Source organism: Aptenodytes patagonicus, chromosome 16, assembly GCF_965638725.1.
Source record: "Aptenodytes patagonicus chromosome 16, bAptPat1.pri.cur, whole genome shotgun sequence".
Taxonomy (NCBI): Eukaryota; Metazoa; Chordata; class Aves; order Sphenisciformes; family Spheniscidae; genus Aptenodytes; species Aptenodytes patagonicus.
In genome coordinates, this window is record NC_134964.1 from 5,228,175 (window position 1) to 5,371,647 (window position 143,473).

Consider the following 143,473-nt stretch of genomic DNA (forward strand, 5'->3'; position numbering starts at 1 on the left):
TTCAAACGACTATATACAGACAGTAAGCACTCGAGAAAAATTTATGGCCAGACCCAGATGTAGAAATCGGATCTCTTCGTTCAGCCCTATGGATTCCCCCCTAGCAGAAACCCCCTTCCCTCCGAGCTGCTCCCGCCCCAGGCACTTTGCCGGACCGCTCCATTTCACGGCCACTCACAACGTGGTAATTTATTTCCTAAAAAGTCATTGCACAGGGACGCACACGGCACGGCACTACTTATTGACACAAGACGATTAAAGTGATGTTCCTAGAGAATTTACTTGTATGCATTGGGAGACACAGGCTCACATAAGGCACCTCGCTGGTTCCTGTGCATCGCCCCGCAGGCTTTAGGTACGTCACCATTCCAGAAGAGATTTTTCTGTTCTGCTTCAGCATCTGCTCTCATGAACTAATTGCTGCACGGCAAATCAAAGTGTTTTACTGTAAACAAAACCAGCAACTCAAGTTGTGTTTAAAAAATTACTTAGTAAGTCCTCAGAAGACAAATGGCCTTTTCTGCAGCTTGGAAGCGCTGCTGACCGGAGGAGGAGATGGTGTGAACAGCAGAGACGGGGACTTGAGCCTGCTACTGGACAGGAGGAGGGTGAATCCGACCTAGGGCAAAGGAGATTCAGTCATGTTGTCTGCAGAATTTAGACTTTAAAAACAAAAAGATCTGTCAAGGGGAAACTAAACGCCAGGCTTAAAGGCCGGGCACTGTGCTGGAGCAATTGTGAACAGTAAGGATGATGAAGTCTTTTGGTACCACTGGACTCAAAGCTGATGGTAACCTGTTCACGGCACCGTGATGCACTGTCCACGGAAGCCCATTCGTACTTACCAGCATCCCCACTCCGCTCCGGGTCAGGGCATCCCGCAGGCGCCGGGGAAGGCTGCAGCCCTCGCACCCCCCCGGGGCAGCCCCCCAGCCTGGGGGCAGCGCTGCCGCACGCCCCCAGCCCCCCGGCCGCACCGCCTGGTCCCGCCACAGCCTGCCGAGGCTCGCCTGCCCGCTGAACTTCACACACGCTCCAACCCTCCGCACACGAACCGCTGTGCAGCACATGACAGACGGACAAGCCTTTGCAGGTCCCAGGCTCAGCTTAAACTCATTAAAGCCAGGATAAAATTTCCCTCGGCATTAGCAGGGCGCTGTAAAAGGGTGCCCTAATTCTGAGGAAGGCAGCGTTGCAGCGGGATCCCAGATCCCTGCACGCCTTTGGGAAGGGGGAATAGGGAAAGCATCAGAATACAATTAAAATTTACATCGTGCTGTTTGCTGGGTGCCAGCAGCGCGACAGAGTTTTTTGCTGTGCTGTCCCAGTTTGTGCGTGTGAAGTCCCGGAGCACCCAATGGCACCTGGCAGCCAGCAAGGGAAACGGTCAGCGCTCCGGGAAACTGCGAAGAACAAGGACTCCATCCTCTATAGGAAAAAATGCCTTAAAACAACTGAGCTCTTGTTCTCGCCCGATGGATGTTCTTCCAACGGTCATCCAAAAACTTCATGAAAGACCAAAGGGGCATCCCCCATTTTGCATGCAAGTTAGACCAACAAAAGTTCATTAGAAAGATTAAAAGCAAATTAAAAGCCATTGCCTCGCTGCACATCTTCATCGAGACAAGGCCGGCTCACTACAGCGATCCTCGAAGGCTGCCCGTGCCGCTGCTAATTTAGCTTATAGCTACTGAATTGTAACACTGCCATTTGTAACGTGTTAGTTAAGGGTTTGTCAGCATTTCCATCGTAAACCTTTCATTTTGGGGATTTATTGCTTGGCTATAAGGATCTGCTCTAGCTGCAAGTTTGGCAGGAAGGACCACATACAGCAGCGCATTTCCCTCACCCCAAACAATCACTCCGAACATTAGGAAGTTACACAAACAGATCCCTAATTGAGGGTTACAGCCTCCTTCAGACTTTGGCCCTTGCAGCTAAAAATGGCAAAATCCTGAGCAACGCCAGCCTAGTGTGAGCTCAGCTGCACGGGGCCGGCTGGGAAACGGAGCGGCGCAAGGGCGCGGTATAAAAATCAGCTTTTTCAGGAAAAAGGACACTAGAAGTGGCAGCGCTGCTTACAATCCCGGACACGCTCTCCATGCAACCTTTTCACTGGATTTTATACATTTCGCCGGGGTGTAAACAAACATCCTTCCCACTAATTTAGCTGTAAATGTTTTTAGAGTGCATGTTTCTTAGCACTTAGTTCTTTTTTTCTTTTTCTTCCAGTGTTCCCATAATGAAGCATATGTTTAAAGTAAAGCACTGCTTTAGGAAGGCCTCTCTTTTCTTTTCCGTAGGGGCTTTTCCCAAAGTGGGGTTCCTAACCACAGAAGGGGGTACCCGTCTACCACGCCCCAGCGTACAGCTGCGTTTCTGATCCGGACAGCATCCTCATCGCAGGGGGACGTTACCGCAACGTGTCCCCCCAGCTCGTCATATGGGAAACCTCCGTGAGCCCGCAGGGGCCCAGCTGACTGCCTCGGAAAACACTCCATTTCAGGCTTGGGATAAATTCGCTTCATCTGCTCTGCCTGCGAGGGGAAAAGAAAAAAAGATTAAGAAATTGTTAATGTTATATAGGGTGGCTACGAGCCGTGGTTAAGCCAGGGCACCACCGTGCTATGCAGAATGCGTAACGCCCCCGGCATCGCATGAGCACAAAAGCAAGAGGTTCCTCTCCAATGGATCCTTAAAATCGAAATCCAACGGAGACAACACGGAGTGCGTCTTTTTCTTCTTTCTGCTCTATTTTTCCACCCCGATCTCTGTCGTTTTCCCTGTGATGCACCAAGACACCACAATGGGCTTCCCCACGCCCGGTGCAGGGTGAGCGGTGGTAGAGGCTCTGCGTGCATCCGCCCGTCGGCACCACCAGCCGGACCCGAGTGCGTGGAAGGGGCGATGGGGCTGACTGCACGAAGACCCCCGTGGGCAACACCTCCACGCTCCCGCATTGCCCTGCACACCGCCATCCCGCCACGTTCACCTCCAGCCGCAGCCCCAGACCCGGAGCCTCTCCCTGGTCCCCAAGGAGCCTCAGGATCCCGCCGGGGAAGTGTCCGCGTCGGGCGGGTGACAGAAGGGGGACACCCAGCAGCCACCGCCATCCGCCTCCCGCACCGCGCCGGCAGCACCGACTAGCTGCGCAGCACGCAGGCAGGGGGGCAGGCAGGGAGGGGGGCAGGCAGGGAGGGGGGCAGGCAGGGGGGCAGGCAAGGAGGGGGGCAGGCAGGGGCGCAGGCAGGGAGGGGGGCAGGCAGGCAGGCAGGGAGGGGCGCAGGCAGGGGCGCAGGCAGGGAGGGGGGCAGGCAGGGGCGCAGGCAGGCAGGGGCGCAGGCAGGGGCGCGGGCAGGGGGGCGGGCAGGGAGGGGGGCAGGCAGGGGCGCAGGCAGGGAGGGGGGCAGGCAGGCAGGGGCGCAGGCAGGGGCGCGGGCAGGGGGACGGGCAGGGAGAGGCGCAGGCAGGGGCGCGGGCAGGGAGGGGCGCAGGCAGGGGCGCGGGCAGGGACCTGCTCCCTCGCAGCCACGGCAGTTTGGGGGGGAAAAGAAAAAAGGCGAGCCGCCGCGCTGGCGGCGCGGATCCACCGCCGGCCCAAGGCACCTCCGCGCGTCACGCCGAAACCGCAGGCGCGCACCGCCGGGAAAAAGCCGCATCCGCGGCGCCCCCGCTGTTTGCGCGCTATTTGCGCGCCCTCGCCCGCGACTCGCGCACCCCCCCGCCGCGCGCGCGCGCGCTGCCTCCCCGGGCGCTCCCCCCCCCCTCCCCTCCCCGCGCAGGCTCCGCGGGCGCGCAGCGCCGCGCCGCCCCCTGCAGGAAGCGGCGGGCGGCGGGACTACAGCACCCAGGCGGCCGCGCGGCGGCCGTCGGCAGCGCGCCTGCGCACTGCGCCCCCCAGCTCCAAGTTTGGAGCTTTTAGCTGCCAGCCCTGGCCCATCATGTAGGTGCAGCAGAGCCTTCCCTACCATTGCAAGCAGGGGGGGAGGAAACCCCCCGCTCTGCAAGCTGCCCTGCAAAGTGTGCAATTGCACGCCCCCCCCCGCTGCAAGGAGAGCTGCTGCAGCAAGTCAGGAAAACTCCAGTTGCACGAAGATTGAGCGCTTGCAGTTTGCATCTTTGTTGCAAAACTAGCTCCAGAAGAGAGGCAAGGCAAAGTCTTTTGTGCTCCCCTCCCCCATCAAAGCAAAGGGGAAAATGTCTCAGTCGAGAGGTAAGGCTCCTACTTCTGTTCCTTGCAAATATGCAAAAAGTCGTGCATGCATTTTTAAGTGCATGCATGCATTTTTCGGGATGCAATTGCATTTTGAAGTTTGAGGCTTTCAATGGCTCTCAGTTGCATTTCCTGTTTAGTATGTGCCTTTTTGCAGACACACACACACTCACACACACAGTTCCTGTAAGGCAGGGCTTGCAGTTCAGCTGTGCATTGACGTTATTTGAATTCTTCTGCGGGGATTACTGAGCCCTTTTTGCCTTTTGCACAGTCAGGACAGATAAAGGGTGTTGAAGAGCAGATGCATTCGCTACTGTATATATGCATGCAAAATGGGCACAATGCATACGAATTGCAGCTAATTTCAAGTGCAAAATTACATGAAACTTTTGAAGAAGTCCGTGGAGGAGATAAAAGGTGAAACTTGAGTGGAGTTACCAGGAATTAAATATATACCTATGTTTCCATGGGAAAGTATTGTTCTTGTGCCAGGACTGAGATCATTTTCCACTGATTTCTCCCCCCCCCCCCCCCCCCCCTTAATATTTGGTAACTTTTGGTCAGAGGCAGCAGTGTGGTTTGTAACACCAGATCGCTAAGAGCATGCAGAAGAGGTGCTTTATTTAGCATTTAGGAGCAGGGGCTCGGCACTTCGGATGGAGCGGGAGGGGCGTGTTTGGGTAGGGGACAACAGTGATTGTTTTTTGGTTTGGTTTTTTTTTTTTGGCCAGCGCGGTGGGGAAGGCTTGATCTTTGCTTTTTAACTTGATGATTATTCCGGAGTGGCACTGCCTTGTGTCCTGCAAGGGGGGTGGTGGGAGGAGGTGGAGAATTTAATATTGCAAAAATGCTGTGGGAATGCAATAGTCCCTGCAAGACCAGGCTGAGATGTTTAAGGAGGAGTTGCTCTGGCCATTCATTGTGAAAATAGATGCACATATGTCAGCGACTGGCCACACAGATGCAGCTTTTGGAGCTTCTTTTAAATGTTTGGATTTGATATTGCAGCTGCCTCTCCTTGCATTTTGCAGCCCTCGCACGTATTGGGGGGGGGGGGTGCGTGTGTGAGAGACAGTGCACGGCCCAGTGGGAGAGCAGTTCCCAAACTGGGACTGGGGCTTTTTGTTGTGGTGGTGGGTTTTTTTGGTTTTTTGGGGTTTTTTTTTGTTTTTTGTTTTTTAAAGATCTGTGAAGTCAGTGGCCTTCTACTATAAGCCTTGCTGGGAGGACATAGGAGGGAGGTGCTTTCACAGCTCTTGCCACACAGTTTTCCTTTGTAAGAAAAATGTAAAGTTGTTGTATAATTTATTCCTAATTTGGGTTTGCTGCAGTCATCTTTTCCAGCCAAGCAGAGAATTGTAAAAGTTTCCAATAGAAAGAGCCAAGGAAGTTTGATAATGCAAAATTGAATCAAATGATACCCACAGCACACTGCCACTCGCAGGAGGGTCCCTGTGAGACCCACGGAAGGGCAGGGGCTGGGCAGGGGAGTAGCCGCTTCCCCGGGGTCCCTGGAAAGCCTGACCATGTGGAGCTGGTGATGGGCAGGGACCTGGGCTGGTGGCCCCGCAGCCCACCCTCCTGGGGTGCCGCTTAGCCCCCATGCTCGCCAGCACTGGCCCTTGTCTGTCCTTCTCAGTACCAGGAAAATGGGGAAATACAAGTAGCCAACCCACAAAACATGATCTCAATGAATGGCATCATTCTTGAATCCGTTTTCCATCCATCTTACACTCTGCAATACGAGTGTCTAAGTTTGAATTCCTTACACAGATAAGTTTTCCAAGTTCAGCTGTTCAGGCGGAGGTTTTGCTTGGGAAGGGGTTTCAGCTCCGGGGGTTTGCACCAGAGGTATCGTTCTTCAGGATGAATTAAGGGAGGCATAATCTGCATTTCAGGATCAGCTTTCATGTGTTGCACAGGAGGTCCCTCGTCAGCTTTCGAAAATACTGCACAGAGCTTCAGCCAGCTGCTGAGCTCTGGAGCCCTCTCCCTACTTTGAATCATTTCCAAAGTTGTGCTGAGAATTTGCCAGAGATTAATTTTTTTAATGCTGCTTGTCAGGGGGACAGTAATCGGGAGGGTTATTCTCTGGTAAAACTTATTCCCTGCAAGTAATCTCACCTAGTTAAGAGGGCAGAACTGCTCCTCGGACCCTACCTGCGCCACGTGAAGAAGCAGACGTGATCTGCTTTCTGCACAACCATAGCACGGGCTGTAGAAGATAAAACTCTCCCTGGAGTTTGGAAGCAACAGTTTCATTCTGACCCTTTCCACAGCAGAAACCAGCAGCTGCCTCCAGCATCGCTCTTGCAGTATTCACCCACGTTACCTGTGTCCTGTTGGACTCCTTAAGACTTTGCGGTCAACAAAGTACAGATCAAGTCAGAAAGACACCACCGGGTGCAAACTCCTGCATTTCACCCCGTGCTCATTTCTACCTTCATTCCCTCTTTTAAATTGCAAAATGGTATTTTTAGTTGATGGAGCAATCCAAGGAAATAAGATTTCCCCAAGCACATCAGGTCCCTGCAGTCTGTTTCTCACCTTCAGAGAGGAGTCCGCTCCGGACAAGTGGGACTTGATGTTGATGGTAGTTCAGAAGAAGTTGCATCGTTGCCAAAATGTGGCACATTTGGCTGTCATGACTAATAGGATATTATTCTGGAAGAGAAAAAATGCGGAAGTCCATATTAATTACAAGCTAAACACAGTTTGAGGCTATAAATCTGAACTCTCGTGACAGCAGATACATTCAAGAGTCTTCTAAATTCATTGTAATGGGGGAATTATTCACTCATGAAGCCCACATCAGAGAAGCAACCTGCAAATATGCAAATTTCTCCATTGAAATAAGAAAAGGGAAGGAGGAGCAGTTCCCATTAGAGCTGGGACTCTAATTCATAAATAGTACATGGAAATGAGCTACTTTTAACTAAATATTGCTGTCCATTGAGCTCATTCCTAATTCTTGGACTTTGTTGTTTCAAATACAATTTTTTGTGCTGTAGCTGAAAAGGTATACTGAGATTATGAGAATCATGTCCCACGTGATGCTGGCTGAACGGGCACCCTATGGACTTTGACCAAAGGCCCTGCACCTATTCGAAAATACTACATTTTATGCAAAATGCTCTTTTGTTTTTTCCCATTGAGAAGTCTCAGTGGAACAGATGTAAAGCCTAAATGGTAGCTTTTAAAAAAAAATAATCCTAGGTAGGTGGCAGGTTTTTGCTAGTATAAAATTAACCCGTAAGCAGCATGAGGCTCCCGTTGGTTGTGCAACATGCAGTTTGCCTCGTCAGCACCACCTCAGCTTCTTGCCATTAACACACTCCCATGACATAGGCATTTGGCAAGGGCAGGCTTTGCATGAGCATGGTGAGCAAAGCTGTGGCACGGTCAGCGAGGTGCAAGCCTAGCAAAGCCTAGTCTAGCAGCAATCACAGCCAATTTCAGTTCAAGTTGTTGATTTTTCTTTTATTTTTTTGGAAGACCATGTTGAATTACTATTTCACCCTGTTGCGTGTGCTGCCTGCTCTGCTATACCACTTCTGTGATGGAGGTGCCTGTGTACTTGTTTTGGGTTAAGAGGAGTCAAATGTTTATAAAGAGCTTTAAAAGTCTCATGCAATGCCACGCTGGAGGAATTAACCAGCATGGGAAGAAAGAAAACCAACTAATTGGGGTAGAAACTATTAGGCTAGAAATTATGCCTGACATCAGCCAAATCACTGCTCTACACAGCTGAGCAAGAGGGAACCAAGACACCCAGTCAAGACTCCAGTTGCTGCGCTTTGCTGCCTGCTCCCTCTGCGTTGCACTAAGGAGGCATTTGCTTGCAACGCTGCTGAGCTGTGCAGGGAAGGAGCTCTCGCCCCCTCCGCCCCAGGCAGCAACACTGGGGGTGCAAAAAACAGGGTGCATTTGAGGGGTGCCTTGTCCCCATGTCCTGACACAGCATGGCACCCAGCAACGTGCTGGTCAGGGCATCAGCTCCCTGGTGCTAAGCAGGCTGCTTGGCAGGGACAGGAAGACACAAGCATTTAAAAGCTCAAACTACAGAAGTAATTATAGCAATGAAAGTGATAAGTTGCAGGGGAAAAAGGAGCAAAGATGTGTTTTCTCCTCCCAGCTGAAAAAAGTTCAGGTTTCTCACTGCCACAAGAAGTATTGCTCATTGTTACTTTAGTCACCAAAAAAATGGAGCTTCCTTTGGGGTGAATTACCTCTCATGACACATCCATAAGCTGCTAAGGTGAGGCAAATGATACTCAATTAAAACCACAGGAGTAATTTAGAGAGATGAGACACTTCATTCCTCCAAAAGTATTGGCATTAATGGAACACAATTACCTTCAAAGTCACGTGGCAGATTTGCAAATTCTGTGCACTGTGGTTGCGAGTACACAAGATTACTAAAAAGTTGCTTTTTTGTTTTTCCAAACAATACATGCATTTGATGTCACTTGTCCATTTTCTCTTGCTGAAAAGAGCCATAACACCACCACAGAAGCCTCTCAGAAAAGGATTTGAAAACAACACATCTGAAACAAGGTCCAATCCCTTTTTTAAGCTGGGAGAAGAAGGAAAAGAAAAATAGCATGAGAGCTTTGATAGCCCAGGAGTGGGAACACGCTTGCAGCCCTCCTCTGTGAATGTGCTTGGAGGACCAAGCACATGTTACCCTCATCATTGGGCACAGTCATGATTCCCAACCCTTTCCCATGGGGTTCCCTGCCTTCACCCCATGAACTTGCATTTCTAATGCCAGGCCTGCCCACAGGTCTCCCCCTGTTCCACCTCCGAAAGCAAAGCTCTGCACCTCTGCTCCCGTCTCGCAGGGAGCTAAAGCACCCGTGGGCAGCGCTCGCTGGGCAGGTCACAGCTTCCCGATGGCAGTGGGTGGGACGAGTAATTGTGAGTGAGGGAAAGGGGTAGAAACCAGAGCACACAGGTGTCCCTTACTGTGGTCACCCATGTTTTGGGGGACGATCAGGGCATTGTACGAGTTTGGTAGCGTGGCCACCAGCAGCATCATTATATAAAGTGTTGAGTCAGTCTCTGGTGGCCAGATAAATTGCAGGACTGTTCCTGTAATTTTAGACATGGCCAGAGCTATAATTAATTAAAAAAAAGTTTCATTACCTGTAGAGTTACTTAGCTCCCTTCCTTAGGGCCTGTCTGGGAATAGCTTGAGATTAGCATTATCAGCTAGCGCAATGTTAGCAGGAAAGCAGATCTAGGACCCTGGAGCTGTGCCACGTTAGATATTATGCTCTGTGGTGGCAAAGTGGTGAAGGCCGTTCGGTGCAATTTCCATATCTACTCATTGTGCAGAAAGTTTTTTTTTTTTTGCTTTTGTCTTCCAAATCTACAATATTCTGCATGTTGACAAGCATGAATGGAAAAGTGTCTTCTGCTCAGTAATCCTGGCTCAGTAAAAAGCAATTCGGAGAGGGGAAGCCTGAGGCTCTCGCTTGTAGGGCTTTCTTTTGTCTCAAAGCCAAAATTAAAGCTGTCCTTCCTTTTAAGCTAGAAATTCCAAACACCCAGTTGGTGTTTCAGAGGGTTCATCCCACCATGAAAGTGTCCAGGGTGCTAAAGCACTTCTGAGTCATCTTTACTTTGGAGATGTTGCAGACAGATGCTGAACATCCTTAATGGAAGCTCCAAGAAGCCACTTGTGCATCTTGGTCTGCTGGTGCTAGCAAAGCTGTAGCTGAGCATCACTCTGGATTTGCATCCCATAGTCAAGTAAGGGCCTGAATTTGTATGAGCATGGTAAGAGCAGCATCCGACCGCATCAGGAGAGCAGTTTGGGGTAGGAGCTACTCAGGCTACTTTCCCCCCCACAGTTGCTGTAGAAGCAATGGCTGTGGCTTAATAGGCGGCTGCAATAAGCTGAGTGCAGTGAAGCCCAAGGAGCATTGTGCAAACAGCCGGAGGGAGCAGCTTCTGCAGCTGAGATAGAGTTTCATATTTGTAAGAAAGATTGCAGAGAGAAAGCATTCCCCCCCCACCCCATTTGAGCAGGAAAACTTCACTGAGCAGAGCTGATCCAGTTTCTTGCTGTTGCTGTTTTGTTAGCCTACTTAGCTTGCAATTTTATAATCTAGGCTAGATTTTCCTAGCCTGCACCCAAGCAGATCAAAAATCATTAGAAGGATTGAAGCCCAAGCAGCATCCACTTTTACTGCACTCAGATGAAACCAGTGGAAAAAAACCCAACAAACCAGCAGAAGTTGCAGATGAGATGCCAAAGATAAGGCAGCAATACAAAGTAAGTACAGGAGTCAACACTTCACTGTGTCTGCCATAAGAGGCCTTTAATGAAGGCTGAATCAGCATAGACTTGGTAGCTGCTTTTGAAGGAGAATCTTTTTCTAAACAAAAATATGTAATTGCACTCAATGAAACAATGCTTATCAGTGCCAAATGGCCTCAGAGCATCATCTGGCCGTTCTGTGGAAGTCCCAGGCATTCGTGTGTTTTCAGCAGGGCTTATTTGACACTCGAGCAACAAGTTATATTATAAAAGTTACAGCTTCACTCCATGTTATCATTCCTCTTAAGAATGTTTGTTGCTTCTCCAGTATTCAAGGTCAGATATAGAAAATGACTCAAAGAAGTCTTTTGTTGTTCTGACGGCTCTAAAGTAATGGAAGTCCCCATCTGGCAAAGACAAACCTTGCCAGAGTACCAGCATCGAAAAGAAAGGGAGATAGAAAATTTTAAAGGGAAACCCAGCATTGATTACTGGGTTTCTTTCCCTGGACTTGCTCCATTATATCTGCGCTCATCAACTCTCAGCATCTCCCATCTCTCACACACAGGAGCCCCAGTAAGAGCCCGCTAGACTTGCATGCTCACGCAAGTACCTGCACGTAGAAGGTGAAGCGTTCACTTAAACAGGGCACATGAGATGAGAAGGTCCTTTTGGCACCAGCTCTGCACGGAGGGTTTGTGCTGCGCCTAGCACTGCCCTTGGCACCAGCTCCTTGTTCCCGGGGCACTTCTCCAGTGCTGGCAACTGGCACCCATTTAGAGGCACACTTTCCAGCTTTGATTTCAACACAGCCCTTTCTTCCTAGGGCTGCTTTCATTGCCTACAATTAGGGTCTCCAATGCTGCAAAAATATGAAGAAATAAAACCCAAATTTGGCTTTGAAAGGACTGGAATTGATTTCTTCTTTCAGACAGCTGATGCTGTGGCCTTTTAAAAAGGAACTGTCAGCCTGTGATCATAGCATTTATGCCTGCTACTGCCCAGGATTAAAGCACAGATATGTGACATTTATTGTAGTTTTATTCAAGGAGTGAAACACCTGTAGGAGCTGAGAACAGCTGTCCCCCTTCTTCCAGTTAGATGCATCATGGAGGAAAAGACGGGGACTTTACATGCTCTCATCAAAATGCCAAAACCCCGTTGGGCAAAGCTACATCTTAAGTAGATTTGTTTAAACACTGAGCCTCAGCACTTAGGAAAAATGCCTCAGCAGAAGCACAAGCCACAGCGCAGGGCTTTTGGCAGCCCTGATGGGTCCCTGAAGGTGCAGTGGGTCACTCCAGCCCCTGCACAAGGAGGCCAGGATCTGGCCAGCAGGGACTCTATGCTGTTAGTGATGTGCAGAGATCTGAGCTTGATTTCCAAACCCCACGCAGGTTTTGGAGCTAGCAACAGGACAGGGAAGCTGCAACAGTTCTCATCCTAAGCTTGACCACCACTGAAGTTTTGGACATGGAGATGTAGACATAACCTGCAGTCCCCTCTTGCAGGTTTGCGTCTCTGAATTGAAAGATGCTGATGGTTAATGCAGAAGCTCACTCCCAAGCAGACCTCAGTACTTAACCGTACTAATTAAATGTTTTCAAAAACCACAAGATTGACCTTCACTGCATGCCCACAGATTTTTCTCTCATTTAACAAGCACAGGGCTGACAGTAGCCTATTAAAGGAGAAGAAAGGCAGTGCTCTAGATATTGTTGTTTTCCAACCTGTTCCAAAGTGTTTTCTGTTTTTTAACTGTAAGAGATGGAAACCATAATCCCCTAATAACCTACCAGGAGAAACCAGGCTGGAGGCAAAGAGTGCTTGGCTCAAATAAAGTACAAAGTCTGATAAAATAGTGAACATACTTAAAACTGAAGTTTACACAGATATCTACGCAATGAGCCATGACAGCCATTATATATACAGGCACTTATGTAACCAGAGAGCCATTCTAAGTGGCATAGAGTTGTCCTTTGGGAGATACCCTCCAGAAAAAAATAAAGGAAATTAACATAGACTCTGACTTCCTTACCTTTCCCAAGGACACCAGTAATTTGTTCATTGCTAATAAAACTTGGAACATCTCTACGGAGAACTTGAATTCCTGCCAAGGAATCAGTTTTACAAATTAACTAAAAGACCAGATCGGTGCAGCACACTGTGTGAAAGGACATCGCAACACAGCCCCCTGACAGAGCAGCATCTGAACTGGAGGGAGAGCCCAAAATAGTCCCTGGCAGCTGGGGAGGGCAACACAGATGCTGCATTCAAAGATGATTAGTAGTAAGTTGCTTTCTGGAGACAAGAAAGACTGAATTCACAGCAGGCACCTTTTTGGCAGAGAGAAGGACCTCCGGGCTTGCACCTCTCCAGGTCTTTGCAGAGTGACAGCATGGGAACGTGCCCTTGCTTGTAGCCACCTGAGCTAGGCAGCACAGCAAGCTTGCTTCCACATAGCATGACTTCAGTTTCATTCATGTCATTAGGCAGCTTCCTTTATAGCTAAGCATGTGATTTTTTTTTTTCTTTTTTTCTTCCCCTCAAAAACATTTGGTACTTCCCCCGCAAGAAATCAGAAGCTTTATGTCTGATAAGAGGCTGGAACAGCTTCCTGCAATAGGAGAGCATTCCTCCTCTCGCTCTTCCTGCGCAGACCTCAGAACAATGCCAGCGCTTCCAGCATCAACAAGCATTTACTTTACCTTTTAGCACACTCATTTAGGGCCCATCCTGTGCAAGCATCTGCCCGGCCAACACCTCCTGCAAAGGGGGGGGCTCTTCTTCCAGGAGCTTGTTTTAAAAAGGCATTGCCGCAGCTGAAATGCAAGGAGCAATCTGGGAGATTGAATCAGAGCCGATTCAGAGCAGCTGTAGCCAAGCAGGGCCCTCATTTGGATGAGTGGGGTCTGAAGAATTTTTTCTTTCCCCTTAAAAGAGAAGCTAAATAGGATTTTTCTCATGCTCTGATCTTGAAACTACTTGTGCCTGTGCTAAACTTGGAGCACATGAGTCTTTTTGCAGGAGTCAGTGGGACTGAATGTGCTTGGGGTTGAGCACACACATAAGAATTTACAAGGTTGGCGATGTATTTTGTCCTGGTTGCTAAGTAGGATGGACATTATGGATCTGTGTAGATGATTTATACTACCCTGCTTTCTCTTGGTTTCTTTTCTCCCATTTCTGCTTATCTGTTCTTGCAACTTAGAAAGCAGTATCGTATTTGCCAGAGTGTACGTACATAACTGAAACTACAGCCTTGAACCTCGGACAGGGAGTTCTATAGAGGCTTTGATAGAAAGGCTTATAAAGGGAGTTTTGTATTTACAGCTCCTGATTTAGAAGGCTGGGTGGAGAGATGTAACCTGACGGGGTTTGATCCACGTGGACATATGTGGATAGCAAAAATTTGCCCAGTTGTGTCAGGGATGCTTTACTGGGAAAAAAAAGGAGAAGACTTGCTGTCTTCTGCCAGGGTACTATGCCATAATGCATTTCTTCAACATGTTTTCCAAATTGAAATAAAATTGCATGATAAAACCTGGGGAAAGGCTTTGTTCTTTATGTACTGCTTGCTTTGCTTTATTATATGACATACAAGCAAGTGTATGCTCTTAGCAGGTGTCTGGAAGGAGAGCTCGAAGTTCATGCTCTCTGACCTCTGGCTAAAATCTGTTTGCACTTGAAAGAGCTTCCCTGGAAGCCCCGAGAGCCGCACTGCATCCTGCAGACTTTCACGTGCACAGCTTTGAGCTTCTGAGACTTCTTGCATGTGCAAAGATGCATTGCTGAAGTGGTTGCGGGACCGAGACTTTATGTTCGTGGTTGGACAGACTTACTGCTGCTGTAGTGGTGGTGGAGCAGCTCCGGTTCTCGCCTGTCTCTGCTGCTGGTGGTTTCTTGGAGCAGCTGCTGTTATAGCTGACAGTGCAAACCGTGTGCAGTTATTCTCCTAGTGCCTCCTGTCTGGCTCCGGTGTTGTGGTAGTGCCCAAAGTTGCAGTGCTGGAGACCTGGGGGAGTGCTGGGGCTCTGAGGGGACGTGGGTTTGGCTTTCCTGCGGTTGCCCTTGGCTTCTCCCTGTGAATAGGGTTCCTGTGTGTTTTTAAAGTAGGACCTACATGTTTGCTGGGAGGCATTGCCAGCAGAGGGAGCATGAGTTAGTTCGTCCCATCTGCGCTGTCCAGAATTGTCAGATACCATCTTTAATAATTTTGGTACAAAACTAAGCAAATAAGCTCATAAATGAAAAAAAAGAATAGCAAAAGAGATCTGTCTAACAGGGTAGCGCAAAGGCAGATGGTCAAAGTCTTGACCATGTTGAAAACTTAATCGAAATATTTGGCTGAGCCTTTACAAAAATTCCCTGTGACAAAATAGTAAGCAAGGAAGCAGATCCTCTCCTTCCATGCCAGTGCTGCGGGTGCCGCGGCGTTGTGCTAATGCAGGAAAACCTCCGGGCGAGATTGCCACCAGATTTTTAATCAACTTATCTGTTTAGCCTGAGCCGTGAGTGAAAGACGCATGAACGCGAGCAGCATATTCCTGGGAAGAAAATTAGGCGTTGATTTGAAATTCTTCTGAGTGTTATTTGCACCACAGAAGAGGAAAGTGGTCCTAAAATTATCTTCAATTCAACATTTTTAGCTGAAACAAACAGTTGCCAGCTGCCAAACAGAACAGCATAACTTGGGAACTGAAGAGAAATAATTCAGTCTAGAAGTGTCTTGTACACTTTTGGCACTATTTATTAAATCCTTTCAACCCAGAGGTGCTATTTTCCCCTGAGGAGCGCAGTGGATGCTAGACCACGTGGATTATTGTAGCCCTCCTGTTCATCAGGGACCTTCTGCAGAGGGTGAGGATACTCGGCTAAAGAAATGGCTTGTGGCACATTCCTCTATTTCCATGGATATTCCCATTTGGCTGTAAAAGTTACTGATACTCTCTAACTCGCAGAATGATGAAATCAGTGGACAGCTTTCTCTCTATGGAACATAAATTGCCCATCTTGTCCTGAGGTGGCTTTACTCATGAGCAGAAAATTATTAACCCGAGTTTTATATGCAGTGCATCAACTGTAGAAGATGGCTGATAGCGACGTAGTTTAAATGTCCAACATTTACAATATGCTGAACAAATTAAATCTGTGCTTGGTAAAACGAGACTGCTGTGGCTGCCTGGAGCATCCACTAACAGAAATAAAACCATAGCTCAGATTGCCCTGTGGTATTGATTAGGTTTTATTCTGTCCTGCTGCGAGGGTGATGACACCAAGACCGGTATCCCACAGATAAGGTGTGATCCTGCTCAGCGAGCAAAGGAATCTGCAGAGAAATGGGGCTGCATTAACACGTGGGGAGCAGCGGTTCAGAGCTGAAGGACAAATAACTGTGCATGCTTTCCTGGGGACAGCGACACCCCAAAAGGGCCAGTTTGCTGAGCTCCCCAGGGGAGTCCTTCCTGGCCCATCACACCCTCCTGACTTAGAAAGTCCTGCTTTTCCCGCGTTTAAGCCTCCTGGCTCATTTTTGGCTGAACAAGCCTCAGCGCTTGCCCACATATCTTTGCCAGTGGATGCTACAGGGCAGCATCTCGGGCACAGGGAAGCAATGACAAGGAACCTGCAACCTGGCTGGCACCACCGCTTGCAGAGGGACTTCTGCCAGTGCCAGTGTGCGGGTTGTCCCTTTTGGTGGGTATGGCTGAGGAATGGGCTGAAGCCTGCAGCTGGGTACCCAGAGGACAGACACTTGCTGCAGCTATTGCGAAGGCTACGACAGCAGTCTGGCACAGCCTTTACGTACATATTCCTGCTCAGCCTGACACTTAATGCAGCCTTAATAGGAATGCGTGCTCACAGTAAGCACGTGCTTAAATGGAAGCACCATCAAGACACGAGAACCTTCATAGCTAGAGCCACAAGACTGAATCGGGCTTTTGAGTCTGCAGCACAGCAGAAATCAGCAAGCGGGTGGAAATGTCACCTTCGTTTTCCAAAGCAATTTGCATTTCCCCGGGCTGGCAGCACATCTGACAGCTCCAAGAGGCCCTGGCTTGGAAAGCACGGTGCCGGTGCTGCTGGGGCAGCTGCCCCTTGCCCACTCTGCCGGGTGCATGGACTCGTCACCCCTCGGTGTCTGGGCAGTTGGGGCAGATGCAGAAGCTGATCTGTTTTTTCAGGGGAAATGAAGCTCTGCTGCGGGGCCCTCGCTCTGCCAGCAATGCTTCTTTAAAAACACCTTGCAGGACCCACTGGGAGAAAATCCCAGCTGCACCAAGCACATTTAAAAAACCTGAAAACCAAAATTGAAACTGGAGGGAGACCTCGAGCAAAAAGTCTGTCTGATGGGGAGGGCATCCTTATCGCCTCCCTGCAGCCAGACCTAAGAAAGTTGTTTTTTGAGGCTCTGCAGGGCAATGGGGAAAGGAGGTGGATGCTTTACTGTGTGGAGTTTTCCAGGGAGAGGTGGGTTTTGGAAGTGTAGAAGTGTTTGTAGCTGGGCTGGGGCTGGGGCTGGTGGATTTAAGGCAAATCCTGCTCCCACTGTGGCTGAGGCAGACAGGGCACCTGCTTTTATGCTGTGTATAGAGGACTTGCTGCTGCCTGGTAAATATTCGTATGGGAAGTTGGTCAGAGCCCCGTAGCTGCATGTGGTCACTCACTGTGGCATTTTGAGGTGAAATCTCAGTGGATAAGGGGAAGTAAAAAAAAACAAGTGGAGTGCCGGCAGTGATGCTTAGCTCGTGGGCGAACCCACAGCATTCCCGCTCGCACGTTGGCTGTGGGAGCTTCAGCCCCTAATCCACGGGGCTGCATCGCGTGGGAGCACCCACCGGCATGGCAGAGCCTACCCGTCCCTTGGGAGACTTTTTAGGGTGCTGCTGCTGCACTGAGGAGCAGAGCCCACCCTGCCTTCCGTGCGAGGGGCTGAGCCAGGGCAGGGAGCACGAAGCTTGGCTGAAAGTCTGGGGTAAGCCTTGCACACCGCGATGCATGAAAGTTTGGAAAGCACTTCGCCCTTCTGCCTGCAGCGCTCTGCTTCCGCTGCCTGTGGGCAGGGGAGGCATCCATCCTCCTGCCTGCACGTCCCCCCCGCCACGCACGGGCAGCAGCCCACCTCCTCCGGCGCCGCTGGCAGGTGCTCTTTGGCAGGGAGAGAATAGAAATGAAGGTAGCGGCAATGAAAGCAGCCGCGTCCTCCAAATCCTCCTGCACAAAAGGCCTTTTGTTCCCCGGGTGAATTCCAAGAGCTTTTCTCCAGTTTTGATTCCAGCAAACTCCCACTGCAAGCAGACAGCCGAGGGTTTGAAAACAAAGCAGCAACTAAACCAAAAGTCCCTCATAAAATATCCCCACGAGGGTTGGAGGCTCTTGACAAACAGCTTCCCCGGCCTGCAATTCCTGTGGATTTCCTAATTTGAGATAAGCAGCAAAGAAAACAGGCTCTGGGATGGGTAGGCAGCGAAGCCAGCGGACCTTGGCAGAGGGAAAATAAGGGCTTGATTTATGGTGTACTGGTGACTGGAGGGAGTGATTGCCCCTGCCGCTCGCCTCCCCGGAGCTCCAGTGCTGTGATTTCTCATGATAATGGGGGCGAGGGGAGAGGCCACGAGGCTCCTGGTGGCCTCTGTTGCTCCGTGGTGTCTCCACCACCATCACATCTTTCCCAGAGCAATGGGAGGATGCAGCTGCCCGAATGCCGGAGGCGCAGGAGCCCTGCAAAGCATGCGACCCGCTCCAGTGACCACGAGGAGCAGAAAACAAAGTCTTTTTTGGCATTGCTTTGACCCCAGTAAGATCTCCCCAAGCTTTTGGCTCTTGCAGCCTCATGTCAGGCAGCCGCAAGTGATTTGCAGGATTTGGGGGCATTTGAGATGGCGTGATGGGAGGAGTGGAAGTGGCTTTTCTCTGTGTGTGATGAGGAAGGCTTGGATACACCCACGAAATTAAGTTGATGGGTGGAAAAATAGTTAGGCAAAGCAAGGTGAGAAGAAGGAAGAGGCTTTGGTCCCTATAGGATTTCCATCAGACTATTGGAGATGGGTTGTGCGTAGGCAAACCGTCAAATTTTGCATTTTGTGTTTTTATGCATGTGCCTCCACAACCACCTCTGGAGGACCCAGCGTGTCTGGAGCATCAAGACACAGACGGCTCCAGCCTTGGCATGGACAGGTGTCTCCTTGCAGCTAAAGGGTGTCACAGAAGTCTCACAAGCCTGGTGGGGATTGGTGCTGCTCTCCCATCCTTGGCTTGAACCACCTCTCAGGTGCCAAGGGGAACGGGACGGTGGTGTGAGGCTGTGCTGCTTTGTGCCCCCCGTGCAATGCGAGCAGCATCCTTTGACAGCTGCCAACGTCCTCATCCATGGAAGTCCTTTGCTTTGGTGGATGTGAGTCAGAGCCCAAAGCAACAGAGGTGTGTTTGTCTTAATCCATTATTGCAGCACACCTGCGCGCTAGGCGGACAGGGGACACGCACACAAACAAGGCTTGTGCAACTTTGGGAGTTGGACTTGATGATCTTTATGGGTCCCTTCCGAGTCGAGATACTCTGTGATTAACTTTCCTGTGGCCACAGACAGGGTCGTTAGAGCTGAAACTGGAGCGTGCGTATCCTGGTGCCCAGTCCCTTCCATCCACCACCTCCTCCCCTCTTTATCCGATGGGTCACGAGGCAGCGCCTGTCCCCGACAGAGCATCTCGCAGCTGGGGTGAATCAGCAGAGAACTGAACATTTCCACTTTGCATCCCAGCACTGAGGAGGAAGATGCTGATCCCTGGAGAGCTGTGCAGGGGCAGGGCCGGTGCTGGGGGTCAGCTTGGGGCAGCTGAGCCCCAACCTGGGTGGAATTTCCTGACATCAGGTGCTCCCAGCTCTGCTGCATCGAGTGCCTTTCCTGCTAGGTGATGTTGCCACCGTTTGCACAGAGGTGCTGCTGTTTGGGAGGAGCTGTGCCCTTTCCCCCAGGCCGTTGAAGTTCAAGCAGCTGGATGCACACGCCAGATGAGTTCAGCCAAAGTGTTGTAACAGGGTTTTTAATATTAAAGTCTCTTGTGCCCTATGCTGACAGCCGTAGGCAGGCAAAACTCTCCTATCTACCATCTCCCACTTACATTAGCACCTAAAGGACGATGGATTTAGGGCTGTTTTGCATTGCATCTGTTTTCTAAAGAAAAACTGGCTAATCTAAAGGCTGCCTTGGCAGTGCAGGATGTCAGGGGAGGACTCTGTCTTGCCTTGTCATGTCTGCAGATACCAATGTAGTCCTGGCACCAGCTCAACAGGAACATGATGGGTGGCCCCACGCTGTGCTTGCAGTTCCCTCTCTGAGACTGGGAGTGATGCTGCGTCTGGGCTGGGAAGGGACATTGTCTGGAAAAGCTGTTTGTTGTCACCTCCCCGTTTCCTCTGAACTGTTAGCATCAGAAGGAAGCATGTGGCTGCTCTTTGTTGGTCTGTGAGCGTGAAAATGGGCACTGAAGGCCCTGTTTCCTCTCTCATGTTGGTATTCCTGCAAGCAAACACTGGAGCAGGGGAACACGTCAGGGCAGAGTCCAGTTGGGAAGTGAAGTCTAAGGTCCTGGCAATGGAAGGTCCAAGCTGGTTTTGGAGCCCGTGAAACAGCTCAGTGAGGTGGTAGCAACTTCTGTGGGACACAAAAGATCATCCTGAACCATCATACCCTCTCCCCTGCAGCCGTGTTGTATTACCTCCCCCCATCAGATGGCCAGTCTTTATCTCCAAACTGGCATTGGGTGGTGTTGTCCCACAAAACCTGCTGGAAGGTTGCTCCAGCACGTGATTACCCCAGTGCTCCCTGCAAGCTCCTATGGACTAGAGCTGCAGGGGGGCTCAGTTGTGTTTGGTGGGGGATTACAGGAGGGTACAGAATTGCCCAAAAGCTGTATCAGCTCCCTGCCCCCTTCCCAGAGTCCCTGTGGCCCTGCGTTCAGTGCATGTCTTAGCACAGGATCTCATGTCTAATCTCTATCAAAGTGTCTCTTCTGCTTCACACTCAGAAGGTCTTAACTTGTCTAAAATTTAGAGATGCACTCTTATCAGAGTTACAAACAGACTCTCATAACCAAAATGTGCAGATAGATAAGAAGAAATTGCATCCCTCTGGTTTCTATATTGACACGAATAAACACAGCAGCCTGCAGCCCTTTTGCAGGATGTGTTAAGAGTAAGGCAGAGTAAGAGAGATTAGCCTGAATCAGGAAATTACCTTCAAAATTGAATTACTGAAATACAGAGCTTATTGAAAGGCAGGCAAATAGGTTCTGATATTTGCACAGTTTGGTGACATTTCTGTATGTTTCTGCACTGCGGGATCCAGAGATTAGTCTGCTGGAGTCCTTATTGCAAAGCTTTCTGCTTTGCCTTCTTCCAGCGTTTTGTTCTTGTGCTGTTCAGAGCTTCGCCACCAGACTGACTCCTGCTGGAGGCCAATCTTGAGGCAGGCATGAAGGACTGACCTTGTGAATTTACCTTGCAGTAAAGCTGAAGATCTTTGTCTCCGCTGTGTTTGTGCCTCAGCAGAGCTGACCTACGTCAGCCGCCGCGAGTTGAAAATGCAGCTCGCTCTTGCAGCAGAGACAGGCCCTGAGACGCAAATAACCCTGGCGTGATCCGAGCAGACGTTGCACAACCTCTGCCACGCAGTTCATTCGGTGCACCTCCGTCGCTTCTTGCAAAAGCCCTGCTATTTTGGTTTGGGGCCTCTCCTGCGCTGGGTTTATTACAGGTTGCAGGATTGAGTCAGAGGAGCGAGCTGAGCCCTGCGACAAAGAAACCCCGGGGCAGCCGCCGGCACAGCTGGGTGCTGGGGCACGGCCGCCAATGGGGCAGGACAGCGAATTTTCGGCATTGTAATGTGGGTGCTAACGGTATTGGCAAGTAGTTTGAGATGGGCTGGTACGTGGTTACTGGGTGAGCTGTGCCCAGGCCGTGGCATGCCATGCTCTTATCTTCAGGAGCCTGGGGAGTTAAAATGGAAGATGAATGCAGCATCATCTGCTCAGGCTTTGTGCCAGTGGTTCAGGGTTTCCTGCTGTACAGGTTTCTAGATGTTGGTTTTCCAGATGGAGATGCAGGGTTTTTTTCTCTCTCCGTATTTTCATTGCTCAGACCTTTGAGAAGAGAAAGTATCCACCTCTAGGCTGTGGCTCTGAGGTCATCTCCTCTTTGCCAAAGCAAATTTGGTTGCACTTGGGGTGATGTGTTGGCTGTGTTTAAGTCTCGGGGAGGTGTCTTTAGGAGCAGGTTCCCCACACCCAATGCAATGTGTCTCAGCCATCAGTCAGAGCCAGAAAGGAGAGGCAGAGGGAAAGAGCAAGGAGAAGTGACTCAAGCACTCCATTTAGCCTGCTGGCGTTTCCAGGTTTGGTATGAAATGAGATTTACTTATTTATTTATTTTTGGAGAAAAGCACCAAGAGGAGGAGTGGAGGACTAGGGCTTCAGAGGAAATTAAGGTTGTCCCGTGGTATCTCTGTGCTTGGCGCAGTGTTTCAGGCGTATCCTGATTTTGCTACGCGTTGGCAAAATCCATCACAGTCACAAAAGTGCTTTTGCCTTTCCCGCTTCCTGTCCCAAAATGCGGTTCCTGGGGGGGAAGGCTTCAATTCTTGAGACATAAAGGTTGTAGCCTGGACACAGGGTGCAGTGATGGGGCTGGCAGCAGTGATGGTGTGCTCAGACCTGGATGTGCCAACGGCCACCAAATGAACAGGCATCTCTGCGGCACCAAAATGAGAGGAAGAAAGCCCGGAGCTGGGAGATGTCTCAGCCCCACGACCACGGCAGGCTCGGCTCCTTTCTCCTGAGCAGCCCTGAAATGAGTTGTTAAGGAAACAGATTTCAAGTTTGCCGTTTCCAAGGAGTTATTGCAAACAGCCGCGAGGGAAGACACAGATAAAGGACGTGCAGGAAATGTCCCTGTCCTGTGCAGAGGACGTACCATGTTCCTCGTTGGAGTGTCTCCATTTGCCTCCAACTGACCCGGTTGCTCATGGCAGTGATGGAGGAGCAGCCACTGGTGCTTGGCCACTCTTATTGACAGGACTAAGGAGAGAGCAGCTGAATTATATTTCAAGGAGGCAAATAAAGCACAATACCCACTTCATCTCTTCCCTTGGCCTTTGGTTGAAACTTCAACAGGTTTTAAGAATCTCTTGCACATTAAATACTTTTTCTGTGGCTTAATGAGGGGTTGGAAAACAGATTTTCAGGCCCACTTCCACATCATTGGTGCTTACATGAACATCTAGCTTTTGGTTTTCTCCAGAAACTAGGGCTTGGCTAAAGCTCTGCATTTACAAACTGGGCGGTGGGCACAGCTCAGGCACTTGCCTGCCCTGTCCCTGGCACCCTGCTTTGAGCATTGCACAATGTGGTTTTATGCACCTTTACCAAAGGGTTACCAAGACACGCAACCCAACTGTGAAGGCAGAAGCGGTGAGAGAGCTTCCCTTGCGCCTCCCTACCCCAGCCATCAAACCACTGTCACCAACACCAGCCTCCCTGTCACCTGCAGATCTGTCCCAAAGACATTTAAATCGCAAAGGCGTGGTCTGATCCCGTACTTTGACTGCCTGTATGGCAAAATTCAAAGGCTTTCACGCAGCCAAAGCCTGCAGAGGAAGGCAGTGGTGATGGAGGATGCACTGTGGTCACGGTTGTGGAGATGCCACAACAACCTATGGGAAGGCAAGTGGGGCTGCCTCTGGGAAGTGGCCGCCCAGGAAGATACATTTGTATGACTAAAACCACCAGAAGTGGCTAGTTCATGAATTTACACCCATTTCTGTTTGTTCTTTCTGACTGAGGACTTGATTTCCATTTCAACTGGAAAGGAGCCAGCTTGTAAAAACGAGTCCAGGTACAGCCCTGGCAGCGTGGCTTCTCCCTCAGACCCACTCATTTAAAAAATACTTTGTTATCTACATGTATTTTAATTTTTAAGTGCAACGATTTGGCAGTGAATATCAAGCGTCTTTGCTTGATGACTGTTGTTTAGTCTAGAGGTGGTGAGTGACTGCAGGGACACCAGGAACGCACCCGGCCTTCCCGCTCCTCTTACGCTTGGCTGGGGTGTCCCCACTTGTGGGATTCCTTGGTGGAGAGACCTGGGCAGAATTAAAGGCTTTTCACCTTGAGAACTGATGAGCGGTGACGAGCTGTTGCTGGGGCAGATGACTGAGGACCAAAGGAGATGGGCAAGTCCATCACCAGCTCTTGAGCTCTCATGTGTGCCAAGATGGGTTTGTATCAGCTCTTACCATTACGTGTGCCTTAACCTTTAATAATTTGCAAGCATAAATAATAAACCTGTGAGATGATCTTTAATGATTGTTTAAAAAATAGTTTTTTTTTTCCCCCTCATTGGTCATCCTGTGTGAGACTGATGTTAAACATGAGGTTGCTACATCTTCTGCAGCAGCAGTTGCTCCGGGTGACCCTGCTCTGCCCTGGGTGCCAGGAGCAGCTTTAAGCTATCTTAGTGTTTATGTGCCTGGGTCCAGGCATGTTAATGAGTGAAGTTCTCAGAGGTTTGAGTGTTTCCACCTGGCCTGCAAGGCTTGAATTTCTCTTTGAAAGCATCAGATCTACCACTGCTTGCTGAAATATGGGCTGGAACTGGGCTATGGGTAAGTGATGCCCTTTGCAGCTGAAGACCAAGTCTTTGCATGAAGAGCTGTCTCCTGCTGGGCATTTCCAGAGCATCTGGGACCAAAGAAAGTTAATCTTAATTTCTTGGTTTTGCAAGAACCATCTTAGTTTGGGGTTTTGCACCTAAGCCATGGCCACGGGTCCTTTCTCACTGCAAAGTGGGCGCAGTGACACTTTGGTATCAGGGCTCAGTTTTGCAGAGCCCATGAGATGCCAGTTCACTCTTGTTCCATGGAAACACACCAAGCATTGCCATTTTGCCCTCATTTTAGGGGTGGGGGTTTTGCTAGCACAGTTGAGTACAGCTGATAGGGGAAAAGCAGATTATTTGGCTTTCAAAACCTTTCAAGAAATCAGACAAAAAATCCTTAGGAAAGAGAGGAATAGTAAATGAGCCACTTTTATCTTTTAAAAAAGTGGGAGAAAGAGGCATTTCCCGCCTGTGAAATTTTACCAGCAAATTATATGCTAAAGAGTGTTATTTCAAAGAAAGTGTTGCTACATGGCTATTGAACGCAGCTTTAATAATAAATTGTGGTGAAGACAGAACTGGTTAATATCCTTTGAAGGAAACAGGAGCTTTTTGTGGCAAGGAACCATTTACTTTGGATTATATCATAAAAAGTTTTTGACTGCAATGAAGTCTGGAGACTGGGGAATGGGATTTTCCTTCAGAAGTAAAAGTTTATTTTCTGTTACAGCGTATGTGGGTAGTGAATTCCTCTGTCTTCCCTTTCTTTATTATTCTCTGTTATGCTTCCTACCCTTTCGCTGTGAAACTTTGAAGTTTCCTTTTTCAATATTGATATTTAACACTGCCCTAATTCGAAGGGGCTAGCAACATTAATCTCTCTGTACGCTCTGTCAGTGCCGGTGGGAAGAGGTTAACAAGCCCATTGGAAGTTGTATTTTTCTCTCCTCCCTCGGGAATTGGGTTTAAGACCTTCACAGGGAAGTATTTAATGTGTTTTCATTAAGTCAGGTTTTCTTTTTCCTATTACAATTTTGCTTTCAGACCTCACTTCATTCTCAGCATTGACTTTCTTGGGCTGGTCCAGCCAATGCCCATGCAGAAGGCACGCAGGGTGGGTGGCTGGGCGCAGGAGGTTGCAGTGGTGTTGCAGCTAACTGCTTGCATTACTGCTGTCCTGATCGGGTGCACTTGCCGAGAAAGCAGAGAGGTTTTTTGAAGATGACAACTTCTCTAGCACCAGTCAGTTCAATATTTACTGTGGGTAATTGCTTTGCTAAAAGAAAGTAGATTTAAGCTTGTGCTTAACGTTACAGATAACCCTGGATGTTTTGCTGAATCAAAACTCGGTTCTGGAGATGTCTCTCAGCATCGCTCCAAACCAGTCTGTTTTTTTCCCTCAATTATTCTTAAAACTTGGCTTTTGAGTCAAGTGCTTGTGGAAGTCTCCATGTGGAAAATTGCAGGGAGAGCTCTCAAATGAGCTTTAGCTTGAAGGCTCAGAGACCAGAAAGCCACCAGTGGTTGTTTACACAGAAAACTCATGACTTTTTGGATGCTGGGGAGCAGATGTATGATCCCATCTGTTGATCAACAAGGACTGCGAACCCTTCTGCAGAAGGAGCCACGTTTAGACTTCATGCTTTGTATGATGGCTAATTGGGGCTTTCCTTATCGCAAATCCCAAGGAGTTGCAGTGAACCCCCCGCACTGATGCTCGGGCCCCAGCTGGTTTGTGCCTCAGGATTGAGCCTCGTGCTGTTATTTTGGTGTCTGAGACACCCGGGGCTTCTGCACAGCTTGAACGTGGATGTCTGGTGTCTGCCATGGGTTGCTTTTCTGCTTCAGCCTGCCTCTGAGTTGGGGACTTCTTTATTTAGTCACCTGTTTTTATCAGATTTGCAGTCTCCAAAAGCTCAATTTCTCTGTCAGATAGGGCTGAAATTGGCCAGTGGATTTAAACTTGCCACAAGGGACACAGACTGTCAAATACACACATGCGGTGATTTTCTTCAGGAAACAGCTAAAAATAATAATGATTCATAAAAACACTATGGAAAATACTGGTTTTCTGGTGGGTGGAACAGGTAACATCCAATTTTGTCCAATGTTATTAAGCTGCCTCCACATTTTGAGCTCTTGTACAGATGACTTTCTCTGCAAACTGCAATTTAATACAGCATCGTCTTTCAAAGCCGATGTCTGCTATGGTAAACTGAGGGATTTTATTTTGACAGCGAGATACTTGCTTGGCAGTTGTTATTGAAAAGAACTGATCTTGGGACTTCCAATTATTTTTTTTCTTAAAAAAAAGCCCTCTAAGTGTCACTGTTTGCCTTTGAGGAGAAACTCCTTCAAGCATGTGTGACCTGGACCCTTGTTTTTCGGAGCAGCTGCAGAGCCTCAGCTGAGCTCCCCCCCCATGCAGCTGGGAGCCGGGGAGCTGGGGCGCGGGGCAAGGGGGGGACCCCAGTTCCCGCTCCCTGCTGCAGCCTGCTGTGATGGCAGCCACGGCTCTGCAGAGCGGTGCTGACCGCTGCTCCGTACTTTTGGTTTTAAGGCAGTGTCATGTTCAGGATTGCTAACGCTTCCTGCAAGACACTTGCAGACGCTGGCCCCAGAAGGCTTGGAGAGACAAGCATTTTCATGTTGTAACAAAAGGAGCTCAGAAGCTTTGCCTGCTCCAGTTGAGAGGCATGAAATTGTCTGATCGCAGCCTGAGACTTTCATTAAACAACCTTGCGGTGAGCCGCCGTGTGGGGGATGACCACTTTCCCCCTCCGCACCGTAAGCTAATCCCACAGGAACTGTTGGTGCTGCAGGTGTGAGTCCCGGCCGTGGCAATTCCCATTTGCAATCCCTTCTCCTGGTGCCATCATGAAATCTGTGTTTTATTCTTGCTACTGTTGTTGCTTTCTTCTTTCTTGAAAAGAAAACCCCAAAGAACGTTAAACTGTGTCTGTGTCTTGGCAACTCGAATACGTGAACAGATTGTGCTTCAAAAAAATGGCAAAGTTTCAAAATATTGTATTCTGTGAAGAAGAGACAAGGAAAATAAACTCCCCAAAGTGCAGATTTTATTTCACCAGAAGGCGGAAGGCTTTTAATATTTATTTGGGTTTGGCATTTTGCTACCTAGTTCTTCTGCTGACACCACTTGTGAACCATGATAAGATTAAATGCTGTACAACCTGTTCTGGTTCATGTTCAAATGAGGTTAATTTCCAGTAGGTTCGTTTTCACCCTCCCAGAGCTGCCTGAGAGCAGGTTCCTGAGGTTCAGGTACAGCACATGGGATTGTGCAAGCAAATCCACAAAGGAAAGAAAGAAAAAAGGAAAGAACAGAGCAAATTTGTGCTTGTTTCTCTTTTGATTTTGGTGGTTGCGTGAATGTCATTGCAGCAGTGTGGATGGATGGTCGATGTGTAGAAGTATGCCAAGAGACGGCTGGTGAGTGTTAATAGGAAGAGTTCAGCTCTAAAGCTAAAGAGGCAGTTCCTGCCTCTGCGGGCAAGTCGGCGAATTTCTGTGTCTGGATTCCCACATGCAAAATAAGGATGAAGATGCTGCTTTTCTTGTGCCTGTGGTTGTCTTGTTTGCTTGAACTGCGAGAGGATGCAGGCAGGTTTTTGGAGGCAGAGAGGTCACTGGGATGGCAGACTTAGAAATTGCCAGAGAAACAGGGTTTTTGTTTGCCCGCACTGCAAGACCTGTATTTTTGAGATTCCTTTTTTAGCTAAAACATGACAACATCAAGAACACTGTTACCCATTTAGCATCCTCTTGGATCCGATGTGCACTTGGCGCAGCTTGGGCAAGAAATGGTATCTAGAGCATCTTGCACAGCAGGGCTTGCTTCTCAGTTGTGCCTTCTAGAGACCTTTGTAGTACAACTAAGAAAACTAGAAGGAAAAGGGTCAAAGACCAGCTCTGCTAACTAGAAATTCCGCCACATGTTTTTTCAATGATTTTTACTTCCTTACAGACCACCTTTTACCTGTTGGGAAAACTGAGAGCTATACTTCATGCTTCTGAGTGACCTTGCTGCTTTTATTTTGCCTTTTCTGTGCTAGACTGGAAGGTCCTTGGAGCAGAGAATTGGCTTCCTCCCCCCTCCCCCTTTGTAAATTCGCAGCTCTGTAGATTTCTAATAACAATAGCGAGTGTGCACAGTGGTTTCCAATAAATGCTTTTCCCACGAGGTGTCAGCTGGACTGTCGCAGCCTCTACCAACCTGGAATGACTCTTTGCCAAAAGGAGCAAGTGCGATCCTGTCTTTTGGAGCAGACAAGGAAAAAAAAAAAGATAAAAAAAAAGATTAAAAAAAAAAGATTGGCAATCTGAATTGACTAATTGCTTCCAAAAGGTCATTTTCAGTTCTGGGTGCCTGCACTTTGATCTAGCACCCCTCCGGCACTGGGATGCACAGACATCTATTGACATGACTTTGTGTCAAGAGGAAAAACAAACTCAAACATGTATAGGTAAATTCTGAAAGAGCGTGTTAGGAATAGAGAGTAGAACTCATGCTTAAAGAAAGACAGTAACTGATATAAATTGTTAGGTTAAAAATGTTTAACGCCTAAATTAGATGCTTGTGCCGTTTTTGGGGACCAGGGATTTTATTACACAGCCAAACAGCCAGATGTTTACCTTGGGGTTTTGGTGACATGACTTATGTTTTCAGGTTATTTTATCCATGAATTCAAAACCCCGTGCTGAAATGTGGCTGTATATGTTTAGTCATAAAAAGGTTCTTGTATTTCTCTAGTCTGCCTGGCTCTTGTGTCTGCCGACTTGGACCCCCTTTACAGGAGAGCCTGCATTTGAACTACTTCAGAGTTTGAGCTTTATCCAGCTCAGAAAAGCTTGGCTGGTCAGTGTGAACAGAAACAAATGGCTTTGAAGCCTGCAAACTTAATTCTGCTTTATTTTTGCTGGGTTTGCACAACTTTAATGGCCAAGAGGTGAAACATCCATTTAAACAGAATCAGAATCTGGTTCTGGACTTTCGGATTCAATTTTAAAAAGATTTTTAATCCTGCCAGGGTTCGCAGTTATGTATCTGGAATGGTTTAAAATCTAAGAAACATTTTAAGGGATCCTACGTGGGTAGGGCTGACGAAAGAGAAATACCTTTCACTTCGCATTTTCACATGGCCTGCCTTTGCCAGAGCTCTTGCCTGTTTTCTGTACCAAGTTGGCAGCCAGACCTTGCAGGTCTAAATGAAGCGTTACTGAACAAAGGCACTTTATGTTTTGAACTCTGTGCCCTGAGTCTACACCACCAGCCTGGCTGGGCATTTATGTTAAATAAGGTCAACAAATATAGACAAGCTGTGTTTTGCAAATTAAAACAAAACAACAACAAAAAAGCGCCTTTCTTTAATTCTGCCTCTTTCTTGTTTCACAGGCAAGAAGAGAAACCCTGGGCTGAAAATTCCTAAAGAAGCATTTGAGCAACCACAGACAAGCTCCACGTAAGTCTGCAAACACTAAGGCAGAATAAAAAGAAAACCACGAACCCCAGCTGCCTTCCAGCCTTTACTAGTGCCTGCGCTGCCACGGCCAGGGGCCGGCAGCCGGTCACGGCCAGCACCCGGGGCTCGTGCTTGCAGGTCTGGGATAACGGGGACCCTTCACGAGGAACAGGGGCAGAACGACTAGGTTAATTTTGGCACCATTAGGGAGGATAATAACGTAACAGCCCTTGTACTTCTCTTGTAGCCCCAGGTACAACCAGGGGGTCTCAGCCCATCACCCTCTACCCATCACTGCCCATGGTACATGTCTCATGTGCTGCTTAATGATGTGCCCAGGAAAAGTAAAAACAGAATGGGCGTCCGATTTTAACCGACGTGGCACTTCTGCCGCCCAGTTTGAGTAACATGCGTTTGGTCAAGGCATAAAAATGCATCCTCTTCCCTACATACTCAGCCTTGCAAAAGAAAACCCTGTTTTTAAGGCAATTTATGCAACTCCAGCCTGCTTGGCTTTCTTTGCTTCCTTGAGGATTGACTTTTATTAGCCTGTTAACCCGTGCTGTATGACTTAGGTAATAATTTACAGTGGTTTTAGACCTTTATGCCTGTTTAATCCATTTTTCATGCAGGCTGGCAGAGATTTGGTGCTTGCCACCTGGCTTGCGTTTCGCAGTGAATATCTCTGGGTTCCTGCATGGGGAAGTTGGATGTGAGAAATGCCAACTCCAGCAGCTTCCTTCCTGACCCCTTTTTGGGGTGACTTTGTGGATCTTGGCTGTATCTGTTGATCCTGCAAAGCTAGGAGACTGGTCAGGCTGTTCAGGGCTGTGAGGGCTGCTGGCCTGAAGGGGATGGCCTGCGAGACCATGGGGGTTGTATTTACTCATTGAGGGAAAATTGATCTTTGTGAGGAACATTTCACATCTTTTCCCTTTTCTCTCCTGCAGGCCACCCAGAGATCTAGACTCCAAAGCCTGCATCTCTATTGGCGAGGAGGTAAGACTAGGGGTTATGGTCAGAACCTCTGGGGACAGGTGACCATCCTGGGCTGGCTGCTGTGGTGCTGGGTGCTTGTCCAGGCGGGCTGCTCGTGAGATTGCTTAACTTCAGGCCCCCCAAAAAAGGGAAGATAATAAACACCAGCTATTAAAAAAGATGTAGCCCATTTTGCTTGAAATGGAAGGCAGTTGCTGGATGAATAGAAGCTAAGAAGAGCCAGCCTGGGAGCTTGTGTGAGCCCTGACAGCCACCTCCAGCCACAGAGAGACGACTAGCGTCTGGTGTTTGTGCTTCTCCAACAAGGGCTGTCTGCGTGGGACCGATGGCCCCATGGCCAGCTGCCGTGTGACCTACTGGTTGTCACCACTCTGATGAACACGCTCCCAAATGCTCACCCTTTGCATCCCATGACATCTGGGTCCCGTTCATATTTTCCACCTTGGAAATTCCTTCCTTGCCTCCATGAAGTGCAGCTAATCCCCTGGAAATAATGATTGTAAAACAAGGGGATTGCTAACAGCAGATTTTACTCTCCTTTGCAGTTCCTTTGCTGATTTAAAGCCTTCATCCAAAGTATTTCCCTTTGCTAATATTGAAGGCTGTCTCATCAGGAGTCTAACTCAGGGTAGATCTTCCTCTCCTGGAAGCAAATCCTTCTGACAGCATGGAAATCAGTCCACCTGATGTTCTAAAAAAATAGCAGGGGAAAAACAAAACCAAGGATGGCTATTTTGGTAGGAGAAAATGGCACAGTAGCATTCATAAAAGCACTTTAAAGCTGGGCAATAAATTTATTAGGTGCAAAATATAGGCCTCGGTGTCAGCAAGTTAATTTATGAAGTGAAATGCTAATCCAATAGTGTTTTATAATGTCTATCTTTGGATCCTTTTCTTTCATTTTGGATTTTGTATTTTCCCTGGCATGGAGCAGGGGCTGAAAGGTGGAAAGAGTGTGAGATGCCTCTGGAGCAAAATGGTGCAGCACCGAGGCAGAGAAAATGCCTGCTGCTAGAGCAAGTGTCCGCTCCAAGAAAATAATTTCTCCCCTGCAGTCCCAGGGACAAGGAAAAGCTCAAGCGCTCCAAAAAGGCTCCATGCACGGAGGCAGAGAGCCCATGTTGGATGGTGCAAAGAGAAATGCACCCAGAGCTCAGTCTTATTTTACAGACACAGATATGTGGCTATCTTGGGGGGACTGACATGCCATGGCTTACATTTCCCATAGATCTGTTACCTGTTTGTCCAGCCAGGTTCCTTTAGGATGTGCTTCCTCTTCCACCAGCCTTTCTACACTCACCCCTGCTCCCTAGGGAAAGCCACTTTCCCTCCTCTCCTTTTAAACTTTGCTGCTAAATTTAAGAGTGGCCTTGAGAGCGTCAAAGTGCTTTTTTGGAGAGGGTCCTGTTGAACAGTAGGAGCAGTGTCTGGCAGTCAGAGATGCATAAATTTCTGCTGTAACACAAAAATGTTAGTCAGGGCTCCTTTTGCAGGCGACGTAGCTGCGAGTGAATGACCGGGAGCCCGAGCGCACAGTAATGCAGTGTATGGGCCCTGCGCGCCGTGGCATCCCCAGCCAGCACATTTCAGGCTGCAGGTTTTTTTCTGCTGTGCCGGCAAAAAGCGGTGTGGGATTATGCACTGTGAATCAGTTCATTATAATCTGCTTCTTTCTGTAGGATGATTGACTGATGTGGTTGTGCGTTCAGCAAACAGAATGGCTGGTTTTAGTAGCAAAGGCATATTTTAAACATCCAAAAATAATAATAAGCAAAAAATAGAGCTGCTGCACAATATCGCGGCAGAAAGGAGAAGGGCAGGTTAGAATGCAGGGCTCCAAACAAAGTCATCCTTTGTGCAAGGCCAGGAGAAAGAGATCTCACATGCTAGACAAAATAAATCCTTCGTGGTTTAAAAATGGGGCACACTCAGCTGGTATTTGGCCCATCTGCAGGTCTGGAGAAATAAGCTTTTACAGGCCTTAAAAAAACCTGGAGATATTTCCATGATTGTTTGTGGGAGGAGGAGGATGGAAGGAAAAAAAAAAGGCTGAAGGTGACTCCTAGGGGAGAAGCTGCCGCAGCATTTTCCATCCCAGCCCTCAGAGGATGGAGAAGCTGAAAGTGCTGGCAGCTCAAGGTGGCTGGGAGGGGCACTCGGGTGCGGGTGGCCAGGGGGAGAGCATCCCACCGAAGGAGCGGTCCTTCCTGCGCCCGCCCTGCTCAGGATGCTCGTCGACACAGGCTCCCTGCTCATGCCGTTACGAGGCACGCCCTCTTCAGAACTCTGCTAATTACTGCACAGTAGTTAATCCTCCCGACAGCCCCTGAGGACCGTGATTTTGTTTTTAGCCTCATGAACACAGATAGGGAGGGGGATGCACAGGGGTGAATTTATGTGCCAAGCAGGGCTAGATTTTAGGGGTATTTTGCTCCTTGCATAGCACGTACTCGCAGCAGCCACCTTCGTGCTGATGTGTTTTTCACCCGCAGAACTTTGAGGTGAAAGCTGATGACCTGGAGCCCATCTCCGAGCTGGGACGAGGTGCGTACGGGGTGGTGGAGAAGATGCGGCACATGCCTAGCGGGCAGATCATGGCAGTGAAGGTAGAGTGAGCCTCCCGAGGTGCTTTCTGTCTGTATCGTTGTGTGTGGACACCCTCTGCGCTCTCGTTTGTGCACATCTCTAGTCTTGCTTGTTCTGACGCATGCCTTTACTGAGTTTTACTTCTTACGAAATCCTCTTTCTACACAGGGGCAAAGAGTGCCGAGATAGATTTGGGCCATTTAACCAAGAAAAGGGGTGTGTTTTAAAAGTATGATGCTCAATGTGTTTCCAGCATTGTAGTGCATACAAACATTGTTCACCTTTGCCTACAATATTGCTGTTTTCGCTAGGATTTTACAAGCTATTTGCCATCATTTTTTAAATATGCGTATTTTTTTCTAATGTAGATACACCCTCAGATTCAGGGCTCTGCACACTAGTTGTAATTGTAATTGTAAAGAAGAGTGTACTGTAAATTTAATTGCATAAGGTAATTTTCTTCAGCTGGGACTTTTTTAGTCTCTTTGGAACATGAAATTTTTGTTGGGATTTTCACATTTTGTCTGCTACAGTGTGATCTTGATTCATGACAGGCTTGTAGATACTATTATGAAAAGTTTTCATAACAAGAGTTTAGACTCATAAGCTTGCAGCTTAGGGAAATAGTCATGGGAAAATTTGTATTTTGGAAAGGACCAATTTTTGCTTGGCTGAATTTTAGCTCAAGTTTCCTTTCAGAATAAGAAAAAAGAAAAAAAAGATGCAGAGCTGGAAACTATGAGCAAACTGAAGGAAAATTCTTAGCTCGTCAGTTGTGGATAGACTTCGCTGTGGACGCTGGGATGTGCCTCAGGGCCTCTGTGCTCTGCATTTGGTCTTCTTGTTTGCTTTGGTGTTCACCAAACTGCAGAAGACCTCTTTGAGTATGACGGAGGATCTGAAGAGGGTACGGCACGAACATTCAGGCTATTACTTACATCTGCGATGCTGAACAGTTTAATTCTATCGCATTACTGACCTCGAGTGGCTTTGGCCAAGGAACCTGGAATATGTGTGTGGCCTGTGTTGGACTGTGTCATGCCCCTTTGTGGTGCTTCCCAGCTGAGGGTGTCCAGGCATTTCACATAAATGACATTTCTTCCCTGGGAGACTGGGAGATGTCCATCTTCCAAAGCCATGGGGAGCGCATGGGCTCTGGCTGCAGGGCTGGAGCCCTCTCTTGTGACCAAAGTCTGCTGATGTAAATAGATGTCCACTGCAGCTCCAAAAATCACGGGTCTCCACCAGCCTAGAATTTGATTTCCTGCTCCTTTCTCCTCTCCCAAGCCGCAGTGACTTTTGGCTGTTGCAAAAAGAGTGGCATTTGCAGGGAAGAGCAAAATCACCTGCAGTTTGGGCTGAGGTGAGAAGACCCCTTCAGCCCCATTGTCCTCTGTTTCACCGGGGTGCTCCTACTATGGGTGCTGTGCTTGTGATGTGCCTATGACAAAGAGATACGATAAATGGGTAACACAAAGAGGTGTGATAAAATGGTAAAGGTGTGATGTCAAGGCACTGTGGCCAGCATGGGTATGGCTGTGGCGAGTCCCCTGCAGCAGCAGCAGTGTGGTACGGAGGTGCTGACAGCCAACGCTAAAATGCTTTGTATTCCAGCGGATCCGAGCCACAGTGAACAGTCAGGAGCAGAAGAGGTTACTGATGGATCTGGATATCTCCATGAGGACGGTAGATTGCCCCTTCACTGTCACCTTTTACGGGGCACTTTTCCGAGAGGTATGGCATCCTGGAGATCAGCCGCGCTGCCCCTGGGAGACTTGATCCTCTCCCAGGCTCTGAATTCCCATGCCTAGACTCCCTTCAAGTGCCAGGGGTTTAAATCTCCATCTAGACATGGAGACTTGGTACAATATGGATTTGCTCAATCCCAGCCTAAGGATCTGTCACGTACAGTTACTTCTTGGCAAGCAAGGAGAGATGCGGTCCCACGCGAGGAAGAGTCAAGGGCAGCCAAGCCCCAGTGCCAGGAATGTGTGAGGCCCCTGTGCCGAGACATTGGGGCTTGGTGGTGGGTTTGAGTGACGGGGACAACCGACTCACAGCCTGATCCGTTAGCGTTAATGTTGTGCTGACTTGCAATGAGAAAGCCACATGGAGGAAAAATGTGGAAAGCTCTGAAGAGCAAGATTTATTGAAGAGTTTTAAGCATAGCTCTGCAGAGCTGAACTTTTCCTGGCTGAGCATTTGCTGTGACCTGAGCATATAGGGAACCTCGGTCCCGATAACTTTCAGGACTCCTAAATCACTGTGACTCTGCTTTGGGAAAAGACAGCAGAAAATACACCGTAAATGGTAGTGGAGAGCACTTCATTCCAGCTGGGGAGGAGGGAAAGAGAAATCCCAGTACAGTTTTGTTGGATGACTTTTAAAAGACAGGGAAGAGGCAAACAGGCCAGCAAAAGGCAAGTGCCAAAGAAGACCTTTGCACGTGAAAGGAAAGGAAAGGATGCTTCATTCCAGTGGGCAGATATTTGCTTTCTTTATCCTCCAGGGAGACGTGTGGATTTGCATGGAGCTGATGGATACCTCACTGGACAAGTTCTACAAACATGTCATTGACAAAGGCCTGACGATTCCTGAGGACATCTTAGGAAAAATAGCTGTCTCTGTGAGTATTAGCAGGGCGAGGAGGGAAGGGAAAAGGTGTTTCTCTTCTCATCCAAGTCCTACATGGCCCAGTCTCCCTGCTGTATTTGCATCGGGAAGAGCATGGTCCACAGGCCAGCCCATGTGAACTTTCCTAGCTGGCTTCCAGTATCTCGTCTGAGGTGATGTTATTTGTAAGGCATAAATACCCCAAATGTGCCTGTACATGTAATTGAGAGGCAGCACAGTGTTAGATGTGGGGAGGGCCCTGCAGCTCCTTTGCCTTCTCATTAGGGTCCTGGTGCCCCTGGGAGATCCCTGGGTACCCACCGTCACCTCGGGCTGCTGTGAGGGTGCAGGACTCGTGGGAGAGGTAGTTCCTTCCCTCCAAGGAGTTCTGCTGAGGATGGGGCAGGTGAAGCCAGATAGTGTTTCCTCCTCATCATGGTGCTGCCAGCTGTGATTCACTCTAGATTTGTTGTTTCAGATCGTAAAAGCACTAGAACATCTACACAGTAAGCTCTCCGTGATCCACAGAGGTAAGTGCCAGGCACACAGCCATGACCATGCTGGTGTCTGTCTGCCCTGCGCCACACGCTCTCGGCCTCTCAAGGGCTGGCCTTGTGGCCAGGCACAGGGCTCCCAAAATACCTGAGGTAAAATGGGCCTTTGACAGCAAAAATATTCCCCAGCATCTCATGAGTAGCAAAACCTAGTCAGAGGAAATGTCTGCTGGTTTGCTCTTTAAAAACTGCATGCTGGTCCCAGCGTTTCCCCGAGGTGGAGGAGAATCGAGCCCCAGCCTGATTGTGCTGGCAGAGAAAGGGCTGTTTCCCCCTGGGTTGCGTTTCCCTAATGCACAATCTAAATCCGTGGTCTGCTTCAACACCTCTGCAAAATTAAAACAGACTTTTCCTTCTGACCTTGGTGAGCTTTGGATCAGGCTTTGCGAAGGCTTCTCTCTTAGCTCGGCGGCTCCATGTTGACGTGCAGTGAGAGGCGTCTCCGTGCCAGCGTGATGCCTCATGCAATGATCTAACCATCCTCGTCCCCTTCTGTGAGCTTCCCTGAGCACTGGTGGGGCAGAATAGTTTGATACTGAAAATAGCCTCAAGTGAAGTCATAAATACCCTCCTTAAACTCTTTTGACATTTTCCCCTCTAGAGCATCTGAAAGATGCCACGAACACACTTAGAAAGAAACAAATTTGCAGTGTTGCTGCTTGACACCTTTATTTTTAAAGGGTCATTTTCAATTTGTCATGAGGAGGAAAAAGCCCTCTTTGGAGTGTGTGACTGCCAGGGAAAGGAGCATCTGAAGCGAGCAGGGTTCAGCTTTAGCAGGCAGTCACATTTTGTACATTCTGCATGTGGCTGGGGGTTGAGTTTCTGCCTTCTGTATCATTTACAGTAGGTGGAAAATGCTGCTCGGCTTCTGGATTTCTGTTTACTTGTTTGATTTCCACTGAAAATTATCCTATTTCAGCATAGTAACAGATGGGTGAGGATCTCAGATACCTGAAGCTTTTGATTGCAAAATGCTGATTAGAGAGCAGATGTTAACGAACTGTAAACCACCCGATTCTAATAAGCAGGACTCAAAAGCAGCTTCTGGCCTCCTTCAGATGGTGTTTCAGTGCTTCTATTTAATAGTTTATCACATGTAGACAGAGGACCTTCTTGCAGAAGAGACCTCTTATTTCTGGGTGGCAGCAGGGAAAGGATTGTTCCCTTTTGAGGATCAGTGCTGGGACAAGAGAAAACAGGGTAGCCTGCGCTACCTGCGCTGTGTTGAGATTTCATCTGGGATTAGCCTCACAGGGAGCGATTGCCTGCTGTGCAGGAAAGCACCTCTTGTGGATATCGCTTACTAGCTTCTTTCTGTGCCTTAATTTCCCTTTCTGATGGTGATTATAACTGCCTTCATGAGCGTGATGCAAGTGTGAACGCACCAAGGGGGATTATAAGGCCATGACTGGAAGCAGATAAATCTGGCAGTAATAAATAGATGAGACACTGGCCTGATTTCCATAAGGTGTGGAGCACCCACACGCCTGCTGCTGTTCACATTGCCTTCAAGCTTGGTATCCTTAAAATTAGAGGCCATTTCTGAAATCTCAATCCTTGTCTTAGTTTACTGCTCCCTCCTTCTCCTGCATCCCCTGCTCCTCTTCACCCTTTCCTGCCCACCCCTCATCCTTTCCCCATGGGTTTTTCCTTTTGCTGGCATGAGACCAGATCCAGCTGGGGACTTGCCAGAGCTCCAGCCGTTTGCAGAGATCCTCTGGAGATGCTTCCAGCCCTGCTGAGCTGTTCCCCTGTGAGCGCTCTGATGTCTGTGGCCATCCCCTGCGCGGTGGGATACGATGGCTACATGCAGGGTTGCCTCCCACCCCCCCAAATCAGAGAGGGGAGTCTGCAAGTGAGGGGACGCTTGCAGGACATATGACAGGCCCATGAGGCAGTCACCTGAACTTTCAGTATCTGCAGCCAGCCGGGTTTCTGGCGTGCACAAAGCACGGGGGTTTGCACGGGCACCTTTGGTGCCCTCTGCTGATAGGAAGCTCTTTGGCTTTTTTTGGCTTGGCACAGCCACCCATGCGTGACAATGACTGTGGTATATGTTCCTTCTTGCAGATGTAAAGCCCTCTAACGTGTTGATCAATACGCAGGGGCAGGTGAAAATGTGCGATTTTGGAATTAGTGGTTACCTCGTTGACTCGGTTGCTAAAACCATGGATGCAGGATGCAAACCCTACATGGCTGTAAGTTGAGCCGCGGAGAAGCTGCATGTGAAAGCTGCTGCGGGACAGCCAGAGGAACATGAGCCTGGGCATCGGGTCATCGTAAAGGGGGAAGGATCAGCCTCCGGCATGTGTCCTGGGGACTCGATTTGGAAGACGTATCCCTGAAGCTACTTGTAAAGGGGCAGAGAGGGGAGACAGATCTCATGGGTCAGATCAGATCTCCTGGGCACAGCTTCCTGCTGCCTTATCACCTCCCTGTGACCTTGAGGAAGGCTCTGTAGTTACTCTGTGTTGCATTTTTGCCGTTTGCCCTGTGGGGACAATAGTACTTTCCATCTGGGAGAAAAAACAGTCCCCAGGGATTGGGTCCCTCAGACTGCTCCCGGGAGCTGCTGTTCAGGATTCACTCTCTGTGGACCGCTTGCACAGGGTGAAAATGGTCCTGGAGAATTGAGGCTTGTCACCCCCTACGTGCCAGATGTGCTGGGTCAGCTCCACCACCCCAATCCCTGGTGCAGGTACCATCTGCTTCTGGTGACCCATTTCACTGCCTGCCCTTACTGGCAAGGATGTGGGACCAGATCTGGCCCCATGACAACCAAGGGAGCAAGCTGGTGGCATGGGCTAAGTGGTCCTGGCCTGCCACCATGAAAGACTCATCTGAGGTTGGTGAGCCCTGGGTGCAGGCATCGCAGTGGGGCCATCCCTGTTCCTCAACCACCTTTGTCTCTGTTCACAGCCTGAAAGAATTAACCCGGAGCTGAACCAGAAGGGGTACAGCGTCAAATCTGATATCTGGAGCCTGGGGATCACAATGGTAGGGTGACCTGGGGGCTCACAGCAATGCCTGGAGGATTGAGTGTTGTTCGTGGATTCATTTTCCTCCCCATAGCCCCCCTGACACTGGTGGCACTGGTTCCCTGGGAAGGTGGTGGGGTGGAAATGGGAATACAGCTCTGGAGGTACCAGGGAGCACGCCGCAGGGTTGAAGGGAAGGAGGGTGGAGCTGCTTTGTCAACTCCTTGCTGTCTTCGGAGGCATTGCTGGGGTGCCACCCTGGTGGGGACGACCCCGCTGCGGTGGCCGCGGGCTGCCGGGAGATGGCAGCATGGGCTAAGGCGAGGGCGTCCGGTGCCGCACGTCTGTCGCCTTGGAGCAGGTTGGATTTCAAGCACAAAAAAATACTCCCAGCATTTAGCAATTAGCAAAGTCCCCCTCAGAAGAGGAGGGATGGGTAGCGTCTCCCACGCAGCGTTTAGGGGGAATCCATCTGCTTGCAGAATAGTTTTATAGCGCATTTACCCTTTGCAACATGGGGTTGTTTTTTAACTTTTAACCTTTCCTGAGTGACGTCTAACATGAGGGTAATGGAGGATTTAATATGGAGACTGCTGGGTCTCCTCAGGCCTTTCCCTTTTGCTGGGAGAGGGTAAGCAAGACGTTGTGGCCAGGTGGGGTGAGGAAATGTCATGTATTTGTGCAGGGCCTAAAAACCCACACCCCTGGGTGGACATACAGGAATCTGAAATCCGTGGGGCGTGAGGGCGAGCCATGGGGCGTCCGCCCCCGATGCCTGAGGCGCGGGCTCTGTCTCCCCAGATTGAGCTGGCCATCCTGCGCTTTCCCTACGACTCCTGGGGGACGCCCTTCCAGCAGCTCAAGCAGGTGGTAGAGGAGCCATCGCCGCAGCTCCCGGCAGAGAAGTTCTCGGCGGAGTTCGTCGATTTTACCTCGCAATGGTAAAATACCCCCTCGGCCCCGCTCGCCCTGGTCCCACTCGCCCCGGCCCGGCTCGCCTCCGCCATGCTGTGGGGAAGCCGAGGAGGGCAGGCGCTGGCAGCCTCCTGCGTCCCTGTCCCCACAGGCGTCTCTCTGGGGTACAACCCAAATTTTTGAACAAAACATCCCCCTGGGGGAAGGGAAGGGCCTTCATGCCCTCACTGAGCCGTGAGGGCCGGGCTGGGGGCCTGGCACTGTGCAGGCACCGTGCACCCTTTGCCGGAGCACTGATGATGGCGGTTGTGGGGGGGTCTTCCCTGCCTGAGGTGGCGAGGAACAGGCTTGGTCGCTTTGGGAGCGCATGCAGGAGGAAGGGATTTAGGAGACTTTCTCAATCCGATGGCCCCCACATCAACAGCACAAGGTGTCTGTGGCCGGGCCGGCAGCACGGGCGGGTGCAGGCAGGCACGTCCGCCAGGCCCCTCACATCCCCGGGGTTGGCACGGGGCAGGGAAGGGGAGCGGGGTGCAGAATGGCTGCGTCCTCCTGCCTCCCGCTCCCAGGGGGACACGGCTCTGAGGGCAGGGGCAGTGCAGAGTTTGCCCCGTGGTGGCCCCTGTCGGCGGCCGTCCCGCTACTGGGGCCCTCCGGCTGCTGCGCTGCTTTCCGTGGGACTCAGAGCTGGAAGCAGCGGGAGAGTTTGGCTGTGGTGTAGGAAAAGGGTTGGAGCAGATGCGCGCTGTCTGGAGGTTGCGAGAGCTGCATAAAAGCACAGGCTCTCCCAGCACCCGAGGAGACTCACAGCTGCCCTCATCGTATGGTTCAAAGAGAGCTGGCAGCGGCCCCGCGGCTCCTGACTGCTTCTCCCTCCAGCTTCCCTGGAAACCGCCTGGGAGGCGTTTTTATTTTCCAGGCGCTGCAGTGCCATCCGCGGCTTGCCAAGTTGGCAGGTGGATGGTGGGTTTGCGTGGTAGCCAAGAAAGGACGGCAGATCGACAAATACAGAAATGTGAGACTGTTCCCGAGCTGCCAGCGTCAGGGCCTGGAGCCCAGCCGGCTCTGCTGTGACCCAGGAAGGGGATTATCAGCCACTCCTGCTCGGGGACTTTAAGTACCGACACTCAGATTCTTCGGAGTCTTGTTCAAACGTGTTTTCGAGGTCCCCGTGATTCAGCTGCACACCTCTCTACCGACCCATGCTGGGGAATACCTGCCCGTGCCCACACTGCTCTGTGTCTATCGGAGGTGGGAGCTGGCTTGGAAAAACCCTCTCACAAAATGCCCACCGTTTTTGCAAGGCCCACGCTGAGATTTTGGACCAGCTGCCTTTCTCCCATGCTGCTGGCTCTCTACTTGTTATTGCAAAGTTGCCTGTTTGTGCCAGGCAGGCTGTTGTTCCCCACTGAATATTTTGCTTTTGCAAGCACGGTGTCTTGCAGCTATAGCTGTGGGCTGATTTAGGAGTAAGATATCCACAGCCGTTCATGATGGTTGCAGTGAGAATGACCCCGCTGAGCAGCACTCATGCTTTGGGGAGCACATGGCGCTTCCTCTCTTTGCAAATCCTATCCTCCAGGATCACTGAAGATGCCTCAGCGCCAGTGGAGTGGCATGGACTTGGAAAAGTGCACTTTGGCTGCAGATTGCACTAGTTTTTTGTTGTTGAAGTCTGAGAATTTCTTCTGACACCAAACCAGGTCACATCAACTCAGTGTATCGAGCTTGGCCTGGCTTAGGCCTATCTCAAATTCAAGAGGTCGCAAAGTGAATCACACCGTCTGCTGCCTGGGGCAGCAAAAGTCTGATTACCTGTAGCCACTGCAGGGAAGTTCCTGGGATGTCTGAGTCAGGATCAGATCCAAATATGGCTCTTCATTCCTGAAGATTTACATTGATTTCAGCAACTTGTCACTGGATTTCTTGGTATTAGTAACCTGTGAACAAGTTTTTTGTTTGTAGAAAGTCTAAATTAGGAGGATTATACCCAAATCCTGCTTCTGGACACACCTAACCTTCAAATTCACCTTAGCATCTCAGCTTGGGCTGCTTTTGAGCTCAGAGGATGTGACACATCCCGTACCTTCAGTTCGGCAATATTGGCACGTATCGTTACTAGGTTCCTCTGTTCATTCACAACATGACACTGAACATGAGCGCGCTACACACAGCAAGCAGGAAATATCTATTCAGTGTGTGTCCTCCGCTTCCTCTGGGCTCCGGCAAATCCCAGCAGAGGAGCGACTTATCATCGCCGAGGTTCTCACTTTTGTTTTGCTCAGTGTGACACCTTTTCCCCGCCACCGACGTGTACGTGTGTGAAGATCTTTTCAAGTTGCTCCAAGTGTCTTTCCCCTAAATACACTGTCAGGAAGTGAGTAGAGATTACGTCCTGTCTTTTAAAAGCTATTTTCTGCTGGAAGGAAACCAAAATAACTTCCAGCTACAACCCTCCAGAGCCATCTGTTGTAGGAGAGGAGAAAAAAAGGATGTCCCATGTAACCGTCCCCGCTGATAACAGCACGGTGATAAACAAACAGTTGTACACGTGCTTCAGAGCCACTCGGTCACCACTCCCAATCAGAGGTTGGAGGCTGTATCCATTCCCTTAGTCACTGGCCTACTGGATAGTACCCAAAAAACCAATTGTACCTGGCCCCCAGCACCAAGCAGTGTCTTGACTGGTATATATGGTGTCTCCGGGTCTCTTGTTTGACCTTGATTGAGCTCACTGCACTTGTGTGTACCCAGCACTGTGTACCATACGGGGCCCATGTGCAGGCTGTGTTGGCTGTAGGTATCCTCAAGGCCTAAGCTGTTCACTTAACATACGGATGAGTAGTTCAACTTATTCTACAGGGACTTGAAACCTTGCTTTTGTCATGGTGTAATTTTATGGCCTTGCTTAAATTGCATACAGAAAGTAACTTTTAAAATTTTTCTTCTTTTTTTTCATTAAAGCTTGAAGAAAAATTCCAAAGAACGGCCAACATACCCAGAGCTTATGGTGAGTGTGCCTGCGTTTAGCAGTATATTGGTTCAGAGCTGAGATGGATTACGATGAGGTGCTGAGGACAGGGTTTCCAATAGTGACTGGTGATTTGGGATACTTAGCATCTCCATTTTCATAACAGATGTGAGAATCATGGCACTTCAGGGTCTTGGGAAGGTGACTGCAAATCAGAGATGCTCTTTGAAATGTCGTTCAGGTGCTATTCCAGTCAGATCAAGTGAGAAAAATATGTAAAAGCAGTTAACAAATTTGTTAAGGGACAAGAATGAGGCTGTGGAGAGTTGGTTAGCGAGGATAAAATCCTCTTCTTGGGTTTGTGTGATGGCTTCAAACACCTAAGTGAAATGGAGGCACCACAGATGCTCCACATGGGCTGTAGGAGCTGAGTGGCCTGCTAGGCTTTACTGTCATGGTGCCTTGGAGAGGAGACTTTTTGGACAGAGTAATTCCTGGATGTTAGGGACAGAGACAAGTCTGTGACTAATAATTCCGGTTATTGAATTTCATCTGCTGCTTAGAGACTGTTTGCTGTGAGCATGTCTAGGACAGAGGAGTAACTAAGGAAGAAAATGCTGATGAAGGCTTACGATGGGGGAAATGCAAGGCAGTGCAGGGCTTTGAGGTCAGATGCACTTAACTGCTGATGAACTCCCAGCAGTGCAGACACTAGTGTACACTCAGCCAGAGCTCTGGGCTGGTACTGGCAAGAAGGGGATCTGTGGTGAGATTTTTCTGCTAGGGCTCCACAGCTTCATGGCTTCTCTCTCTCCTGACTTTCTGGTATTGATCCTGGTGCTCCTAATAGCCGGCAAAAAGCAGGAGAGCTTAGGAAGTCAGTGTTTCACCCCCATAAGCATCTAGTCCCTTTTTTACTCTCACCTGAATCATAGCTTGGTAAAGTCAGGAACGTGCCTAACTTTGTTATTTCTGAAGATCCTGACCCAAATGCTTGCCTGTCCCTACATGCCCACCCCTGTCCTGTGCCACTGGCAAGGTCTTCTGGGTTAAGGGTGGAAACTGCTGCAGAATTTCCTCAGGCATTGGTGTCTCCTGCCCCATAACTTGTAGGAGGTGCGTTATGCCATGCAGGGAGTCTGCCTCATCGCTACCTCACACTGTCTGCTTGGAGGTGTTGGGACCTCTGTGGTGTGAAGGTGCCAGGGTTTAAGGTGCTCTCTAGCTGCAAGACATGCTGGAAATCCATGTACCTTTTGAACGTGAGTTGTAAGCAATGAATAATTCCTGTGGCATTTCTTGCTGGGCCCTGTAATGCAATTAGGCTATATATAGATGTGATTTACACACAGTTTGCCCAAATACTGGTTTCAGACAAAGGGAGGCCCAAGGTTTATGGCTTTTTTTTTTTCCTTTTTTTTTTAATTATTATTGAATAAATACATCTATATTTTAAGCAAATTTCTGAAGTTTGCCAAATGGCCTTTTATCAAAAAGGTTCACCGGAGCAGCTCTGTCTGTTGCAGCATTAATACCCATTGGCAAGCGAGTGCATTTCTATTGAATTAGGTTCTTGGATCACCTCTCCAGAGTATCTCAATGCTGTGGTATTTTATGGCTGACATGAATGTTGTGAGGTCCTGTGGTTGAGGGTTGCTGTTTTGTTGGGTTTTTTTTCTCCCTCCTCTTTCTCTTATGGCATTAAGTTGCGGTACTGGATTGGACTTGTCATTTAGAGCAAGACTTCTCCCTTGCTTTCCTGTGGAATTGAGGTTTCTCATGGAAAATATGACTCTATGCTATCTTGAGCATCAGGAAAACTGATACGGATGCTTAATTTCATTTTAAAACCCACTTCCCCAGGTGAAGTGGAGCATGAAACTACTGCAGGACTCCTCCCCGGTGGTCTGCACGTTGCATGGAGCACATCCCACCTGGCACGGGGTGTTTTGTGCTATAACCAGACTCAGTCGTTGCAAAGGGGTTGGATTCACTGAGAGGGGGGGGCTGGAGGCTGGAGGCCACTGCTGCCACCCATGTCATGCTTGTGGGTGCTTCCAGGCTGCAGTAGCTCTGCTTTGGGTGTGACTTAGCTGGGATGTGAAAGCAGTGGCATCACACTGGGATAATAACACAGCAGGCCATTTGGGTCATGTCTCCGAGAGTTATTCAGGACGTTTTGATTCCTATGACTGTCTGACCCAGGGGGACCTTAAATTATGTGTGGATCCTTGCCTCAACCCATTTCAGCTCTGTTTCCCACATAATTGTGCTTCCTCTTCCTTGCTGGTGGGCCTTCGGGTTGCTTCCCGGCTGCTCAGAGCTGCCTCTTTTTATTCACCGGATAACTTTCTGCTCAAGCCCACCTTGGAAAGTCTCTTTTCTTTGCTCTTCTTCTCCCTCCGCTTGGCCACTGCCATAAATGATCATTGAAATAGCCAATGCTCAGGGACTGAGGTGAGGGGCAGCTTTGAAAAACCCTGGAAACCCCAAATTGTCTTTACAATTCTGACTTTAAATGAGAGGGTCAGGAATCAAACTGAGCTTCCCCAGCCTACGTATGGGAAGCACAACAGCATTTTGCACAGAGTGGAGGTCACCTGTGAGCTCGCAGGGCCCCAGCTGCCTTTTGGTTCTCTCTGACACCCTCCATACAAATAAATACAATTAACTGCCAGGACAGTGGGTGTCAAACAGTGTTCGGTGATTTCAGGTGGAAGTTGGCTGGTCTCAGCTGATGTGTTGCAGCCCCCGGTAGCAAACTGGGTGTCTGATGCTGGCAGAGAGGGGCTTTGCTGTTGCTGTCAGTGGGCATTTGGTTGTGTTTTTTTCTCCTTACACATATTTTTCCGTTTGTGCTGAAATGTAGGCAAGATTTTCTGGCAGGATGTCTTCCCATGTTGGTCACGATTAAGTAGTTAAACATACAGCTGTGGATGGCTTTCCAGACGGGATGGCTTTCCTCTTTGCGGTGGTTAGGGGTAAAGTAGCCATCTCCTGCTGCGAGTACGAGCAATTGCAGGGAAGAAATGAGACTCAAAAGTCACCAGAGGGTAAATACACAGATAAAGCAGGAAGCTGAGGGAAAACCCACTGCAGTCAGCCTTCCTGCAAGGTTTTCCTTGCTCCCGTTGGAGCTGGCGCGCGGTGGGGTGGGTAACCACCGTCTCAGGAGGAGCACGTCGTCTCCCCGGGGCACCGCAGAGCTGCAAGCCAGCGTGTGCTGAAGGGCATGACGTGCTAGAGATGGAGGCAGTGTTTTTTAATACTTTCCCTTGCTTTGAGAGCAGCCCAGCCAGGGCAGGGTTTAGAGGGAATCCGAGAGGGTAGCCCAAACCTGCAGCCTTCATGAAGTGGCCCCTCGGGCTCCCCAACTTGCCTCAGCTGCAAAACATAGAAAGCCCAATATTATGATCCTAGCCACAAAATCTTTTTCACTGTCTAGAAGACTATCTGAAAAGGTTTTAGGTTTGGTCCTCAGCGTTGTGAATAATGGACTTTTCTATTTGTTCTCTCTTTTCTTTCCCAGCAACATCCTTTCTTCACCCTGCACGAATCCAAAGAGACAGACGTCGCCTCTTTTGTCAAACTCATCCTGGGAGACTGAGAACTGGACTTGTAAATGAATTGCCCTTCTGTGGACTGGTGGGTGCAGGGGAGGGGCGCGTGGCAGGACTTGTCATGAAAGCACCAACAGAAAGTCGCTGTGTTTTGTTTTGTTTTGTTTTTATTCTGAGAAACCCCTGCCTCGCCGAAGTTTTTAAAAGGGTTCTTTGGTATCCATAGTGACATAGAACGAGCTGGTTAGTGAAATGAATTTTAATAAGGTTGGTAACCTTAAAACAAAAACAAAACAAAAAAAAATTTTAAAGAGTGATTTACATATTTAATGACAGTCGAAGTCCCTCTTCCTAACTTTCTCCTCATCCCCCTTTCCTTCCCCCTGAACCAGAATTTGCTTTGTCATGGTAATAGGTGCTATGGTAGTCATGAAGTTGTATGTAGATTTATATTTTGTCCCTTCCATTATTTTAATATTTATGTTAAGTGCTTGATGGAATAGATTTCTGTTTTATATGAGGATGAGTGCGTGGTGATGATGGTGATGCTAAATGAGGCCACAGCAAGCAATAGTTGTAGGGCTTTGCTGGGGAAAAGGTGTCAAAGGAAAAGAGAAAGAAGAGAAGTGTCTGTGTTGTGGAAAATATTTAATGTGCATCGTAAAAAGAATTTATAAACAAGGATCTCAGCTCAGCTACTTGAGCTGCTTTCGCAGGCAGGGTGCGAGGCAGCATCACTGTAAGGGAGGGAGGCCCCAGTGTCCCACGAGGTTGCCTCTTCTCCGGACACCGCGCTCCAAGTCTGGCTGGCGCGTCCCGGCCAGCCTGCCACCTGCGGTGCACTGCCAGCCTCTTGCCCAGGGAAAGCCCCTGCCCTACGTCCCACTGACTTACTCTGCTATAGCAGGTGGGTAATGAGGTCTGGAGTGGGAAGACGTTGCTGGGATAGTGTCTGGGACAAAAGCCCCAGAGGGAAATAGATTGTCAGATAAGTTGCACAAAGATCAGGAGGAGGCTGCAGTGGTCAGTCCCCACCTGCCCGCAAGCCCAGAAGCATTGCACCGTCTGGGGCTCCCTTGGGCTGGGGATGAACTGCTTTGGGCCTAAAAGGGAGTTCCTCTCTCCTTCTCCACATGGGAAAGGATAACAGTCTGCATAGCATGACATCTGTGAAAAATGGGATATCTCAGTGTGAGTTTCCAGGGCTGTCGGCACTGCATCGGCAGCAATCCCTCTGTGCTTGCCCACAGACTTTGGGAGTGCTAGTGAGCTCCCCTGGAGCCTGTGCCGGCATGCGGTTTGGGCCATATCCAGCTCTGGTCAGGATGCTGAAGGCAGCCAGGAGCACTGGGCTCCGGCACGGGCTGCAGGTGTCCCCCACAAGAGCTACAGCCTGGGAAACCATGCAGGGAAACCACAGCCCACCCGTACCAGGAGCTCATTGCTGTTGGCCAGGTCCTCAGAGAAAAGCTGCTAGCCAAGGGCAGGAGTGTGGGGACTGTCGGGGTTGGAGGGGAAGACAGCAGATCACGCTGCTTTTAGGTAACACAGTTACTGTCTAGAGAAAGGGGGGGACTGTGCACTGCAAGGTGTTGTTGTGAGTCTGGAGCAAGGCCACTGGCTCCAGATTGACGCTGGTTTGACTGAGCCAAACCTGCATAGCTGCCTCGCTCGGCTATGAGGTCCTTTGCCTTTGCCCGTGGCTCCTTCCCCCGGCCCTGCGAAGGTGAGTGCCTGTGCGTGTGGCTGTGCCGGAGCGTGCACGCGTGCCTTGTGCCCCTCCACATGCTTCCCTTCCCCATCCATCGCTTCAGCGCAGACTCTCAGAGTCAAATCCCATCTAGAAGCATGCCTTGCTCTGCAATATTTAAGTTGTGCAGGATGTAATTCAGCCTGGGATCCAGCCCTTTCTCTCCCAGTTTAGTGGCTCCAGTCTCTGTTGGTGCAGGTTGGGCTTCTGAACTAGCCTGAGCATCTGTTTGGGAAGCGATCCCTTGGAAGGGCTGATGGGGGAGGGCAGTATTTAGAGCAGGGGTTCCCGAACGGTGGTACCTCTTGTGCTAGGGACACGCGGACCACTTTGAAGAGGTGCATGTACACACTGCCAGTGCCTGGGCTGCCACCGTCACCACCACAGCCGTGGCTGGCGGTGCCTGCAGAGGAGGCTGTGAACCCTACAGTAGTGCAGCTCTGCCCTGGGGCCAGCATTGAAGGAGATAGGGGAGCATTGCTCATGGGGATTCATCGATCCTTGTGCCCCTCAGCTGCAGAGCAGGGTGGCTTGAGGAGGGCTCGCAGGAGTCGGGGTGCGGGGGTTTCCTTGCTGCGAAGAGCTCATGGGTCATGCAGACTTTGGGGAAGAGGTTCCCCTTCCTCAGCCATGTTTCATGAGCCTGCCCGGCCCTCGGTAACGATAAGCTCTATATTCCGCTTTCTGTCGAGGGGAACCTTTCAGGTTACATTTTGTTGCGGATAAAACACAAGGATGTTTTACTTCGCAGTGTAATTTTAAGAGGCCTCGCATGGCTCATAATCTGCCCTCTCATATTCCATGGTGTGTGTGTGTTTTCTCTCTCTCACTTTCTCAGAGTCGCAGAGCTGTTTTGATTGATTGTCCTCAGCTGCAGCTAAAAGTCCAGCCAGCGAGTTTATAGAGTTGGTTCCAGCATCAATTCTCGCTTTGAAAAACATGACATTTAAAACCACCCTTTGGTTTTCCTACATATGGATCTGATGCTTTTATTAAAGATTGTTTTTGCCACTTTTCTCCTGGAATATAAGTCTCATTTGGACACCACATCTCCTTGACCTCAGAGCACCTTTATTTCAGTGCCATTGTAATTGACAGGTTGAATTTATGAGATACTGTCAAAGTTCAGTATTAATAGCAGATATTAATGTCACCAGCATTTTCCAATAGAAAATTAATGTCAGTGTTGTCTGCAGCTAGTAACCCTCTAAAATGATTCCTACATGCCTCGACACTACAGGCCGAATGCTTTCTTTTATGCTTTTTGCTCTTACAGCACTTGGGCCGTCTAATCCCTTTGTTTTAATGACATTACAATAGGGCATGCAACAAATCACTTCACTTCTCTCCTGATTCTCCATGACTTTGTTCCTTTAAAAGTCATTTGTGTCAGCACAGAGTAAGTGTGAATTCATACGACCAGTGTGAATGAAAACAGTGATCCGAGTGATCACCACTGCAGAAGGTAGTTATGGCAGGAGAGAAATGCAGAGGCTGTCTGTCTGTCTCTGCATCCCTCGTGGCACGTGTGGACACAAAGCTTGGCCTGACCCAGGATTTTCTTAGAGACAAGCCTGAGCTGGTGGCCTCGGCAGAGGGAGGAGAGCCAAAGACTCTGAAAACATGCTGTGCTACAAGATGAAAATCAGGGTCTTTTTCTCTTTCATTTGGTTGTAACCTCTGTGAAGGCAAAAAGCCTTTGGTCAGTGCTCAGAACTTTGCTTGGCTATAACAGGAGCACAGGGTTGCCTAGGACAGATACGTTTTTCTGGGACGTTAAGCCTTTCCCCAAAACCATGCCCCCTGAACAGCCAAGGTTTTAAGGCTTAAAGCTGTTCTTCAGAAAGCTCTTTTGTTTTCAGACTGCACAGGACTGTGGGCAACATGTTAGATTGTCCTGAAGTGGGATTTTTAAACTGCAGAAGTAGCAGGACTTGTGCCATAGACCTGAAACAAACCAAAAACACACCAGGGAGTGGAGAGGAGAGAAAAGCTGCTTGGAGCTCAGCACTGAGCTGTGACCTGGACCAGCTGTGTGAATTAATTCCAGCACAGTTAGCCATTTGCAAGGCAGGGAGGGCCTCTCCACTCTGCCACAGGCAGTGGTTATCGGGCTGCATGAAAGATGCACGGCCCATCCCTGTGGCAGGCAGCGGAGGGCCACCGGGGCATGATGTTCATCCTTTTTTTTCCTCCACCATACAGCTCCTGATGTTTCTGCAACCTCCTGGACGCTTGAGGCCTTGCCGTTGCTAGAGCTCTTGAAGTGTCACTAGCAGGAAAGCTATCTTCTGGGTCCCCAAGAGCCCACTGGTCCCTTAAACTTGAAAGAGGAGTTGGAGGGCATTTGCTGGTTACTGTTTTTAAATGCCAGGTTTGTGCTGCTGCAGTGGGTGAAATGCCCATCTTTTCTGGAGTTTTTCCAGGTGTACAAAACTTTACACAGATATCTATGTACTGTATTTCTGCATTTTTCCTGGCTTTTGTCGGGTTTACTGGTGAGGAAGGAGGCATTTCTGACTTGTTAAAGAGGTGGGAACACCATTTCTGGAGGCAGCTGGCCTCCCCTGTGTGATGGAGGAGGCAGTTGGTGGGTCACTACTTAGAAAAAGCTCTAAAGAAAGATAAGCGGTTGAGCTCCCAGTTCTTCAGCAGGTGCAGAGGGAGGTGGCTGTGTGCCTGTTGGGTCAGTGCTAGCTGCACCTTGTCTTGGTGGGAAGGGGCTGCCAGGCCCTTCGCCCATGCAGCGGAGCAGTGCCTGGTGCTGAGGGCAGAGACACCGACGTGCACAGCCTTTCCTGGGATTTCTCCATGCTTGCTGCAAGCTTAAGTATGTACCTGCACCTTTCCCGTCTTTCCTAGACATTTTGGAAGAGGAAATCCTGCTCGGTCAACGCAGCATTGCTTTAGTGGCTGGTCTGATGTAGTTCAGACAAGGTTCCCACCAGCTCCCTTGTTTAATAGACCTCTTTTTTATTAAAAACAAAACCCAAACTCCTCTCTCAGAAAAGCCAGCCAAGATGCTCTTTTTTCCCTCTCTTCCATCTTGTTCCTCTTAGAGGAACTCTGGGAGCCCGTCTTGGTGCTTTCACTCTTTCACATGCCAAAGATTGCTACATCCCTCTTAGTTACGCTCCTGCCAAACCAGATCTTATAGTCTCGCCTCAAAAATCATCCACTTCCCTACTCCTTGGGGTTCCTTTTGTTGCTGTTGCCTTTTCATTGAATTTCCTCATGTTTATTGACATGTCTATTGTTGAGCTTCCTGGACACATGCAGCTCTCTTTTTCGGATACAGAGAAAGACAAATAGTTGCCTTCACTGGTCTGCCCCTGCTGTTGGGGAAATACTGTTAGTGATACGATTCCTACAGATGGGGATGGGTCTCATTTAGAATTAGGGTCATGGAGGGTGTAAACTGGCATTGCTCCATTGGCTTGGCTGGAATAAGGCCAGTTTTGTCCAGCGGAGAAGCTGTCCTTAATGTCTAAACAGTTATTACACACTAATAAAGATTAATGATTGTAAATCCCCATGGATTATACATAAAATGGCAAGTTTTACTCATTAATCTTTATTGCCATATTATAGCTGTTTATGTTAGAGGAGTCGTCTCTCTCTGTTCTGAACATGCACTTAGGAGGTGGGGGTTGAGCATGGGGGAGATGAAGGGTGGACAAAACAGACCAGATGTCCACATGTTTTACAGTCTGTGTCCTCCCCCCAAGTTGGTTGTTTCCTTGAAAGCCGTTAACCAGCAGCAAAGGATGTATCACAGAGCTTTGTCTGCTTCGCTGGCCTCTGGCTGAGCTATAAAATCCAGATTGTTTCTGGTGAGAAGGGATCAGATCTCCTAATTAATATTTCAGCTCAGCCTTTACTGGAGCAGATGGATAATATAAAATTTGACGTGCGCTCTGACAGGTCAGAGCTCTGCAGTGCAGTGAGATTCGCTCTCCTGGACCGTGGCTGGAAGAGATGCTTTCTGTGCAGTAGGCAGCTGTGTTGTAGGTTGAAAGGACGCTGCTCCTTCACATAACCCCACACCATAAAAACAGTTGATTTTGTTAATACAGAGGGCCAGAAAAAGCTCAGCTGAATCTCAGCTTTTATGTGTTCGCAGATGGGTATAGACACAACTAGGAGGTGGTGGTGCCAGTGGTCTGGACATGAAGGTTCATGTGCTGTATAAATGAAGAGGGCTCTAAAGAGAGTGTAGTAAACTGCAAGGGTGGTTTTAATGGCATAGGGACAAAATGAGCCCTCTGATAGGCAGCTGGTGTCAATCCGCTCTGCCAAGGAAGGTCTGGAGTTTATGGGGAAGGCTGGAGCAGAAAGCGAGGGCAAAAGAGGCAGCCACAGACTTGACTGAGTACATAGCGTGGTGAGAGCAGCCTGTCTCCCCTTTCTCTTGCCATGTACTCCTTCAGGCCCAGATTTGCAGGTAATGGGTTTGCTCAGAAGTCCCAGATTGCCACTGCATCCCCACTACCAGCAAGGGAAACAAAATCTAAAACCCAAAAGAAACCAACAGGGAAAAACTGCAAGCGAGCTGATGCTTGTTGCGTACTGCGTGGCCTTGTGCATTGCTGCTTCCCCTGCCGAGCTCGTCAGTGAGATTCAGAGGTTCGACTTAAACGATAGGGAAAGCATGGGAAAGGCCTCTGTAGCCGAGAAAGAAAAGGTAAACATTTTATGGTGGTATCTAACTAGCCTAATGGTGGAAATACCTAATTTACAGGCCACAGGGATAAATGAATTCTTCAGGGGCCTATGCAGCCGGCAGCACCATTCCACCGGGAACAATTTTGGCTGCATGACGTTTATTACATGGCCTCCTTTAGTGCGCTCCTGGGTTGCTAGAAAGCTCTTCGCCTCCATCGACACCTTACGTCTCAGTCACCTTTACGTTTTGTGTTTTACTGTCTGGGATTTTACTAGCAGCCTTTTTTCTAGGCGGTTGGTCAGAGTGCAGGCAAGGGAAAGGGGCCTCCAGCCAGCTCTCCGCAGAGCGCTTTGGGAGAGGTAGGGGCTGCCTGTCTGTTATCCAGTGCCCACTTAACGGGAAGCCGCAGCCAGGGGCTAGCTACCCTGCAGGTGTCCAGCCGAAGCGAGAGCTTCTCCTGTCGTGCTTCGCTGCCGTTGCATTAAAAATCCCTTTCTGGAAGTGGAGCAGCTCTGGAGTTGCAGCAGCCTCGCTCCAAGGTGGCTCGCCCTTGCCGGCAGCCGGGCTGCAGGACAGGCCGCGTTCCCTTCCTCAAAAGGCTCTTGGTTTTCTCTAAACAATGCGGCAAAAGTCCAGTGGCTGCGAGGTACCGCGAGGATAAGCTGGGAAAAGCTTGGAAGCGTCTTAAACACTCTGGAAATAGAGATGGAAATCTCAAAAGATCAGACATCTTCTGGCAATTTCCAAAGCTATGTGGTTTTAGCCAGACCTGAAAAACCTTCCTAGAAGTTCATTTCAGGGTATTTTGATAACTTTCGCTTTTGGGCCTAGCTAAATCCAGGAAACTCAGAATAGGGTAATTTTTAAATAAAGAGTAAACACACCCCAAGTATTACTGAACCGATCAGGAAAGTTTCTGTTTGGTTTCTCTTATAGGAATAATTCAGGCCAGCTCAGGGTTTATCCTAATTCGGTCTGGTTTTGCCCCAGATAATTATTCTTTTTGAGAAAATAAGAGATAAGACCATGGTATTCCAAAACGCTGTGACCCGTCATACAAGGCTACGCACCAAATTGTGCCAGAAGGCGGATGGAGATAAGTGCTACACTAAGAGGCAGCAAATGTCTGATGGCTGGAAAGAGCAGTCTGGCAACAAGCATGCCCATGGCCTCCAAAAACATAGGTAGATACAGTTTCCCCAGGGGCTGTGTGATGGAGGTATCGGGGTTTGCCATGTCTTGTTTTTTTCCGTCTAGTAAAGAACATTCAGCCATCTCAGAGTGTCCTGGAACAATATCTGAAAGCCTTCGGTATTTCTCAGCTCAGTTGTATGGTTTTTTTCGGGACGGATGCTGTGAAAAGTCAGGAAGGTCCAGGTGTCCTTGATTTACGCAGCCAGAGTGAAGAGATGTAGATTAAGTGCCTCGTAAGAGCCAAAAAGGTGTGTTTAAAGATAAATTACAGTCTCCGTCATAGCTGTTAAGTCAGGATCAAATTTTCACATATACAGGTGCAGCTGCAGAGCTCTGCATCCACATTTAGCCCAGATTTAGTCATGAGTCTTGCATAAATATCTAATAGCACAGACCGTGCCATTTGGTAGGCTTCTGGCAGGTTGGGGCTCTACAGGCAGAAAAAAGCCTGGTTCAAAATTCAGTATTGCCAAACCCAGGATTTGGCTCCAAACATTTCCTGTATAATCTATGTATGAAATGAATTTCCAGAGCTCTGCCACTGTTTTGTTTCCTCCATAATTGTGAATCGAGTGGCTTGTGCTTGGTGACAGCTGTCACTGTGCTAGTGGGGCTGCTGGAAATAGTCACAACATACAAAATAGTTGGAATTTTGCATTTATTTTTTAATAGCAATACATTGGGGGGAAGCTGCTAAATGTGGTTTCTTGCAAACTGGAAATGTGTTGGAGTAAAACTTGTCATCTCTCATAGAAAAAAATAACTGTCTAAAAATGTCCGAAATCTTCAATTTAAGGAATTACAGTTTTATTGGCAAAGATCTGTGTTTAGCATCAAAATATATGAAATTTCTAGAGTTTCTGTCTTAAGGTGTGAAATCTGCTTTTTCTCGAGTTGGTGGTAAATTTGTAACAAGGATATTTCTACATACTTTCAGCTAGAAAAAATAAAAAAGGTATGAGCACAATGGAAAAGCAAACACTTCCCAGTGGTCTGCTGGTATTGAAGAGGGCACAGGCAAAGCACCTGTGTTTTGAACACGTTAGAAAAGAGAAGGCTTTCCAACCTGCTGTAATGCAAATCCTTATTTTACTTTATTTTTAGGATTTTTTTTTTTAACAGTAACATCATTTGTTTTATAACTGTGAAAGTCTCTGCTTTTCCTTACATGTGGAAGGCTGATTATTCTTTCTCATGTTCTTATTATTTATTATTTATCCATTTCTGGTACTATCCAAGAAGTGCTGAAGGTATCTCCCAGCCTGCCCTCGAGCCGTACGGAATCACTGTAGTATCTCCTAACAGCTGGGATGGCGAATTGCAGTGGATGGCTAATTATTATTTTAAGTTATATTTATAGCAATTTAGATTTTCTTTTAGTGACCTGGTTTGCTCTAGAATTAGGGATGGGGATAAAGAACCTTTTTTAAAAAAAATTGCATTTTTCAATTTGTCTTTAAACATCTTGGAGGCTTCTGAATAAACCTACTCACTCTTCTGTTTTTAATAGGAAAAGCACGAGTTGGGTTGTAATTGTTCCTTCAAGAGGGGATTGACTAGCGTCAGGGTTCAGTTTAACTGGTAAAAATGCTCGTGTGTCACAACATCATTAACCAAAAGCACACTGGAATTCTGAGAAAATGATAATTTTCCACCTGAAAAATAAAATCTGGTTTGTGATGAACTTGGTTTGTCCCAAGTCTCATGCCAGGCTTTTCTATATCAAATTTACATGGAGTTTTCCTTTAGCCCCCGAGCCAATGAGTCTTGGGGTTGCCAGGATTGCTTCGAAGCAGGGCTGGGGGCCACCCAGGCACCCTCTGGCCAAATATCTGCTCTGGGTGTGGAGGACACGAGTCCTACAGAAATGATGGAGCAACTAATGAACGGCTTCTTCTTGCTCTGTAAGAGATGTTGAGGTGAAATCCCGTAAGCGTGACCTGTGTGAGACAAGCAGGATTGGGGGCTCAAAAACATCAGCTTTTTGTTCTTTTTATTCCCTTTCTCCTCTTTTGCAAAGGTGCCTTGCTGCTCTACTGCTTCAAAAGCCTCCCCAGCCTTTCTGATAAAGAATGCTGTGGTGCATCTGTTTTCAAACAGCTTGCATTGGTTTTCTGGTTTGTTTTTTCTTCCCCCTATGTGTAAGAAATGTTGGGTAGCAGAATGTGGAATTCATTAGAAGTTCATAAAGCAGGGACCTCAGAAGGATGTGGGTATAAATGCTTTTCAGGCATCTGAGGTGAACTTTAAATGGAGCTTTGGCCCTCATTTGCTTTCTGCTTTTCAAAAACCATTTATGAGAAAGTGGAGCAGTCAAAGCCATGCATGAACTTTGCCTTCTTGCAAATAACTTGTCTCAAAGTAAATTGTCAAAATGCACAAGAAACTTGTTTCAAAGTAAATCCAGTAGCTCTACAAAGCTGGAAACGTATGTGCATTAGAGAGAGTGTGTGTGTGCGCGCGCACATGTTGTGCATGGGTGGGTGGATTGAGTAAGTCTACCATTTTGGAGACTTAAAAAACACAATGCAAGTGTTTTTAAAAAAGGCAATGTAAAATATTTATTTCTTGGCAAAAGTACATCAGACCACATCTCCCATCCTTCTTTTAATTGCTTCATGTTTGTTTTTGTTGTCTAAGTCTTTGCTGGCCTGTTTCCTCTGCAGTGCTCATTGCTACTTAGCAGCCCGTAACCTCACACAACCCCTCTCGCAGCAAGGGAGTGCACGGCACAGGGGAGCTCACAGGAGCACAGGCTCTGCGACTCGTCAGGAAAAGCACTGGTGTTCATATCGATGGGAGGAATGGAAAAGGTAGTATTAGATGAAAAGGCAGGACAATGCAATATGAGCGATTTTTGATTTTTAGCCTCGTTGAGGAAGCTCTGTCCTCGTGAGAATCAAAACTGCCCACATCCTAACGCAGGACCCCAAGTCATAGCTTTGGGGGAGGGTGGATTGGTCCAGAGATAGCAAGCTCTGAGAAAGACTCTCCCTGCCTTGGCCAGTTCTTGTGAACACGTACTAGTGGTGTATTTAAAAGAAATGAGGTGCTGTCGTCTTTGTGAGATGGCACCCAGGTTCTTGTCAGTGCTGGTTAAGGTCCCCTCAGGCTTTGCCCAGGGTTTGTAGCAGTGCAGAGCCAGCGGCCAGGAGGCAGTGCCTCCCCGTGCCGTGACGAACTATCGCTCTGAGCTCCTATTCCTGTCTGCAACCAGGCAAAATTTCATCAGTCAGATATTGCAAAGTTCACAGGGTCCTCCCTGCGCTCCAGAGTACTTCGGTGGTCGCCCGGCTGCCCACCGTATGGCTTCACGTCTGCTCCGCCTGGAACACTTCTCTTAACCTGTGTTGTCTTTATTCATCTCAAAGCTGTTCCTTGTACTATGAAGATGATAAATAGTAGGAGACTGACAGTAGGACCACGTGCGTAACGTTAGATAGGCTTTTATTTAATGTTGTTGTTTTAATGAGATGCTTTTAGGATCCGTGTTGTGTTGGATTAAGGATATTGGTGGAACAGTTGAACTGGTATTCTTTAACCCTGACTGCCCCAGATCCTTTCCCTCCACCCTCTTCATTTAAAAAAAAAATAGATTGGGAGAATATATTTAACTTGAAAAAAACCCCCAAACCTTGCTGATGGAATAAGTTAATCTTCTTTACTACGCTTCGATTTTATTTCTCAGGATATCCAAAGGTTTATCACTGCTGCTGAGAGAAGGGGACAGTACACCTTTTTGAAACTTCAACCACTGTAACAGTTTTCCAGATGTGTGTGTGTGTGTGTGTGCGCGTGTGTGCGTGTGTGTGTTAAACTCAGCACTGTGTGTGCGTGTGTTCTGCTGAATATTGTGTGCATCTATGAAATGCTTCAGACAACTGCCTGGAAGTCAAAACCAACCACCTCTTTCCAGTCATATGTTTGCCGTGACTTTTCATAACCACAATTGAACTAGTGGTCTTGGATTAAATATTCAAAGAGCAGGGCATCTTTATAGCAATGGTATGTCAGTCAAATTAAGAAAAATGTACACAAAAATAAATAAATGAAATTTAAAAGTAACGTGCTGTCAGTCTATCTGTATTTACCCAGTGGAAGTACTACCAGTTGTTGGGGACACGCTTTGTACTGCTTTTGCTATTCATATGGAAGGTTTTTAAGGATCATCTTACTCCTAACAGCTTATCATACATTACTGAAAACTCAGGAATGCTCAAGCTGCTCTACAGAAATAATTGTCAGTCTTTCTGCCGTTGGTTTTTCTTTCTGCGCTTCGGCTAGCGTGGCTGGCGAGAGCAGACACATCCACATCCCGTCCAGCCCACATCAAAGGCGCGAGCCCTGGCTCTCGCCGCAGCTCTGGCAGGGCGCTGGTGCGACGAGAGGAGCTGGCTTCCTGGCCCCCCCCCAAAAAAAGCATCTTTCCAGTGGGGATGGGGGGGTTCAAGGGGCTGCAAGTGGACACAGCCTCCATGCCCAGCATCGCCTGGGGGTGCAGGTCTTGGGGCTGGGCTGACACCAACACGTGCTGTTGGGGTTGGAAGCCTGGTGGCTCGCTCAGCAACTTGCACCGATGTGGCCGAAGCAAGCGGTGGGTTTTGCGCAGGTCTCGGCCCCTGCGCTCACAGGCTGGAAAATGAACATGACGCTTTGCTCTGTCTTTTACCAGGTCCTGGATCCAACCCTTGATTCCACTGCCAGCCCCATCACTATTATCTGCAATTAAGCCTTGCATTTCTTTAAAGGTTAACTATTAGGCTGTGCATCTGTCATGATGGAAAGCCAATTTTCACCCATAATTTATTAGGCTAAGCCAAATAGCATTTTGCTTGAGTAAAGCATGCTGGTCTGGGTCATACTGAAACACGAATCATTATTTCCCTCTTTCTCATGTAAATAAAATTATGCTTCCATTTATATTAGAATTGCTGAAAACAATATATCCGCTCCCTCTGCTGATCCTGCAGTCCCAGTTAAGGCAAAGGCACTAGTTGCAGAGCTGATGCGCTAAGGGACAAACTAAACAAAAATAGCCCAGTTAATATAATAATCTTTAAGGGCACAGAAAAGGAATCAATGTTTATCGCATAGAAGAAAGCGCAGTGGCCTGGGCTGAACGCTTTTAGATTGCAGGGGGAATGTTACACGGCGTCGGTGATGGGAATGCCGGTGATACGGAGATTGCCATAAAAATATGTGAAGAGAAGAGTTGCAAGAGGCACATAACCATTTCTGGGAATCCTAAGCAAAACAGCTGCTGAAGTTTTATCTGCAGTGTGGTATGTGTGTGTGTGTGTATGTGTGTTCTGTTTAAAAGGAAGAAATTAAGAGCCATACTTTTATCAAATCAAATTACCCTTGTATGTTCAGAATATTTATGCATCAGTACTTTTTTTTTAATTAGAGCTTTATCTCACTGTAATCAATTCCAAATACAAAACTATTTTTATCGCTGAAATGCAGCAGTAATTTATAAGATGTAGACGGAACGCACACGAGATGCCAAAAGCAATTTTATGGAGCCTCTTTTGTTGTCATCTACAATGCATCAGTTCTTGCCTTCAGCCTCCCATCAATTTTAAAAGCCCCAAGATGAAAAAAAAATAAATAAAAAGGAGTAAGTGTACTGAAGCAGCTGCCAACCCCTAAAATAGTCTGGAGATACGTATGCACCTTTGGGATAGAGTTTGATTGAACACGGCACAATAATGTAAGCTGTGCTGAGCTTTGTAATGCAATTATTTTAGTTGGCAAAATGGCAGATCTTGTTCCCTCTGTCTCCCTTGCCTACTATATAGCATTTCATAGAAGTGCAGAAAATGAAATTGCAAAATAATGTCCTGCATTATCACAACTAACGTCACATTGAAATGAGGAAAAGAAGAAGAGTGAAAGTTGAGGTCCTCTCAGCCGAACAGGAACTCAGCCCTGTACAAGACAATATTTAAACATGTCTAGCCTAAAGCATGTCCTTTATACGATCCTTCTTTGGGTTACTTTCCCAAAACAGAGTCGCTCACACTGGACGTGACTTGTAAGGCCAACGTTGGTTTGGCAATGTGTTCTTAGAAGTTGCAGGCACCCGTCTTAATCCACTCTGACCACCACTAAAGGTAAAACTGTAAGAGAAATGTGGATTAAGCTGGAATGAAGTCCCAAATACCTTTTAACGGTAGCAGTCTCATGGAATTGAGTTAAAAAAAGAATAGTCATTTTGCAGAAACTGAAGCATTTGTGAGGAGGGACTCCTGCCTTTTGGTCTTGCACCCATGCAAGACAAGGGATTTGGCCTTGGGGTTTCTGTACTAATAATGGTGATAAATTTGCTACTAGAGGCTTTCTGAAATCCTCAAAGCTAGAAAGAGGTGACTGCTGAAATGCCTTTGCCTGGTGGTTTTGCACGTGCGAATATGCACACAATTTTGTGGATTATTTTCTCTTCCCATGGCACAAGAGCGATCCTCCAGCATAGCAAGTAGCACTGACAGAGAAATGGCCCTGCCCTTGTGGAAAGTACCTTGTCCGCTGAACGTGTCCTCGTTTTCTATATATGTAGTGCTTGCTGAAATTGGAAAGAGATGATAAAGGAAAAGCAAATGCTGAGGCATAAACAATTTGCAGTCGTTAGAGATTATAAAATTGAAGAGAGATGTGTTTCACAACCCTTCTTGCTAACGATAGCCTTGAGTATCTAGAATTCAACTTTGATTTGTGACTTTTACTGGGATGCAATTTGGCCTGACAAATGGCATTTTCCTAATGCTTTACCATGGTGACAGATGTCCAGGACTATGGACCAAGGATTTGAAGAAACTGCAGGATTTTTTTTAAGCACACAGTACCTGTTCAAATATAGTTCTTGCTCTGCAAGTTGGCTCCACTGCTGTTTGATTTCCTTGTGGCTGTGAAATTTAGCAATTAGGTTTTATAAAATGGCGCATGGAAAGAAGAGTATCATCTGAGGTGACACACACGCTTCCTCGGCATGAGCTGCTCTGCCATCTTCTCTGTATCATGAAAAATGTGATCATAATTAGCCCAAGCATGGCAGCACAGTGCTCCCCTCCTCGGTTTTCTCTTTTCTCCTCTCATTTGGGATCCCCCCTGGGTGTGCAGTAATATTTGCTTCCAAAATGCAAATATGCCAAATGAAGCACTCCGAAATCCCCATCCCAGTTTTCATGCCAGTCAGCTGCTGGTGAGCGCTTGCTCCTTCCAGCAAGACCCCGCTGCCCCTCCGGAGCACCTGCCACAGCAGCATCCACGTATATGTTCATGGTTATGGTTTTTCGAACTGTATCTTTTTCATCTTGCCAACACAGACATCATTTCTGCTCTCTCCAATTACCCTGCTGTTTCCTGCTACAAAGCCGTGTATTACCACTCCAACACACTTTTGGTTACAGTTCTGGCTCTCTGGCTCTCCGGTGCTGGAAGTGCATGGTATGACGCTGAAAGCAGTATATTGCAAAGTTTCTTAAGAATACATGGCATCTAGAGGTGATGTAGTTTACTGATGTTAAAGATACAGATGTTTAATTCTGTTTCATTTGCTTGCCAAATCCTACTAATGTTATGAGAGGACTAGCCAAATTGGAAGTATTTTCAGTCTTAAAAAAGCATCCCGTTTTAATACCCAATGATTGGTTTTAACATATTCATGTTAATAGGTCTCTTTCAATATGCCTCTATTAACTATAGGTATTAAAAATAAATGGAAGAACATTACAGAATGTTAACAAATTATTAACGGCAAATATTACTAAGACACCTTTCTTATTTGCCTTCCATTTTCACATTAGAGTGCTTTTGGGAAATAATAATAATTAAAAAAATCCCTCTTGAAGGAATCATTACTAAAGCATTTTGCATGCAGATTACTTCAGGCTTCAGCATTGCAACTCTCGGCTAGGTTAGGAGATGAAGGCCAAGATTTGTTGATTGAGATCAGATGGCTGGTGGCGAGAAGGGATCTAGATGACTTAACTGGAGGGATTAAACTCAAGTCTTTTGGCTTCCATTTGGCTGTTTTATAAACTGTGCTTAGTTGCCGGCTGGGGTTAAACCATGACAACTCCACCGCTGGGCCAGCTAGCTGGGCTGTGTTCCCCTCGTCACGTATGTGTGATGTTAGCAGGGTGGTTTGTAGTATCAGCCAGTCCATCAGTATTAGCAGTCCAGACGTTCTGGGTGAGAAAGGAAAAGACAGTGTAACTGAAAGCTAAAATTAGTCCCCAAAGCGCCCGTCCGCACACCTCCAGCTCGGCAGCTGACCTACTGCCCGGCCGCTGCTGGCTGGAGGAAAACAGGGGTGAACGCTCGCTAGCCCAACCAGCACCCGGGTTTTTTGGTGGTTGATGGCGTGCGGATGCCGTTGGGCAGAGCCGGCGATCCCAAAAGCTCCAGCTCCATTTCCCTGCCCTGCCCAGGGAGAGGCATGTCTCTGCAGCACCCAAAACACAATTAATGTCCCCTGGCTGCACCACGGCCAGCACTTTGCTACAGGGTGACGTACCATCAGACACGTGAGGAGGAGAGTTTTGTTAATGGCAATTCATGTTTGAAGACTCACCCATTAGATGTACCCCCACGGGAGGAGATGGAGCTCGCTTTCTTCTTTCTTTCAGAACCCTAACCTTTAATTTTACAACACTGATTGAAACCAAGAGTGGAAATAAAAAGTCAGAGCTACTCTCTGTTTTCCTTCCCCTCCCTTCCATTATCTTCTTTCTTTTCCATCCATCCTCATTTCACATGCCTCTCAGATTGCGTCCCCCTGGTTTTCCAGCTATTTATTGACCCAGACCTAATTCCTTATTTCCAGAAATGTGTCATGAATCCTGCCTTTGAGTCATTCGCTTTTTGCTTTCCAGGCTCACCTCTTTGACCACGTTTTCCTGTAAGAGATAAGGATATAGGGTTTGTGGAGTAATTGCAGCAGGATGCCTGGGTTTCATTCATAGATCTGTTGCCACTGGCTCATTATGGAAAATTAGGAGAGTTATTTCACTTTTCAGTGCCTCACCTCAGTGTCACCATCTGTAAAACAAGGCTAATAATTGTTATCTCTTCCTTGCAGGAGAACTGGGGAGCTTCTCTAATGACCATCTGCTAAATGTTCTCAGAGCCTCACATGAACATTTCTACTGAAGTGCAAATTATTATTAGAAACCAGGGATTGTTACTGGATTGATATCAAATCATTGTCGACAGCTTCTCTGCAGGGAAAACTTAGGCGCAGCCAACAAGAACAAGCTGCATGTTTTGAAGTTGTGCAGTTGATTATATTGGCTTTCATCTTCTGGTAAGAGGATCCTCTGCCATCTGAACTCTCTGATCTCTGGGAACACAATTCATCCAATCAATCTGGAGGAAAATAAACCTCCTTAGACAAAAAAATAAAGTATCCACCTGAGATCATATGAAGAAGGAAGATGTCAATTAATTCCCAGCCCCCAGTCCTTAACTCTTGTAAACCCAGTGTTTTTCTGGCCCACCAGGCAATGCTTAAGAGAACGGTATAATGCATCCATTACACAGTCTCAGTATTGCAAAGAGCCTCATGAGCCTGCCTGGGCTAAATTATAATTGAAAACATGCAAATATTTTACAATGAAATTGGTGACACTGAAGGCTTCTGTGGACTGTCTGAGGGATACCTGTTGATCTTGTGGAAGCATATGGAGATTTGAGGTGCCGGGACAGATTTCAGCTGTGGCTCCTTCCCAGCATGAGCCAGCCCAGGGTGAAGGACTTCTCCGTACCGCTCCTGAACCTGACCAGTTTTCTCCCTAGGTCAGCCTCAAGATGCCCACCCAGCTGATGGATTTGGTTGCAAAGTGAACCTTGAGCCCATGTTGAGCACCATCTAGATAGACAGAAACCGCCACTGGGTCATCATTGGTGTGTGCCCCATGTGCTGAAGACCCAAATGAGCTCCACTGATGACTTTACAGGGAACCACTGCCTTAAGCAAGCATGGCCTCCCATCCCTTTAGTGTATGGGTTCGTCTGTTGTGTTTTCCCTGAACTAGAAGTTGAGAGGGAGGATTGCTGGAGGCTACAACCCATTATGGGGTGTTCAATAGCAACGCTGTCAATAGTGACAAACAAGCGGAGATGGGGCTGGAGATGGGGATAATTACAAGGACCAAGTTGTGAGGACCAGAGAATTCAGGTCTCCCGCGACACTAAGACTGGTAGTATATAACTGGCGAGGCTTAGCAACGGCCCCGAGTCTTCCCCCTCCAATACCATTACGTGCCATTATGATCACTGTCTTAGTTTGCTGGGTTTAAGTCAAACAAATGTGTTTTAATGATGCTGTTACTATCCAACATCATCAGCGGTGCTGTATGCACGAAACCCTTTCTGAAGCAATGCTGTGAGGGATTACAAGGAAGAAAATGGGTGAGTCTGAGCTTTTGGGACCTGCAAAGGGAATATAAATATCCCTGGTGCAACCATCTGCAGTGCACTGGGGACTCTGGAGACAGGACTTGGTTCTCTCACGCAGTGCAGAACATATTAAAAATGGAAAAAATAGCCCAGTAATTTTTTAATTAAAAAAGGATAATAACATCTTGTGTTAAAATTTTAAAAAGCAATCCTCTACATTTAAAAATATACCTGTAAAAGAATATGTGCCTTTTGGCTATTTCCTATAATACGTAACTTCGGTCACATGGCTCCCATTAAGATACCAGAAAATGTCATAAACTAGCATTTATAAGCTCAACATAGGAAATTTCTGTATTTTTATTTTGAATTTATAATCCCAGACCAAGATTTGCTGAAAGATATGAAACTTTATTTGAGGTTTTGGAAATGGAATAATTTCTGAGCAAAACAGTCTTCTTTTGGTAAAAACTCCCATCTGTTCAAATTTTGACATTTTCTTCAGGCAAATATGATTTTTTTGCCTACAAATATGCAAATATTAAAAAAAAAATTCTGGCTAAGAGCACAGTCACTAATACTTAAAAATGCAATGTTATGAAATATGAACAGTTTAAGATAAAACTACTTAAAACGCATGGCAGCATACACGCGCGCTCTCAGCCCGTCTCTGCAGAGCTGAGGAGCGCTGCCGTGTATCCCTGTGTGGATTTAGCACTGAAGGCGAGGAAGCTTTGGTCTGAAAATGCACAGGAACATTAAAAGCAGGGAAGATATTAACCACATCTTTTTAACACCGAGGCTTGAATAACACTACCCCAGGTAGTTAATAATTCATACTGCCCAAGCATGTAATCAGATGGAAACTTTCCCGTTTCCTCCGAGCTCACATCTCTGGACAAAGGTCAAGCTCTAAAATTTGAAATAAAGTGGACTAATTAACTTATACAATGATGAGACAAGGGCTGTTGCCCTTCATTCCTGAATAATCTAGGGATTTGGAAGCATACAAGCAGGTTCAATACCAGCCTGCAAGTCTGGTTTCAGCAGCTCAATCCCGAGAGCGGCTCTTTTACAAGCAGGCTGCAGGTGGCAATACATTTATGTTCGTGTCTCGGAGCATGAGAACGCTCCCCGTGATCGGAGCGGAGGATGTTGCTCTCAAAGAAGAAATACATCAGGAGGGAAATATGATAAGCATAATTGCAGGGAACGGGTTAGGAAGAGATCAAATAGGTTTCCTTTCAGTGGGAATGGCTCATTTCTAAAGGCAGCCGCTGTGATCTTTCTGCTTCGCCCTCTCAGCCCCTGCCCGGCCGCTGGCCTTTGTGTGGTGCCGCACGGGTTATGCTGGGGGCCAGGCGAAGTTATCTGGAGGTGGAGCAGCGTCCCCCGAGATGGGTGAAGCTCTGGGGCACATCAGGGAGTATCTTAGAAGTAGAAAGGATGAAATGAGGCGTCTTTAATTCTCTTTCCCTGGGCTCGTTGTCATGCTGTTCTCCCAGGAGCAAGAATACAGACCTGCAGCTCTTCCTCCTTCCTTAAGGAAGATTAACCAGAGTAAAACTCGGGTTTATTAAGTTATTTATAGCCTCCCTAAGTGCATTATAGTGCCCTTACAGTGTCCATCTAGCAATCCCACTTCTCTAGGTGCTATAGCAGGGTTTTACTCATAACTAAAGGTGTTTATAAGGGGTTTTTTGTGCCGGGGTTTTGCTAATCAACCCTGGTGCAGCGTATTTAATGCCAGGAGATGGAGGGTCACTGGGGGAGGCAGCCTGGCAGAACAGCCTAGGAACATGGGAGGGGAGAAACATCATCCCTCTCCACATGGAGAAATACTTCCAAAAATGGAGCAGCTTTGCCAGGAGGGCAGGGAAAGCTGCGGGAAGGGCTCCGATATCACACAGAAGCTCAGGTGGTAGCAGGGAGCTCGCTTGTTTAAGCCATATGGGGTCTATCTCAAGATGCAAAACAACAGGTTGGGTAAGGCTCGGGCTCCCCCGGTACTTCAGCATCAGTCCTGCTGCTGGAGAAGTGAGTGGTGCTTTCTGCTTTTTTGTAACGGCTCTGAATCTTTAATCTCTATTAAGTGCCTCCTCTGGAAAATGGCCCTTATTTGCTATGCTGTGGGAACAGGATTATTATTAAATGGTCACAGAGAGTAAGTGCTTTAAAATAATATTGCAGAGTACTCACTGTGCTCTCGCTCAGTTACTCTAATAACAGGTTGATCAGCCCTGAATGATGCCACTATTAATTCACCAAATGGAGCACACACGAGAGCCAACCCAAAAAGGCACTTTCTAACAGGAAAGAATACCCTGTTTTACTGAAAAAGCAACGGCATTTTGATCAAACCATCCTTGATGAAACAGACCAACGACACAACTTCATCTGAACCAAGTTGCTACTCTGGAGCTGTGCCTGTGGGCCATCATTGCACGTATAAATATTCATGACTGCATCCACTGCATGTGGCCGACTCAGCGAGCAGCATCCTCGTGGCAGCTGGTGCCCGGCAAAGGAGATGCTACGGCCTCTCCCTGCTTTCCCCACCTCATCTCGCTCTTTTGTTTTGGCTTCCATCGCCCCTGAGCAATGCTCTCCCTCTGGTCCCCACCTCTGCCTGGCTCCCTCCTCCATCATCGCCCCCGGCGAAGCCACCAAGCCAGCTCCCGTATTTGTGGGTGCGTTGATGGCAGGCGATGGGCACATGTCCAACTTAACCCTCTGCCCTCCTCCAGCTAAAGGCAGAGCTGCCCTGAGCCCTTCTGAGCACAGAAACCTGCTCATTAGCACAGAGGTTTTAATCAGGGGCTGGGAGCCCGGGTGGTGCATGGATGGACACACCAACAGCCTCTGACCTTCATTTGGGAGTTTCCAAACTGCAGAACAGGTCGATGGGGTGATGGCTGGGGAAACTGGCTACAGATGGTCCATAATTTTCTTGCAAGGTATTTCTGTTGTTCATGCTGATACCGAGAGGATGGAGGGGGACAGACCTAGGGGTGAAGCCGGACCCGTTCCCCGCATGGGTGCTGCCTCTTTGCTCCCATCCCAGTCCCAGCGAGCGGGTCTGCCTGTGCTAAGCCCATGAGCAGGGCAAAAGGGCAAATTCAGCAATACCTTTGGCTTATCAGTGACAGAACAAATTGATACCAGACTTTTAAGAGGGTGGGGAAACGTCTCTCCATAAAAAGAATCTAAATTTACCATCGTGTTAACAATTCTGTAAGACTTTTTGGCAACTCCTAATGGAAATTTCAGGAGCAGATGGAAATATTTGGAAACGTATAGAACACATGAGCCTGCAACATCCATTTTTATTTTCTCATTGGGAGTGTGGAGTGGTTTCATGTTGCCTTTAAATTTTTTTTTTTTCTTTCTCTCTTCTGGATACTGAGAAAAGCAAGAAGGGAAGCAGGCGATGGATACAGGCAGGAGGGGTTTTTTTTGGTATTGCTCACTTGATTCCCCTGTGTGGTCTGTGATGGGATTCAAGAGAAAACTGCACCAGTGCAAGGTTACTTGGTCCCAGGTTATTTGGGAGCTCGGCAGGAATGGGTGGGCACCTGCTAGCCTGGCTCTGTGAGGTCCAATGAGCCAATTAACCTTTTCCAACGTAAATTGAGGTAGATAACCTGTATCTACCTCCCAGGCAGCATGTGAGGTTTAATTAATGAGTGTAAAAAGGCCACAGGGATTCTTTGATGGAAGATAATGTCAAAGTATGCAGAATGGTTTTTACTACCCCTGATGGGCAATGCGCAAGGTCACAGCCTCCCAGGGAGAGGAAAATCCACGGAGAACATTGAAAAGGTGGATCAGATGTTTCCAGTCCCCGTTGCCCAAAGAGCAAGAAAAGCTTTTTCTTTTTAGGTCCTATAACCCATCCTAGAATATGAAATTCGGTGCAATAGGACAGGAATCAATAACAGTAATAGACACTCTTATATACAAAAGCTGGGAAAAAAATAATAGCTCTCAGTTACCAAGTTTCCGGACCACTGCTGATCAGTAATGATCAGGAATGAAGGAATATGCCGTATTTTTCCATCTCTCTGATGGCTTAGCAGAGGGAGGGCCAATGCACTGGCTTCACTGCTGGTCTGCTCTGGTAGATCAGCCGCTACAGTTTTTTATGTGGGGAACTCATTTGGAAACTGAGGCATTTTCCAAGGTGTTTACATTGTCCCGCTTCCACCGGATCTCAGCAGCTCTTGGAATATCCATACCTAAAGCCTCTAATTAGAAGAGAGACTTCTGGGCCTGGTGGTCGCAGCATTTATTGTGCTTGGAAGAGGACTGATCTATTATAGCAACAGCAAACTAATCCAGCGCCAGCAGCAGTTCTGACAGTTATCACATCCATGGCTAGATGCACTTCACGATAGCACAGGCTTTGGAAAATGAGTGCAAGTTTCCCTTAAAGCCCAGGGAAACAAACCTGGGTGATGACAGAGTGACTTCTCTTGCAACCACTGGAGCAACTAACAGAGAAAAATGAGTCGCAAATCCCTCACTGTCTCTATACGTTGACAGTAGCGTGTACAGCTTCTTCCATTTCACGGTACTGAATCAGCATATGGGATGGTTTAGAAATTCCTGCCTTTTCTGATGGGCACTGTTGTCATCCCCTCAAAGCAAATACTCTGCAGTCACAGGGAGCAGCTTCGTGGCATTGCGCAGGTAATTCAGCAGCCTGCCGTGGCAGGGGGCAGCCGTCCCTGCTGCCCTTTGCCCCTCGCCTCCCCCTCTAGTGCAGATAAACGATCCAGGGACAGCACTCAGCCCTTTCCCTCTCTGCTTTTGCTGCACAAACTCTTTTTCCATAGTGGGATTAATGCAAGGGAATTGGGTTAAATTTTCTTGTATGTTGGCTGCGATACAGGACCACATCTGCCCAGACCTGCAGAAGTCATTCAGGTCCTAAATCCTCTTAGTCGTATCACTTCCTAGTGATTTCTGTGGCAAAGAGACGTTAGCTGGAGAGCTTTGCAGAGTCGTGCCCATGCCCAGTGCTGTGGAGCTGCCACCATCCTTGCTGCGGGAAGGTGTCGCTGGTTTGGTCCTGACACCTTCGCCGTTGCCCAGAGGCAGCGGGTGCTGAGCCACAGCATCTTCAGGTTGTAACTTCTCCCTGGAAATGCTCCCCTCAGTACCTTGTAAAACACGAAGAAAGCATTTGGAGTGATTAACTGTGGGCTCTTCCTCCCTAATTGCAATGTGATCCCATGTGTGACATTGAAGCTGTTATGATAATTCCTTTTTTATTGACTAGTAGTGAATAATTGTATTATAATCCATCTGTCCCTGATAAATATGCATAACACACTTGCAACTGCTTCGAGGCAGGTTTAAACCACATGCTCACACAACTTTACCAGATGCCGTGTACTTCTATTCATCCCAAATCAGAAGGAAAAACAAACAAAAAAAAAATCCAAACTCTGTTTTATTCAAAGCAATCATCAAATATAAAACCCCAACAACTGAAATGAAAAAGCTTCTATGAGTTAAGACTAATATGTCCATGAAACCATTTGATTATAAACTTATTAAAAAAATCTGTATTTTGTTTGCAAACCACTTTTTATCTCTAAAACGCTTGAAATGAAACCACCTGAAGATAAATCTGAAACCAACCCAAATTTATTTTATTCACAAGTGCAAGGCACTCAGGTAGAACATAAATAATAAAAAGCAGTTGGGTATTTAAAAGTTAATAATTTTTAGTCAGCTAAGGAAGGAGCGTTATTCATAATGCAGACAAATGTCTTTGCCTATACCTGTGATTCATGTGCTGACAATGACTTTGCTCTTCCGGCTGTCCTTCCTCTGAGCTACTTCACCTTTTTCTCTATACTTTCTTGTACAGTATGTTATCAGCCAAGACTATTCACATTCAACACAGTGAATATGAAGTGAGAGCTGTGTATGGCTAGAGCATGACTGGGTGATCTCCCCTTTCCTTGGTCATCATCATTGAGAGGTTGCTGGTGTAGAAAGACATCTCTAAATTAAGAACGAGCCCCATGAGCTGAGCTGGAGGGGACACACAGGGGAGGGAGTGATGCCAAAACGGAGGCTCAAACCCTCTCAAACACTAGAAGGAAATTTCAGACCCCTGTGGCCCACGTGAGCTGGACCAGCTCCTGATCACTGATGCTTTTGTGTTGTCTTTTATTAAAATCCATTCTCAGAGCTGCAGCCTGTTGCATCAAGTCCCTCCAACGCAACTGCAGTTCTTCAGCCTTTTCCTACCCATTTCAGTCTTCTCCTATCAGCATAAATATTGCAGACCTACATTCCCTCTTTTGTGCCCTGTTGAAGATATTTCAGTACAAAAGCCAAAATGGCAATTTTTGAGTCTCTCCATGTGTTGGGATGTTTTTCCTTGCCAAGAGGTGCTGCTGCTTCCCACAGTGTGGGGCCATCTCGGGAGCTGCTTCCCAGCCTGCGCCAAGGCAGAGGGGACAAGTCGTGTTCGAAAAATGCAAATGAAAAAACAAAACACAAATCCCCTCCTCCCATGGGAGTGTCTGGATTTCAGCTTCTGGGCAGAGGCTTGTGCTGGGAGAGGTCTGGAAAACTCCGACCTGCCAGGGGGACGGACACAGCCCGTTAAACACCCTCCAGGTAGTACAGTAAGACGAGCTTCCCCAGGCTGGGGAAAATGATGCTGGGTGCTGAGTGTTTGACAAAAAACTGGCTGGAGTTACACCAAATTGTTTCCTCGTCATCAGTCAAAATAACCTTTTCCTTCCTCCTCCTCCTCTGCCTCCTGAAATACAAGAAGATGAAAAGAAGAAGGGAGGGGGACAAGAGGAGGAAATAAGGACAGCTTAGAAAGTGCAGTTGTTTCTCCTCGGAGAAGCTCTGATGACTTTGCTGTCTCCCCAAGACTGTGATGCCTATTAATGCCTGTTAATCCTGCGCGAGGTTATTTGGGAAGTGCTGGGAGCTAAAAACTTGCAGCGGACTTCGCAGCTGGTCTTTACAGCATTAAACTCTGGAAACACTGAGGGGAAGAAAAGCCTCGTTGCCATCATGACGGATGATTTGTCTGCTGTAAAACGGGGCCAGCTGGGATCGGCCGGTGCCGCAGCGGGTCCGGCTGTGGACGGCACGGGGCAAGGGAGGGACTTGTCCACGTGTGATGATGCTCCTGTGGGAGCCCCCGGGATGCTGCACAGCAAGATGGACAGACGGACCCTTCCAGGAGCCCTTTCTGCAGCACTGCGGGAGATCCCAGAGCAATTCAAACAAAACTAATCATGGCTTTTGATTTGGCTTAACTCCATCACTTCAGAACAGCCCGTTGTCATTCCTACCATAATCCAGTGGGTTTAGTTTCTCCAGATTTCCATTTTTTTTAAAGAAAGCACCAAAGAGCACCAAGGGCAACAAGATCTTGCATTTAGGGCATCTGCACTGGGTTTGGGAGATGCTCTTTCAGACACCCCATCCCTCGTTTGTGGTCCCTCCCTGCCCAGGTCAGCGCTCTCCATGCCCGTTTGCAGTGCTGGCTGTCCACAACAACCATTTCTCTCCCCTGCATTGTTAGTGCCGAGCCCCAGGAGCACCACGTCTTTCCTTTTAAAGGTGTTTAATTTTATTTCTTTTTTTTTTTTTTTTCCTGGAGGCTGGAGAGTTTATGAATGCACGTTGTAGGTGCAGTTTAAAGGCTCTCCGTCTCCCCGGTGTGTGCCAGGCTGTTGGGGAGAGCACCCAGGAGCACGCCGAGTGGGTTTTCCATTGTCCAGAATAATTCAAACTGGCATGAAGGAATTCTTTAAGACAACACAGGCAATCAGCTCTAACCAGGCATGTGACTGCTTACAGTGGCGACGGCACGGAGATTCGGCCAGCAAAACAAAACCAATCTAGTCAGCATTTTGGCTGTGACTTATTAAAAATGACATAAGTTAAAACACTGTCTGGCAAGGTCGGTAACTGAGACCAACCAGCTTGACTGGGAACAATCCTCCAGCAGGCTATAAAAATAAAGGTGCTCTGGGTTTTGCAGCACAGCATCCCTGGCAGAGGGATGAAAGCCTGAACCATGGAGAAGGGGGATTGCAGCAGGAGAGGCTCACTTCGATCGCTCGGTCTAGGAAAATGTGCAGAGTTGCTCAAAAAATATCCCCAAGCACGTACCAGGCAGTAAAACATTTGCCACATTGCTGAGCCCATTGCACTGAGTGACTGGGACCAGGACTCCCTGCAGCTGCCCTTTCCCACTGGGCCTAATCCTGCCATGCAGAGGTGTCCCAAATGCAGTGTTTCTATGAAATCTTGGAGCTGCCCAGAAAATGGCATAAAAATGAATAGCTGTGTTATCCATCCCTACGGAAGGAAGGCCAAGGCTGCCAGCGGGTTGCGAGCAGAAATAACTGTCCTGGCTGAAAGCAAAACTAGTTTCCCCAGCTGCAGGGCAGAGGTGGTTTTTGGAGGATTTTTCCGAGATGCTCCCGGGCTCCCGGCATGGCCATCTGCCCCGACAGACAGGCATGTGCTGGTTGCTCATGGCTATGGGGAGGGCAGCGATCAGCTCCACGAGGAGAACTCACACAGTGACTCACCAGGACCTCAAAGCCAGATTTTCTCATCTGCTAAACATTAGCATTTTGACTTCAAGGCAGCTCTGCCGCTTCACCCCAGTCAGTGACCTGGCCCCAGCAGCCCTATTTTTTTTTTGTTTGTGGAAAATCTGTGAGCAGATAAAAATTTCCCCAAATTTCTTGGCTTGTTTGATAAACCCCCTTTATTGATTGATTTATTTCTGTTTACTTTGGTGATGGACAGAATCCGTTCCAGTTGCAGGCAGGCTGTCTGCCTGTGACCGATCCCAGGCAAGCAGGGGATTTTTCTTTTCCTTGCTTTGGTGGATGCCTGAGTGCTTCTCTCACAAACACCAACTGGTGTAAAATGAAAAATTCAGCTTTGCCTTCTCTCCCTTGTGTGACGGACTCTGGGGAGGGATGATTGTGGCTATTGCTAATTCATGTAAAGATCTGCATGAATAACCGTGGAAAATATTTGGCATTGCTCAGCCCCAGATATAACACGATTAAATATGTCTCACAATTATGCTTAGTCTAAAATTATAGGCCCTTAAATACCTTGCATACCGCTCACAGCTGGTATATCTAAATTTAGGGGTTTCGTCCACTGTGAACAGTGGAGCGGGATCACGCACTATTGTTCGAGGGGACACGGTGGGGACACTCAGGTCAACCTGCGGCAGCAACCGATGCCATTTGCTTTTCTGAATTCCTTTGCAAACTTTCGCAGCCACTTGCAGGCACCGCTGCCGTGCGGGCGTTGCACACCCATCCAGCGTGGCGCGGGGATGGAACTGCAGCTCCAGCATGATCATGCTCTTCCCGGGCTTGGGCAGCACCTGCCTGCCCGCCCCACCACCCCCGGGCATGGCTCTGCCCCTGCCCAGCGGCCTCAGGGAAGGAAAAGAGCTCTTTCAACTTCTTATTTCCCGGTTGAGCTTTATTTTCCTTTCCACCACCTCTTGACCCTGGACGTGGAAATAAGGGCTGGCGTTCACAGAGCTGAGAAAGTTCTCAGCATCTTCTTTCCTTCCTGCAGACATCAAAAGGGGATTGTGGGCTCGATCGCATTTTACATCACGGCTGGTTTAAGCATAGGAGACATAAATCTTCTTCCTCTTTCTTTCTCTGTTTGGGTGCCGATTCTTTCCTGTCTTCTGAAATTTCTCAGGAGAAAATGCAAGTGGGTTTACAAGCTGATTATCTGTCTACAGATTTTTACCTTGGTGATTCTTATCATTACTGTTAGTTGGATAATGTACTGACAGCGTTTGGAAAGGAGTCCTTTCCAAAGGGAAAGGTCTTTTCTGCAGAATGGAGAGCAGGAGCTTGAACTTGCCAGTGAACAGACCTTGTTTAGTAAACCCATGGCTGCGCTGCTGCAGTGGGGAGGTGCCTCCAGCAGTTTGCTGATGCTGATAACGGTGGTGCAAAATTTTCAGCGTGGCCAGGCATAGAGAGAAGCAGAACCAGGCTCCCAAAATCATCTCCTCCATGGACATCCCTGGGATGAATCGGGGCAGCCCCACTGAAGCTGGGGGTACAGGCCAAAAAATTGATATTTCTAATTTTACTCCAAGGGAGAGAAACTGTGAGCCCGGGCACCCTGTTCCCACAGAGCCTTACAGCTGCCTGGTTTGGCGATGGTGCTTCTTTCAACATCTACTGGGTGGTGGGGCAGAAATGATACCCTGGTGTCTTAGGTGAGAGGCATTTGGGCCAAGGGCTCTTTTACTACATGTTTAAAGAGCCTGAAGTCTTAAGCCTTTACATGGGCTGGGGGCTTCTTTCCCAAAGGGGTCCACTCATGCCCCTGCCTGACCCAGGTCCCTTGTTCAGAGCTTCCTTCACATCTCTGATGGAGGTTGAAGGACGCAGAGGGAGGTAGGAAGGTAAGAAAAAGGTGAAGTCCAAAGAGCAAGAGTGAGCAGCGCCAGATCTGCAAATATCGGAGCATTTCCTAGCACTGAGCTGTTGTTTGAGCAAGAGAGCATTGTCTGCATCGCTGCCAACCACTTCACCTTCCATGTGCTCGTCCTCAACATCCCCACAGCAACTGCAGTGCCTCTTGCCTGGAAAAGTTACGTTAGGGAGATACTGATGTATTTGTGCTGCCTTTTTAATCTGCTGGAGAAGCAGCTATGGAAAACTAAATACATTACACAGACAATTTTCTTTTTTCCCATGTGCATGTCTGTGAACTTGCTTCGTAGACAGGATGGGGGTGTGGACTACTAACTACCTGGAGCTGGTCATCATCATCATCATCGTCGTCTTAGCACTGCCATGCTGCCCAGGGCCAGTGTGCATGTTCAGCTCAGCGTCCAGCCGCAGATGTCCAGGCAGGGAGCACAAAAGCCGCACGCAGCAATTCCCCCGGCGCTGCCTGCGAGCACGGCTCACCGTCATGGGTCAACCTTGCACCCGCTTGTGCCAGGCCGGCGTGGAGGTGAGCGGGAGCACGCGTGGCCGGGCATCACCCACCGGAGGCCATTCTCTGGGCTATTTTTAATGAAGCGCAATCACTTGGATGCAGAAATTTCAGTGATTTACTGCCAGGAGCATGAAAAAGAAAAAAAAAGTGGGAATGGGTGTGGGGGGAGGGAAGGTCATTCCAGTTTCTTCCTGCTTACACCCCTCGCAGCTTTCGGATACAGGATATCGCTGAATGGCAACCTCCATGCTGCATTTATTTTTAAGCCACTGATAGCTTTCTAAGTGACCTCGCTGTACATGAGCAACATCAGCCAAGAAGCTGTTTTTTTCCGGCCCTTCGACGTCAGATTGCTTCCTTTGACACCTCTGAGAGCCAAAAAATGGGAAGCATTCTCTTCCCAAGGTGACTTTATTTTTTTTCCCCTGTGATACTACTGCTGGATCTCTCTCAGGCTTGGGGGCCAGCGCGGCATGAATGGCACTGCCCTGGGGACATGGCCCCGAGGTGAAAGCTGGAGGTCACTTCTTTAGGGCAAAGGTGCCCAAATTATTCACTCCCTGGGAAAAAAAAATTGCCTTGCCTGGAGACACAGTTAAGGCAACTTCACCTCGATTTAAAGGACTCTGGCATGCACTTGTAACATTTTTTTTTCTTTTTTTTTTTTTTTCCTTTTTTTTTCAGGGCAGCTGGGGCTTTCCAGGATATCCCAGCTCACATCTCTGTAACCTATTTACTATAATCTTAGATTTAGCGCAAGTTTTTCAAGATCATTCACAACTGAGTGCAAATAACGAAGCGCTGCTGTAGGCAAGAGGTGCTGAGACACCAGGAAAAAGCTTCACCCCAGTTTTTGAAAGCATGGGTAGTTTTAAGCACCCTCAGATGAAAATAATAATAAAGGCTTCTGCAGTCTATTTTGGACTCTGCAATGGAACTGGGAGGGCGATTAAGCAAGTTGCTTGCTTGGTGCCTCAGTTTACCCACTTAAACACCATGGCTTTGTACTGAGTCAATGACTGCTGCGCCCTGCAGCATCAGTGTGATGTGGATTTTTCTATCCACTCCTCAACTGCAAACTGCAAGAGAGGTTTTTAATTAAAAAAATGGAATGGGTTCAGCTAGAAGTGCAAGGGCAGGTCCCAGCTGCATCTTATTTTCTCAGAATTGGGGATACGCTTGAAATTCCCCTGGAAATCAATAGGAAGAGCTTGGCTGGAGAAGACCCTCATGGGGGTAAAGGAACCTGGGACAGTGCTGCTCTGCACAGCTCTCCGGGGTTGTTATGAGGCTGGAAAAAGGGGAAAACACCAGGTTGGGACATGGTCAGCTCCCATCCCTGGCTCTGCTTTGTCTCTGTTCTGCCTCCAGCACTTCAAAGCAACCAGGCGCAAAAATCTGGCTGAGAGGTATCCTTCAAAGCCGCTTCTTCCTGCGTCACTCGTCAAGGAGAGGGCACCGGGCTCAGATATGGATTTCTGAGCTCAAAAATGTCAGAAGGAAGTGATGGACTCGGAGGAAATTCTTGCGACGGTCTAGGAGGAAATGGGAGATGTGAAAATACACGATGTATTTTCCTCCCACAAGCTGTGCGCTCTGTTTTTATTATCATAAACCTGGGCCCAGAGGATGTCAGCTTGTTTATTTATTTGTTTAAATGAGGTTTCGCTCCTTGTTCAAACATTCCCATGTTGGCAGCTGCTGCGCTCCCGGCCCATGTCCTGGTTCCCATCTCCCCTCCCCTAACGAGGGGACGTGTCAGCCCGGGCAGCGTCCTTGGCCGCCGGTAAGGTGGGAGATGCTGAAGGCAGGGTGGGAGGTGGGTCCCCCCCAGGGTCCCCCTGGGCATCACAGGCTGCAGCAAGAGCCCCTTGGGCTGGTGGCACCACCATGTCCTCATGCATGGCACTGCTGTGTCACCTGTGCAGCCTCCCCGGGCTCACAGCTTCTCTCCCTTGGAGTAAAATTAGAAATATCAATTTTTTTGGCCTGTCCCCCTGAGTCAGTGTCCCCTTGCAGAGCAGCTCCAGCAAGTTTGTGCTGGAAATGGCACCAGCGTCCCATTTGCTGTCATTTTGGAGCGTCGTCAGGAATAATTGCAATGGAAAATCACACTGCAGCATCGGGAGCCTCTGTGTGCACCTAAAGCTGCTCATGCTAGCTCCTGAGGGCTTTCCATGGGCTGGCTGGGCAGTGGTGACCCACGGAGGGTCTTATGGTGATGGTGACTCCTTCCACCTCGAGCTCCCCGGACGCTTAGTGTTGCTGCCCCATAGTTCCCGATGAGACTGAAGGATGCCCGGAGCCCCGCACGGACCCAAATAACCCGGGCGAGACAGCAGCGTGCATCGTGCTCAACCCAGATCTTGCTTTCACCACCACGGAGATGAGGGGGAGATTATTTATCGCCTTGCAATGTTGGCCAGCTCAGGCCCTCGGCTGCAGCACTTCTTTCCCGGCCAAGGCGGCATTGCCCTACACGGTGGGGGGGTACCCCCCGGCTGAGCCCTGCCTCTCCCGGCGGGGTCACACCGGCAGGAAGCCACCTCTCGTCCCAGCGTGGTGGGGGAGCCACGGGAGATGCACCTGGGAGGAGAAGCACTTTGCTTGAGGAAGAAAACAGGATCTAACATATAAACAACATCCTCAATGGCTCAGCAAGTGAGTCGCTCTTTCCAGAGCCTGTTTTCGAGCCATTGTTGTGCCCCCCCCCGCCCCCAGTGACAAAGTGCAATTAAACCAAGATAGTAGGAGCCATCAGAGCCCGGGGGATGGTGCTGCCCTGCTTCTTGCAATGCTACAGCCCTGGAGAGACCCAGCAAGGGCAGGTATTGCAGAGGTGGAGGGTAAGAATATTTCCCATCTCTCTTCCAGGGTATTTCTAGTTTCAAAGGGGCTGTAATACATGGGTAGGATGTGATTTCCACCCGCCCAGGCCCTGAATATTTAGTCCAAAGCTTATTAGGGGCTGCAAGATAACAGTGAGCAATGGGGACAGAGCACCTCTTGGGACAAAGCAAAGGCTTTCCCAAGGAGTCACTCATGCTCCTTCCAGAGACATCCCTCCACAGGACTCCCCACCATGAAGACGGATTTTCTGGCTAATGAACCTTTATTTTGCTTCCACGTGGTAGAACCTCTGTGTGTTTCTGGAATGGACCATCCTGTATTCTGGCCACTGTGGTCATGGCATTAAGCAGAGCACCCTGCATACTCCCTGAATTTTTGGCTATTTTTTGACTGAAAATGACTTTAATTTCATTTTCAGTTTTAAAAAAAAGCCAAACAAACAACTTGTTAATTTGTTTTTCATTACTTATTCCTTCCTTCCTTCCCTCCTATAAAGCACAGATAACTGAATACAGCATTGCTGGCAGCCAATGAGTCCAAATTGCTGCGGTATCCCAAAGGGATCCAACTGGACAGGCAGGGAGGGCTGAGCAGCGCGGGCTATTCCTGCACCACATCTCCCACAGCCTGAGCCCCTCCGGACTTTGGGGTGCCTCCAGCCACCCCACGGTATTATAAGTGTCCGACTGTTATGATACGACTTGTTCCCAGATTTATTTTCCGGTTTGTTCGGATGAGAACAAAGTGTTTTCTTAACCTCGGGAACTGTCGCACTTGGCTGGGCAGAGTCCCACCAGCCTCGCAAGCGGCCAGGCTGTCCTGGCACATGGAGGAGGTGGACATCCTCCACTCCCGTACCCTATAGCTATCAGTAGTGTTATTTGCAGCGTTTCTTCTGCCAGATTATGAGAGGCCTTGCGAGCAAGCTCCAGCACCACCCCACAGCCCACCCAACACTCCGGCTTTTACCAAGGTCCCCATGCAGGAACCTCTCCCCATCACCCTGCAGCCCCGTGGACCATCCTTGGACTCCTGCGTAAGGGCTGAACCCAGCTTCTGCTTTGTCCGCATCCCCATCACGGCTGCTTCCCTCCAGGTGACTTCAGACAAAAGGTTGACATGAATCCATACCCACAGACTTGTACCTGCCCATCTCCCTCTATCCCCCAGCTGAAACGCTGCTTGCTTTCTGCCTGGCAATATCAACCAGTGCTGGTTTCTTCCATTTTTCCTTTTTCCCTTTTCCTCCATTTTCTTTCCTTTCTCCAAAACTCACCATGGCAGCCCCGCCACCTCCAAGGAGGCCCCATCCCACCTTGCCCTGCCTCTGATGTCCCCGTTGGGGAGCAAAGGGGGATTGCACCTGCACCCCACCTGCACCCTCCCACCTGCCCATGGGATGCACCCCGGCCCCACCAGCCCATGGGGTGCCCAGGGGGGCTGGGGCACGGGACTTCCCAAAGGGTTAAGCTGCTCCCCAGCACAGGAAACCTGCAGCCAAAGCCAGATTCCCAGGGAGGAAACATGCCGTTTATTGTGGGAGAAAAGGTAAGCGAAGTGTTAATGCGATTGCCCGAGCAGAGGTCATCGGCGTATCCTGCTGCAAACTTCCTGAGTAACCTCACACGAGAAAAAAACAACCCCGGGTACGGGACATGGTGGGTTTGTTTTTAACTCTGATTACCTTGGACCTACTTTCTCGCCGGCACTTGCGGCCGCCCACATACCCGCCCTGCAGAGCCGCCGTGGACCTGCTTGAGCACCCTCTCCTCCCTGCTGCTGCACCGGCTGGCTCTTGGGGTTTTTTTTAAATGTTTCTCTTGTGTGACTGGTTGTATTTTTATGCCCTGGACTGGAGCAGGGGGTAGGAGAGGAGGGAAGCAAAATGCAGCTCTGGAGGTTTCAGGCTTTTTGCGAGGGGCTGCTGCTCCCTCGGAGAAGGTCTGCAGCAGGTGGGAGCGGAAGGAGCGGAGCAGCTCCACACCAGAGCTCTGCAAAGCCACGGAAGGGAAATCCACCGAAACTTTCCGTATTGTCTTTTTTTGCTTCTGGTTCTCAGGACATGGAGCAAAGAGGGCCGGGGGTAACTGCGGGGGTAACTGGGGGAGCAGACTGACACTTAGGGAAACCATGAGAGGGACGAAACTGCTGCATTGCCTTCTCCAGCCTGCAAACGGTAGTAAAAGTGTCTCTGCTGCTTTTTCCAACCCCTGATTCTTATTAAAAGTAAGGTTTTTACAGTAGCTGGGGTTCCTGCAAAGAAAGAAACCCAACTTTTAAGGTAGAAAGTGCCCGAGATGCTATGCCAAAAATGATGTTTAGACAGAAATGACTCAGAAGTTTAAAAACTGAAGCATGATGCAACTAGTTTTATTTACATACACGCACAAGAGCAGTGGCAGGCCATGACCAGCACATGAAATTATTTCATTCAGTTCAACATCAGTGTGTGGTTCCTTAGCAAATATTTGGTAGAAAGAGGAGACTCCTAGAAGAGGTCCATCATGAATTTTTGCTAACCTCACGGACAAAATTGGGATGAGCTCCAGGTCTGAAGCAAAATGCTCAGCCTGGCAATCTTCATTAGAAGTCACAGCGCTTGCAAACATTTCCATTTCCAGGTCTTGAGGTAATGCCAGGTCTCAGACGTTAGCGAGTGGTGCAAACCACCCAGCGAGGGTTTCTGCTGAGCTGCCGGCTCGATGGGTCTCGCACACTGGGTGTGCTGCTTCAGCTGCCACATCTCTGGATGTGGCCCAGAGCTGAGAGCTTGCTCTCCTGCCAACCAGCAAGAGGACGGGTTGGACATTTTAAAACGTCTGTATTTTTGAAAGTACGGACCCAACACTCGAACAGGATCAGCTCAGATCTCACTTTGGGGCATCTGCTCATTGCTGCGGAGAAACGTCCTGGGTGAGCTTGGACTGATGGCCAGAACGCCATCCCACTCAGAACCACCGACACAGCAGGTGGAGAAACTGCCAGATGTCCACCTGCCTGTGTCCTCCTGTCCTCCACAGCCATGTCCTCCTGTCCCCTTGCATTTGCCTTTCTTTATGTGCCCTTACCTAAGATGTAAAGTCCAAAGGCCCCAGGGCCCAGTACCCTTGAAGAGGATTAAAGAGACTTTCAGGCTTCCTAACAGCTACTGACACACCAGTGGTGGCCGAGTTCAATGGACTGGACTGAACTGTAATTCCTTCTTTCTCCTTTTCTTGGGACTCAGCCAAAAGACCTGTTTCACAGCCACCACCATCGGGCTTCCTGTGCTCAGTATTTATTTTGCTTTGAAGGGTTTGACAAGATGAGAATATACATCCACGGACGTGATTTGGAGATGCAGGACAGCCGTGCAGCCGTACGCCCTCGGAATAATGCATGGCTCCAGGGGAACGCAATCGATGCCGTGATTAGCTATGCTAAATTGAAATCTTATGATCTTCGGGGTGGTTACATAAAATGCCAATTAGTATGTGGTCTACATTGTTTCATATAAATGTTTTTCATTATATTTTGCTGTCAGCAAATGCTGGTGTGAAACCAGTTTTCATCCCTCATATGGTCACCATGAGGAGGTTGGAAAACGCACTAGCGCGACTGGAGTCTTCCTTTAGACAGACACGTTACCTTGTTTACCCAGCATCGGTGCAGCATCTTTTCTTTGGGCAGTGGGATGGACACTTCTGTGTTGGAAAGGACAAGCCCAGAGGTCCAGGGGCTCCTGCGGTTCCCATAGGACCCACCAAGGCTGTCCTGACAGAGTGCACCCAGCACTTGTGATCTGCTGCAGCTGCTGTTCATTGCCTCTTTGAGTCTTATTTTTTATATCATTGCTGTGTCGATAAAGTGCTGAGTCACAGGATCCAAGAAATACTGTGCAAAAGAGCCGCAAGGGACTCCTATTTGTTAGGATGTCTGGGATGCTTCCTATTAAATAATAACAAAATGCTGTAATAATAACTTGGCAGCTCTCTGCCTCCTTCAGTCTGATGCTAAGTGCGGGTTTGCTTTCCTAAAACTCCTTTAAGTATCTCGACAAGTTGCACGATAGGAAGGAAGGCCGCTTCACTCCTGACTTTTGCCTGAATAAGTTCTTGTAATGAGCAACTATCTTGAAGAGATGGGAAGGATGAGAAATACATCTGAATCATGTTAACTGGCAATAGCGTGGGTTATTACACACTATATTTCCTGATAAAGCAGGGACAGGTTATGGATTTTACAGAGCTGTGATCTTGGGCAGGTTATACCAGACGTGTGGGTATGGGTCAGTGGTGGCTTGTTTCACCTCTTGAAGTATTACAAACCCACCTATGTTTAAAAATAAAAAGCAAAAAGCAGGAGACTTACTGCTGGCATGCTTTCCATCTACTTTGCATCCCTACTTCATGATCTCAGTTAAAAGTCTTTAGTAATGAAACTTTTTAATTCATATATAGCGTCAAAGCCTTAAATGTGTTTTCATGGGTGTATCTGTGGGCATTATTTTGTTTTCATTATTTATTAAAGAAATTTGTCTGCTGCCTGCTAGATTTATCAGCTTTCCTGGCCTAGGTGGCACCAGCTGTCCCTGTTAGAGATCCCTGCGCGGCAGGGCATGCTCTTCACAAAACTTCAGTGCTGGGAAATCTTTCCAAAGTATTACATTTTTTCCCCCTGAATTCAGGATGAATTGAGTTGAACCAGATGAAAGATCAAATACATTGTGCTGACTCCAATATGTGGGGGTATTTTTGTTGAGAAATGCCATACAGGGGGTTTGTTAAAATGTTTTGCATGAGTTAATACTATGCTTTGTAAATCTTCTGAACAACCTGATCCTAAGTTGGAGAATTTCAATCTCCCGGCATTTCAGACAGTCTGCATTTGCCACATATTCTGCTTTACTGCTTTTCCTGCACTTGCTCCTTAAGAAGTCAGCGATTTTCATGTTTCCTTTGAAGTCACCTGTGGTTTTGTTAGTGGCCACAGTGAGGCCACCGTCTCACCCCTGTTTATCAGGAACAATTGAGGAGACCTGTGGATGGACACACAGCCCTGCGGGACCGGGTGATGCCGGAGGCATGGAGCAGCACCTGTACAAGGAATCACGGGGCAGATGCTCTCGCTCAGGACGTACCCGAGCTGCGGGTTGCTGGGGCTGGCAGAGCGTTTTGGGAGCCATCCCTATGGGGTCACTGTATGTCGCACCGCCCCCTCAGCAGCCACCTCTCAGGGACAGGATGCTGGTGTCGAAGCTCATCTGCCCCGGTGGGGCGGCTCTTACGGTCTTATTAGTATTTCCGGAGTATAAGGCATCCTGTTTTTTTTTCTCTGCATGAAAATAGCACAATAAATCTTTAATAAAACAGAGAAATCTCCAGGAAACCTACTGCAGGAATATGTGTAAACCCAGAGGTGATAGCTGAGTTACAACACCCAAACAAACCTTTCTCCTATTCTGATAAACAAAGACCTCAAGAGACCCTGATTTCATGCCTGTACATCTGAAATGCCATATAAAATGAACATAATCGCAAGATGTTCCTCCCCGGCTATTAAAAACACTGTGCCATTTACATTTCTCTGTGTATGAGCCGCTTTCCCCAGCGGTGGCAGAAGTGTTTTGCTGTCAGGGTAGCAGCAGGCAGCGCGAGATGCGGCGTGCGCATCGCTCCAGATCACCGCTTCCCTTCTCCGTTGTTAATATTTGAGCAACGACAGTGTGAGCCATCCTCAGCAAGCCTAGCGCAGTATTTGACGCTGCTTTCTGCATTCAGAGTCTTCCAGTGTGAATATGATTGTCGACTGAGACGTATACAAGAACAGTGGGACACCTCACCGAGAGCCCGACACTTCCTACTGTGAATGTTGAGAGCATCATCCTAAATTATTTATTATAGTCTTAAAATTGAGATTTTTTTTTAGATTATAAATGAGTTTATCCAGGAAGATCCCAGGCTGAGGTTCTGGCTTTGTAAGCTGCAGAGGTGCGGGAGCAGGATGATAAGGTGCAGGCAGTGAAAAATCACAGAGTTAAGGTCGAGAAGCAATTTCATCAACTGGAAACCAGAGAGGAGGAGGTGGACCATTACACTTGTATGGCATAATAACGACACTGCGACACGTGATGCACTGATGAATAGAGCAAACTTAATTCTCGATGTGTCCACCCAATTATTTCCAAAAGAGATAAGGGAATATTCCTGTCATTGTGCAAAGGCAATAAAGATTGAAAAAGATACAAAGATTCAAATATTTTCTTGAGAAACAAGCATCTCAAAAAACTGTGCAGTTCTGGTGACTCTCTTCAAGAAAAATTAATTTAAACTAGAAAGGATTCAAAGAAGGTCTATTAGATGACTGGAACATGGAACTCCTCCTATAACAGGAAAATAGCAGAGGTTGGTTTTGCTCAGCTCTGTACAATGAAGGCTCAAAATACATATAAGAACATCAGGGAGAACCTATAAGTAGTGAGAGGAGCTGTGAACTACGGGAGAAGGCAAAACTGATCCTGGATGCAGTGGGGAAGGTTTCTAACCATCAGAGCAAGAGGGACTGGAGCAACCTTCACATACCTGTAGAAGAGGCCAAATCAACCAAAAGATGGAGTTTAATCCCTTTTGAAACGGGTGTTGTGCAACGGCAAGGAGCGTATGAATGCAATGCCACATGCATGCTTGGCTTCACAGCTAGCACAGAAATGTTTCTAAAAACAAATACAGTAATTTACTCTGTCCTAAACTAGCAATGAAGTCTGGGCTGCAATATGGTGAAGGGGAATTTACCACTGATTTAATATGATTAGGATTTTTTTTTCCCCAAGAGTTTGTGTCTGTCTTTTTATATTATCTGGAGGGTCGGCGTGGAGTCCTGAGTCAGGAAAACAGCTAACTTAAATTCATCCCTATTCGCAGCAGAAGTCTTTGGTTTGACTTCAGAGTGATCCATGCATGTGCTTAACATTAAGGTTCTGCTTACAGGCTGTCCTGAATAATATGCTATAGTGTATTTTGAGAACTCATTTTTACTTTTTATTACAATAATAACTTCTACAGTGACATGAATTCCAACACGAAGCACTGAGAAATAACATACCCTTCCAAATGGTTTTCCCCTTTACACTGTTATTAGAATATATATTAGGAGAGCAGCCTATTATAAGACAAAGCACTTTCCAGAAGGCATATTTTTCTCAACCTCACTGCAGCACAGCAGTTACTTTATAGTCAAAGATAAATTATATTACAGAGTCTGCTTCTGCAAATTGTAGTCAAATGGATCATTAAAAGAGAAGGATAGCAGGGACCACTGCTAGGGTATTGCTTCTGAAGGGCCCAGCTCTTGGAGGTGCTGAGCTCCTGGAGCCTAGGTTGGCCTTTCTTTCCCTATTTCCTTTTCAAATTTCATGCTGGCGTTCCATAAAATGATGTGTTTGAAAAACTGTCCTGCTGCAATTCTGAGAGTATATTGCATTACTCCAAGAGAAGAGCTACCACGGGTACTAAGCCTAGGATTATAATGAATGGCCAGTCGTATGGGATATGGAGATGTCTAATAATTCCCTTTGTGCTTCTTGGTAATTTCCGCCTAAGCCCTAAATAGCAACGTCAGACACAACACAAGTCATGCCCATAAGCCTCGATGGGGAGATAGGAAAAACCCCAGACATACTAGTGCAATAAAAACAAGGAAGGTGGAAGACAACTCAGACTCCACCAAATGTAGGTCCATCTCTCTGCTGCTTCTCCGGCTGCTGGGAAGTTGGTTGTAGGACGGGGCAAGTGGTGGCTCATGTGGGAGTGTGCAGGAGAAGTGAGGGACCGGGGTCGCTCCTCTTGCGTCACTCGGGCTCTGCACCCTGACATTCATGTTACAGGCAATTCCTGTTGAAGCATGCCAGCTTTTAGATCAAATTTGCTTCAGCCATGATGAAAAAGGTAGATTTCTTTAAGATTAAGCTAAGAGGAAAAGTCAAACATTTACTCTCAGGCTGATGTTTTATCTCAGAATTACCAGTGCTCCGACAACCTGAGACACATCTTCTCTGCAGGAAGGAGATGATAAGCTCTGGCTTACTCACACTCCTCTCTCAGCTCCTCGTCTTCAGGGGAGAGGAATGACGACAAGGTTTACACTTAAAATTAAGCTGCAGAAGGCAAAACAAAACTCAAACTCAGCTATTTTTATCTGTGGTTTAAAAAAGAAACAACAATGAAAAAAAAAGCCAGTAAAAAAAACAATGGGAGAAATGAGCAATATCTGCCAAACAAAATCATTCACTCATTCCTCATATTAGTCAAGAGAGAAATAAACTTTTAGAAGGCCACACAGTAAAACAGATCCCCAAGTATAGTTAGAAAACAATGAGTCAAGATCCTTGCTTGAGCTCCTTGAACTGCTCTGTATTTTCTTGGGAAACAGCATGTTGCTGCAAAATGGTACTTATGCCCCCAAGGTCTGGAAATAGATATGGTTATTTAGGCCATTTAGTTAATGCAAACTACAGAAGAGATGGAGTAATTGAGCTAATTTGCTGCGTGGGCGTGGGGTTGTTTGTGTCGTATCTCCGTACTGCTGCAGCATTTGGAAACCCACCGTGACTCACCTCCGCACGTGGTGGCAGAGGACAAGCAGGAGGATACCTAAAAGTAAGCCTGAGGAGCAGGTGGTGGTTACTGGAGACACAGCAGGTGCCCTTCCTGCCAAACTTTGCCTATTTTTCCAAAAGCGGGGAAGCTTCTGGGCTGGAAAGAGCAAAGAGTGGTGATCTATGGAGCGTCACTCAGTCCCCAGCACTGCTGAATGTTGGAGAGGAGAAGCAGTTTGCGTGCACCAGCATGCGTCAGGTCAGTGAGGAGGGGATACAGCTGTAACCCGGGAACACTCATGCAAATAATTTTGCATCGCAACACAAACTTCTGTGTAATTTTTGATTTCACAGGGAGGCAGCATTCCTCCAGCACACCGCCCCGATTCCTCCAGCACCCCTGACGTGCGTTACAGACCCTAATAGCCTCAGGACCACATTACCGCTGTTTCCATTCCCCGTGTCAAATGTCAGACCACCGCCATGGCGGGGCACGGCCGGGCATTTTCCAGATGGCCGCTCTTTGCCGTGGGGGGACCCCGAGAGTGCTCCCACATTGCTTTGTGGTGCACGTTACTCCAGTCTAAATTTCACTTACTTCCATCTCAAAGACCCCGTTCTTGAGAGAGCGGAGATCTTTCTGGCCTTCTGCTTGTTGCTTGATACATTTTGGCATGTGCCTGCTCGTTTTACAATAGAGAAGCTGTTTGTGCCTCTGCAGACATATTTTATAGGTGCAACTTAAGCAAAACTTTTGATGTGTTAGGCTTAGAGGTCACCCAAGGAATGTCAGTGTTTGTCATCAGGAATACGGGCCAAGTCCCACTCACCTTCTCCGAAAATAACCCCTTTGAAGTCAGGAGAAGCACTCACGAGCACAAGGGGAAGCATTTGGGCAGTAGAACATAAAGGTAAATTTCACATCGTGACCTTTTACTCTTTTTTTAAAAATTTATTGTCTTATGGAAGTTTTTCCCCTCTCCTTTCCTCCCCTGAATTCGACACCAATGCTGGTCAGACAAAAAGTCAGACACCCAATAAGCATTGGAAAACTTGTCTGGTAGAGTTCAAAGGGCTGGGAAATCTAATTTATTTACTAAGTGTTGAATATAACCTGAATTCATGCAACTGCATCCTTCAGGGTAATGAGAAGGTGCTGAAAACGCAGTAACAAGCAGCTTTGTTTTCTGGGATAAAATTAAAAGGATACTGAGAAATACAACAAATAGAGAAAAAATCCTCAAGAAAGTTGGCAAAACCTTTGTAAAGACGGTAACAGATGCCCCCAAAGAGGAAATTACAACATGTGGCAGCTGTGTTTTTTTTGGTTAAGCAACTTTTTGCAAAAGTTCAAAGCATCTGGGGAAAGTAACTAGTAACAGGGTGAGACAGATTTATGGAGCCCACACATGGCAATATTTTTGTATAAAATTAGTAAAAAACCATTAGATCCCTAGATGAAGAGATTAATTCATACAAGTTTGCATTCTTTGAAGAGCAATCATATTTTGACTTCGTAAACTGGAAGAACTGAGTAATTTCTTGGATTAACTGATCACAAAGAGTTGTAATCCGTAACAAAAATCCATGCAAGGCTGCCAGGCTTTGTTTCTCAGAGGATTAGGGTAATGAGTTGATTTGACATTAGCAGAATGCATCCCAGACTGCAACCCCTTTACCTGGATCTAAAGGGTGGATTCAGAAAGACGAGGCAGTTAATCAAAGCCTTCAACATATTTTTTTAATATGGGGGAACTTATTGTTTATGCAAGTTGCTGGATTGATAAATTTGGGAGAAAAGCTTTGCATAAATCTATGGTGCATGGCATGGGCACTGCCTGGACTTAGCTAGCCAGCCTCCGATGTGCTACATACACACACACATACACATGTGTGCGTATATATAAGACCCTAGGAACGTCCTTTGTAGCCATGAAAAGGACAGTCTGCAACAGTTCACACTGCAGGTTTGTGTTTATTCTCTCTTTTTACAGCACTCTTGTGTTTTTGTGCTTTTTGTTTTGGTGAGAGAGCCAGAAAAGACCCTGGCCATCTGCTGTCAGAGTCGCCATGTGACGGAGAAAGAAGAAAGGCTCAGGTTTGTAAATACTTTGTTTAGAGCTAATAAAGCCCTAAATGAAATTTCTAAATAAATGGTTAATGTTCCTGGAGCTCAGGGAGGCTGTGACTACCTGCAGCGATAGCAACTCAAGGTGTTTCCCTTGCTGGTTCCCTCCCCGTCCTGCGGCTCCTGCTCCTCTAGTGCTGGCATGTGCTGAGAGCCAGATCAGGGAAACGATGCTCCTTAAAATTAAACCAAATGTTATTTTGCTGCTGGGTTATTTTAAAGCCAGATCAATTCCCAGTCTGGTTCGCGGTGCAATCGCGTGGCCAGCTGTGCTGGCACGGGAGGGATCCTTCCTCGGGGTGGTAGGAGGGCGAGCAGACGCTGCCGGGGAGAGGAGAGGACCTGGTATCATCCCTGACCACTTCATAGTGTGAAACCATGGTCTGGGGCACCTCCAGTGGGTTTGGTTTTTACCGTCTTTCACCTCACCCCAAGCCTGCACCAAGCGCGTGGTGGTGACACTGTAACAGCAACTATTAAAACCAATTAAAACACGCCTGGATCCTTTTGCAATCGTTATGGTCCAGCAGGGACATCTCTGCAGAGAACAGCCAGTTTATCACGTGTATTTTATTTCAGATCTTCTGTGAGGCTTTGGATTTTCATCCCAAAACCTTCGATGTACCCGCCCTGTGCTCCCAGACCGATTAACCCTTCTGCAGACGAGCAGCACGAGGCAGGGCAAAAAACCCAGCAGGCACCCCTCGGTGTGTGGAGGGACAAGGAAATGCTAAATGTGCTTTCCCACCACCTCCTCCTCCTGACCTGCCCATCCCTGGCGTGTACTGGCCATCCCTGGGGGTCATCACGCCGCAGTGCCCTGAATGTGCCGGTGGCCGGGGACACGCTGGTCACCCCCCAGCCCACGGGCACACAGGTGCTCCCACACGGAGATGCGTTTACAGAAGGCAAAGAGAGGCTCGAGGAAGCCACAGTCACGTGAGCCGCATGTGGTTTAAGGAGCTAGTGCCAACATCTCTCACTCTCACTGTCCCAGCGTTGCTCCGAGGGCAACCTGATCTGCCTTTAATCTACTCTGACCACAGGACAAATGGTTTAAATAAAATCCTGCATGACTGAGTCACTCCATTTCTGGCTTTTATACGACATACTGAGGAACGATGGTTTACTTTGCCTGAGTAACAAAATTAATATAAGAGAAACATTTTTGTTATGTGGTAACTAAGAAAAAAAAAAAAAAGAGATGTAGAGAAATTTGGGTGGGATGTTTGTGCTTGATAAAAGGAAAATCAAGGAAAAGAAAGTAGTCGCTTTCCTTGGAAGAACAGGTAAAAGTAACAACAGATAAACAGATATCGCAGACGGACAAGGGTTCTGTTTTAGCAACTGAGTTATTTTTTGAGAGCAGAGACCTGAAGCCCCGCTGCCCTCAGCCCAGCTGCAGGCAAGCTGTCATCAACGAGATACCGGCTTCCTTACATCTGCCTGGGCAAGGTGCGGGGAGAGGCACGGGCTGAGCGAGTACAGCATTGCAGGGAAGAGGAGGACCAAGAGAAATGCCCTGGGGTCTTGGTGGGAGACCCGACTGCGGCTACGATTGCCATTTAACGCACGGGGGACCCACACGCGTGTGTTGGGGGGAGCAGAGGACTTCGCTTCTGTCTGCGGGCAGATGGTCACAGGGATGCAGCCTGGTTTGCTGGTGGGTATCTGCCAGAGCCAGTCCCTGCCCCTGCTTGCGCTGTGGTTTGCAATAAAATATGTTGTGAGAGACTCTGCTCTGACTATTCACCATCATCTGCTTCTTGTCCAGGACTTGTTGCCACCAAAAAAAACCCCCTCAGAGCTGTGCTTGATTGATTGGGGAGTCAAGGTACTTGCATCTCATCATCCTGAGCCTCATGGGAATATGTGAATATGAGCTCAAATGAAGGTTATTAAAGAATGAAGTTTAAATCCCGGCAGCGTGGGTTTCACACATCACAAGCCAATAGCGCCTATAGGAAAAGCTCTGCCTTTATCGTTCTTTTCTTTTTAATGAGAAAACTTCTAATGATTTTTGGTAAGCTTTAGGACATGTAAGGTAATATCCTGGTGTTAGGGAGAATAACAAGAAATTCCCACTGACTTTTTGGGTCGTAGAATATTTTTCACATCGAATAGTACTTTTGCAAGGAAGGATTTGCCGTGCTGGACCGGAGCATCGCTGCCCGCAGACACCTGGCTCCTTCCTTCTGCCAATAGTCTACATCTCGTAGAGATGATCTTCAAACCATCTTCTGGTCTTGCAGGTCTGGACGTCCTTCCTGATTCCCTGCAAAAGAGATCAGGGCGTGAACCTTGAGATCTCATCACCTTTGTCTTAGCACACGTGGTTGCACAGTATTTTTAGGGTGACTTCTCTGTTGGTTTCACCAAAATACTGGTACGTCATTGTTCGGGACATGTTCCTAACGCCCGTCGCTGCCGCACGGCAGATCCACTTTGAAGTGGGAATTTTGGTGCTTTTACAGCAAGCAGTGCAAGAAGAATGTTCCCCTTTGATGTTTATTAGTTATGAGCATTGCTGGCCCCTTTTGGAGTTGATTTCATGCATGGTCCCCTTTAAGAATCGGAAATACATTTTACCAACATTTCAAATGTTATGAAATGCAGCATTTGGTGGGAAAGAAAAAGACAAATGAGAAAAATATGGTACATTCTGTGAAAGACGTTATAGCTAGAAAAAATCGACTGTATATGCAAACCTGAAGTGATTAGCTATTACTCTACAACGTTTGCAGCCCTCTGTGTCAGGAAGCAGAGGCTCTACATGATTTTTCAGGTCTTACACAGCGCTGTAGCCCACACTTTGCAGACATAGGACACGCTTATGGATATTTCTTTTACAGTGTCTTGGGGTCATAAACAAAACAAAGTCAGCAAAGACCATGAGATCCCTATGTACTTCCCTTTATTGTCTTTGGATTATGCTTTTGAAGGTGAGTCAGTGTTTATCGATATAAAAATATAAGAAACAATGCACTATCAGAGTCGTATATTTTCCCATATGTTCATTGTCCCTTCACTTGCTGTAAAATCCATGTGATGAGGAATTAATGAGCGGACACCTGTTTTCTTGGCAGAACCTGTGTTTTATTTTTAAATTTTAAGCAGGCTCTGAAAGTCGTTGCAAAGTCAGAAAAACAAACTTTGCCCTCGCAGATGGGAAAAGGGAGATGTTTGCCGAGCAAAGGGTAGCCCTGGTGTTGCACAGCCTTGATGTACCATTCAGAAAACTCAGGCTGGCTACGAGGCAGGACTCTGTCTGGTCTGCACTGAGCGGCTTCTTCTGCGGCTTGTCTGGTTTCTCCCTGTTTAGCAGCAACCCAGGTGCGTGAATTTGGGATACACCTCCCTGAAGAGCTGATACAAGGGGGATACTAATGTTTCATTAACCTGTAAGACAAGAAACGTCATACCAGGATGCTCAATGCAGTAGTTAAGTTTTGCATAAAACACCAATCTGCTTGCAGGGCTTAATCTCTCCATCTATTATTTATTTCCTCACTCATTAACTGCTCCAGTAGCCTGAGACACTGAAATCTTGCAGCCAGATTTCTTATTTGAGAAACTCTTTGTTGTTAATACAAGATCTCTCATCAGATGTGCTTTGAGCAACTCCCCTTTTCTCTGCTATTCCTCAGACCTTCTGGAAGCACATACTCTATTTTGCAAGATTATGTTTACATTCAGCAAATACGCAGGGAAATGGTCTTTTGCAAGGCAGCATTGGCCAGAATCAGTAACAGCAATGCTGGTGAATCCAAAAATAACTGTAGGAGGGAGCAAAAGAGAAAGAGGACTGATGAAGTATTTCGAAATTCCTTCAAAATTGTTCTGTCAAGCTGAGATACCCCCTGGAAGATGCTCCTACCTCCAAAACCATCTGTTGAGCTTGAGGAGAAGGGAGACTCTACTCTCTGAACCATACAGAAAGTTGAGTTCATGCCCACAGTGATCCCTTCTTAAGCCTGAAATTTCTCAACCAGTGGGAAAAACAAACTCTCTGCCTATGTCTTGCTTTCTCCCTACCTTTGATGTCTGGCAGACAGACAGATAAACCAAGTTAAAAGAGGTAATTTTAAAGAGAATTGCAAAGCTAAAAGGTGACAATAATACTATATTGGAGCAATTTTGTATCACATGTAACCTGGAAAAGGTATCAGCTTACTAGAAGTGAATAATCCATCAGGAGAGAAAAGGCAAAAGGCTCTGATGCAGTATCCGCCAGCCTTTGGTAAATGGAAGGGTCTTAATTTAATTCAGAATTATCTTGCAGTCCAAGGACTCTGGAGTGATCACACGACTTCTTTGGGGGTGGTTTGGTTTTTTGTTTTGGCAGGCAACGAAGCCATGAAGCCTGAACATAGGCAGAGCATAAAGCAAAAATTCCCCATGTTACACACAGATGGATTTAACAGCCCTCCTCTTATTCACGTGTAAGTGTTTATATGGAAGGGATCCAATTTGATGACAAATTTCACTAGTTTCTAGCCAAAAAGAGATCCTCTCCAGGGACATGAAATTTGGGGGTGAACAACTTTCATCAGATTTGCATAGCCGATCTGGAGTTAGAGGCATAAATAACAACTTGTGGTATCAGAAAGGCTTCTCTAGAGACCTGCTGAGGGTCTCCAACCCCAGTTCCTGCTGGCTCCAACGGAGTTCTGCAAAGGTCTACATGAGCCAAGAGGGTCTTCTGCTGCTGGTGACCGTTGACCTCTGGTGAGAAACAAGCTGGTCTTGGCTCTATGGAAACCCATGAGATATTGGGGTTCTTAGTACCTTGCAGGACTGGGGCCTCTGCTGGAGTCTACAGGCTTGATCTGGATGGAAAACAAGAGGCACCTGTGTGGTGGAAACACTCTCATTGTCCCAGATGAATTCCCATGTATGAGGGACTACAAAAAATTACCCATTTCTTGCTATAATTTTAGCAAGCATGGCAGGTGCACAGTGTTTTCAGAGACGTATTTTCCTCTCCTGGATAGTTTGCCTTACTTTCTTGCGCACAAAGATGTCCTGAGTGCAGAAATAACCATGCATCGAGCCGCTTGTGCATGCACTGTGGGAGCAGCATGGAAACAAGTGCATGGCAGGAACACAGAGAGGCTTTTGCAGCTGTGAAAGTCCACCAGTAAATCTGACCAGCGAAAGCCTGCGCTCTGAACACTTGCTCATGGGACATTTTAGAAGAAAATATTTTTGCTTAGATTTTATTTGCTTTTTCTCCTCGTGTACATGTGTGCATGTTCAGGGGTTCATTTGTCTGCTGCACTGAATTTCAGATTTCATTTACTCCAGCTGTTCATTTCCCACCTGACATCACATCTCTATGACTGTGGCATCAGAGCTAGTTGCTATGGGAAACATTATGATGTCATGCAGCAACATGACAATTTCAGCTGGGGAGTATGCAGAAGCACCAGGTCTCATCTTAAACAATAATGAGCTTATTTTTGTAGAATTACCCTTAGTTTTAATAAAAAGCAGAAAATATGGGACATACTGGCAGAATAATCTCAAAACAGAATGTTCTTAAAGTTTCCATCGAGTGTCAGCTGCTCTTTAATTAGTAACCAGAGGGACATCGAAGAAAGTTGCTTATTATGGGCACACCATAAAAATGCAAACACTGTGTCCCAGTTTTATAACGGCAACACCTTACTGTGGATGCAAAAGTGAGCCTGGATTGGCTAATGAATGGAAAAATCATGGGATTTTTCTTGAACAGCTCACGAAGAGGCATCTGCAGTTATAAAATCAACTATTTCCTTTGGAAAAGGAATGAAAATATTTGACAAAAATACCTTCAAGGTTGGGTGTGGGTTTTTTTTTAAATATATCCCAGGAATAATCAAGATCTGCAGTTTTTGGAAAATGAAATCATAAATCAAGATGGCTTTATTGAAAACCATCGGTACTTTCAGCATTTTATGGTGCCTAAAATCTTCTTCATTCCAACTTCTTTTGTTTGCTGTTTCTGCCTTTTGAAGCTGCACTGAAAACCAGTCCCAAAGTGAGTGAGATCTACTTGCTACAGTGAAAAACCTGACGAAAAGAAGCTTTGCTGAGATCTTTGTGAGGCAATTCGACTTTAGTCCAATAGTTCTCTTTGCTGGAGATTGTTTTATTTCTTCGTTCTGATGTTTGCACTCTTCTGCAGCTATCTCCTGTCTGAGAGTGTGGAGATGGCTCATCCCGACGGCGGCAGCTGGTCCTGGAGGATGTCGTATGTTTAGTCGCCTCTTCTCAGCTACAGCCCTACTATTAAGGCAGATAACAAGCTCAACTCAAGTTTGTGCTCTGGGTAATAAGAAGAGAAGCAGGGAAGGTGACTGAGGCGTTCAAGACCAACAAGTTAAGCTCTAAGTGGTTTCTGATTTAAGTCTCTCCCTTTTTGGAAATCCAGGCTGACCTCTCTCAGGCCTGATTTTCAGAAGTGCTTGACAATGCTTGAATTGCTAGGAAAATGAAGGGGCTCAGCACTACTAAAAACAGACCAAAATTGTGTCTTGTTGGACACAAAATTCAAATTGCAATTCCCTCTCTCTTGTTTACCACCCTGGAGGAACTGATAATCTAATGTTTGTGTCATAAAGTATTTTTAACTATTGCTTTTTCTTTTCTTTTCTTTTCTTTTCTTTTCTTTTCTTTTCTTTTCTTTTCTTTTCTTTTCTTTTCTTTTCTTTTCTTTTCTTTTCTTTTGAGGGAGAATATATAAAAATAATCGAGAAGGGAGAAAAAGTGTTGCTGAAACATGTTTTTCCTTTATTATTAAAGCATATGAGGGGGTTGACATCTATCATGGCATCATTCAGCGATGTGGAGTGGGGCAAGCCCTCCCAAATCCTGATGCAACTACACAGAGGTGGCAGCTATTGACAAGTGGGCAGTACTTGCTCTCGATGTGTCCATCGCCACTCACACGCTGGACTGTGACAGCTGAATTAATTAGCCAAAAATACCTATTCCCAAATATTTCGCTCTCAGCATTCAGTCCCATCACAGTAGCACAGTGATTGACAGCAAAGCCGCTGCTACAGCAAGGCTGAAACAGAGGAGTTAACAGGAGAGCAGAGAGAGTGCTGCAAAGGCAAAAACAAACTACGAGCTAATTCAGAATAAGAGGGATTCCCCGGAGGTCAGGAGATGGCTTTGAACAGGTTGAGTCGTTAAATGGATGTAGGGTTGATTGATGAACCTGCATCACTCGCTGCAGTGAGATGAGTGCATTACGTTGTAAGTGTGGGTTGCAGTGGATCAGTTCGAGTACGACCGTCTGCCAAAAAGACGAAGGAAGTTCATAAATTACCCCAGAGTTATGGAAACAGATCCTTTCTGCAGAGGGACCCAGGGAACAGCAGCGTCCCTGGGTAGCCCATCTGTATCCCATAAAGAAATGGATACCTGTAATTAGTGCCATGAGTTATCACAACTGTGCGCAGCATACATATGTCTCCATCTGAGAGGACAGTGCTTTGCAAGTGGGAGCATTTAATATGGAAATAACCAAGACAGCTGAAAGTACAGTTTCACTGGAAGGTTTCCAGTCAAGACGTTTGAGGCAAAAGCTTGCTGTTGCCAGCATGGGAGAAATCTAAGATTCAGAGCTGATTGCATTTCCAAGAAACAAAACAGGGAAACTTGGACACCACTGCGGAGTAGGTGCACTGGAGTTCATGCCATGCAACCTCACGACTGGCCTTGTTTACAGCTTCTAGGTGCTCTAGTGAGGTGCCAAAGTGCCAGTCGGAAATCAGATATCTTGAGAAAAATAGGAGTTAGTTTGTATTCTTCAAAGCCACAAGGCTGAATGGGGGAATCTGGGATCCATTTTCCCTCCCCGTGCTCCCCTGCCTCACTCTTATTGAGGCTTAAACAAAAGGGCAAGGAGGCCACTGCAGAGTAAATGAGGCCCTTAATTTACCATAAAAAGAAGACAACTGGCTGTTAAGGTTTTATCGGATTACAATAAAGGCTCTTTGCACTCAGGAGACTGTGGTTTGATTCCCGGCATTGCTGGTAGGGCTGGAAATCATAACCACAGATTATAGCAATAAGCTTCCAAATTTTCATAGTCCAGCCAAGGGTGCTGCTCCCCGGTGTGGCTGCTGCCCCGTGCCAGCCTTGTGCCAGCACGCTCAGGATCTGCAATGTCCTCCTGGGGCACGACCTTCAGCCAGGCTCCAGGTCTCTGGGGGCATCGCTAGTCAAGGAGGGGGATCCAGCCTGGGACTGCTGAGACCTTTTTGACTGTGAGATGGGAACAGGAGCAAGGTCACGCCGTGTTATATATCTAATTATCCAGCAAGAGTTTAAAAATAACCTACCTTCTCCAGTATGTCTTTATACTATAACTTTTCAGATGAGAAGTCTCCTTCCTTCCTCCCAGATGCCTCCCAGCAGCCGCCATCACAGAGTGAAGTAAGCAAAGCAGATTATGGCAAACAAAACTTCCCCTCCATGAACAAACCTTGTTGTTTTTTTTCCAGGCTTAAATTTCAATAGGAAAATAATTTTATTAATATAACACATCTTCCTTCAGCGTAGAAAGTGCTGGCATTTTGTTTGTCGGCTAGCAGAGGGAGTAACAGGCAGCCCTGCATTATGAGGAATATGCAAGGAAGGAGTTTAACTGATGGTGTCCATTTGCTACCTGGAAGACACGTCTGCATTTGAACCTGTGAAAGAGAAATGCCATTGCACCTCTTTTCTTCAACCCTTTGTTGCAGTCGGTGCATAAAAAACATACGTTCCTGTTTGTGCACAGGAAACGCACAACTCGTTCGTGTTTACAGCACACGGCTCACCATCAATTTTGTTCTCTTTCTCTGCTGTCTCCATGGACTCACAGGAGGCTGAGGCTGGCTGACACCTCTGGGGACTGCCTAGTCCCGTGGCTCAAGGCAGGGTCACCCAGAGCGGGATGCTCAGGACCGTGTCCAGTCGGGTTTTGAGTATTTCCAAGGACGGAGACCCCACAACCTCTCTGGGCAACCTCTCTGCAATCAGCATGTCCAAAATAGGCAATTAACCCTTAAAATAATGAGCAACAAGAAGCCAAGAGAAAAGAGATTAAGCTTAGTCTCCTTGAAAAGTTGTTCTCCTTGTAACGGCCTCTTTGGTTGGATGCACGTAGCATGGATGCAGCCTTCGGAGGGAAATACCTTCTCCTGGGTCTGTATCACAAACGTCAAAATAACAGTATGGTAAAATATCACATCCATAACGGGACGTAGACCAGTCCATAAACTCATTATTCCTTCATCATTTGACATTGCTGCCGGTAAGTCTGGAGGAATCTCGTGGCAAATGGCAGGGAAGCAAAGGGCAGTCTGGATGAGATTCGCATGCACCAGTCTCCCTCAATTCACCCTTCATAAAAACAGCACTTGGTGTTTTTAACCCAGCTGGATGTACGCTAGAAAATGTATGCCTGCTGGGTCCTCCTGCAGGATTAAGAAAGACATTGTGGCCAGTTTCTCTACTGCATCCTTCAAGGCCAACGCAGCCTGTAGTCCTTTTTTACAAACCAGAGACTATGCAAAGCTCCAAAGTCAAATTTTCCACAGGAAGAATCCAGAAAATGTTTTCTGTAGATAAACCCAATTATTTTCATTATAGCTTTCTAACTTCTATTTCTATAATATAATATATTTAATATATAAAAATATTAGAGAAAATATAACAAAACCAAAAAATTCAAAACAAGAGCCATTTCGAAAAGGAAACTCTAAACATTTTGTTCTCAAATAGTCAAAACAGAATATTTTGACATTGTCAGAATTTTTTCCCTCAGGTTCTCTTCCAAAACAAAATTCCAGAGGAGAAAAAACCCAACATTTCATTAAACATTTCTATTTAACTTCCACTTCAGCCCTGCAGAATCCAACAGAATATGTTTTTTTGTAGCAACTTTTGCAGTCAGCACTTCTATACATAAACATGCGCCGTGTACAAACCAAATGACCATGTATTTTGATTTGATAGATGCTTTTATGTTTTTGTATGTAAATAAACTAGATGTCAATTAATCAGATTAGAAATCTTGCTGGAGTCAGCCTGTAATTGATAATGAACTTTTTTTTAATATTTATTTGGCTACTGCTGAAGCAGGACAATAGATTCAGTGGATGATCAGATTAATATTAATGAGCATAATTATCTCTCTGTTCCAAGTATGGCATCTTGGCAACGCTAATTTTCTTGTTAACTGATGAAGGTCATGGAACAGATTTATACCTGGGTGGGAATGCAAAAGAATTTAAGAAACAATAATTAAACAATGTTCTTGAATGTCAACATGAAAATATACGTGTATATATATTTTTTTTTCCCAGTGGGGACTCTTCCTTGAGATGTAGGTCAGTATTTAGCCTTCTTGAAGATAGCCCTCACAGGACTTGCAAGATCTGTAAAACTTTTCCAGGAATGGCTCCATAAGCTGTCTTCTATTATTGCACACATTAGGGTTGAAAACGGAGCTTTGCCAGAGGCAGGCTCACAATATTGCAGAAAATTCCACCCCATGAGTGGCAGGCTTTAAGAAAAACAATATTGATGTATTTTCCTCTATTTGTGGTTTCTTTTGTCCACAGAGTGGTTTTTGTCTCTCAATGACGTCAAAGCACAATTCTCTTGCAAAATGACAACTGGAAAATAACCCTGAGAATATATTGGATTTCCTAACTAGTAATTAACTAACTTGAGCTTAATGGAATGTATTATATATTTTACCAAGTCTACAGAAGATTAGTAAAACAAAAGTAATATTTTCTTTTGTTTTGATTGCAACGCTTGAGGCAAAGGCAGCTTAATGCTTCACGAGTAAGTGTTTTGCATTCCTAAGGTATCTGTACGCTCAAACATGTCACAGCATCTTCATTGGAGGTGACAACTACGCTGCGTGTCACACACTCAACCCCCTGCCCTTGGGATGCACCAGGGCATGGACAACAAACATGCCTACAGTTAGGTGACGAGCATCTCATCCTTTAGAAGAGCAATTCACCTTCTAGGAGAAATGGTCCTGTACTACCTGACTCCCTCCATCACCTGCAGAGAGATCCTTGGCCTGCCATCTAACTTCAAGCTTCCCCAAAACAGTCAAGGGGAAAAGTGCTCCCAGCGGCGGTCAGCAAGAGTTGGGGGCCTTTGACAAGCCCTTTTTCCACATTTAAGTATGAAGCTGTTGCAGTCACCAGATCTCAGTCACTAATTCAGATCACTTTATTCTTTTCTTCTCCTTGGTTCTTCATTTCTGTAAAATGGGCACATTCTCAAGTACAGCATTTTATTATGTGTTGATGTTTATGGCTTTCTAAAGGTAAAAAGTCATCTGGTTTTCACAGAACCCACTGTGTCTTTAAGACTGCCTCACAGAAACAAAAATACAAATTTCGGCATATGCTCCATTGTGTAATATCGGAAGGAGCAGGTTTTACTGAGATTGTCTAGGACAAGCTCAAACAACAATGGACATTTTTCCTTCCTCTATAAAAGTTTTTTTTGTGACTTTACACTATTAGGTGCTGTGCAGGAATGGCTAAGAACTGAGTCTGAAACCCGAATTCTAAAAGCTTCGTCTCGGCTCTTTTTTTTGTGGTTTCAATCAGCTGTTGCTGAGGATATTCTGCCTTACACAATATGCACCGGTCTAAAAGTGTAATCACATTACACCACTGCTGATTAAGCTGACATGCAATAGACACTCGGTATGGCCCCTTTCCAGCCCCATGCATAAAGAGTGAGTAAAGAAACCCATTAGGGAGGTCAGTGCCTTTAAAACTTCATTAACTGCAGAGTATCTTAAATGCCAGTCATCCATTGCTTCGGCTGGATCGCTTGCTTCTGATTAGAGGTTGACAGCCATGGCTAAAGCAGTTTCTTCTCTTGGACTCTCTGACAATGTGTTTCAGGGACCAGAAAAAACCACTCTCCTGCATTATTTATACCTAGCTCCATAGTTCCTAGGGAACATCTGCCTGGAGCTATGGAGCACAGTACCGACATGGATTTGTTGGCCTAAAATGTCTTTCAGGTCTTACTTTGGATACGAACCATTTCTTCTTCTTCCTCCTATTTGTCCATGTGGGCCCACAATCACTACGGGGAAAATTAAATTTCCATTTCCCGTGCATCTTCCCAGATTTAGTGAAAACATCCTTCCACTTATATCCAGTAAAATGAGACTTTGTCATCATTTGCTCTGGGCTCCCCGAAACAGACTTTTGGTTTCTTGGAAAAGATTTAGTTTTTCCAGGGAGATGTTTTTTTCATGAGTTCAGTGAAGCACCAATGTGTTTTAATAAAATTCAATAAAGTGTATATATGTTAGAGAAGATTTAATGTTAACAGTGGTGGTGTGCTTTGGAGATTCAATTATCCTTGGGTGAAAAAGACATGAACGTTACTGAGTGCATGAGTGAAAAGGGAACATTAAAAAAAAAATCAGCTTTATCCAGCCAAAGTGGAAATCAAGTGAATAAATAAGAATACATTTTAGCCACAGGAGAGACTATACATGTGTTCTGCACTGCAGAGGGACCTTCCTGTCTAACAGACAACAGTGTTTTGAGATCTATGAAACAAGTGTTTTCTTGCTCATACATCAGCGAAAGCAGATGTTCAACCTGTCAAAAACAGTGGAGTTGACATTATAGCTGTTGAGGAGCTGGCTGTTCAAATCAACAGGGTTTCTTCTAATGTGCTGTTTGTAAGTGGAACAACATGATCAAAGTTGGTATGTCAGTGTGGGAAGGTCCCATCACTGCTCTCTTCCCGGGGCTTTCCAGAGCAGTGGGTGGCACTTGCAAACTCCTACCCAGGCCCTGCTAAGAACGGTGACAAAACAGGATTTAAATAGCAAGTGGACCCTGAGCTGGCTTCTTCTTTTCTGGGTGAGCCTCAGCCCAGGGGAATATGTTATTTTGCATTGCTCATTGGTCAGTTCTTACTTCCTACGTTTGACTGTGATCACGGGAATTTGGTCAAAATCCTGGGCTTTGTGGCAAATCCATGCTCTAGGTCAGGGTTTTTGAGAGTGTCCTTGATCTCAGCCAGCGTATCCATGAACCTGGTGTCAGCTTTGCATTTATAAGAAGACCGGAAAGTGGGAAAACAGTTTGCAAAGCTCTGCTTAGCACTCTTCCCTCGGCAGCTGCTGCCACGGACAGCTGAGGAGGTGAGGCTAACTGAATCCAGAGTGAAGGAAACCAAGTTTTACAACCTATTCAGAAGAAGTCATTTATTTAATGGAAAGATTCGTCTACATTATTTTAGATGTTATGGTTTATACATCAAGTGCAAAATTACCCTTTCAAAGCTCCGGTATGAGGTTCAGTTTGAGTATTGTGTATTAAAAAAAAAGACCACCCTTCCCCTTCCCCCACAGTTGAGAAGCCGTTATCCCCAGGGCAGGGAAATGAGTGTAAAAGGGACATTACGAAGCTGTATCCCCTGTCTGCCAGTGGCCCATGCTTACTGAGTGATATGAAGTAAGCACACTATGTTTTCCCCACTACCCTTGCTTTGGATAGCAAAGGTGATTTGCTCTGCAGAAATCACATCTTAGCAAACCACAGCCTGCATCTGTGTCTGGTTCAAATTAATTAATAGGCCCCCCAAAATTGAGGGGTTCACTCGCTCTTGAGGATGGCAGACAAAGTCAGGGAGGCGTTGTTTTCTTTACCTATCAAGAGAAGGAAGTGCACAATGAAATGAAAATTAATTTTTCTGAAGGGCCCCTGGGAGGGAGAAATTGTTGAAAGCTAAGTGATTAAAACATGGGTCAGAACCATGCCGGCCTGCCTGGTTATCCTCAGTGTGCAGGTAGTCTAGAGATGGAAACGTTTCATACTATGTAAAACAATATTGGTGAGCACTGCATGTTGCCTCTGTATAACTGCATCTGGAAAAGGGAGGTCTCCTCTCCTCAAGCGTTGAGTGACATCTTACAATCTGTTTCTTTCCAGACGACCTGGAAAATGTACACTCGGATTTCAAGGGAGAGGAAATATAAAGTATTTTCTCATCAAACTTGGCATTATCTATTTAGCAGGCGGGCCTCTCTCCCACTGTACAGTATTTTTCCATTGTGTTGAATCAAACTTTATCTTCAACTCTGCTTCCCCATTCTAATAATAATGACGTGGCGTTCAAAGTGTGGCTTCGCAAGTGATTCATTTCCTTAATACTGTTGATTGGGACTTTACACTACTTCAAAAGAAGGCAGCAATTTGGCTTTTTAACACATTAGAGATAACATTTCTTTTGCATTGGGATGAACTCATTATGGGCTTTAGGACTGCGACCTGATTATTTGCAGACACACGGTGCTACTCTTCTGCTGATAGGAATGGAGAGATGAGGCAAAGTAATAGATTGAGTAAGAACTCATTAAATGTTGATGCAGAACAATAGGCTTTTCAGCCTTTAACTCCTTAGATTCATCTGGATCTTTCAATCTCAGCATCCTCCAGCCACTGGAGACTAAAACAACAATGAACTGAATGCAGAAAAAAAGCCAGGCAATTATTTCGCTTGGTAAAAATTTAATGGAATTCATAAAGTCAGAGGAAGATAACGGTTCAAGGAGTAAATTGGGTTGCTAAGATTCTGACGTAAGAAAAAGAGAACAAAATGGCAGAGTATGAGCTGGTAAGTGCTTCCCTTTTGAGGTTGGCAATGATTTTATGAGGAGCCCTAAACACAAACAAAAAGCTTGGGAGATTCTATCTGTCAACTTTGGAGCTACCTATAGATGTTGGGGTGCTTACATTTGAGCACCTAGATGTAGACTTAGGCACGTGCCTCTGCCTCACATTCCGCTGAGGCATGTTCTTTTAACGTATCTTGGATTGCCTTACATGCTTGACAGGCCGTGTTTCTTTCTATTGGCTGTATACAGCACTGCAAATGCAAAAAGCCTGCCTGCAATAGCCAACTCTTTTTCTTCTGAGGTTTACGTTATCATCTTTGTCTCATTATTCCTGGATGGCTGCCCATCATTTCTTATATGGGTCTTTCTTCAAAAGATGAAAGGAGAGGGGTGTGGGAAGGGAAGGGAAAGAAAGGGAACGAAATCTTGCTTTTTCTTAGAAAAAAGAGCAAATAATTCATTGAAATGCATAGGCTTTTTTATTTATGCAACATACTTTGGGATACTAGCATGTGAGTCAGCTGAGAACATATAGAAAGGAAAATAAAGATGTCTCTGCTGTCAAGGGAAAAAAACCACTCACCACCTCATTTCTCTCCCCCTACCTCTGACATGGCTTATGAAGAAGGATGCCCAAAAGAATAGAGCCAAATTAGCAGAATACAGACTGAGGGGATGGCAGCATTAGCTGTGCCTTTTGCCATTATGCCATTGAGCCGTGGATGATGTGGTACGGGCGGCAGTGGCAGACACGGTCCCAACTCCAAGGATGTGACACACAGCTCATCCTTGCACAGTGTGAGCTTCTGCACAGCAGAAACACCAATTTTGTCCTTCAAGAGCTTTTTCCTGGTGTAACTCTCAAATCCCTCTCCTGCCAAACATTATAAGAGCTATTAACAATTAACATTTATGCTGGTTCAGAGTTTCAGCTACCCTTTAATGGGACAAATAGCCTGAGTTCCCCACATTCTCACCTGAATGCCGCTGCCACCATTTCACGTAGCATAAGTCCATTTGCCCAGACGGCCTTGCACCTCAGCCATCATATTTTGACATGTCTGAAATTACCCTGGACAAAATAGCCAGTCAGTGCAACGCAACAGCACTGGGACCCAAGGAAACATCTCCAATTTTTATCAATGAAGTCATAGTGTTGACTACATCAAGTTTCCAAGGCTTAGTACACTCCTGTCTTGATCTTTTTTTTTTGTTCCTTTTTTTTTTAGTCCTTGCAGTTAATAAGAACCTTGTAAACATTTTTTTCTCTTAATAACTTAGCTGAAGTCACTCCAGTGCAGCACATGGGTAGAAGAGGCCAGCACTACGTACTCTTACACCCCATGCAATTACACCCTGTATACACATGCACTTAATGCATAGGCTATTTGGTGGCTCTCCACTCGGCGAAGAGAAGATGCAGATGCTGAAGATCTGCACCATACTTTACAGACCTCTGAGCCTCACATAATCAGTGAACAGTTGTAGAGTTGTCTCCTTTATAGAGAATGAAATTCACAGCTGAATCCGAGCATCGGGAACCTTCAAGCCTAGGCAGAGATCTCGAAGAGGGCAGACTTACAGTGGAGGCGTTTGAGGGATGGCTTTGACCTGGGGATGACATCCACCCTTCCTGCTGGTGTCGAGGACAAGCAGAGGTGATGATGCTCCAAAAGGCAGCAGCACATCCCCGCTCCCCACAGCCTCAGCTGCAGGTTGCACACACGGACTCGCGAAGAGGGGGGATTTTTTTTGTTGTTGTTTCTTGCAGGTGAATTCCTAAGCCATCTGCAGAAAATTTTCCCTTCGTAGCCAGGAACACATGGCCCAAGGGTTGGTGGGGGTGGGTATTTTAACTCTCCGCTCCCTCCCCCAGGCTGAACAAAGCCCTTGATTGAGAGATCGGCTCTGGACTTTGCAAGAAAAGAGAGCTTGGGGCTTTTGTGCGTGTGTGCGTGTGTGTGTGCGTGTGTGTGTATTTTTCTTTTCTTTCCATCATACTAATGAAATTTGCAGACACAGAGAGGAAACTGAGAGTTATTTATAGGAGTGAGAGGAATGTGAGGCCTAATTGTGCTTAGTCTATTGCTAAGTATGTAATCTGTTTGCTATTAAATTTTACAGTCTTGCAGCAATGTACATAGGTTCTATTGTGGGTTTTTTTTTCTTTTAAGGGAACATATACATTTGATGAAGAAAAAATATCAGGCTACAGTGCTTGCAAGTTTTAAGAACAAGTGACACAAGGCAGCATTTTAAAGGAGGCAGGGGCATTATTAGGGTTAACTAGGTTGGGTAGCTTTGGAAATTTTTTTTTCCTAATAATCTTTTCACACTTGTAAGGTTTCTGTGTCCTTGTCCGTGATGCACTGAGGTTACCTGGAGCTGCTGGCTGTTTCTACGGGAGGTGGCAAGTCCCGGTGCATGCACGGGACGAGGGCTTAGGAGCGGCGGGTTTTGCCCTCACCTCCTGGCTGGCCTTTGCTAGCTTGTTCCACCTCAGTGTCCAGCAAACCGATCTTGGCAGGTATTTGCTTCCCTAACCACTGATTTCAGTGCTGAGAGGCTGATGACAACTGGGTGAAATGCTCTGTAGAAATACAAAAGCAGTGAATTCTTGCATTTTTGTACACTGTTTTACGGAGAGCCCTCTCCAGCTCCCCCGCGAGTCCCAGGGCAGCCCCGGCGCACAAGGAGCAAGGCTGCCATGTGTCCTTTGCTCTTCCCAGACACTGGTGACAAGCCGAGGCAGTGGGAGCGGGGCCAGGGGTGCAGGGGGCTCCTCCGTGGGGCTGCCCCCACTGCCGTTACAGAGGGAGGACAGCAGCTCTGCAAAGCTCAGCCTGGAGCAGGGGGTTAGCGTGGGGACCTGAGCTGCTGAGCTAAGCGTCATTCCTCATGGAAAAAGAGGAAAAGTCAGGCATGCAATCCGATACAATTGCTAATATCTACCAGGCAAAAGTCAAGCACTCAAACAGCTCTGGAGTTAGTTGCTTTTTATTGCTTATCGCTGTCCACCCGTGCTGGAATATTCCATTCCTATAATTTTTGAGAGGCCCTAAAGGATCCTGTCACCTCCCCTGGGTCTAGGTTTCTTGCTTTTTCAGACAAACACTTTTCCTGGGATATTTTGCAAAATGCCACAGTGACTCACTCTTGTCACTCCTCTTTGCTGGGATAACAACACTAAAGGGAAAAACAAATGGTATTTACTCCCAGTGTCCAAAACGGGCTTTGCCACTGTGAGCAGAATTTAGAAAGACAGAAATAGAGGAGTGATTATGGAGTGCATTGCAATTAAGAGACAGTCCTGTAAGATCCTCCTCTGGGGTTACAGCTGAAAAGAGGTGGGCTGGCTCCATCCAGGCTGACTGCCCCTGAATGTGATGCAAAGCTGCTAGAAAGCTGCGTGGCTGGGAGGGATGCAGCGTGCTGCTTACAGCTGTGCTTTCAAACCGGTCTGCCCCCTCCCAAAGGGATTAAGGGCCTGAGATAACCAGTGGCAGCAAATCAAAGGCAGGGATCAAGAACCGCAAGGCAGTGTTTTGCTCTTTTCTTTGGCTGGCAAACCCGCCAGCCTGCCAGCACATATACAGGCGCAGGACAATATCCCCTGCCATGTTTCTGCAAGTAAATACAAAAGAAGAAGAAAAGAGACTCAAGATATACAGTGGCAGGTGGCATTTAAGGCTGAATCACTGAGAGATGTCCACTGTAGCTCTCCATGGAAATTGTCTAGCCCTTCTCCAGCTTGCTCGCACTTCCCTTTCAGACCCTGCTCCTAACTCTCAAATAAATTGACTTTATTCAGTGAGAGAATGAAGACCTGTGCTGGTTATCATGTTTCTGCCAGGCCACCAGGGAAACGCTGATTTAGCGTGTGACATTTGGTGTATCTGTAGGGTAAACAGGAGAAAATGCCAGGCAGGTTATCTGCAGCAAGGCACTCGAGCCCTCCTCCATTGCGAATAAGACATGGGATGCCAGTTGGCCGCTGGCCAGTCATTTGGCCACTCACCAACTGGCTGACAGTCGTTTCTTCCATACTTTACTCCTGGACCTGGTGGGAGGGGTTTTTTACAGCAGCAATTAGTTTATTCCTGGGGTAAACAGTAGAAATTGGAGGGTAATTGCAGCAAGAAGTTTGCTTCCTGTTCCAGTGTGAATAACCCGCTGGACGCCAACTGGATGTTAGCCCTCAAATCTGTAAGGCCAATTGGCAGCTGGTCTGCATTTGTCCCTCTTAGGATTTGCAGATGTATGTTGGAAAGTGTGGGAATGGGGATCCCATCAGTCCATCCATCACCAAGGCGAGCTGCAGCACCAGCAGCCGCAGCAAGGGGCTGCTCGAGGCAGGGCACGGAGCAGCGCTGCCATCGAGGCTAGGCGCAGGCAGGGCGAGGGCTATGTTGGGAGGTGCCTGATGGCCCAGTCCCACTGCTTTCATCTCTTTCCCATCCCGAATAATGGACATTTTTCCTCTTCACAGTCCCGCTGGGCCCTCACATACATTAGTAGGTAATACAACACTGCATGATGCTGTTTGATCCCATTTTGTACCCAGACCTCCTGCACCCCACTTTACACTTCTGCAACGGGACCTATACATTAGCACATGCTTTTGACTGGGATAAAACTGTTTGCTGGCCTCAGCATCCCCCCATGTTTCCAGAGTAACTCTCTTAAAATTATTTAGCTAGCTGCGATTTGCTCCATTCAGTGTTGTTACTACACAAACAAGGAGGACATGTCTACCTCTGCTGACCTTTCTTCGCAAGTCAAGCCTGACAAGCTTCCTATCCTTTTTTCTGTTTGCTTTTCTCCTCTGGTTATCCTCCTCTTTGGCAACAATCTCCCCTCATCATGCTGCCAGAATGGAGAATATCTTCCTTAGATGAGCTACCAAGCAACCCCTCCCCTCTTCCATCACATGCCTTATTGTCTCACTTTTTTTCTTATTTCCGTTGATCAGATGGATCCTTAGATTAATTTGCTGTCTTTTTTTTGAGGTTACAATATTTTCTTTCAAGGTCTCCTTTATTATTTCACTGTCTTCAGGCTCCTCTCAATTTTGCATCTTTACTTGTTGAAATTTCCTAAAGGCTGATGTCTCCAGGCCAAGGTATACTGCACTATTTTCCAACTGGGAGGTAACGACAGCATACAATCCAAAGGAGGGATGGCTCCGCTAGTATTTCATCCTCCTTCTTCTTGGATTCGAGTAGCAGTGGTGGCTCAGAGCTGGAGGGCCAAACCACGCTCTCCATTTAGGTGGTGAAAACGCCTCAGATCCATCCAGTGATTTAACTGGAGTAACACCGAGAAAAGAGATCAGCTCAGCATGTCCAAGGACAGCTTATTCAAGTTGCTAATATTACTGACATAAGGAAATATTTATACACATTCGGACATTTTCCATTTTCACCGAGACCTCTGGCGTGTGGTTGGAAAAGGAGCCTGGAGGGCAGAAGTAGGAGGGGAGGAAAGGGCAGGGTCAGTGAGTAACCATGATTGTGCCTACATCGCCAAGGGCGTTGAGCAACGCCCTTGCCACACCACCAAAGAGAGCGGTGAAACAGAAAACTGCTGCTTACCAACATTTTTATTGAGCAGCTATGTTATAAGATGTTATGCGGGGAAGTAGGTTATATTCAAGCAGAATTTGGAATAAATCTCAAACAAGTCCTTTGGCTGAAGCATCCTTGAACTCAAGATAAAGGAATTTTTATCCCTTGGATATGTTCTGTCAACTGAATGTAGCTTTGTGAAATTTATTGTTTTTGCAGAAATCAGGATGACATATTTTAGGATAGTCCAGACATCTCTGGCTGACTGGATTTCCTCAGTTTAAGTTTGCTAGTTCCCCTCCCCCTAAAAGAAAAAAAAAAATCGAGAACTTTCTTAACCTCTTTGTTGGGTACAATTCATAACAAACAAACAAACAAGCAAACAGCCTCCATCTGGAAAAAAAATCTGGCAAAGAAAATACAGTAAGGGGGGGGGGGGAAGTTTCTCTCACAGATATTAACCTTTACTCTCTGAGATGTGTTCGTCCTTCAAAAATGAGCAGCTGTCTAAATCGTTAGGAGGTTGCTAAGGATTAAGGCTAGCCAAAATATGTTCTTTTACTGTCTTAAATTTCCTCAATGTAAAATAAATGTAAGCTAAGCTGCTTTAACTGCGGATGCTGCCACTGCTTACACGGAACCCAGTTTTGATATGGATGGATTACATCCCTTCTTAAATTGATTTGATACTTGCATGTGACCTGAGAGTGTGAACACATGATATGGCACATCTTTAAGAGGAATCGGAGTCATAAGAAAGAGCTTGGAGTGCATATGCTTCAACTAACAGCCAGGGCAGGCTGGTTCCCGACAGGCTTTCACGCTGTAGCTATGGGACCACAGGATAATTGCACTTAATGCAAATATAATTCCCCATGACTATTGCTCTACGTATTTTTGAAGTTATTAAGAAAAGAGCCTGCTGAATCTTAGCATCTTTGGGTCAGGGATAGGGTTTTGGTTCTGTATCACGCAGTCCCAGGTACACAGTTTCTGAGTCATAGGCACTACCCTTTCACTATGATCACCAATAGTAAGGGATGATAATACCTTCTTCTGCCACCCGAGAAGCTTGTTTCATTCTGCTAATATTAAGTGTATGTTTATCAAAAGGGAAAAAAAACCCCAGTCCTAATTTTCCCATGAGCTCATCAGCTCTACGCTTCCTTCCATCAGAGCTGGGGATGGTCAGTATTTTGAAAGATCATCCCAAAAGGCAGAAACAAGGTGAGAAATGGTGATTTGAGTATGTTCCAGCTTGTGCCTTACAGTTGCAGGTGTCTCTTCCCTCGCCTTCTCTAGCAGTTTATTTATTCTGATATGAAATGTTTATTCCTTGACTCTAAACAACTTTCTGGCCCTTGGTGATGTTTTTCCGTCCTTGATGGAATTTGATGCACACTCCTTGTTATCAACAGCCATAGCAGCTCCGGGTTGCAAATACCAACAGGGAAGAAGAAAGAGTAAATGGCTGCAAGCAGCCACCTTGGTTTTGAGTACCTCCCACTGCCTCCTCCCACCACTCCCAACTCCCAATTCCTTCTGATCCTGTACCTACGGGATGAGTGGAGCCAGCACAACGCAAAACTCTGGCTAAAACAGTACTGGTCCAGCAGCAAAAGGAATTTCCATTTTCCCAGCACATGCTATTTTGCAATCTCACAATTTCTTTGGACCTTGCTTACAAAAGAAGGTATGGCAGTGAATCCGCAAGTTAAAAAAGTTAACAACAACTTCAGCAGATAATTACAGCAACATCTTTACCTTGTAGAAACAACATCTTAAATTAGATTTCAGTTGCACATGTCAAAAAGAGGACAAGTGTAGAAATCAGAAATTCAGCCTGTGTCCGTCTGGGCAATCTGCTTTGTATCATGTGCTGAATTGGCTCAGTTAAAAGGAACAGCTGGCAAGAGGGTTTTGTTTTATTTATTTATTAATTTTTTTTTTTGGTAATCAATTGTAAACCAAATTCTTTCAGTTGTCTTCTGCTGCTAACAAAGGCTCTCTATTGCCAGGTTAGTGTGTTTGTGTAATTATTTTAAGTATTGTTTGGATGTGTGTATGATGCCAAATGGTGTAATTTGCTGACTGAAAGACCAGGCCAGGTGATGGTTGTTCACAGCTACATACGTGCAGGCTTTGAACTTCTAGTTGCAGACTTTTCTAGCATCCTTTCTATTAATTAGCCTTCAGGAATTAATAATTCAACAGTCTTTCTTTCTGCTACAGCATTCTGACAACAGCGAGCGTAACTGTTTTATTGTAGATAACAATAATAAAATATTCATAATTTAATATTCTCGTTCTCTCCCAGCAAGCGAGGCAGAGGCATCCTAGCCAGCTCCGCTCCTAGCCAGCATCTGCTTTAAAGCTCAGCTCCTGCAACAGCCTAAACAACATCCACGCTGCTTTGGGTGTCCGTGCCTGAGTTCAGATGTCAGCTCCTGAGGTGTGTCCCCATCGCTGCAGGGTCACCGTGCAAGGACAACCTAGTTCCCTCTCGTTTCCCTGAGCTGGTAAATCCATGTCAGTGGGACTACTGAGAGTCTGTAAGTCAAGTATGAATTAGGATAAATGCAGGACTGGGGTGTGCATTTGCTTTCTGCTCGCTTTGTATTCTTTTCATTACTGCAGAGGCATATGGGATTGTATGGTTTTGCCACGTTCACGCCAAAAGTCCGAAGTCCCACCCACACCTGAAGGGAAGTGCGATATAGGAAGTTGCTATAATTACCATACAAGAAAAAAATCTCTTGTAAATCTGTCAGATGATGGATGTCTGGGTATAGTAATGCAAACACAGCACTGGGATTGAGGAATGACTGATTAGTCACATTACAGAGCATTTAGCTCCCCTTACGGACCTGCCAGCGGGGTGAATAAATCCCCGGGAGTACCAAGAAGACCTCACCCAGGATATAAAAGCAGCCCCGTTCCTTCCATGGCAACCGAAAATGCTGTGTTATGGCATGTGCATTAGCCTTACCCTGAGAAATGCACAGTCTGTTCCAAGAAGTTCCATTAAAACAGCAACAACAACAAAAAACGACACAGCCAACTTGAAACAGAGGTCAGGAGAGTGCAGCTGAGACGATGCTTTGCTGTCCCCGAGTCCGCTCACTGCATAGCTTAAGAGCAGCTTCGTTGCAAACTCCCCCCATTGGTTTGGGTCCTGCCTTGTCTTCTTTGGCTGGTTGGTGAGAGAGATTAAGTTTCCACGTGTTACTCTGTCCACAGTGGATGTCAGCTATTAATATTCATAATATATTGGCAACATAGAAAGAAAAAAAGGTTTTCTTTGGTTAGAGAGAAATTAACAAAATAAATAGCGTCTCTTTGTCAAAGATGAGATACTAAAACTGTAATCAACAAGTTTACTTTTCTTGAGTCAGAAACCATGAATCATCCTGTAAAATCAGATCAAATTCAAGATTAGTTTCTCATGGTATTGCTGAGGAATTTCAGATATTTCCATTGGGAAAAGAGTTATTTCTTTAACCATCCCAAGGTTAGTTTGTTTCGTACTAACTTTTTCTTGTATAATGAAGGTTGCCCAAAGGTAAGGAATGTCAAGATCTAAAGTGGAGTGGAAAAAAACAGAGAAAAGAAAAAAGTGAGATTAGGACAAGATTGAGACCAAAGTTAAGCGGAGACACAAATCAGACTATTTCCGCTAGGCAGAAACTTCATAAAAGCTTATGACTGTCTTGTTAAATACTACACAAAAATATATCAAATCACTGGCTATAGAAGCCTTCTCCAGCCATCTACGCCAGTTGTAAATAAAGCAATAGAGAAAGCTATTTGAACACAGGTTTCGCAAGTTTTCTCTCTTATGTGGCAGTCTTGCAACTGCCCAATATCTAAGATAGGCGTTAAGGCACCAATAAACCTACGAGATTGCTGTGAATAAAACAGTGCTCCTTGCTACTAGATTTTACTTACAGATGCCAGAACCCAAATCATTCCAAATCACTTTACAAATCAAAGGTCATATGGTTTGGGGAAAGTGGGCTTAAAAATGGGTTGTATATTGCCTTGTTTTTATACCTGCTTTTGCTGAAAGGTCATACAAGAAAGCTGGGTCTAGGAGGACTTACCCTGTGATTACAGGTCTGAGATGGCATTCCGCTGCCCTGGCTCCTTGTTGCCCTGTGGCCACAGGCTCAACTGTATGACTCTGAAACAGTTATTTTCACTCTCTGTTGACCCACTGGGTTGCCATGCTGCTCAGCCGTGGATGATGATCCTTGCTCAGTCTCAAAGTTTATCCATTCTGATTTTTAACACCTTTGGGCAGGAACCATCTCTTTCTTCATACTCACGTGCTGCCCAGCAGAGCAACGCCCTGTCCGTATTTTAGTCTTCTTGGGACTGTCGACTCACCAATTCTGAACTGGTGGCACCATCGTAAAATCAGACACAGTGAGACAAGATACAGCTTGAAGAAGGCAGGATTTTTTTTCTGAATAAACTCTGAGAAATGCTGGGTTTATTTCTGTCCTTGAATTTATGAATAGTTTTATTTCTTTCCTTCTCTTAAGGTGCTAATATCTGGTAGATGGACCGATAATACAGTGAATTTTTAAGTAATGCATTTTTCCACTTAGTCCAGCTTTGGAGGACTCCCTCACTACCCAACAGCCGCAGAAGTGTCTGTTTGTTCTCCAGCTAATATTGACCTATTGATAACGCTGGGCAGTGACTACCTTTTCTTAATTAGCCTTCTGTAGGCCGCTGCTGATTTCGTATACGCCTGAGGCAACAAAATGCCAGCTCTTGACCTGACTGTACCGTGGCAGATGGAGCATCTGCAAAGACAAGCGTCCCCAAGTCCTCCAGCATGCACACTGTCAACGGCCTCTGTGCGCAGAGAAATCTGTGCGCAGCACCCATCCCACTTGGCAGCAGCCATTTCGGAGTGGCACATGGCCTGAGATCATCATCCACTTTCTGCCATTGTCAGTGGGGAATGGCAAGAGCATCCAGAGGATGATTCATCCACCCAGCTCCAGATGGGGTGAATCACCCTCTGAAAGCAGTCATCTCCCACCGCCAGTGACTCGAGAGGAACTGCAGACGATCGGCTTTAAATAGATGCCTAACTTAAGATCAGTAACCTTGGGTGAAATTAATCCCATCCTATGGGATTTTCTATCTCAGGTCAGTTAACCGTGTCCCGTTACTACTTTCGTTTGGAATATCCTTCTAGTCATGACATGCATTCAGGCAAAATCTTGCCTGCTACTTGGACGATGGTGGGAATTTTCTGAAGTGTATTTTTTTTTGGTTAAATAAAGCCTTTAGCCAGTCGCATTGAATCAGTGGTGCTGAGCAACAGCAGAAAGCGAAGCTACAACTGCATCGGTAGAAATTTTGATGCAGAAGGTGAATAATATTTCGAAGTGAAAAGTATGATGCTATTTTCACCTCCTGCTTTTCAAAGGAGTAGAAGGAGAGAGAGAGAAGGTGCTCACTGAAAACCCTGAGTTAGATTTTTAATAATGTAGATTTCTCCCCCACTTTTATCCCCCCCTTTTCCTTCACATAGTGAGAAACTTCCCAAGGTTGCCAATGGCACTAAAACAGTCAGTCCACTTTCAGAATTTCAGTCACCTCTTAAACACTTAGAGGCTGAATTGAGTGAAAACCCGTTTTCAGAAGAGTTTCCAAGGAAGTAGAAAGTTTCCACACCCTGAATCTTACACTCAAAGAAATGGAAACTGGATTGTTGCTGCCAACAGTCTGAACTGTTGTATCGCAGTATGCTGAATGCTATTTTCTGTAATAAAAAATGCAAACATGCTTAGTGCTATATTAAAACACACAAATACACTTTGAGAAGTTTAGCTGAACAATACATGACTTGTTATTTATTTTTTGCTTGCATTTTCTAGGCATAATGTTGCTTTTTAGCTGCCTGATAACAAAAAAATTCTGATGAGATCACACAGCTTGTGTTTTGCAAAAGTTCAAGCATTGCAATCACAACGACCGCTCCATAAAAAGATAGGGAGGAACGTGCCTTGTATCAAAGACACCTCGATAAGAAAATCTGTAGACCCAACCATTCGTGAATGACTAATCAGGGAGGATACGCGTCATGTGATCTTTTACTGATCTTACCTATTCATGGTTTAAAAAGTAAAGCCTGGACTTCACACAGTGCTACAAGAAAAAATAAATGTTCAACAGGACAATGAATTGAGACCCTACCCTGGAGATCGCAGGTATTTGGAGACTCCTACTTTGCAGTATAAGTGAACCTTAAATTTTTGGCATTTTGGGGGTGCTGAACCTTTCCACTCTCCAGTGAGGAAAGCAGGACCTGTGTCCAACTTTTTTCATTCCTTCATATGGTAGCACCCAGCTGGGGCACCAGTAGTAAACCATTTGGAGGGTTAACTTCACAACTGATCAAGCGGCTTAGCTCCGGACAGGTTTTATTATAGATTGGCTCTCTTTCGCCAGCTTGCAGCTCATACGGGACTGAGTACCGAACACTGGCAAAAGGCATTTATGCTGCTGGAGGTCCATGATGAAAGGGCACTGGAGAGCTCAGATGGAAAAGTCCTATCAGAGATGGATTCAGCTTTCTGCCAATTCCATAAGACTTGACCATACCAGAAGGAACTTTATAATAAGTGGAAGTTAGAGTTTAAAAAGCGTTTCCTTTCTGTTCACCCTTTCCACTTTGTTTAAGAAGATTTACGGCTTACAATATTCCATTTAATGACTACTTTAATGCAAGGGTAAGTGTAATAAAGTAAAAGACAATATTGTACTTTAAAATTCATCCTCATTCAGTGCTTGAAGTCCATGGAAAAACTCTTTCTGGACTTAGAGGCTTTGGGTGGGACATTACCACGTTCCCACTGTTTGACCCTGCTTGATGATATTGCATCTATATAGTAACGTACAACTGATGATCCATTCAATCACCTTATGTCAATGGCTCTATCTGATTTCCAAATCAGAGGAGGGTATAAATAATAACAAAGCTGTGTAGGGCTTCATAATGAAGTTGCTTAGGAATGCTGGTTGAGAAACTGGAGAAAGTGTTCAATGATATTTTGGGATTCGTCTGTGCTAAACTCTGATATTTGCTGCCAATGTCAGGCTTAGTCTTGTTATCGTTTTGGTACGGCACAGTAAAGCTGAATTAAATTACTGTAATTAAATTGTTGTTATGTAAAAGCTGATTGCTTTGCATTGCTTTTCATATTATACAATAGAAAGCAGTTATTGTATAAAGCAACCAATCAAACAAAACAAAAATCCTTTCCAGAAAATCCTTCTCGTTTAAAGTGTGATCAAATGCTAAAAGCCTTTGTAACGAGCAAATAAAGTTTGTGAACAAGATTTATTTCTCTACAAACTAACTTATTTTCTATTCCACTCCAAAAAAAGAAATCATCACCTTTTCCTGTTGATAAATTTCAGGATCAAAATGCCAAGTCATGGGTGGGTTAGGAAAATCTTGTTTATAATCAAAGGCTTGGCCACCTTCCTACATTTTTTACATTTTAATTATACACTACATCGGCATCCTGCTATAAAGACATTACTTTCTGGAAACTCCCAACTATTGACATGACTAAGATTTAATTGAATCAAGGATTCTTGCTCTTTCTTCTCTCTTTTTTTCTTTTTTCTTTTTTAAATAAAGAACTGTCATTATCATTCCTTGCTGCAGAAAACATTCCTTCGCTCCTGTTGGATGTTGGTAGCAAACACAAACAAGACTTTTGTCCTCATGCAGCATTTAAGACACATGGTCAAATGAATCAGGATCTATATCTTTCGAGGAACTGTTAATTACTGCTGCCAAAGCAGATTAACAATTCCTATCGATGTAGGTGTCCAAGTTTTTTGGTTTTCCACTGACTGGAAGCATGTAGATATTGCTTTGGTACCTACTTAGGAGCATTAATCCCCACTAATCCAGTGTCTGAACTGGGGTTTACTGCAGTTTAACTAATTCATTGGAAAAAAGTTAGCTCAGATTACCTCTCCCAAGTACCCATGGGGAAGGAGAAGAAAACTGGATATGATTTTGGTCCATGAGGAGCATCAGTAAAATCCATAGCTGTACTGAGTGAAGCCCATAAAGGCAAACATGTTGCCCGAGGGCATCCAATTAGCAGCAGAGCAGGGACCAGAATGCAGGATGCTGGATGTTCAGTTCTCTGCTCTGTTAAAGCCTCAGCACCATCTCTCCAAAAGATGGATGGGCTGCAGGACCTCTGCCCTGTGTTCGTCGTGCAGGGCCAGCAACGGTTTGGATGTGAAGTCATACCTGCTCAGTGTGCGCGATGGATGTAATTTAATTCTTCTTAAGAAGGAAAAAAAAGACAAAAGCATTCGTAAGGTGCTCTCAGCCTTGCTTTTCCAAGCATTAAAAATGAAGATGACAATACTTGCTTGTTTAACCAAAACGTAGCGAAAATTATATGTCTGCATAAAAAAAAATTATATGCACCGCTATCTTCTCCCCATTATAAGACAAATTCTAATTCTGGTAATTACAGCCGTGCCTCCTTTTTTCTAGCTGTTTCAATGGGTTCAACACACTTCACTTCTTGTTACAGTTTCTTGCACTGAGAAACTCAAAATGAAAGGTACTGTTGAATTGGAAAATATTATTATTACAGTAATAGTCATAAGGAATTGGATTTGTATAAAACTATAAAGCAAAACACACTGAGATGATTCATTATGCATCACATGGAGAAAGACGTAATGTTGTTAATATGGGAGAACAGATGTGTCTATGTATTTTAAGTATCTCTCTTTTCTCTGATGAAAAGTTGTTTTTTTCTGAAAAAAAGAAAAAAAAAGAAGAAAAAACAACCTGATCTTGATTACTGGTACTATTGAGAAAGTTCATTGGGCAATGAAAGCAGTCACTGCTGTTGCCATTAATCTCATTTTATGTTAGTTTGGCTTTTACTGCAGAAAGTAAAAACTCTTGGGTTTTCTTTCATACCCGGTCCCATATGTGAGTTAAAGCAAAGTTGACAAGCAAGTCCTTGACGTAACCTCACGCATGCTGTGGTTAGAAGCTGTATAGCAGCAATGTCCCAGATGTGATTTCCTCGCTTTATTCAAATTAATTGGGCTTTAATTAAAAACGCAACACTTTTTGTTTTGTTTTGTTTTAAAGAGACATGGCTAAGGGCGATCATTTGTTAATTATCTATATTTTTTTTTATGGTAAAGTTGTTTTGATGTGTGTGAGAAAGAAAGTTCATCATTTTTCCATTCTGTCATACCTCAAGCATTTCGTGCAGGGACCAAAAACATGCTCGTGAGTTAAAGTGGTCTATAGAACAATACTCTGTGATTTTGAACGTGACCGCACTCCCACCTTGCCTATAGGAATGAGGCCAGTTTGTCACTGTCTAATGGCTAAATGCTCTGTCCTGAGTGATTGAACTCTCTCTCCAGTGGCTCCGTACTGCAGACACTACATATTTCAATATCCTTTACTGCACAGACCAGTGGAAGACAGATCTATAGAATTTATTTGATGATCCTTCTGGATTTTAAAATTATATGATACGTTTATACAGTGGAGGTGCTCCATATGAATCCCAGAAGACTTATCTGAAATGCACAGGATTTTTTTCTGTTTGTATTATACAAGGAACTGCCTCCTCTCTTCGCTGTGCTGGGAATAAGGAATAGATGTAGCCTCTTGACTAGCTGCTTTTAAGATCCAAGTTAAAGATGAAATTTCAGTAAACCTCAGACAATGCAGAGCAGAAAATGGGTGAGGAAGCCATTTGGGTAGAAGGGATCCGGTTCCAGAAATAATTTAGGGGCGCAAAAGCGATTGCAGAGTCTGACCTTCCGAAGGAAATGCTTTGGAAAACATCCTCTTCACAAAACTTCTCGTGCTGTGGAAGAGCAGCCATGCCCTGTGCCCGCTACCCGTGGTGGCTACGTGCTATCAGGGAAGAGAAAAGCCAGAGGTTCCATCTCTCCAGGCGGAGATTTTGTTGGTGATTATTTACGGAGGCAGGTGGAGAGCAGCACCAGGGCGGTGCATCAGGGACACGTCCATGTGCAGCGATGCCCACCTTTACCCGGGATGCCTGCAAACAGCCAGATGCAGCCACGCTCAGCAGAGGGATGACCATCCTAGCCGAGCATGATGCTGTGCCCTGTGCCAGCAGCCCACCCCCTTGGGCCTGACTCTGCACTAGTGGCTGCACCCACCGTGGATGCGGCCGAGCACAGCTCTGCCAGCACGTGGCCACGCTGGCTCATGCAGAGAAACCTCACGTGCCACTGCTCGGTAACCCTCATGATTACCATCATTAGTTAGACACTATTTTATAAGCACCCAAAGACTTGCTAGGTCTTAGCCACTGTTGGAAGTGATGACTTTTTAATGGCAACCAGCACGCTTGAAAAATTCCCCGAGATTGAACAATATTCTGGAGACAAACATTTCCCCAGGGAGCCAGCTGCCTGCCCTCTCATTGCTCAAATATTGAGGTTAATTGGGGAAGCGGAGGTCTTTGAATTACCACTACAGTATAAAGACATCTATGTGCTTGTTTTTAGTGTTTTGGTTCAGATCCTTGTAAAAATACCGATGCAAGTTTTAGCTACTACTAATCACATTAAACTAGTGGACACATTTTATTATTTGGCAGCAAGTTTATCCTATGTACTGTAACTGAGCCCGTAACAAGATTCCCACTTCATTTTGTTTGCTTACTTGGTAGTGCAGATAGAAATGGGAGGATGCTGAAATGAAAACTCTATTTAGGCCACATAATCTCCTTCATCAAGTCTCGGAGATGCTGGATAAGGCTCACTTGGGGACCTATTAATGGAAACACATCTGCTGTGTTCATAATAATAAGAGACTGGCTATAAAGTGATTAATTGCTGTTAACAGAAGCAGGCCCTGCTTTGGGAAGGCAAATATGTGGCACATGCGGATGCACAAAGCGCTCCAGTGCAGGAAGGCATTGCACAGACGAGCACAGCTCTTGCTCAGTTCAGCTGGAAGCACTGCAAGGACAGCTCAAAGGGTTGTCCATGCTGGGATGGGTCAAGTCGGGCCACCTTGCCTTTGGCTGACAAGCCACCTTCCCCAGACTTTTCCAAGGTAAAAGCTAACTGGAAAAGAAGCATCACTGCCTTTTTCTGATTCAAATGCATGTTATTAGCAGTATTTGTATTACAGTAGTCACAAGAGACCCTAATCAAACTGGGGCCCTCTTGTGTTAGACACTGTCCAGATGCATAATATAAAACAGCTCTTCCTTTTAAGAACTTAAAGGCTTGCAGATAAGCCAGAGCATGGGAAGGGAAAACCAGACACGAAGTGGGGAAATGCCATGACCTGCCTGAAGTTTTAGAAGAGAACTGAGATCCCGTAGGTCTCAGTTTAGGATTATTGGACCGCACCTTCTTTATGTCTGGAAAATAATGTATGAGATCCTCAGCAGCGAGACATGAGCACATGGCCTTCAGCAGAGCCATGCTGCCTTGTGCTTGCAGAGGATCTGAGGGAGTCTTGGCTCTGGCATAGGGGGGCTAAGCAACTCGGCAAAAAAGAAAACACTTGTATTGGAAGATGCTCTGGATGCTTGAACAGAGAGCTCAGAAACATTCCCAACTTACAGTGACTCTGTAAGAAGGCATGTCATACCCTTTCAAATGGATAGAAAGTATGAGCCAGAATGGCAGGAAAATACAGCTTATTTCCAGGCACTATGCTAGCACATTGATTAGAGTCCAGATGAAGATAAAAAGGCTAGAGATCCAATGCACAGTGCCGGAATTGTATGTTTCTGTAGAAGATCTAATGTATTCATGCTGTCAGGTCACATACATTAGACCTAGAAACCTGATGTTTTCTTTCTTCTTTTTTCCCCCTTTTTGGAAGCACTTTGAGCAAATATATTGAATGAGACATTTGCAAGCATGGAGCCCATTAATAACACAAGCCAAATGCAATGCTGCAGTCTCATTCATACTGCTCTTGGGAGCCAAGGAAATTAAAATCCTATACGTTTCTTTTCTGCACTGGGGAAATCAAAGCCAAACCATGAGATGGGGCTGATTAGAGACAGGTGAAATGTCTGTTTGTTTTTAAAGCTTTACAGCCCTCATTTTGATAGTCCCTATATTTTCCAAGTGCATTCTGCAGATATCAGAGGAGAGATGATGGCTGTAAGAGAAGGAAATAAGTCTGAAGACCATCTGAGAACCAGGACCTTTTCAGATGCAAAAGAACAAAAGATGCTACAGTGAAGGCTCCCTGCTGACAGCTGGTGGAGATGCCCATCTTGTACTTATTGTATTCCCCACGCCACAGACTTGTGAGACTGTGAACCTGTACTCCAATTGTGCTAAAATGACAATAACAAAAATTAAAATCTTCCATGAGTCTAACAGAATGAGGAGACAGTAAAACAGACAATAATTATGAAATTCTGCATATGCATATATGTGCATATATTGTGTACATAAGATTAACTCATCTATATATGGATATGTTGTTCCTGTATATAACACACATCTTATTCAAGGTGCACAAAGAGCCATGTCTGTGCATATATAATCCTCGGTACTGATCCTTCTCCAGGCAACCACTGTAAATCAGGATGCAGATGTCCATTAGTTGAGTATTAAGTGGGCAGACAGACATCAAAATGACTTTTTCACAAATCTGATGTTCTCATCTAAATAGATATAAACGGTCTTGTTTTATAACTGCTTCCTCCAGTCAACCTCCTATGATATCCTAGACTTGCTAACGTTGTTTTTATTGCTGCCATCTGATTGTATAACTCTCCACTGATAGCAGCTCTTCATATTGCATCGATTATAAAGAGAACAGGAAAATGAACAAAATGTACTCATTCTGTTTATAGTTTGAACTATAATTTTGTGGCCCTCCTTGGACGCCTTAACAGAAGAATCAGATGCACTTTTCTCCATGTTTGGCAACACGCTTATAATTTGGCTGGGAGCTGTGTCCAAGTTTACTCAGCTCTTGTGCTTGCCTGCTTTCACGAATGGCTTTTTTTAGGACATGGGAGATGGACAGGGCTCCTAATGCAACTGTTGAGACACAGCAGGAGCTTCTATTAAATAGAGAATTTCCAAAGAAGAAAGGGTGTTCATCAACCCTTGATAACCACCCACCGATGTGCGATTGGGGTATGAAGGTTCGGACATGATGTATGAGGGAGGTGGATGAAGATGTACTTGGCAGAGGTTATATTCACCCTCCTAGTTAGGAGCATAGGGTTATTACTATTCATCAAAGTAAGCGGGGGTCATAGCCTCTTTTTATTGAGAAAACCTCACTCCTTTCCCCATCTCAGCGTGCTGCAAGCCTTGTCTTTTCTTGATTTGAAGGGCTGAGATGGACAGTTGACTCATTTTCAGCTGTGAAAAAGCTATTTTCTTGCTTTGCTGTACTTTGGTCAATTCAGTGGTGAATGACTCAAGATTACACTAACCTGATTAAATTAGAAGTTTAAGGTAGTGTGAATCTGATTTTTTTTTTAGAAGTGGAAAGAGAAAAAAAGGAAATTATTTATTTATCTCTCCTTCCATGATAAGAATTCCTATTTAAATTGAACTAGTTTTTATAAAATCACTTATTTGCTTTAGGGCCAAGTGGTAGAAATTTCTTCTACATAGCAAGGAAACCCCTTCGACCAATGTATTAACTACTTAAAAAGTTACTGCCTGTCTTGCACAATTTACCTCAGATGTAAAGAGGAAAAAAGAAAGCAGTTTGGTAAAACTCTGTAACACTGAGAATGCAAGTCTATGCAAACTGGGCTAGAATATTTTTTTTAATAGCTTCAGAGCTAAGCCAAAAGATTGTATGAGGCTAATCCCAAAATGAAAGACCACCCTTGTTTATCCTTATGCACTGCTGCTGGAAACTGTGCACCGAAGTTTTTGTGGGAATGTGGGTTTTTCCTGTATCACTATCAAATTTCTCTGTATATGGCTATGTAAAAAGGCTAATTAGAGGAAAGGAAAATTGAACCCAGTTTCCTCAGTTTCCCTGTTTGCTGAACGGCCATATTCAAACCAGTGCACTAGTCCTGTTTTTGTTTTATTTCTGTAGTTTTTGTTGACTGAGGTTTCTCCCAAGAAGATTTCATGGCATTTTTTCCCAGGCCAAAAAATCCCACCATTCTTGCAGTGGTCCATTAGCCGTTATTAGCCTAATGATGTACTTAAACTGCTGAGAAGGAGAGAAGGCTAGATAATGAGAAAAAAACTCAACCCATTAACAAAATGTTGCAATAATAAGGGTAGTGGTGGACTAGGAAGCTGTAGGATGTCACTTGTGGATGTGCCAACTGATGCCAGCCCAACTCCCATCAGTATGAATGAACCTGCCTTCGGTCAAGCTATCAACTACACAGTCTCTGAAGTTTTTGTCCAGTCCTATTTTCTAAGGCAGGGCAAAAATTTGTCATTGGCAAAATAAAGATTAGATAAAGCATGAGTAATGTGTATGTAGATCTGGAAGATATCTTTGCACCGAGATCAATTTCCTGCTCTGACGGATGTAGAAGTGCTCAGGTTCCTGCCACGACTGGAAAGTTGCTTCAGAACATCTTTCCTGTGATGCTCAGAAACCTTCTTCATGTTTCCACCCTCTATTTACTCACAACCAGTTTGATTCAGGGCCAACATTGTCCTTTAGATTAAATAACTGTCTCCCTTCCCTGGGGGTTTACCTGGACTATTTATAGAAAGCAATCCTTTTTCCTAGCCTTTTCCTCCTTTTCCTAGCCTAAACAAAGCTATTTTAGTTTCTTCTCCACCGCCCTGATTGCCCCACATCTTCCTCTGCACCTGCTCCATTGGCCAGATCCTGGCTGGTCCCAGTGCCCCACATAAGGCAGGGACCTTCCTTCTCCCTCCTGAACACACCGACTTTGTATCCACCTCAATCTTCAGCTCTCGTTACCCCCGTGGTTCATTTATCCTGTGACCTTTAATACAGCCACATCTTTCTTTTCCTTTTCCATTTGCAATTTTTTGAGCCCTGTTTATCACAGAAGCCTCTGTCGTTTGTCCCTCATCTCATCGCCATGGCATCTTTATCAGCAGAAGGAGATATGTGGATGGGCAGTGGTACAGAGACACTATTTTGGGATTTCTATTGCTATGACAATATAATTTTCCTGATTTATTATTGAAATCCTATAAATAGGCCGCTGACACCTCAGCCTGGGCTCGTTATCTGTGATCCCTTTATAGCCCATGAGAAGGCACAGGTTCGTCTCATCCTCAGACCCGTGCCTACAGTCGGTCAGAGCGAAATTTTGGAGATGTCTGTTTTTCTTCAGGGAATATAAAAGGAGGCCAGGGCACGAGCCCAGGATTAGTCATCTTTTAGACACCCTGAAGTCAGACAAGATGAATTTCACTTTTATATAGAAGTTTGCACATCAGCAAGGTAATGATGACTTTTGGGTAAGCCAGTTCTAGCTGCTGAGCAGCAGATCAGGAACTGCCAGACAACAAATAAATGTCTTTTCTGAAGATGACATTCTGTCCCATTCATTTTGGGCACCTGCATAGGAAAATAGACTGAGAATTTCAAAACTCCCCAGCATTATCCGAAATCTGCTCTTTTTAAAGCCTGGTATTGACTATGAGGAAGTGATGTAACACTTCTGAAAATGCCTCTTATTGTGTCTGAAAAAATCTAGTGAGTTTGAGGTTGGTCACTGTTAGCCCTGGGCTAGACACGTCCTTGCTCTACTCTTACAACAGATGCACCAGAGCAAGGGCTGAAGAAACACCTGTTTCCCAGGACCCCACCCAGGCATCTCTGCTCTGATGAGGATGGACCGGTCCTCAGTTTCCCTCTGCCGCGACTGCCAAGGGGGCTGCACTCCTTCACTCTTGTCTTCATAAAACCTGTACATCAGGCAGTCATCACAAGGTAAGTGAGAGGCACGTAAATCCTTGGGCTGTTTGTTGTGATGGAATCTGGGCAAGAAAAAGGACTTGGAGTTCATGATGGAAAATATTTTTGAGAGCAGTTACTCTGGGGCAGCAACTTCGCTCAGCAAGCGTAGGAATTATTTTGGTATACAGTAAATCTTTGTAGTTCCGCAGTCTCACTTGTCAGATCTCCCAACGAGCATCCTCCCCAGTCCAGAGCCTGACAGGTTTAGCTCTGGATACTGTGCCCAGCTGGGCTGTTATGAATTAATTAAATTTTTTTTCTTTTCCCCTGTTACTTACATAAGCCTTCCCTGCTACGTAAACTGAAAATATATAAACTGAAAAAAATTCTTTTTGTTCATAGGGAGAAAGAGATTGCTCTGCATATACATGGGAACGGCTTCATCCTAGACATCATGTTTACTTATAAGTGCCTCAAGTCGGGGCGCCGACTTTGAAACCTCCTGCTACGAATTTTGAGACCTTCCCCTCAATATCCCCCCAGGCAGATGCCTGAAGAAAACTCCCCCCTCCTGGAAGTGTTATGGCATGGGCAAACTGATGACTCAGGAAAAGAAAAGACAGCATCTCAATTTTAAAGTTTGCTAACAAATGTGACCCGGCTGGCAGAGGACTGATTTCATTTGGCTTTCGAGGCAGTCAGTAACTTAAGGCCAGGGGTGAGTTAAGAACTGCTCAGATGTCTTCGGATAACTTCAGCGAGTCTGCTGGCACATTTCAGTACAGTGAAAACAACACAGAAATATTTCAGGGTAGGTTATTTGCAGAATGGGAAAAAACCTAAAGATGCGTAGTAATTAATCTTGTCCCTTGAAATTTGCTTATGCTATTTCTTTCCTTGTTTAACCTTTGTTTAAAATCTTCAGCGGGGTTGGAGAGCTGGGAGGACATTTTAAATACACGTCTCAGTCCTGAACACATTTCTGAAACAAAAGAAAATAAAACCAAAGTGTTTTGAGCCTGACCGTTCATGGGTGTCACCTTGTTTTCAGATCATCAGTTAAATGCAAGTCCAAATGTTAATAGTCATGTAGCTAAATATTCAGTTTCTTTAGTTTACTAGATCTTCAGTTTGTGCTTTACTTACATCAGTGGAGTTAAGTCAGCTGCACCTCTTAGCTCTCTGACTAAAGATTATTTAGAAATCAATATTTTCATTGGATGCATAGGATTTTATTTCAAGTGGGGAAACAGTGGATATGTGCTTCGACAAACAATTATTTGCAGCAAGATGGCAGATATTCCCCCGCAGAAACTGCTCTTTATGGAAAACACCAAGAAGTTTTTGGAAAAACTGCAGCATATTTTATTTGAAACCACCATAGCGATTTTTTCCCACTCAGCTTTGTCAGGAGTATATTTAAATAGGAAGTATTGCTTTCTATAGACGGTTTGAGTTAATCATTTCCCCTTACAAACACACTGGGAGACACGTTTAGTTGGACGTTTGGAGAAGCGGCTCGGCACGATGTGAATGGAAAGCTACCGGACTGGAAACAGGAGCAGAGCCTGCAGTCAAAAACCGCAGGACTGTGCATGACCTAGGAAGGAAGCAAAAGGATGTTTCCGAAACCCATAGCATATAATAATTCACTTTAATCTTCCGTTGTTGTCTTGCCTCTATGGCAGGGAAATAAAAATGAAAAAACTCCAATTGAGATTTACTAGAGCAAACTGCCTCCTGGCTTTCTGGCTGTCAGCTGGAGACGCAGGCTTCTCCGATAGCAATTACTGTAGATAGAGAGCTACCTCGAGGACAGCGTTGAACAAGCTGTGCTGGGCCACACAAACCTTCGATTTGCCCTTTGGAAAAGGATTGGGGCACATTATTTCAACAGGACAGTGTCGGACCATCTCTAAGGAGAAATAGCATCCTGCTCCCAGGGCTGTGGACCCTTTGTCTTTCAATACCCTGAAATAGAAAAATCCCCCCCCCCCCCCCAAATAATTTTTGAAGAAATAAAGACCTCGTTTCATGCAGCGGAGGAGAGATCATGTTCCTAGCAGGGATATGGGACTATTCGCTTTAGCGAACAATTTTTCAGTCTCTAACAGGTAAGCACATCACTAAACGCTTCTGAACTTTTCCCCCTCTTTTTGCACGTCTCAAATTGCACTGAGCTGTAAATGCCTGACGGAAATCTTCTGAGAGCAAAACAACCAACATCAGACATTTCTTGGTTCCCATTTCCATAGCCTGGAAATGCAGCTAGTGTTACCAGTCCGGAGAACACCGTTTGCCAAGAGGCAAAAAGCAAATCGCTATTTAAGACATCATCAAACTCCCATTGGGCCTCATCATCTCCGACAGATTTGTGAGTCACTAAGAGGAAGTATTTTACTGCTATCCTGTTTGGTCAGCAGGTGGAAGGGAAATAGCTCTCGCAAACCCTGGAAAAAATTAATTTAACACAACTTCAATTTCAGCATAGTCTTAGTGCTTTCGGCCTCAGTCTCACTGCTAGTTTCATGTAGCGCCAGGAGTTTTCTGGATATTTTACAGAGGAAGACAACAAGACAAGATCCTTGGCATAAAGAAATCTTTTTTACCCTATATAATTTTTGTGCTACTTTGCAACTTTTCATCCAGTAGTATCTCCCTAACAAACCTGAAGAGCTCTTTCTCTTGTTAATTTTTCTTCCTTTTCAGAATTCTTACTTCTGCTCTCCAAGAAATTTTGCTGCAAGATGAAAACTATATGTTTTCTTAAAACTACAGGGTAGGATTTAAAAAGGACTTGGGTAGTTCATAAACTTTGCAAAAGGGATGAAATTCACCCCTAAAGAAAAAAGAAATTGCAAACATCTCTCTTTTTCATAATCCAATGAAAATAGGATAATGAACATTGCTGAAGAAATCTGAGAAAATTATTTCCCAATAGGATTTTAGGAAATAATAATAAAAAAATATTCCACTTCTACCGAGAACATTTCCTAGCTGGAACCCCAGCCAGCTAAAGTGCTAGTGGACAAATTATAATATCCCTCTCTTCAGGAGACTTTTAAGAAAATTAAGTCTTCTGCTCTAATCTTAACTTGCTTGCCAAATTCATTTCCAGGGTGCTCCTTTGCCAAAGACTTCACCAAGATTCAGCAACGTGAGTGTCAACATTGCAAGACATGGCGATTATACGCAGCACCCAAACTGGGACACCTCGCTGGGCGCTCTGGTTTCCCTCAGCTTCACCACAATGTCGAGGGAACAACACAGGCACGAGAACTGCGGGTTTTGATGCTGCCATCTCTGCTTTCCCCTGTGACAGATAACCCGTGGGTGAGCTAGCCTATTGTTGAGGTTTTCCTCCTTGGAGATGAGGAAGTCCTCAAGTGTGCACAGAAACCATCCAAGAGAGGAAGGCTGTGTATTTTTCAGAGAAACCCATAATAGAGATCAAGCCCTGAATACCCACCAAGCCTTCAGAAGGCACTAATAACATTTAGACTTGACTTACATGCGTCTCTTGTATTACCATTGACAGTCTTCTACCTTCCTTATTATGGTCCTCTAAAAGGTAAGAATAGGCTAATCCAGCTCCTTAACTAAGCCTTGAATATAAATTAGCTTTAAAGACTCGTTAGAGCCAATTTTTCTCACTGTCTATACACTTCTGGTTCAGCAGATATCCATCTTAGAACAACAATGAAGAAATGGGTCCATTGTTCAGTAAAGTATATAAAGCTCTAAAGTTTCCTTAAAGATGTTCCAAAGTGATACATGATCTTGGGTGCTCAAATCTGAGACATATAAGAAACGTTTTAAAGTATTCTAAAATAAATTAAGTCACCGGGTCAATTCCAGCCAAGCTGATGAGAGAACAATGTATAATATAGAGAATGACCCCCTGACCCTCATCATGTGCTTGTTTCTGTAACTACATCCAAAAAGAGGATTTTGGAAAGTCCTGCAATGTTTTGACACACACACACATTTCATTTTCAGGTTTCACCTGGGACTTGTAGTAGCCGCACAGCAAAGAGAGCAATTGTTTTTGTGGTTTCTTTCTGGCTCGGACCACAGGCTGATGCACCAGAAGTCTTACGAGAAATTCTGCTTTGTTGGGATTTCCTGCATGATTCTGCACACAAAAGCAGCCCAAGCGATTCAGCTGACACAGTTATTGGAACCTACAGATGATTTTCCCAAAACAGATTGATTTGGGAACCTCTGCTTTTCACCCACTACTCTTTGTTACATCCTACGTACTTCCTGTATGATATAATTTGGACATACTCTTTTACGAAACATCACTAAGTGTTATGAAGTGCCATTGTATTCTGCTAAAGCACTGCCAGCCCAGGGAGAGCTGTATTTCAATTGCCAGGAAGAGATTTCAAGTTACTGAGATTTAAGTTACCATGCATCAGCTGAGCTGTAGGAAATCTCCATATGTGCCTTTTTTTTTTGTTTTCTACATCTGTGGAAATGCAAAACAAGGCATCTTGTTTTAAGCCTGTCTCACTGTGTGCTGAACAAAGTTACCTTGCAGTAACCACAGACCATGCTTACACACGCATATAGCTAGCGGGTAGTAACTCATTAACCACGGGAACACTGGGCTGAGCTTCTTATGCCTGGAGTGTGAAACACATCTTGAAGTCTCAAGAAGAATCAGCACATTGCTTCACATATAGCACTGATTAGCAGAGGCAGTGACTTCTTACTGTCTCTAACAGCAACATCCTAAAGCACCAGCTCGTACTTCATGACAAGACGTGACCCCCTGTGCCCACCAAGGAGGTGTGTAGCATTACTAGTCTGACATCTCACTGTTTAAATATTTCCTCGTTTATATAGCGATCAGCAAATCAACGTAAAGCCTAAGCTGCTGTTCTTCCAGACAGTCGTTAAAGGCAAAAAACCCCCAACCCAAACCCAACCCCAATCCACCTGGCTTTTGGACTGGGAGGTTTGCCAAACAAAACTCTTTCGCTCACTAATGGATGTGCGTGGGGCATTTTCATGCTGCTGCTTAGACCAATGCTACTCCATGTGGTCTTCACTTTCCTCGGCATCACCTGCACCTTTCGTTTCCACTGCCAGAGCAAATCTCCGCACCAGCTAGGGGCAGGGGGAAATAAAATGAAGGAAAAAATGCATTTGTAAAGCAAAGTTAGGATAAGTTTGCCAGTAGGAAAATATTCAGCTCGCATAAACAGAAAAAACTCTCGATTACAAAAAAATACCCCCCAAACCCAGCAAAACCCATAAAAAGAAAGAGAAAAGCTAAAGTACTGTGATTACAATGAGTAAATGAGAATCATTTGGGGGTCAGGAACACATTAATGTACTCGGCAAATGAAAAGGAAAGAGATTTCATTCTCTTACCAGCCTCATTTTATTTGCACATTGAAGAGATCAAAGCTGACCGCTGGTATTCTGAGACTACACTGAAAGTACCTTGTGTTTTTCCTGATGAATGTCCATTTTAGACAGCAAGGTTGATGCATCTCTCTATAAAGCCTAACGGGAGAAACGCTGCAGTGAGCTGGTAGCCGACAGGGCACTTGGGAAAGCTCGGTCCCTGGGGAGTGGAGAGGGGAGGTCTTGCCCTGAGGGAGAGGGAAGGAATAGGTTCCTCCTCAAAAATATCTTTCAGTCCTTATTTTAAGACTTTTATAGAGCTTTGATATGGTGGTTGGCATTGGCAGATTTTTTCCCCCCAAATAGAGAGCTGAAATCGAAAAAAGCCAGCTGGCCAAACATCACAGTTTAGTTGCAGTAAGATATGGAACTGAACAAGTTAAATCTGAATTTCTGCAGTATTACTCCTAAAAGATTTACTGTATGCTGTGAGTCACAGTGTGGTTTGGTCCTTTGTCTATGCAGAGTTTGCAATTTTATTTTTTTTTTTTTTTTGTAGAAACAGAAGATTCATCAAAGCAACTTAGACTGATGGCTTTATCAAGCCCAGAAAGGCAAGCCTGGCAGTCCTGTATGCCTATCGATCCCACAGAAGGTGAGAAAGCCCCGTGAAAGCACCTCCCCATTTGGCCAGTAATATCCTTTCGAGGAAAATTCTTTCCTGATCCTTGCTTTAAAGAAGTGATTTGACATTAATGTAAAGACCATTTGTCATTTTGGTTATAAGAAATGCTAATGGCTTTACCAGCTTTTTGCATTTTCTACAAATTAAGCTTGTATTGTAAACTTTTCTTTTAAGCACAAAACAGTAAAGAAATAGTCTCCTCTAAATGGCAAAGGCCAAACTGAATCACTCATCAATTCACTGCTAATTGTCAAATGTGTTTATTGCACGGGAGAATTGATAACCTGTAATAAGACGTGATGGATTTAGCCAGCTGCGTTTCTACAATTTCAGGCTGGTGTATGTCCAACAGAAACGAAGAGAGTTACACGAGTACAAAAAAAAAAGAAAAAAAGAAAAAAAAGTATGGTAGTGTTGATTCAGCACTGGTGTATTTTCTTCTCCTCATTATTTTTGTAATAACAAGTGTCTGATAAGTGGGTTAAAGACTGACTGAAGGAGATGGGATTGGAAAAGAATTGCCATTACGTCTGTTGATATTCCTCCAGTTAATCTGAAATGTAGGCAAGTCATGGAATAATTTAGACTGGCAACATATTTCATGAGACTTTCCTTCTCAAGCTAAAAAAAGAGAACACGCTGTCTGTATTAGTAAGCACGCAATGTATTTAGATAAGTAAATGGAATCAGAATGAATACTGCCTACATGAGAAACAAATGGAGACAGAATCCACAGTGGAAAAAGTGCCTGCTGCTTGCAGATGTTTGCATCGCCCATGGCGTTGGAGCAGCCCAGTGCGAAAGTTACGTTGCAAAACCCTGGATGCAGATCCCTGCACTTGCCCGTCTCTCACATGACGTCCTTTCCTTTACAGCTGAAGCTGGAGGTGCCTGTACAGCCCTCTGCCTTTGGGACATGGCCACTGCCCTACTGCTGAGCCCTCCGTGGCACCAACCTGGCCACGGCACGCGAGCACAGCCAAGGAATACGGCTGGAAGGAGCCGGCTCAGAAGTTCTGCTACCAAAACCAGGGAAGCTCCTACAGGGGAGAATTTCGGCTCCTGATGTATCAAGGCTTGAGGACAGTGTGGTGGCACCCTCATCTGGTGATCTTCTCTTTATTTGTCCTCTTTCATTAGCAAATTTTCTCCTACCAAAATCCTGCCAAAAAAGTTAGCCACCCCAAATACTGGGAACACTCACATGATATTTGCAGCTGACCACATCCTCCCCAGTCTTTCTTCATCTTGGCATACGCAGCTTATAAGCTTGCAGAGAACAATTCACCCCTTGCCCAATGGGACTTGTATTCAACCACCATTCCCAAGCACTCTGGTTAAAATTGGGCATGATTTGTGAAAACCTAGTATGGTCTTAAAACCCAAAGATGTTCTGATGATGCCTGACTAATGAATGTGCGGTGGACAAAACCAGCTAATGAGACATGACCTTGTTAGTCCTACAGAAATCATGGTGATTAATCATATGACCAGATGAGCATACATAATGATAGAAGGCAATGGACATCTTCACAGAAGACTCAGATGTCTTCCTGGAGGATAATTCGTATGGGACGCAAGATTACTGAGCTTCATGCACTGAACCTCATGAAGGCCTTTGATCTGTGCCACATGGGGTTAGATGAGAAAAGGCATGAAATGTATACAGTCTCTTCACGTTGCAGGAAAACTTTTCCTTGATCACAAAAGAAGATATGAATCAAGAAGATTTCCTTAAGGAAAATCTCAAAGTTCAGGGTTTTGGCAGTGCCCTCAAATACAATTAGCATGTGGTGAACCTTGGTTTGCTCTTGAATTCACCTGTGTGAACTGAAATTGGAAATAGAAACACTACAGCAGCTTCCTGCACATTTTTTCAGCCTGGATTTCATTAATATCTTCCCCGAGCTGGGATTATTTTGCTCATGTACAGTGTTCAAATCTGTTCAGGCTTTGTTTGGAAGCAGAAAAACACTCCTAATGGAGGCATCCTGTATAACCTAATAGAAAATGATAGTGTTCAACAGCTTTTTTTTTTTTAAACAACCATTAAAATTTAATACATAATCATATCCCACTATGGAATTCTACAAGAGTGTTAAAAATATCCCAACTGGAAGCATAAAAGCACTTATTAAATTCTACATGTATTTACAGTAATTTCTGCATAGGACTCTTAAATTTCCATGGCATACTCAGTCCCATTTCTACCAAGTTCCACAGAATTTTTCCAAAACGGTCAGCTCTTTGTTTCCAGTTTCAATGAACAAAGAAACAAAGCAGCCTGCTTCTTTTCTGCGATCTGATTAGATCAACAGCGGTGGCTGCAAAACACAGCACCAGACTCTCAGCTGGTGAAATTCAGCATAAATCTGTCGCCTTCAAATCTGGGCTCAGGGACTCCAGCTCCTCCTCTGCCTACCGCTCACCTCAGTATAAATCCATGTGTCTCCTGCTTTTGGCTCTCATTCACCTGTTAGTCAACTTGCAAAGCTATTGTTTTGAACTTTGGTATATTTTAGTAGCTGTAAAATTAGCCGTGTTAGTTCATAACTTATGGGAGGGGTTCCTGAGATGTTATTCCCTCTAATGTTTTCTGTTGGAGATAGATGGGACGGCCAAGGGTTGAGGTCATTGATGCTTTGTGCTTAGCAGGAGAGGGGGAATTTGCGGCGCTTTCCAGCAGACCGTCTCCCAGTGACTCTCAGGGTTATGCAACTGGACGTCTCCATGGTGCCCTGGAAAGCTCCAGCCCATCTCTGCTAGAGATGCCCTTTCCGAAACAGACTCTGTCTTTCAACAAATGACACTTTCTGAGTTCCCAGACACAAAGGCACAATCGTTTCCATTACAGAGCTTGTCTCATCATCCCAGGTTGTGCTGGCCCCGAGGAGTTGCTGTCTAGAGACTGTGCAACTGGGCTGTGAGGATGGGTCATGCTTTGTACTGTCAGTTGCCAAAAATACTTCTGGGAACAAAGACGCTCCTTGATTTTTCTGCAACTGAAGTAAATCTTAGACAAAAAACCCAGAGGGAGCTGTTGGCACACATCACGCAGCCATCAGAAAGGAATCCTGCTCACAGATCAAGCCAGCTTCTTGACAGGCAGGAGTTTAGAAACCATTTAGCACATGAAAGCTGGTAAATATGTGTGTGTGTGTATATATATATATATGTATATGAGAGACTTATGCATAGGGAAACTGGGCTAGGCATATCATTTTCCAAAGCTGAAAATGTGTCACTCAGCCATAATTGCTAAATTGAGAGCAATCAAAATGATTGCTTTAAAGATTGTGATAGGGAGTTCAATGAAGGCTCTTAGAGATACTTATACCCACAGTTGTGGTTTTAATAGGGTGGTTCTGGCTAGTGGCTGAATAGATGCAACTGTGTGAAACTAGTGAATGACAGCATATTCTTTTCAAAACTTCACTCAGTAACATACTGTCTTTGTAGACTGCAAACTTCCCAATAGATGAGGGTGCCTTTTGGGTACTGAAGTGTAAACAGATGCTCCCCTGCAAGTCTAGAGGAGTTGCACATTTGCATTGATTTTGCACTTGCTAGTAGAGTTCCTCCGAATTACTCCCAGACAGTAACTTTGCTGGTTTGAGAGCACAGAGCTGAAGCAGGAAATGTTTTCGGCACAGTTGCGCGTTATTTTGCAAATGTCCTTGGGACAGGCTGCTTGCCCACAGCTACTTTGTGAACCACCAGCATGAGCGATGCCACTTGAATACCGCTGAGCTGAGAAATAAACTCCCTAAGCTAAACACAGACCGGGGATCAAAGGCATTTTGGGGAACTGCTGTCATCATTTGTGTGTCTTCAGCAACTGCTCAGCTCTTCCTGGTGAATGATCAGTGTCCGTGCGATGCCAATCGCTGTGAAAGTGATGGATGTTCAGGGAATTACGGCACAGCGATTACAAGGAAGCTTTGACTTTCAGTGTTGTATTGACTTGCCCATTAAGTGCTTGATGGAGTTTGGTTGTCTCAGATGAGTTTTCTGCTTGGCGCTACACCGTGTGTTATACAACTTTGCTTGGCTTGCATCTAGCCCTGGCTTCACCACAGGAAAAGCTTTGTATCAACAGGCCAGGTATATAATAAGGTGTGCTCTCCTTGAGTTATTTATGAACTAAGAACACATCCCTTGGCAAGCCAGCAATACCTCATCTCAGACACGATTCCTTAAAAAGCAGCTTCCTTATTTTCCAGATGAGACTCGTGCTTCTAAAAATTGGATTTCTGCTCCCAAGTGCCTGGTTTGCAGCTCAGACCACAGAGGATGGAGGTAGGCACGGGACAGCAAATCCCCCTCAGCGCCCAGTTGTGTTTGTACAGGGAGCGTGCATCCTCTGCCTCCCAGTGACTCTGCCGTGCAGACACCTCTCCAATCACACCCGCGGCGCGGCTCATGCATATTCCCCCCGCCCCCAGCCGCCGCATCTGTTATTGCTTCTCCTGTCCCTGAAGGAGATGTGGAAGAGCTGTTGATAAACTCGTTAACATAAATTAGTGCAGAATGCCGTTTGCATGAGACGGCTTCAGTGCCACGCTCGGAGCAGCCGTTGTTTGTCACAGCAGCACCGTCCTCCTCCGCGAGCCGCAGGCGCCTGCACGCTGCCCCACACCTGGGGACGCTGGCAGCACGCCTTCCTCCTCCTCCTCCTGGAGGAGAGATGTCATTGTCACACGGGGTGTCTTGACAGGGACATCTGCCACCTTGAGAGATACGCTGCTGGTGTCACTTCAGGGAGTGAGGTGGGACGGGCGACACAAGTACCACGATGCTCTGGTGGGCTTTGTCCCTTGCTTTCCAGGGCATTTGGAGCAGGCATGTCACCTCCTCACAGCACTCCATTTCCATCTCATGACTCCTTCTTTTGCCGTCATTTTACCATCCCACACATTCTACTACAGGCTTCAAAACCCTCAGAGAGTACTTCCACCAACGCACAGGAAGAGTTGTGTAGCAAATGCAAGTGATAGCTTGTTTTTTGATTTTATACTCTCCATAAAAGTCCATTCCATCTTGGAAGGAGAAACAAAGTAGTGGGGAATCCAACTGTATCCCTTGGAAATCACCCAACTGACTCCAGAGGAGGATCAAATCTCCATAATGCAATAAAGCAGACAAATGAAAAAAGATTCTGTAATCGAGGTGAAGTCCAAATTTCCTCCATGTCAATGGGAAAAGTCACTGGCCTCTAGTCAAAAGTATGTCCTGTGCTGACCAAATAAGTAATGCACAGGATCAGAAGCTAAGCAGTTTTGGAAAGATTGTACAGTGGGAGAATAAAGGGCTAAACTGATAATCCTATCAGGAAAATATAACTTAATCTGGAGCTACATATGAAAGATTGAATCCAAATTGTAGCAAATTCATCAAAGTTGCCTCTATCTGCTTCTCATGCTGACAGAGGAATTGGCTGCCCAACGTTTTGTGTCTGATTATCTGCATTACAAACGAAGTGCACAGCTTTTCTTAGAAGAGAACTTTTTTTTTCTTCATGAAAGTTTAATCCTCATAAGAGGATTCCTGTCCTGTCCTTGGCAGAGTCAGAAATCAGGCTTTTCACATCGCCCTTAGCAGAAAAAGGAACTTCTACATGATTCACATCTGCATGCCGGTGCTTAGCAGGAGCTCCTTGCACAAAGCTCCTTGGACTCACCGGGGAACTAAACCAAGCTTTGCTCCAGTTTAGAGGCCTTTCTTTTACCTTTTTTCCATTTCTTTGCTTTTGTTTCTGTTTCTCCTAGAGACTCCTCATGGCCCGTTAATGGCACGTGCATGGGAATTAAGGCTTTTGGGTGCTGAATTCGAATATGCTCCATTATGCTGACTCTGAGCCACCAACGTCTCACCGAGGGCTGGGGCCAGTCTGCCAGCGGGGCACTAGCAGAAGCAGCCTGGCAGCATCTTGACCTGTGGCACTGAGCTTATAGACGTCCAAATAACATGGTTTTACTTTAGAGGATTATAAAAAAGAGCAAGCCTCAGACCGCCCCTGTCCTGGAAGGAGCAGTTCCACTGAGCCTGGCATAAAGTTTTATTGTATCTATGAGGAATATAACCAAAACCATAGATGCTTATCTAACCAAGCCCACAGGCACACACAGCAAATAAAAAAGCCGTTCATTCACTCGCCTTTTCTTTCACTAAAGGAAGCTCACTAACTATCCGCAGCAAACAGCGATGTTTTAGAGGATCAAGGATGTCGGCACTGGATTAACTCTTTCTTTTGCCAGGGATGCACATCGCTATTCGGTGTGACTCCCTCCAGCTGCCCCAGTCTGGAAGCTGCAGCCCAGATAACGGAGCCAAGAAGCATTTGAAGGATACGAAAGATGCACGGGGAGCTCATTAGAGAGAGCAGCACAGGCCACTGCGAAACCAATAATCTTGTGTGCATTCACCTCCGAACAGCTTCATCGCCTCTGTGCCATCCAAGCCCAGGTGTTGGTACATCCCTGTGCAGAGCCGTCCTCCGTCCGTACCAGCGAAGCAAACACCTTCTGTTCACACTCATCGCTCTGGTGTCACGCACGGGTCTGTGCTGAAACCTGACCCAACCCTCCCTACCCCAGACACACACAAATCGATGGGATAAATCCGTTGGACCAATTAGTGCCTCGAGCTGCCACAGCAGAAAGCAACACGCTAATGAGGCCATGGTGAGTCTATGCTAACCCACGGGGTTCATTAAGCTGCTGGCCCCGCTGATGCAAAGTGTCATGTAATAACAACAAAACTCATCAGTGCCTCTGCTCTGAAGTCATCAGGCAGCAAATAATTGGGGGAGAAGAAAAACAGCAACTCACAATTGGATGGATTTTATTTTCACTTGCTTTAAAGAAACTCCTTTCTTTAAATGGGCTCTCTAGGACTTCTTTGCAGGAGGAGCACAGCTTTGGCTCACCCCCAAATGAGCCGGGAGCCCCATTTTCAGCAGAGGGGAGGGTGCTGGGCAGTCAGAGAGGAAACACCCCACCACTGATACGGCTGGAGGACATCGATGCTGTGAAGACATGGACACTTCCTAAAGGGTGAACAGGAACAAGCTGGCCCCGAGCTGCCCATCTCCCACTGACGCTGGCAACCTGCTTTCCCATTCAGCAGTAAAAGTTATAAACAAATTGTATAGGGGGAAACAATAGGTTTAAGGACGAAGCCTAGCAAAAGATAAACACAGGAGACTCATGCTCAATACGACAGTACATGATGTTCTGTGAGCCCTGACTGTTCTCTGCAGCTTTCAAACTCTTCTGTGGCACCGGATCTGTCTTTAAAGTTGTTTGCAAAGCATCTGCTGCCCTGACGGTGCTGTAAGTATCGACGAAGGACAAATACAAAACAGGCTTGAGCCACTCCGGGGTTTGAAGCCACTCAGTAAAAATAAGGTGAAGCACCACTCAGCTCTCCGTTCAGCAGAAGCAGTTCTTGGAAATGAATGAAGGAAAATGAAGTGCATGTTCATTTGTGTGGTACATAGCAGGGAGAGGTTTCGAGAGGAAAGCATTTAGATCCCGCGCTTTGAAATGGCAGCTATGAAGTTACCTCCTTGCTCCGAGGCTCTGTACATCTGCAGGATATTGTTGGTTGCAATAGCGGGGCCGCATCCTGCCCCGTGACACTGGGAAGGGTCATCGGTGGGCTGCAGGGACACACTACCTGTGACTCCGTGCAAAAAGGACACAGCGTGGCTTTAAAGCAATGCGAACAGCACGGCTGCTAGAGATCACCCAGATGCCAGGACCCCAAGCGCTGCGTCAGCACTGGGCTTTAACCAAAATGCACCCTAAAAATGGGTTCTTTCATGCGTGCTCAGCAGAAAGCTCTCCCTGGGAGAAACATCTCCTGGCGATGCTGCCAGAGGCTTGTGGCGTGCTGTATGGGACGGGATAATACCCCGAGCACACTGAGCAGAGCAAAGCAAGCCTCTCCTTGCTCCCAGACTGCCCTGAACTGCTGTAACTGCCTGCTTTCCTTTCAGGAGAGAGCAGCACAGCACCCCAGCCAGTCTGCCCGTCAGGGGTGCACACACCTGCCAGCCCTTATAATAAAAGGTTTTTATAAAGGCTCTATCTATTCAAACTTCTTTTATCATTCCATCGCAGGGCTGCTGAATCTCTCCAGTCTCCTGAGCTAATCTGGCCTTCTTCAAACTACTTTGAGTCCAAGTGACAAGTGCAGCAAGCACGGAATAAACCTTTTCCACTGAAGAAGTCCTTACTCTTTTGTGCTCTGCTTATACGAGCGACTGTGGTACTTCAAGAAACTGCGAGGAGCTCTCTGCACACTCGAACCACGGGGTATCTTGCTTAGCACATATGTAATTTGTTAATGGGGTAGTGTAAGCATGATTGGCTGCAGATGTCGCAGCAGATTTAAGCATTGGGTCTGCATCAGAATTCCTTTAAGGTTGCTAATATAGTACACTGATTGATTAATTAGCTTGCAAAGCATCTGACTTCCCGCTTTTGTGGCAGTATCTGTTGGAATATCAAGTCACTTGACAGTGAGTAGAGAAATATGTGAGATGCCATGCATACCACAGGCAGCAGATTCATTTTTTGACCAGCAAAATAAACATTTCAGGTCTGATCGAAAAATGTCTTGTTTGGAGATTGGTGCAGTATAATTAAATGCAGGAAAAGCAAAAAACACAGCTGCCACCTCCTTGCTCCACCGCTCACAACAAGTTTGGGGGCTGGGGGGGGCAAGCTGGGCAGGCCAGGTTTTTGGAAAAATTCAGCAGGTCTGAGGTCGAGTGTGCAGTACCAGAAACTGGAGCCAGATTCTCAGTCATGCTCAGCCTCCTTCTCTTGCTCACTTGTGGAAAAAGAGGTCAACCCTCCAAATACTTGTTCAGCACAGCGGCTTTGCACCGGTGCAGCGGGAGAGCACCCCGGCCTTCAGCAGTGCTGCTGGGAAGGGTCTTTGCCCGCGTCCTGCCTTCTGCAAAATGGCATTTACTGGCAGGTTTCTGGCTGTGGGGCAAGGCAGCAGCTTGTTTAAATAAAGATATTTGCTCAGAGGAAGCTTATTAATTCTCACTCAGTGTCAGGAGCAGCAGAGAAACGGCATGAATAAGTTCAAACACTGGGGAAATACAGTCAACCTATAAACAGGAAGCTAAAAAAAAAAGAAATCCTAAATCCCAAGGCAAGTCCTGCCCTTAATCACCACACACTCAGCTGCCACCACACTGCTGCATTTTCCTTACCGGAGGCAACTGAGGTTTTAGCTGCTTGTCCTTAGCAGAGCCCCTGGTAGCAGGTGGACACTCAGGGAGCTGCATCGACATCAGCATCTCTTCTGGTAGAATTTTTAATCTCCAGCTCAGTGCCATATAAAACTTGCTTTTCTGCTATCATGCTTCAGAGTTGTTCAGCATATTTGTGGTGGTTGCATGCCAGGCTGTGCAAGTGCATGGAGGAAAGCATGGTGCTTAACGCTTGAATGAGCCAGGGCTTGCTCCCTGTGCCACCATGGGAGTGATGGACCCCGTCCTGCACAGGTTTTTTGCCCCCAAAAAGCTTTTTTTGGCCTCAGGCATTGCGGTGCATGGCAGTGACTGCTCATGCCCTCTGCTGGTTGGATCCCTGTGAGTTTGAGGGATTTTGTGCAGTGAACGTTTTTAGGAACAAATGCATTTAATTCAGCCCTGCTCAAGGACTGGGATTTTAGAAAAGCTGGGTGAATGTCCAAAGGAAAGATGCAAGCCAGGCTTATAAGATTTCTAGCAGATTTGCACACACATTGCTCTTTTCTGAAGGTGTCCCATACCAACTACACTCCATCAGATGGGCTCGAGCACCGAACCAGGGGAGCAGGAGAGGACAGGGGCAGGACTCCAGCTGGGGACAGCTGTGGACCAGCACAGCGGGACAGCGTGTGGGAGGTGGGATGGGATTGCGTGTTGGTAATGCCCAAGCGCCAAACTCAGAGCGGGAGAGTGGGATCAAATGCAGCAGGTTTTGTGTTGCGTTTATCTGAACCTATTGTGCAAAAAATGGGAGCCTGATCCCATGGGGTGCTGCAGCTCCAGACCTTCAGGGTGGAAAGCTGTGCTAGCTCTGTGTTTCACAGTGAGCTACAGGAAAAGCCTGGACCTGGGGCGGAAACAAACCTCGATGGAGACATGTTATGCTCATCACGGCAAAACCCCAAACTGCTCGAGCACCTCCTACCAACCCTGTCGGGAAGGACAGCCAGTGTTAGCCCATTGTGCAGCCTCAAACCTCCGTGTTCGCATTCATGTAACTCCCTCCATGGAAATCATGACCCGAAATGAGCAGGCACTAGGTATTTCTGCAGCTTTTGAGATAGAGCTGAGAACTGTGGTTTGTCCAAGGTCTTCAGAGATGGTTATCGGACCATGACTTGATCTCGCAGCCCCCATGTGGGACCTTCCACCAGACTGGGCATCGCGTCTCTTCTGAGCATTTTGCTTCGACTAAACCTGAGCGAGCGTAGCTGGAACAAAATCCAGGGACACTTTTTTTGAGCAGTTGAGCTGCATCTGCCGAGCAGGCGGGCAGCTCCCCGCGTGGCTGTGCGAAGACGTGGGGTGGCAGCGGCAGGACGACTGCTTGCAAAGGAGCCAAGGGGCTGACTCACGGGTGCTGAGCCCTGCCAGCACCGCCGGCTCCCGCTGACTTCAGCGGCTGAGAGAGTTCTTGGTGTTTCTCCCTCTTCCCTTTCGGCACAGGAATCGTTACTCATTCCGTACACAATGCCAGGTACGTTTTATTGTGGAACGGGCAATGACATGGAGCGGCTGGGCATGGGAATGCAATTGACTGGAACTCTGGATTTCCTACATGACTTCAAATTATAACAATCCCAGATATTAAGATTTTGGCACCAGGACCAGTTTGGAGGATAATTATGTGCTATGATCTAATTTTTGGGATCTGCACTTAGTGCCAAATCTCTACAGCTTTCCTGTCTCCCTCGAGAGCAGTTCAAGCTGCAGGTTCCTTAACTCTCTCATCCCCTCGCTCATTCTGACTTTTTCTCTTTTTTTCCATCTTTCTCTTGAGTCTCTCGGGAAAGCCTCTATCCAAACCTGGAAAAAGTCAGGCTCTTCTTCTAAGGTCTTTATCACTGTAGTCCATGGGAAAAAAATAAATGAAACTGGGACAGAGTTGGCATCTTTTGAATTTCATGCACCATTCAATTCCAACAGTTGATGCTCCCGCAGATTTAATAACTGATGCCAGTGTCAGGGGTTTATGGATGCACACACACACAAAACCCCTACAACTTTATCACTAATGATTGAAGAGCCATTTTCCTAAGTCCTTATAAGAAAAGGACAAATATGCGAGTCAGGAGAATTGCAACATCCCAGAGCTAATGTTCCCTGTGAACGAAGCCCTTGTAAAATGTCTTTAGACACATGGAGAAGTGAGGTCTTCGGATGGGACAATGAAGCTTCACTGTTTTTCTGCATGCTGTTTTGGACTCCTGATGCCACCACACCTCCTTTCTGTCAGAGATTCCTCAAGATGAGGCAAGTTCAGCTTCAATCCGGTCCCTAACGGTGGCTCCTGCCTTTGCACTCGTTTTGCTCTGTGTAAATAACTGAGCAAATACAAAGCACGGACCTGAAGCGCACAGGGGAAATATTTCTTGTCTATCCCTGCAACGTACAGCAAACGCTCTCTCTTTCAGGCTGTGCTCACAGCCAGTAATTCATGCTCTTTCAGCTAAAATTGCTCTGGATATTATCTCTGCTGTGATTCACTCCTTCGCACCAAATTTAATTCTTCTGAAAGGCTGTTTCACTTTCTGTGACTAATTTGAGGCTTTGTGCGTACCCACGTTAGTGAACCTCGGCAGCAGCTGAGTGACAAGCGGTGGAGGAGTCACAGTTTTAAGCTGCGTGTGAT

At 46.3% G+C, this 143,473-nt stretch overlaps 1 protein-coding gene and 1 long non-coding RNA gene across 5 annotated transcripts; one reads left to right on the top strand and one right to left on the bottom strand.

Annotated features, from left to right (window-relative positions):
* Window positions 1–261: 261 nt before the first annotated feature.
* On the bottom strand, window positions 262–3,709 carry LOC143167915 (uncharacterized). 3 transcript variants are annotated; one of them, XR_012996628.1, is made up of 3 exons: window positions 3,607–3,709; window positions 2,370–2,537; window positions 262–619 (listed from the first exon to the last, which is right to left on the bottom strand). It is a non-coding gene; the product is annotated as an uncharacterized LOC143167915 (long non-coding RNA). The 3 variants fall into 3 exon arrangements; XR_012996629.1 differs by lacking the exon at window positions 3,607–3,709 and adding an exon at window positions 3,515–3,599; XR_012996627.1 differs by lacking the exon at window positions 3,607–3,709 and adding an exon at window positions 2,993–3,163.
* A 232-nt stretch (window positions 3,710–3,941) lies between these two features.
* MAP2K6 (mitogen-activated protein kinase kinase 6) lies at window positions 3,942–58,468 on the top strand. 2 transcript variants are annotated; one of them, XM_076354132.1, is made up of 12 exons: window positions 3,942–4,213; window positions 29,548–29,614; window positions 30,565–30,613; window positions 33,106–33,219; window positions 34,814–34,933; window positions 35,709–35,825; window positions 36,291–36,342; window positions 38,440–38,567; window positions 39,289–39,366; window positions 40,149–40,288; window positions 43,227–43,272; window positions 46,763–58,468. In XM_076354132.1, the coding sequence occupies exons 1-12, from the start codon at window positions 4,198–4,200 to the stop codon at window positions 46,838–46,840; spliced, it is 1,005 nt and encodes a 334-aa protein (XP_076210247.1). In that variant the 5' UTR covers window positions 3,942–4,197; the 3' UTR covers window positions 46,841–58,468. The 2 variants fall into 2 exon arrangements, with proteins under 2 accessions (XP_076210247.1, XP_076210249.1); XM_076354134.1 differs by lacking the exons at window positions 3,942–4,213; window positions 29,548–29,614 and adding an exon at window positions 30,276–30,326.
* The last annotated feature ends 85,005 nt before the right edge of the window (window positions 58,469–143,473 follow it).

Excerpts from the sequence above, each read along its gene's own strand:
- MAP2K6 (XM_076354132.1), top strand. Across the intron at positions 34,934-35,708 it reads ACGGGGCACTTTTCCGAGAG|GGAGACGTGTGGATTTGCAT; the intron begins GTATGGCATCCT and ends TTTATCCTCCAG. Across the intron at positions 36,343-38,439 it reads GCTCTCCGTGATCCACAGAG|ATGTAAAGCCCTCTAACGTG; the intron begins GTAAGTGCCAGG and ends TCCTTCTTGCAG.